The sequence below is a fragment of the Onychomys torridus genome, chromosome X, assembly GCF_903995425.1.
Source record: "Onychomys torridus chromosome X, mOncTor1.1, whole genome shotgun sequence".
Classification (NCBI taxonomy): Eukaryota; Metazoa; Chordata; class Mammalia; order Rodentia; family Cricetidae; genus Onychomys; species Onychomys torridus.
In genome coordinates, this window is record NC_050466.1 from 83,312,278 (window position 1) to 83,456,456 (window position 144,179).

At 41.7% G+C, this 144,179-nt stretch overlaps 1 protein-coding gene across 2 annotated transcripts; it reads right to left on the bottom strand.

Moving 5' to 3' along the window:
• Window positions 1-306: 306 nt before the first annotated feature.
• Window positions 307-62,796, bottom strand: Pdk3 (pyruvate dehydrogenase kinase 3). Of its 2 annotated transcripts, XM_036175513.1 has the most exons (13): window positions 62,459-62,796; window positions 43,229-43,370; window positions 39,025-39,096; window positions 32,317-32,501; window positions 30,797-30,886; window positions 20,343-20,420; window positions 15,126-15,202; window positions 13,653-13,754; window positions 13,005-13,115; window positions 8,883-8,996; window positions 6,614-6,753; window positions 4,671-4,704; window positions 307-978 (listed from the first exon to the last, which is right to left on the bottom strand). In XM_036175513.1, exons 1-13 carry the CDS (start codon window positions 62,562-62,564, stop codon window positions 961-963), a joined length of 1,269 nt encoding a protein of 422 aa, XP_036031406.1. In that variant the 5' UTR covers window positions 62,565-62,796; the 3' UTR covers window positions 307-960. The 2 variants fall into 2 exon arrangements, with proteins under 2 accessions (XP_036031406.1, XP_036031407.1); XM_036175514.1 differs by lacking the exon at window positions 4,671-4,704.
• Window positions 62,797-144,179: the final 81,383 nt, after the last annotated feature.

Consider the following 144,179-nt stretch of genomic DNA (forward strand, 5'->3'; position numbering starts at 1 on the left):
TTCTAAAACTGGCAGAAGGTAATGACAATGAAAATTGTCAGTATCTCTAATAGTTTTCAAAGTCAACTAAAATATTTGCCTCTGACAATCTGTGTTGCAGTGAGTCAAGGGCATCCCACAGGAACTTCCAGTTCCTAAGAAGACTACAAGAGGAATTTCATATGGCAAACAAACAGTACTGGTTAGAGAAGCTTTCACAGAGACATACAACTGCACTTCCCACTCTTTACAAGTCTGATGCTGACCACAAGGTAGTTTTCCACTTAAAATCTTTCAAATCAAGGTATTAAGTGAGAAATCCCAAGACAACTTTTAGAGTGCTTTAATGAACGAACAGAAGTATGCCAATGAACTTTAAAGTAAAAATAATACAGATGAATAGGTTCTAACACGAAAGTACCACACCTCACAGTGAGCATACAGTCAGATGGAAGTCGGCAAAGTCTAAATCAGAGAGTGAAGGGGGAATGTATATACAGGACAGGAAGAACCCTGGGACTGAATTTTCAAGATGTACTCCACTGATGCCTTCCATTCCCAGAGTCCCCAGGCCCTAGCTGGAGGTTACAAACTGCAACAGTAGGATTGCTGTATCTGGAATGAAGAAGGAGCTCAAAATCATGGGAAGACTTCAGACACTAAACTCCATGACAAGATGCAGAGTCTAGGGTACAAGAGCGCTAAGGAGGCTCTGTGCTCTTTTGTGATGGGGGTAAATGATGCCACAGAAAGTCACCATGAAAAATTGCTCAGGTTACAACTTTAGCAGAAGATACAGTAGATTACAGGAAGGACCCCATGGAAACACTGAGCCAACACAAAGGAAACAACAAATTCAAACATTGGGAAGAACAACAGTGCCACGGTTAAGAGTTGGTAGAATAAGGGTCTCTGGTTAACTTGCAGAAGATAATCTTTCTTCAGAGACGACCACAGCACTCGGCTTTCTAGAAAGTTCTATTAGTCTTCATCTTGTCCCTATGAAGAAAAGAATCCATAGAGAGGTCATGAGTATAACCTCCTATATTTTAACCAAAAATTACTCAGAATATTTACAGTGATAGTTCCAAAACCTCTGCCTTAACTCAGAATTACTTTCTGTAGTTACTACAGAGAAAATGGGATTTCATTACTTATATTGAAAGGACCAAGCAGACACCATAACAGGCTGCTCAGTCTTCTCTCAGAGATCAGGCCTCAATTTCAGTTTTCTGAGACTTGAGCAGCAGTTTCTGGGAGGGCCATGAACAAAAGACATAGTCCTTGCAGTAGCTCCCTCCCTTTCTGTATGTACTCTGACTTCTCAAGGTTCAGCCAGGTGTTTACTGTCTGGGACCCCTCACCAACTTAGAGCTACGTGCATGGGTCAGTGTGAGAGCCTGGGCCACTGAGTCAGCCCCATAGTCAGTATATGTGTTAGGCCAGCCAGCCTCCTTGGCAGCTCAAAAACAAAGCCTGGGACTTGTCCAGGCCTGCCCCCCCAAAATGGGTAATTGTAACCCCCAACTAACCCTAGTCAATTAAAAATTACTGACATGATTGTCACTCACATAAACCAATCCTGAGTCTGTTCCTATGTAGTCTGTAGACCTCAAGGTTCCCTTGCTTTAAAAACCCTGCTCCCTTGCTACTCAGTGTCTTTCCTGCTCTGCTGCTGCATTGGACGGACAGAGAGTCCCGAGTTAACTCGTAACAATATAAAGACTCTTTGCTTTTGCAGTGGATTTGGTCTCTTGGTGGTCTCTGGGGGTCTCTGGGTACAACAATATAAATTTTACAGGAGTTCTTTACTAACAATTAAAAGTTTGATTAGAAGCTGGGCATGGTGGCACATGCCTTTAATCCCAGCATTCAGGAGGCAGAGGCAGGTGGATCTCTGTGAATTAGAGGGCAGCCTGGTCTATAATGAGTTCCAGAACAGCCACAGTTATGTAGAGAGAGCCTGTCTCAAAAAAAAAAAACAAACTAACAAACAAAATAAAACAACAACAAAATTTGATCAAAACTATAAAATGAGTGCTAATGCACATGGCCTGAGGAAGTCTGAATTTAGAGCAGTAGTGGAGGTTATAAATTTTGAATACACTCCAAACAACTCAACTGTATACTTCAAAAGAGCAAACTGTATGGCATGTGAATTATACCTCAGTAAGACTGCTAGGGTTAGTGTTGGCGTTAACTCAGGGTTAGGGTTAGCATTAACTCAGGGTTAGGGTTAGCATTAACTCAGGGTTAGGGTTAGTGTTAACTCAGGGTTAGGGTTAGCATTAACTCAGGGTTAGGGGTAGCATTAACTCAGGGTTAGAGGTTAGAGCCAGAGTTATTCAGGTTCAGAATACATTTTTTAGACTTCTTTCCATATAAGCACTGACTTTTTAATTCCCCTGCTCTCCTGAGATCTTTTCCTACATGTTTAAACATTATTCTATTTGTAGAGCTTAACAATTTAAAATTGCCAAGTTAACAACTTTAGTATTTCACTTTTGTTAAATTTGTTTGAAAACAACATGCTGGAATTTAGGACTGATCCTTAATTTGCATACAATATGTTAATTTATTTACTGTCATCTCACTATGTTAACTCTATCTGGCCTGGAATTTGCTCTGCAGACCTGGCTGGCCTCAAAGTGACAGAGACCATCTCTGCCTCTGCCTCTCATGTGCTGGGATTTAAGGCATGAGCCACCATGCCCCGCTAAAGCATGGCCTTAAAATCACCTTTCAGGTAATACCATCATTCCACACCCCAAATGACTCTTATGAAAGATGGCTTCTGGACTACCTAAATTACTCCATGTTTCGAAGTAATAATTTGAATTAATGGCCACATTGATGCCCAACAAGATATTTGGCTTACATACAGACTGCAAATGAGATTGTAGTAATCCGATCTGACAGAGAAAGAGATACAATCAAGCCTCCTGTTGCTGGTCAGAGCACAACTCTTCCCTCGGAAAAATCGCCCACTGTGGGGGCAAGCAGGGATAAATTCCTTGCTGCTCTCATATGAGGAATGGAGGATGACTTAATCCTTTTTAAATTTCATGTTTTGAGATGAGTTGGATGGAGACCCACTATGTATTTCTGCAGGAAGACTGAAGAGCATACAGACATGCTTTCCCTTTATACCACTCACTAGGAAACACCAGCATAGCCCTTCGCAGTTGATGGCTTCTGGTGGGGTGGGGGAATGAAAGGACTCAGTTTTCTTTAATGGGCTGGCCACTGGGAGTTTGACCATGTTCCAATGAGGAAATGGACAACCCAAATTGGACTTGGTATATTTTTTCTTTTTTCGGGGGAGGGCTCAAAGTTAGGAAGGTATGGGAGGAATGGGAATTGAGTGTGATCAAGGTGCATAGTATGAAATGTCCAAATAATCAATAGGGATATTATGTTGGGAAAAAATAAAGAAAAAGAAAATACCAGCATTTACTGCATGGTATAATATTGCAAAGCTATGAAAATTATATTTGTCCACAAATGTTTCTGTTCTGTTCTGTTAAAGATGTTAAGAATCAAGGTTTGCATGGTAAGAAGTGTATACACGAAAAACACATTAGGGAGAAAGAATCAATGTTACAAGAGAATGAAACTGTCACTAAGAACTGAGGTACATGGGTATAGAGATACATCCATGTATGGGGTGTTGAGAACCTCTGTCCAGAAAAAGGGCTTAGACGAGGTGTAATGAGCACCCCTGCCCTCCATGATTGGGTTCCAACAGCTGTTAAAAAGAACTGAGCTGAGCTTAGGATACCATGTTAGACAAGAAAGTAGGACAACTTTCAAAACTTAATGCACTTTGGCAACCGAAGTCAGAAAATCAAGCTCAAAATAACTCCCATTATCCAAAAGTGTGCCACCTTAGGCAGCACAAACAACAATGACTGTGACAAGCAGTATTATGAATGGATCCCCAGGGAGCAAAAGTAGTAAGGGTGCCTGTGGACACGTGCCTTTTGTTCTGTATTTTAAAAAACCGCCTCCAGTGGTGCTCCGAAAACAGCTATTGCAGAGAGAGGAAGAGAACAATCTGGCTAGAAAGGAGTCTTCCAGGGTATTGGAAAGAGATGTAAATGTGTGTCAAACCATAGACTTCAGATTTGTAGACTTTCCTACTATATGTTATACTTCAATAAAAAGAAGTGCTAAGTATAATGTATATAACAGTAAAACGCTATTAAACCTACAATGCTCAAAAAGACAAGGCAAAAGCTGGGCAGTACTGGTAGCTATCTTTAATCCCAGCACTAGGTTGGCAGAGGCAGGTGGATCTCTGAATTCAAGGCCAGTCTGGTCTATAGAGTGAGTTCCAGGAGAGCCAGGGCTACACAGAGAAACCCTGTCTCAGAAAACAACAACAACAACAACAACAAAACCCTTAAGGCAGAAAACTCATGTCCCATCCTTCAAGGCAGTGGTTCTCAACCTGTGGGTTATGGTCCCTGGGTGGCAAGCCAGCCTTTCACAGGGGTCACACATTAGATATCCTGCATATCAGATATTTGCATCACAATTCACAACAGTAGCAAAATTAGTTATAAAGGAGCAATGAAAATAATTGTATGGTTGGGGTCACTACAACATGAGGAACTGTTTTAAAGGGCTGCAGCATTAGGAAGGCTGAGAACTACTGCTTTAAGGTGACTTTTAATTCAAATGCTTACCTTAAAAAATGGGTAAAAGAGAATTGAATTTTCCCTTTAAGTTTAAAGGAAGAAATTAAACACATATTAGAAGAACTGTATTTTATAGTATGGCCTTTGTTAATGAGAATGAGCTGTATTATAGAGGAACATCAGTCAATAGTTATCAAAGAATGATTTTTTTAAAGACTATATCATTTTACAAAGACTAATAAAATACTGAGGTAGGAACAATTTAACTTCCTCTTTTCCTTTCTAATTTGGGGGTCTTTTATTTCTTTCTCTTGCCTAAATGATTTCCTATACTACACTGGACAAAACTGGTAAAAGTGGGTGTCCTTATCAGGCCAAAATGGTCAATTAGGATAAAAACCAATAGGTAAATGGTTGATGGGTAATTATACTTTTGTAAAGCACCTCCTTCCAAAAACAACCACCAACAACAACAAAAAAAGGCCCACATGGATTACTTCCTAGTGAAAAAAGGCTGAATTATACTGCAGAGCAGTGGTTCTCAACCTATGGATTGTGACCCCTTCGTAAAACTTCTATCTCCAAAAAATAGATATTACAGCTCATAACAGAAGCAAAATTACAGTTATGAAGTAGCAACAAAAATAATTTTATGGTTGGGGGTCACCACACCATGAGGAGCTGTATGATAGGATTGCAGCATTAGGAAGGCTGAGAATCACTGCCATGGAGGAATCAGATAGCCATCACCTAAATTATGGTCTACCCATCACAGATAATGGATCAACCAGAGGTATTACGTCTAAACATATATTCTGCAACAGTACTGATGGAGTATTCCAGTGGGGGGAAAATAAAAAAGCTCCACTAAGAGCCTTTATAACAACTTTGATTTCCATCAAATATGGGAAATAAGGAACAAACTAAATGATACTTCAGAGAAGAACTACACACATCAAGGTAGGGAAGTTTTGTTGACACAGTCTTTCAACAACAGCACTTTCTATATTAAAAACAACTTGAGACTATCCAGATATGTCATGTGGTCCTGGGATGGATCCCAGTTTGGAAAATTCAGGAAATTTTTAATGAGATGAAAGCTATTGACATGGAAAAGCAGAGATGGTTAAATGAAACAAATGCATTTTGTTCAACAGTATGAAAAGTGATCTCACTTGGAGAAAATACATACACATGTAAATAGCAAATTATCTAAGATTACTTTAAATTGAAAAATTGGGAACCAAAGACTTGTTTATAAACATAAAATAGTGACACTTTACTAACATAAAATAATGACAGCTGTTCTATGTGTAACAACTTTTCATTTTTGATAATTTATTGTGATGAACTATACATATCAGCTACTTTTAAGTGAATGGCTTAGTTGCTTGGGCATATCACACTGCTGTACAGCCATCACCACACCAAGTACTTTGTCATCCTCACAAAGAGAAAATTTGTACTCACTAACGATTCCTCATTCTCCTTCCCCAAGAGCCTTGGCATCCACCCATCCCATCTACCTTCTCACTCTGAAATGACTGCTCCAGGCAGCTCGTAAAAGTAGAATAGCACTCCTTATGCTTTTGAGTATGGCCTGTTCCACATCAAATAATGACTTCAAGATTCATCTCCACTGAAGCACGTATCAGAATTCCCTTCTTTTTAATGTTTCACTGTGTGGGTACAATCCATTTTGATTGATTAATTTCACAGAAGAATAAACCTCTACTCACTGTCAATACCTCTAAAGTGCAAGGATTCCTAAGACAGTGGGAATTCCATTTAAATGATGATTCTAGCTACCCAATTCTCCTTCTCAGCTTAAAAGACTTTCTCCAATCTTCCTTTCTTTAAGGATCACTTTGGTTGTGCAGTGATTAAATCCACAGAGAATATGTGGCACAAAAATGTTGTTCATTTGTCTGCCTGGTACTGTCCGGAGACAGACCAGATATTTTATAATGATAATCAAAGTGGTCTCTTACTGTTTAGCCTTGTATTTTGATGCATCCCTTGGTTCGCTACTGGGATTGCTCCAGTCATCAGCTTCAGGAGTGGTCTTGTAATGGCGCCATGCAGACTTATTGAAAACCGGCAGCCTCTCAAATGATTCACTAGAAAGAGCCTATTAGAAAAAAGCAATACACCAAAGATCTATGATTCTATTTTTCTCACATGAAGTTCACACATTTTACTTTTTTAAATACCAGTAACCGTTTTTGTTTTTGAAATTAAAATTTTACAGATTTACTTAGGCTGGCCAGGAGAAAGATCCTGAACCCTTTCTAAACGAGGGAAATCATTTGCTCACTCCCTCGCCCAAAATCAGTACTGAAACACATATGACAGGAACAAAACACGTTGTCCTTCAGTCAGTACTGCTTTGCAATACTTAATAATTTTGACAGTATGTGCTTAGATCAAGTATTTTTTTTTATTCAACAGGTAACTGCTGCCCTAAAGAAGCCCCAGAAGAAATAAAGCTTCATAAACATTTGCCAACAAATGATATTAAACATAACATCATCTAGGGACTAGGAATTTAGCTCAGTAGTAGAGAGCATGTATAGTTTCATGCAGGAGGTTCTGGGCTCCATCTCCAGCCCCAGAGCAAGCAAACTAACCCCATGTTGAAATATAGACATCCAAATAATGAATGAGTGCAATTGTGATATCATTTCCAGTAATCTACTAGGCCATGGTTAAAAAGAATGAGCCATTTCTACATGAATTGGTGTGGAAAGTTCTGTAAGATACATTCCAAAGTTAAGAAACAAAACCAAGCTACTGAAATGTCTTTTGGATTAGTTTTTTTTAGATCTATTTATAAATGCAGAACAAACTCTATTATAGCTTTTTGATGGTGTTATTTTTTGAGACAGGGTCTCACTATGTACCCCTGGCTGACTTTCTACATAGACCAGGCTAGCCTACCTATGCTTTCCAAGTGCTGGGCTTAAAGTTGTGTGCTACCACCCCCGGCTCCTCTATTAGATTTTTGTTTGTTTTACTTTTGTGATAAAGGAATAGAACCCAGAGCCTTGTACATGCTAGGAAAGATCTACACCACTGAGCTACACCCCCAGCACCTATAAATACAGAATCAACTCTAGGAGGATCCATAAGAAACAATAACCCAGTACCTCTTGAAGACAAGTGTGGCCTAGTGCCAGCAGTGAGACACTTCATTTCCCCCTTTGAAGCTTTTAAATGTTACCATATGCTTCTATTATCTATTGAAATAATATACTAAAATTCTAGAATTCAGAAATAGAAGTCTAATGCCACCAGTAAATGAGAAAAACTGTGTTAGAGAACTTCGTTATCAGATAAATATTTTAAATGGCCATTATTACGATTTTTTGACTTAAAAAATATTGTACAATATAAAAGGTCCACTGAGGCATTTTTGTACATAATTTGTTTTTGCTGAGTCTCCTCCCATCTACCTTTTCTCTTCCATCCCTAAGTCTATCCCCTGCGAACCCTTTCAACTCCAGTAGTTTTCTGCTTTTATGTGCTGTTCTACTATCCTCCCACCCATCCTCAAAATCTCTTTTCTCTCATGGACTTCCTTATAGTTTTGTGACCTAGACTGACGCTCATTTCCACATACGCACATATAAATACACACAAATTAAAAGCTGTGGTCTGCATGAGAGCAAGCATTCAGTATTTGTCTTCCTGAGTCTAGGTTATCTCACTTGATATAAAGATCTACACATTTTTTTTTTAATATAAAGATACTATCATTACTGAATTCTTTTAGATTTTTTTTTTTTGAGACAGGGCTCCACTGTGCATCCTGGGCCATCCTGGAACTTGTTCTGCAGACCAGGCTGGCTTTGAACTCACAGATCGTCTGCCTTTGCCTCTGCCTCCTAAGTGCTAGGATTAAAAGTGTGCACCACTACCGCCTGGCTTCATTACTGAATTCTTACAACTTGAGAAATAAGCAAAACACTAGAAGACTTCAGATTACTGTTAATCAGTCTCCTTTTAAACTAGGTTTTTCAATGAACATATAGTTTTGAAAAACTCCAATTTAGATCTAAGGTTATAAAATAAAAAATTTAAGTTTCATACCTTTATGCTTCTTGTTTTGTTATGTTTCAGCATAAAATCAAGCATAGTTTCATAAATCTGATCTCAAGGTAAGAGATGAGACAGTGCTCTTCCTGACTAGTTATGGTGGGTACTTCCAGCTTTTAAGAGTCAAGAAGCCTTTATACCAACAGAAACAAAACACATTACCTTCAGATAAATGACGGCATCAGTACCCACTCCTTCCATGGAATACAGTTTTAGATCTCCCTGAAAATATCTGGCATACAGTCGAGAAATTGGCAAGCCATAACCAAATCCAGCCTATGAAGCAAAGGAAGTTAATAGAATAAGACTGGTGCAAATGCTTCACAGAGGACCACCTACCGAAAATTAAACAAATCCCTGAGCTGAATTTCAATCAAATGAATCAGTAACCCAATCTTTTTAACACTATGTCTATCATCTATGACCCAAAATCCCAATTTTTATTAAAAAAAATAACCACCTGTCAAGTTTGGGTAACAGAGAAAAATTCACTTTTGAGTAATGCTTTTAAAAACCCATTTTAAAGGAATTTTTACCTATGTATGAGCATACAATGAGGGTAACTTTTTTTGAAATGGGGTTTCATATATCATCATATATCTGAGGTTGACCTTGAGCTCCTGATCCTCTTGACTCTACCTCCTAAGTACTGGAATCATAGGCACTGAACCACCACGCCTGGTTTCTACAGTGCTGGGGATAGAACCCAGAGCTTCATGTATGAAGGAAGAACTCCAGCAACTGAACAACCCTGCTCCCAGGGTTACTTTTTAAAAATGTAAACATATTATCCCCACAGCTCAGTGTAGCTCTGCTTCTCAACAAAGAAGCTTCTTCCTTTTGCAGGAGACAGACACCATCATGGAAAGTTACAAGTGGTTAAACTGCAGACAACAGCTGACCATAGGGTGCCTCTCCAAGACTGATAAATAAGCTTGTAACACAATTCCTACACTTAAGACTCAGGGGCATCTTGGAAAGGTGGACAGAGGACTGTTAAGATGATCAGGGTATCTGCTGCAAGGTAGGGCCTTCTTCAAAACAACATATAAGTTGGAAGTAGAGAGAGTAGGGAATAGGAGGTGGACATGGGAAGAGGAGTGGAGAGTAAATATGATGGAAATGTAAAATAGGTTGTATGAAATTCTCAAAGGATAAAAATATTAGATGAATACTCAGTCAGGGGGAGTTTGTTCTGATGACAACACAAAAGCACATTCACTTCCAAGTTTCATTATCAGACTTCTCTGTGGCCCGAAGTGAATTAATAGCACAAGAGTTGAATTTTTTCCTTTCTTTTTTTGTGGGTTTTCAAGACAGGGTCTCTCTCTATAGCCCTGGCTGTCCTGGAACTCGTTCTGTAGACCAGGCTGGTCTCAAACTCAGAAATCCTCCTGCTTCTGCCACCCAAAGTGCTGGGATTAAAGGCATGTGCCACCACTGCCTGGCAAGAGTTGAAATTTACTAATAACAAGACTAAACCACAGAAAAAAACTCCTAAGAGGTTCCTTCCTAAGGGTCTAGAAAAGCTATAGTATGTTGATACAGTGAATGGGTAGTTTCAGAAATAAAAAAAATTAGTACCTTTCTATATTTCAATGTCATCAAACTGCAGCCAATATATAATTTTTAAACTAAAGGTCACAGATATTGGCCAGAATAAGAACAATGACACTGAAGTGACTGTGGCTGGCCACAGGTGGGTATGGGGAGATGCAAGCAGGTAAGCTTTAACACTTCAGATTAAAAACGGATTGGGAATAGGGCCTTAAGGAAACAGGGCTATGGTCACACAGGCTTCTGACTCTGAAAGATCTAAGTTGAAATCTACATTTCTGTGTGACTAAGCAGTCTGTTCAATTTTAAGACTTTTCTCACCATGAAACAAAAAGCTTACCCTCAAGATGATAAGGATTACATAGCATAATAAATGCTGCCTCTGTGCAGTCTATCACACACTGAAACTCAATAAGATAGCTCAGTTTTGCTGACGAATCTGAGGACCTGAGTTCAATACCCAGGATCCATTTAAGATAAAAGCAGTGAACTGACTCCACAGAGTTGTCCTCTGACCTCCCAAAGTGTCAAAGAGTTAACAGGACATGTGGAGATCACGCTGTGCCATGCTCTAACTTAATTTCATACTGTGACAAACAGTGGCTTTCCGGCTGTGCCTTGTCATGGACAAATCTGCTTTACAAAGTATCATTTGGCGCCATTGCATAAATGCAGAGGCAGGATGGTTTCACACCTCACAGCACATTTAGACACCAACTGTCCAGCACCATCAATAGGACACAGACTAGTAATATTTCTAGTGTAAAAAGGTACCACCTATAAATTTATCTAAGTAAACAGGAAACGTATGAATACATGGTGTATTAAAAATCATTTCAGGTGCTGGGGCTATAGCTCAGTGGGTAGAGTACCAGTCTAGCACACCAAAAGCCTTGGGTTTGATTCCCCAAACACCTCTTAAACTGAGGTGGCACACAAGTCTGTCCTCAAAGCAGGAAGATCTAGAGTTCAGGGTCATCCTAGCCTCAGCCAGCTCCCAGCCCACCTAGATGACATCAGCCTCTGCCTCAAAACCACCATCGCAAAAAAGACAGCTCATGTGCTGACAAGATGATCAAAGCACTTGCTGTGCAACCCTAACAAGCCAAGTTCGATCCCTGGCATCAACAAATACCTAAAACTGTCCTCTGACTTCCACACACACATCCAATAAATACAATTTTAACCGTCTGTCTTTTGGGCTACAGACATGGCTCAGCAGTTATGTGCACTTGCTGTTCTTGCAGAGGGCCCTGGTCTACTTCCCACCAGCCATGTGGCTGCTCACAATCATCTGTAACTCCAGTTCCAGAGGATCCCATGTCCTCTTCTGATCTCTGCTGGTACTAGGCATGCACGTGGTTTACATATAAACAAATATGCAGGAAAACACCTATACACATAAAACAGTTTAAAATTTGTTCAATTAAAAAACAATGTATGAAGGAAGGCGGAGATATATAAAACTAAGCCATTTGGAAAGGAAATTCTTTGCCAGCACTACATAGCCATGGCCCCATTTGAAAGTTGAGGGCAGATTACTAACTGGGAGAGAGATGTCGATGGAAGTATTTCTTCAAGGGCAGCCATAATAGTATACTAGAAGGTCACAGACAGCCAGTACCAGTTACCATTAATTTCCTTTGCCCCTCTTTCCCGCATCTATATAATGGGAAGGTGAATAATGGTCTCTTGGAGTCCTCTGTTTCCCAAAACAAACATGACATAAAGAGCTACCCCCAGGATGCTATTTTAAGACCTAGAATAGAAAATCCAGATCCTTGTTAAACAACTGGTAAAGATGCAAAATTTGTACCAGACCTTGGTCAAGGTAATACTATTCCAAATTCATCTTTCACGAATTTTCTTGAATCCTGTATAAATGACTTCCTCAGTTTTCCACATGCTGAGTTAACAAAGTCTGCCTCAAATAACAATGCAAAGTGTTTGATTTTATTCATACAAATAAAATATAATCTTATGTGCTTATCAGTCAGGTAGGACTTTAAAATGAAACTTAATTTATACCCTGAGCCATTTTGCAGACTGATAGATACATTGCTGTGTTTAATGACAAAGGGTTCAATTGTTGTTTGTCAATTAGAAACACTCAGCAGGGGAAGAAAGTGTGGCCCTACCAGGAATAAATGCTACCATGGTAACCAGAGGCTTTTCTCACTGACTGAATAAGGCTGAAGGTTATTTCCAGAGTGCTACACACAGACCTCTGAAAATACATATAGCACCTATATGTTTTGTGCTTAGATTACGGAAATTTCAATGTTTTCATAATTTCATAAATATTTTAATTATATAAACAACTTGGACAGTGGTGACCCAAAGGCTCTGGGTGACTTGGGCCTATAAGGTGTGCAGCACCAAAGCTGTAGCCAAACACTGTACAGTTCCTTTGCTCATCCGTGGGTAATGTCCATCTCTCTGAGGGGGCATGATGATAAGTGGCCCTCCGGCAGCAGTCCTATCACAGAGAAAAGCTTTTTCACACCGTATTTGCCAGTGTTGGAGTGTTTCTTGAACAAATTAGAAAAGCACTCTCAGTCCAAAGAACTCACGAACTAAATAGCTAAGGCAAAAAGGTGCCTCTGTTCCCACCTGTACCAGAAACGTCCTCACTCAGGTAAGGCTAGTATAACCACCTGAGGAGATGGGCAACTCTCTACCCCTGTGCTAAAGACCTTTCCTTCTGTAGCAATTTGCCATGCTTACCAAGGGAGCAGCTCTTGTAGGCTCCAGGCTGGGTCGAGGGGCAGTTGAATACATGTAGTTAAAAAGTCGGTCTATTTTTCGAAGTGGGACTCCACCACCTAGGTCACTTATCTGTAGTGAACAAAATGTTAAAAATAAAAGGGAGTCAATCTGTGCTTAAGGAGGTGATGAGAGTTCATTAGATAAAGCATATGCTAGAAGGCTCTAAAGTGAGTAAGGGCTTTGAGTTGCCAATGAAGAATGGTTCCTTTGGGGACAATGTAAACAAAGGACACAGAGTAGTGTAGCAAAATCTGACATGCTTGGTATTGAAGTCTTGCTCATGAACACTCAAGGAGGTAACTTAAGCCAAGAATCCAGCACAATATAGTCATGTTTCCATAAAGGACAGGGACGCATTGAGAAATGTGCCATTAGTCAATGTCATCAGGCAAATATCTTAGAAGGTGCTTATACAGAATTACTACAACGTCACTACACAAGAGCAACTTACTGGACTACCACTGTGTGTTCAGTCCATTGCAGGGAAAGCGCTGATACATAACTTTACTTACAAACACCACACTCAAAAATGCCCATTTCCCTTCCTTCCCTCTCATACCACTAGATAAGCTGATGATTAAAGTGGAAAGGCAAACAAAATCTTACCTTAATGGACAAGTCTTCTTTGCCGAGGGTAACGAGAGTTTTGACAGCTGGGTAGCCCTCTTTCCTATGTTCGTGTAGTTCAACTGTTGCTCTCATTGAGTTCTAGAACAATAAGCTCTTTTTGAAAAGCCATGCTTCTGAATCAAAAGGACAACTAAATTATATTAAATGTATTGATTATTTTTGGTGGTGAGTAGAACCCAGAGCCATGTACAGGCTAAGCATGTACTCTACCACTGAGCTAGCCCTAACCACGAAAAACCACAATTTCAAAAAAGAAATAAGCACAAGATTGCTTATAAGTATAGTTATTCTGTGGAGCTACTATTAAGATTTATGGGATTTTTTTTTTCAGTCAAAGAAAATGTTCCTGATGTTCTATTTTTCATTTAATTGTTAAATGTGTTTCTTTCCTTTTTTTGGCTCTAGGGCTTTTTTAGGGGGAGGGAAGTGGTTGAGACAGTGTTTCACTATATAGACTAGGCTGGCCTTGAATTCATAGAGATACACCTCTACTTATTTGTCCAGTAATGAGATTAAAGGTATGTGCCACCATGCCTGGTAGCTGTAGGGTTTTTAAATTATTCAGCTCAACCCAAAAGATTGTTTGTATCATGTGTAATGAGGCTACAGAAGCTGCATTTATAAAGTAACTTTCCTCGAAAGGGGTTCATATTTCCCACTGGATTGAGAAAGGATAAAAGCCCTCTTAAGCGATGAAGAGAAAGCTCACAGTTGGCTGCCCACCTTACTGTTCCACCAGTAACATTCTTGCTCTTGGGAACAGAACAGCACAACTGATTCTTTAGGGGCTCAATTAGTGTTTTATACACTGAAGCTGATCAAATGTTAGCTTAAATACCCTGTATGCATAACACTGCTATCGTACATATCGCTGGACACTTGGTAACAAAAGCAACAGCTTAGGCCATGGAGAATCTTAAAAGGGTTTTGTTTTCTTTCCTTTTTAGCCCAGGCTCCATGCTCTTCCTCTCCTGCCTCTATCAGGTCTTCTGAACTTATTCAAATTATAAAAATTATTTTGTATCTTGTAGGATATCTCAGGTCTGGAATGACTATACATTAGCACAGTTAACGCTCCAAAATTGTAAATAGACAGAAACATGTTTTTATTTGGGTCTAGTAATCACCAATAAAACCTTTGCCAGGTTTGAAATCCTAAAAAGCATCTCTAATCTCCTAACTGAAAGAAAAACAATACAGATTTGATGTGAAGTTACCAAAGTACAATTAAGTTTCAAAATCAGTATGTACTAATATTCACAAAACTACTGTACACAGCAATTTTTCATCTCACAGTGTACAGATTATAAAGCCCACAGGATATCAGACAGACTTTTAAAATGGTTATGCAAAATCTTTTTTCTTATGCTAATCTAATGAATCCATTATGCCCAGAATCAAAGCCACTTAAAACGCAGACTTCTTCCTATGCTTTAAAACTCCCCTTACCTTGAACAGCTCAAACAGCATGTGAAACAGATGTGACGGCACATAAACTACCTGAATAGGTTTGTTTGGTGCTTTGGCTGAAAACAGAGACAAACCATCAATGAATGAATAAGGACCAAAGTAGGAGAACGTAAAAAATGATGCTTGTGTTCTATTTTCCAAGTATATAAAACAAACCTCCAAAAAGGGCTAATAATACAGATTCCCACATTTAATGGCATAACTGAGCAAAAAACACAGGCTTCAGAATCAAGCAAACACACAGTGAACTACACTTCATTCACTGTAGCTTCGAGACCTTGAGCAAATCAATTAAGTTCTTTCAAAGTTTGTTAAACAAAACTGAAATAGTTTCATTTGTGTCATGGTATTCTGAGAAACACACAAGAACATACAAACATCTTGGGATTTTTCAAGTCAGGAGGACAAACCTGCCCTCGACCCCAGGAGTGGTAACATGAACCAACTGAGAAGGGGCGGTAAACTAGAGCACTGCCATGCTTAGAATCCTAACTACTCACTGAACAGCTCACAGAGAAGCTTGCCCAGCTGCCAGATAGATGACAGGCTTTAGGGAAATGGATGAATGTATCAAGAGGCCTCTGACACAACTGCCAGGAGCCATGTGACTTCTTTGGGGGACAACAAGTTCTCCTTGTGGCAAGGTCCTGGAGAATGTGACCCACTGTGGCAAGGCCGATGGATAGTTCGCTGCACAGTTCTGGGCACGACCCCAGGAGCATATGTGCTACCCGCTCTCCTTATGCAAACCACATCGCTGGCTGCCTCTAGCTTCACTTTTAGAGTTACAGAGGAAAGGGCTGTTGCATTAGGAAAGTTTCCCCCATGACGCTCCTCCGGGTGAGCCAGAGGGATGTTGTTAAAAATGTACAGTGGACCTGATCCTAAAGCCTTGATGTTTCAAGTGTGCCCACGAGTTCAGGATTCTCCAAGAACAGGATGTTGCCTTTCCAACTCACCTTGTCCAAAAGAGTCACAGTAGCTCATGACATTACAGATCTGTGTAACTGTTCTAGAGAGAATGATTTGAACCACAAGAAATGAGAATGGAGGAGAAATACTAATAAACAGGCTGTCAAGGGTTAACGGGATCAGTCCAGGACAGGGAAGGAAGCAGAATTGCAGAAGTCCACAATGCCTTCGTCTCTAATAGCTGTGCCAATACTGCAGGAAGCTGAGAGGGCGGAGACGTAGAACAGGAGATAGGCAGTGCCAGCTCTGGACACTAAGCTTTTAGGTTATGTAGTGCACAGGCTGATAGGGGAAAGCCTGGTGTACCCCCAGAGCAGGTAGAGGAGTACAGAATGGAGAAAGAATTGACTCAGCCTTGGCTGGTGAGTCAACTGTGAGAACTTAGCTTTGACTAGAGGTAAACATTAACCACTACAAGCAAACTCTCTCTCACTTTGCAGGATGCTGTAACCACAATGCTGCCAACGGGGCACACTGTTCTACCTGTAGGTGTGCCTAGTCAGAAAACTTCCTCTGTCACTTCCAACACTGCTGATGCTGCTGACAGCAGAGCAGTGAATCAAGTAGGTAATGGTTACCCGTGGGAAAGTGGGGGACAGAAGGGGAATGAGGGAAAGGAACACACTGGCAATTATCGTAACCATTGTTAGAAACTTAAGGAAACAGATCTGATTGCTCATGCAAACTACTGAAAATGTATAAATAAAAATGGCCCGGGGTAGCCTGTTTGAAACAGGTGGTCAGTCATGCCAACTTCACACATCCGTCCCAGGTCATGGACTGGTTGGAGTCAGAGTCGCAGCAGGTGGTTCCCCAATAGGCCTGATAGGCCAATCACTGCAGAAGAGCCACGAAAGTGCTCTTTCCTTCCCTGGAGTCCAGTGACATGACTCATGTGTTACCTGGAGAAAATACTTCCAGTCTTCCAGTGAAATGGCTTCTGTCTACATTCTTCCAATTGCTCATCATCACATTACCCTTTTCAGAACATATCACATTCAGTCTGTGGTAGTGTGAATGAGAAATGTCCCCCAAAAGCTCATGTATTTGGATACTTGGTCCCCCATTAGAAATGCTGTTTAGGGAGATTATGGGACCTTGAAGAGGTGAAATTTAGCTGGAGGAAGCCTTTTATTTCCTGCTGGCTTTTTTCCGTCTCACTCCTTTCTCCTCCCCTTCCTATGTGCTAATGAAATGTGATCAGCTAGCTTCCTCCTCTTGCTTCCGTGACATGCCTTCCCCACCATGAAGGATACTACCGTTCTAAAACCATAAGCCAAAATGAACTCTTTCTTTCTTCCCTGAGTTGCTTTTAGTCACGGTACTTGATGACAACATAGCATGACGTAACACTACACGGCCCATGCCTCCCTTCTACGCTATGCATTTTCCTATTGTGCCAACCACTCTTCTCTGGGGATCCTCACTGTATTGCCAAGAATCAGCCTATTCTTTAGAAATTCTCAAATCAGATTCAGCTGCTTTTAAAACATGCTACTGTGGTGGTATTGTGTTCCCCAAAATATTGTGTGTTCACTGAAATAATAATATCAGGGGTCAGAGAACAGACAGCCACTAGAACAAAGCCAAAAATGGTGGCTAGAAAATGGGTCAGAGCAAGCCATAGCAGAAGTTGGGCGGTGGTGGCACACGCCTTTAATCCCAGCACTTGGGAGGCAGAGCCAGGTGGATCTCTGTGAGTTCAAGGCCACTTTAGAAACAGCTAGGCATGGTGACCCAGCCTTTAATCCCAGGGAGTGGGGGCAGAAAGTAGAAAGGTATATAAGGCCTGAGGACCAGGAACTAAGGAGCACTTAGTTAAGCATTTTAGTTAGTTAAGCATTCAGGCTTTGGAGCAGCACAGTTCAGCTGAGACCCATTCTGGATAAGGACTCAGAAGCTTCCAGCCTGAGGAAACAAGACCAGTTGAGGAATTGGTAAGGTGAGGAAGCTGTGGCTTGTTCTGCTTCTCTGATCTTCCAGCAGTCACCCCAATAACTGGCCTCAGGTTTGATTTCATTAATAAGACCTGTTAAGATTCCTACTACATGCTACATAGCCATCTCTGAGGTTCTAAAATATCTTGTGTATTTTTACACCTATAGTATGCAGCCCACTGACCCAGTTATATAACCTACCTTACTGAAGTGTGCACAGGAGACACATCTCTCAATCCTGATAACCCTGTCTCAGTTGAGGGTTTAGAGGAATAAAGAATTTGGGGTTTAAAAAAATCATTTTTTCTCAGAATTTGGTAAAGAGAGGCAGATTCTGGCAAGAACAGTATAGCAGAGAAATTCAACGCCAGTTGGGTGTTGCCAAAGTCTGACATACCATGATTGTGATTTTGTTTAGGCATTCATTTTAGAACTGAATTCATCCCTTGAATTCAGTTCTCCCTTTGGAGATTGCCCATACTGAGAAGGCTGACTTGGACTTTTTAAAACCTGATCAAGATTCCACTGGCTTTAGAATAATCCCTTAGCTTAGTAAAGTAGACTACAACCAGAGAGGCCTTCAAATGCTACAATGAAGAAGGCTTTACTCTGGAATATTATTATTCCCAGAACCCGCCCAGTAAGCTGTTCTTGAACAACATCTACTTAGTTGCTGTGCTGGCAGAGCCTAGACAGAGGAAAGCTGTTACTCCCTGCCCTCATCTCTCCAGGCTTCTCTTAGGGCAGCTTTCAGCTCATCTCTGTCCTTTGGCTTCCCTTCTGTTCTAGCTGTTCACACCACTCACCTCTGCTCCCACAGCCCCTCTCCGGGATAACTGGAAAAAATGGTTGCCATCTCTGCAGCAGTCTACTCCTTTTAGGTTGGTCCTGTCCTGTCCTATCAGTCAGCAGGCTTCTATCCGCTGTACTCTTCCAGGAGCTGTCACTAGTGGGTTTCCAGGACTCAGCGTCTGTGTCTCTCTCAATTAACACCTCAAAACTTAATTCCCAAAGTGATGGTACTTAGAGGTGGGCCCTTGGGGAGTTGATTATTCACCAGAATGGAGCCTCATGAATGGGATTAGAGTTCTTCTAAAAAAGACCCCAGAGAGCTCTTTAGCCCCTTCCTACATGTAAAGGCACAGCAAGAAGTCATCTGTAAGTCAGAAAACAGGCTCTCACCAGACACCAAATCTATTCATACCACGATCTTCAACTTCCCGGGTTCTAGACCCATGAGAAACAAATGTCTGTTATTTAATCCACCCAGTCTCTGATGGTTTTGTTTAGTAGCCTGAAGAGACTACTATACTAGCCCACTTATAAGCCTCCTTGGCTTCCTTTGCTGTTTTTATGGGATTCTTTTATTGTGGTTATAATGGGGCCTGAGAAGCAAGCTGAGTGCCTAGTCTATCTTGTGGCAAACTGCATCATTATTATATAAACAGCCTCAGAATTCAATTCAACCTTTTCAGTCAAAGTCTCAAGGAAATGAAAAACATTTTACAGTTTGTTTTCTTCTTTTAAGTTTAAACAACATTCTCTAGGAGTCATCTAAAGGTTTGCTCAATTATGTGTACTTTTCTTTGGGAATATTACAGTTGACATTTCTTTTCTTCCTTTTAAAACCATGTAAAATGTTTTTGGCTATGATTCTTCCCTTATCCTGGGCCTAGTGGCTGTAGTGGATGATTAATAAAGGTTTGTTGGCTTTCTAAAATAAGATGAACGAAATATGAATATTCCCTTTAATAGTATATTTTTAAAAGTCAGTGAAAAAAAGTGGTCTGAGTTTTTATGCTTGAGACTCAAGAAATAATAAAGTCTGTTTTGCACAGTCATTGCCCAAAACACCATTAGTGCCAGCAGCACTTAATAAATGTCAACAGAACTCTATACAGATATAAGGAATTTGACTTGGAGATGACTTTCCTATAGGTATGAAAAAGTGGGAACTGGAGGCTAAGCAGAAAAAAAAACAAACCACGAATACGAAAGAAGAGGTAGCAGCACAAGTAAGGCCCAACGTGAATGGAAAGGCTTCTCAACACAGCACATCCTATCCCAAAGTGACTTCTAAGGATACTCCCAGTTGCCTGAAGGTACAGGAACCATTCGGAAAGGACACAAAGATGAAGTGCAGCACCATTTTAAGATCTCTTGGAAAGACAGCTTGGATACAATCAGCATTTAAGTCACCTTCTATGGACTTAACATGAAAATATTTTTTTCTTAGCCATACCACCCTGACCCTGTCCGAGCTCATCTAAAATGCTTTGTCTTTTACCATTGAATTCTTCCACTTCCAGCTCTGGAGCTACCAGGTAATACTGTTCACAAAGCAGCTTGGCTGTTTCATATGCATCTGCAAGAAAGAGAAGTTTAATTGTCGCATTAATGACACAGATACAAGCACATGGGTGTATATACAGAAATAAAGTTCATCTGTCTAACTGACTTTAAAAGAATCAAATATTTTAAAGCAGCCATTTGGCTTCAACACATTACTATGACCACAGCCATATCAAAATCATAGACTAGTAACAATAAAGCTAGATTCATGCCAAGCACACAACCGTTTAACTTTTAAATACTGCTAAAAGATATTTTTCATGAAAATTTATAAACCTAGGACTATACTTCTGAACATCACAGAATCTGATTAAATTGTAGCAAAACAATACTTTCTATAATTTAAAAAACTGACAACAGTCAGACTTGGAGACCTGTGACCTGCTGCTGACCTGGCTCAGCAGCTTAGAGCACCTTTTGCTCTTATGGAGGGCTCTGGTTCAAATCCCAGCACCCATATTGTGGCTCATAGCCATCCACAACTCAAGTTTTAGGGGATTTGATGCCCTCTATGGCCTCTGTAGGCACCAGGCATGTACATGTTACACTTAAATACATACATACATACATGCATACATACATTCATGGAGGCAAAACACTCATATACATAAATCTTAAAAAACTGTCAACAGCCATAATTTTCCAGTTACTGGCAAGTGAAACATCAATAAGAACTTACTGAAAGCACAGGTTTTCATGAAACATATCATTTAAATTATGAGAACCACCCACTGTCTTTAAAATGTCCTTTAAATTGGTTAAGGATAACAGCTTGGAGCTAATATAAAGTCTAAGGTGTAAGAGTTTGCTTTTCAACATGGGCAAATAGACATAAGGGAAGAAAATCAATGTCATTACAAAAATAGCTAGAAGACAGATTGTAGAAAGTTTAAAAGATAAGGAGTAAATTAAGAAAGTAAAAGAGCCTTATGGCATATTAATTAACTTATCTTGAACTGTAAACCATTTAAAAACACAACAAAAAAAGCAATCTGAGGAGAGGATTTGGGTCTTCATTTGCTTTATAATGTTACACAGAACTTAGGCTAGAGCCTGTTTAGATGATCAATTGCTATTTCTTAGCTCGGTATCATAACCCTTTTGATAACTCTCTTTAAAAACTTTACTAACACCATACATTTTGCCATTTATAGCGAACATGTAACTCAGTGGTATTTAGTATTCTCTGCCAAGTTTTGCACCCCTTATCACAATTAACATTTTTATCACTGTAAAAGAAGTCCCATGCTATGAGCAGTCATTTGTCTCAGCCCAGTCCTTGGCAGCCACCTTTCTACTTCGTCTGATTTACCATTCTGGACATATGAAAATCAACTGAATCCTGTAATATGTGGTCTTTTGTGGCTGATTTCTTTACCTCATCCTAGTGTTCATGATGGTTACTTCTGTCAACTTGACATAATCTAGGATCACCTGGAAAAGGAGTCTATAGGCATGTCTTAGGGAGACTATTTGGATTACATTAACTGAGGTGGGAAGACCTGCCTACTATGGGTAGCACCATTCTGTACGGCCATCTATGTTGTAACATGAACCAGTAGTCCATTCCATATATTTAAGCTTCATGGTATGAAAATAATTTAAGTAATAGCCATTGAACAAATATACCACATTTTCTTCATCCATTTACCAGCTGACAGACACTTGAGTTGTTTACACTTTTGTTATTATGAATGCTGCTACGAATATGTCTATGCTTTTGTGTGAACAGCTTTTTGTTTCTCATGAACCTAGGAACAGGAAAGTGATGAACTATATGGTAACTCTAATAAACACTTGAGAACTGCCAGACTATCAGAAGAAGAGTTTTGAGTTTTTCCTTTACAATTCCAAAAATCAGATGGGTGTGCTCACACTGTCCTCAGCAACACAGCAGCTTCTAGAAGACAATCAACACTGCACAGAGAGCATACCTTCTTAAGATTCAAGAGGTGAGAGAAGGCAGAAGACAAGGAAGGGAGAGCCAGGCACTCCAGAGAACTTCAATGTTCAAATCTGACGTCACCATCTCCAAACAATACAGGTGAGGACAGGGCATGTTCAGACTGTATGTACCTTGTGTTGCCACCAAATTAGAATCATATATTCTAATTATCTAATATTACTTGTCCCCACATTAAAAATTCTCATCATATTAAACTTCTAAAGAGACATCAGACAAATCACAACAAGATACAATGAAAACATAAAACAAAAAGGCTATTAGCAGTAAAATCAGAAAATAATTTTTAAAGAATTAGAAGTTTGAAAACAAAGTAGGGTTCAATTTTCACCCTGAAAAAAGTTAGAATTTTAAACTACACCAAATTTGCAAATTTTCCTAGAACATACCAAACCTCATCAATTATATATATATATATATAAAATATATTTCTGGAGGGAGAGAGAAAGAGAGAGAGAGAGACAGAGAAAGAGAGACAGAAGGAGGGGGAGGAGGGGGAGGAGGAGGGGGAGGAGGGGGAGGGTGGAGGAGGACAGGAGGGAGAAATCAGGAACCAGCTCTTTTGCTTTGGCTGTCTACTAAACAATACTACATCTCCACCTAGTGACGCGACAGCACAAAAGCTGACCATGAACTTTTAAGCCCCCAAATGCTGAAATTTACAATGTTTCACTATCTATAAACAAAGTCAATATACCTCAACTCCTCTGAGTATATAATAATTTTTAATATTGAACTTCTTTTCACTAGAAAACCGTGACAGAATCCAAACATACTAAATGTTCTAATTATCCATGGCTTTGGCCTTACTATGAGTACGATAACACTGAAAACATGCTAGGCCTATAGAATGTGTGGAGGACAGTGGAGTCCAAATAAAAACAGCCAACTTCAAACTTACTATGGCTCCTAAAATCACATGTGACTAAGAATATTTTTAGTTTCATTATACATTGTAGTGGATCAGTGTCACAATTAAGGATTACTCCATTATTCTTGAAAATCCTAAAACATTGCAATGTAGATCTCCACATACCATCCAGAGAATGCTGAGAGTATTACTAATAAAAATTATTCCTAATATGCATAAATTCTCATAGGATACTGAAGTGCTTTGGACAAAATACATACATAACAAACATCTGATTAAGGGCTGAGGGTGTAGCTCTGTAGGAGTGTACTTGCCTAGTTTATGAAAGGCCTTGGGTTCAACCCCAAACACTACAAAAGCAAAAACAAAGTATTTGCTAAATAACAATCATTTGGCGAATGATAAAGTTTTCACTATTCAAGCAATTACACTAACAAGTGTTCCTTTTAGTTAGATTGGACGTTAAGAGTCCCAGAGTGGTAACCAAGGATTAGCAAATTTTAAAAGAGTGTAGATTATTATTAATTCACCTTTTGGGTAAGGTCGAGTGTAAAGAGTTGAGATTATGAAAGAAACCCCTGGAAATTCTGAGGCAGTACCTCTGTTTTGAGGCCTAAGGACAGCAGCATAAGTAGGCTAGGTGTGGTAGCACATGCCTTTAATCCCAGCACTCAGGGTTAAAAAGCAGAAGCAGGTGGATCTCTGAGTTTGAGGCCAGCCTGGTCTACGTAGAGAGTTCCAGGCTAGCCAAGTAATTCTGAAGAGAATCTAGATTAAGTGACCACTTGCTTGAAAAGTCAAGGCTATATCACCTATTTGTGCACACTCGTGACATAAGTGATCATGTGGCTACTGGATGTTTGGGAGCACTAAAACGGCATTCTTTGCTTAAGTAAAGTTAATTTAACATAAAAATTAAAACCGTTCTAAAAATCCCAACAACCAAAATTCAGCTACTAGTAAGGAAATTTCCTTTATACCTAGAGATTTGTAAGCTCTCCTTACATTAAGTTCTCTAAATAAAAATTTACTATTCGTGAGTTCAAGGCCAGCCTGGGCTACAAAGCGAGTTCCAGGAAAAGCACAAAGCTACACAGAGAAACCCTGTCTCAAAACAACAACAACAAAAATACTATAAATAAAATTAAAAATCAAATTGTTTTAAGAAGATATTGCCAAACAGTTTTTACCTGTACTATATTTCAGCCAGAATATACTACTAATCTTGAAAAGGGAACATGGGAAATTATTCTTATTGCCAGTAAATGTAAGTGATAGTCACTGCACTAAGAATATCTGCAATGGTAATAGATTATTCCAGCAGATCCATCTTTAGCCATGAATCAGTTTTCAGAAATAACACATAGGAAATTTTAACAGATCAAGGAGCTTATTTGATTATAAGTCTCTACTCCAGATCTTCCATATAACTCTTCCATCAACTATCAGATTTTATACTAATCCACTGTATCACTCATTTACAACATAAGGAGCTAGAATTTGAGTACTGAAAACTTTTAAATGAACACGAATAACTTTAAGTCTAACAGAAAAAAAGAAAAATCTTATAAACTCAAGTTTAAAATTCTGGTCAGAACAAAGTACACAAGACCATTTTATTTATCTTCTCTGTGTGTCTGTCTATGTGTGTATGTGCATGCCCCTGTGTGAGAAAATAAGCACACACGTGACTCGGCACACAGGAAAGTGTGAAGACAATCTCAAGGTCAGCCCCTGCCTTCTAGCTTGTTTAAGATAGATGTTTTATGTAGGTCCTGGGAACCTGAACTTAGGCCTTCATACTTGTGTGGAAAGCACTTTTATCCACTGAGCAATCTCATTAGCTCTGCTTATTTGTTTGTTTGTTTATTTATCTATTATTTTATTTTACTTGATGTGACTAGGTGTTTTGTATGGATGTTTTCTGTACTGTGTGTATACAGTGGCCAGAGAGGCCAGAAGAGGGCATCAGATTCCCCTGAAACTGGAGCTACAGACAATTGTTAGCTGCCATTTGGGTGCGGGGAATTGAACCCAGGTCCTTTGGAAGAGTAAGTAGTCAGTGCTTTAAACTGCTGAGCCGAGCCATCTCCCCCAGTCAAGATTCTTTTATTTTTAATAAAAACAACACCATACCATTATTTTCATGTGGTAATGACATAAGGTTAACCAAAGCAACACAAGCAGGTGTGTTCAAACTATTTTGCCAAACCAAAGACACCTAAAACCCCCAATTATTGCCTTCTTAACAATGTACCATTTTATCAAGTGTTTCCAGTTGGAGATATGTGGCAACAGAGCAATATTCTCTCCTGTTAGCATAATCTAAGTAGCTGTTTTCTTAACTGTTTTAAAATTAATCTTGGACTGGAGAGATGGCTCAGAAGTAAAGAGTTCTGGTGCTCTTCCAGAGGACCCAGGTTCAGTTCCCAACACCCATGTAGCAGCTCATCACTATCTGTTCTTCCAGGAGTTCCAATACCTTCTTCTGCCTCTGGGGGCACCAGGCACTCATGTGGCATATATGCAGACAAAACACCCATACACATAAAATGAAATAATAATAATAATAATAATAATAATAACAATTTTACAAATTCAAATGAATTTGCTCTGCATTATCCCATATGAGCCAAACAGTCAGAGCTGGCAGTAGTAGAATATACATGGAGTCCCAGTACTTAGAAAGTGAAGGCGGTCAGTAGCTCAAGATTCTTCTCAGCAATACCAAGTCTGAGGCCAGCCTGGGCTACATGAGGTCCTGTCTTGACAAACTTAAAGAACAAACAAAAACTCCTTAGCCCTCTTGCTGCATATGCCCTTGCTCACTGAGCCACACCTGGGTTTGGGACCTACTTAGCAAGTGTCTGAGATGAGACTGATGGGTTATCCACATCTTCACCTTCTGCACATTTTTGACCCCGGCCACCTATGGAAATGTTTACAAAGACCACACTGACCTATGTGTTCCCTTAGAAAGAAATCTCCAGAACCAATATGCCACTTTTTAGAAACCCCTTTAAGTTTCAAATAAATATAATGCAATATATATCACTAGCTTCCCTACCCCAAATCCATCCTAAGTGGAATCCATTAGTTTTCCAGAACAGTAGATCCTCCAACCTCCTAACATAGCCAACTAGGGAAATGTGGACAAAACATCTAACATAAAGACAATGAATCTCCAGGCTAACCATGGCCATAATATTAAAACTTGTAGTCACAGGTAAAAACAAGATGAACTGAAGCAATAAAATCTACCTTTTAGAAACTCAAGATGGAAATTCAGGGCGACCATAAGTTAAAGAGTACTGAGGAGTATCGTGATGTAGGAAGACCTAGAGTGCTTGGCATTGTCTTAAGTGGGCATCAGTCAAGTTAACCAGGGCATACCAAAAAGGGGAAAAAGGCAAGTAGAGAGGCCCTAACTCCAGTTGCAAGATACCCAGAACACAACCTGATATTTTTGTTTCCCAATTCCAGTATCTATAGCTCTGACTGTAAAGTTTTTCATGTCCTGACCATAGGACCTACTCCATTATTTTAATAAATCTATTTCTGGAGCTAGAATGAATCTGTTATTGCAACCTGAGGAGACCAAATTGAGAACATAAGATATTATTTCTGAGCTGAACAAATATCATGCACTCAGGAGGCCATTTGTATGCTATCATGCTAAGCAATAATAGCACATAAAAAACGACATGGAAAAGGTAGCATGGCTGAGGAAGTCAACTTCTGTACCGAAACAAAGATTTAAGTCTGCATCTTTAAAACACTCTCATCACAGGATTTTCCATTTGATTTTCCGGTTTCTTACAAAGAAAGGAGGAAAAGGGTCACCACCGAAGGCTCCTTCCAAAGGATATTAGGACTTGCTTTACAACACTTAATTCTGGCATTCACTCCGGAGTCTATAATCTACAGATGTACAAAGGTAGAAATTCATGTGCTGAATGAATAAGCCACAAGGGGAGGCTTGCTTAAGAGAGTTCTGTTCAGTTACTCTATGCTGGGTGCACCCCTACTTGTCCACCTTCATACAACTGTCTAGCCAAAAATAAAAATAGCACTCTACCTAAGTTTTCTGTAATCTATCTCAAAAGGCCTAAGTATGCGATCAGTTTTAGTTCATTAGAACATGTGATGGCTATACAAACACATGTGTACACACACTAGCACATGAATGCGCGCACGCACATACACACAGTCATTTGGAATGGACATTTAGCTGAGCTTGAACCATGCAAGCTCTTCACAGCTGAGGGAAAAAAAAGTTCTGGTGGTATAGGACTGTAACACCAGTATTTTGGAGGCTCGTGCAGAAGGACAAGTTCAAGGCCTGTTTGGGCTACACAGTTAAGTTCAGAGAATGCCTGGAAACTTAACAAGATCCTATCTCAAAATAAAAAATGAAGAGGAGATCAGAATATAGTTCAGTTGTGTAGTGTTTCCTCAGCATGTGAGAGACCCTAGGTTCAATCAGCAGTATTATAAAAAATAAAGGTTTATAAACGTAGATGCGTGTAAAGCACCTTGATGGGAAGGAAGGTTGTCGGAAAGTTGATTATGTGGATGTGGCTTTGCAGTAGTGTATATTTTCAGATCTGAAACCACCCTCCAATGCTTTTGAACTTTAGGAAAGATGCTACTGAGAGGTGAAAGCTATTCCAAGATTCACAGAGGAACAGTGTCTCAGGCCTCCCTCCTCCCCTCAGAAGTGTGGTGGCAGGATGTGTATGTATGCACCTGTGTGTGTACATGGGTGTGCTGTATGTGTTGGGGGAGTGGAATGACAGGGAGTATGGCGAGTGACAGCCACTGCACAGAGCTCTGCCAGGAATCTAGGCTTTAGTTGTGTTCCCCCAAAATCACACAACAGAATATAGTGAACTGTATTTGCAATGCACTAGGCAGAAGATTTAAAAAAATGGCAAAAGAGTAAAGGTAAATCTGTGAGTGGGCTATGCCTGGCAATGTAGGCCTAAAATCCTAGCTACTGAGAAGCCCATGACAGAAGGATAATAAGTTCAAACCCTACACGGGCTACAGAGTGAGTTCAAAGCCAGCCTGGTAGACAGGGTGAAAGTGTGTCTTAAAATAAAAAGTAAAGAGGACAGGAATAAAGCTCAATGGTAAAAAGTGCTTGCCCACCATGTCTAAAGCCCAAGGTTCAACCCCCAGCACAGCAAAAAATAAGCTGTGAGTACTGGAACAATGAAGAGAAAAAAAGAGACTGGGGTTGTGAGTAATAAACAAAGAAAACTGATGCTTTATGCTTCATGCCTCAATGTCCCCTAAAGGCCATGTGTTAAATGGCTTCTAGCTTGTGGTGCTATTAGAAGATGGGGGATGGGGACGTGGTGCTTGAGGACAGGGGATAAGGGTAAGGAAGTTAGGTCACTGATCTTGAAGGGGATATTGGGACTCTGGCTCCTTTCTCTTTTTGTTTCCCAGCTACCATAAAATGAGTAGCTTTGCTCTGGCACACATTCGCTGTCCCAATATTCTACATTGTCACAGGCCCACAATGATGGGGCTGGGCAACAGTGCACTGCAACTTTTAAACTGAACCCACATAACCACTTTCTCCTGTAAGAGAGCTGACTGCCACAGGGACACGAAGAGACTCAGGCATAAACTTTCAGGATTACTTTCTTTCAATATCTGTCCAACTACTCTGAATAATCTGCAGCTCATTTGTGCATAAAATTTGTACACTGAGAACAATGACAATGTACAAGTTTCTGGCACATCCTGAAATTTGTATGCACAGGTTAGAGGTCAACATAACAAGGATATCAGTAGTTACTACCTGCTAACTAACAGAATAATGCTGACAGCAACAGTCGGGAAACAAGTTCTTTCAGTCAAGTCACGGGGTGCCTCCTTGAACTGTCTAAGGCTTTGATGCGCTGCAGCAGCCTTAATCTCTTTGTACTATAGAAGCTGTTAAGTTTCCTAAGACTCCCAATCTTATCAAATCCACAGGTTCTCAGTTATAACCTCCCCCAAATTAGTCAGACTTGATTTTGTAAAGAGACAAAATGAGTGTTTTCCAAACTTTACCATCAAGAATTCCAAACATGTACCAAAGTATAAACCACAGTATAATGAACCCCCATGTACTCACCAAAGCCTCAACTAGGTCCAGTCTTTTTCATTCCCCATCCTCTGTCTAAATTTGAAGCAAATCCCTTATTTCATACCATGTACAGACATTTAATATCTCTTGAAGCTATATCTCTAAAGCTATGACTAAAAACATTACCACCATATCAATATCAGACCTGAAAATTATAAACTTTGGGACTAGTTAATTCCAGTGTATGGTATTTTTTATTTGCAATTTCTTAAAAAGATTTTTTCACCTTATTTCAAGTGTCTGTGTATCTGGTACCCCCAAAGGTCAGAAGAGGACGTTGAAACTGGAGTTATGAACAATTGTGAGCTGCTATGTGAGTGCTTGGAGGAGAGTCTGGGTCTTTTGCAAAACCAGCCAGTGCTCCTAACAGCTGAGCCATCTCTCCAGCCCACATTTTTGAATAATAAAATCATTAAACAACTTTAAGTGTCTAAAAGCTATCAAGCCACAGAATATTTATAGAGCATCTATCTCTATAGGCACTCCAAGGTTTTATATACATTATCAAACAAGTAAAGAAGCATTCTCTGGCCTTACATCAATTACAGTTCAAGAGAAAAGGCACAAGTGTGCTGAGTCAGCTAGACCTAGTCACCTTAGAACTGAAATGATGTGAGTAAATGTCTTCTGAGAAAACAGTGATCTAGGCAGCTCAAGGAAAACAGAGTGCACAGGTTGTCCTTAGCAATGGTTGCTCAAGTGCAACCAAGGTCCTTGATGAAAACCAGGAAGAGGTATAGTCATGTCAACTCATCACCTGAGTGTTTCCAGTGGGATGAGAAGCAGAGTAGGAAATGCAATCTGAATCTGGGGAAGGAGACAGGTTGGGAACACGAATCTGCCCAAAGGAAAAACTTAAGAAGTACTGGAATCTGCTGGGTTACAGCCAGTTGAGCTTTCTTGATATAGCATTTATTTTAAATGAATAATGGGGACACCTGTTGTTCAATCTCAAAGTCCTCAGTTAACCAGGGATTTATGAGTACCAGGCCTGCTCTACCCTGGCATAGCATCCATCCAGCTAAGCCCACTTGCTGTATAGCTTCTAACACCAGGAGTATGCAACAGAAATACATGTAGATTTGGCAAATGTGAACTCAGCCCCATTTTATAACAAGGAAATAGTTTAAAATGATGGCAAGTCAAAGTTTAGAACTTCCTGAAATGTTAACTGTTTAAGAAAGAACTAACTAAACCCTGACCAATGAAGTAGAGATTGATATTTGAGCATTAGAAATTATTCATCCTTTCCCAATCTAGAAATATTTCATATTTGTACTAAGTGGTTCAGACCTAACATGGCCTGATGAATCACAGACTACACAGCAACATAACCCTACAGCTGAGCTGCCTCAAACAAACCACAATGCTATTTTTGCCATGGTCAGTGACACTGGGTGGTATCCTTACCTTTCACCACATCAGCTACATTACAGGTAGGATCGATACTCCCTATGTGTTTAGGGTGCGCAGGATTAGTGTCACCACCAAAGAGAAGTGCTAAAGGAACACAAAAGAGAAGGAAAGGGATTGAAACATAGCAAGCCGAGATAGTCAAGCCTAGGAATAAGTTTCTAATTGTCCAAAGGGACTTTTTCTTTGAAGAATCATTTCAGCATCCACAGTGACTTAGAGTAATGCAATAGAGCTGATGGCTGAGCAAATACATCGGCCAAAAAGGAGGAAGGGTGTACTTCAGGTCTCTTCAGTTGCAGGCAGTAGATCCTAAAGCAGCGGCACACGGCAGGTGCCCAACCCTTTCTCCTTCAGCTGATGGAAACCAGATCAAGACACTTCCATGCTTGGCAGTTATCTCCCAATCCCTAAATATTCACAACGTGAAGGCCAGGCCATTGTGAGGAACCTTCACTGGCAACACTGCCAATGTGTGCATCATGGAGGTTCTTTTTCAATTCTTTGTACACAAACAATATTTGTTCAAATAATTTAGAAAAATATTCCATTTACTCTCTACAATAGTTGCAAACTTTTGTTCCTAAATAAAAACCTAAAGAACCTGAAAAGAAAAAAGCAACTCAAGAAAAATTTTCATAGGTATACTTTATATTAAATCAATCAACACTTGGAAATTGCTGCTCTCTCAGTAGACTAGCTGGCTAGTATTTAGTTCCCTTTTCTCTATAAATTGTCATACATTTGTTTCCAAAAATATATAAATACATACTTAAGAGTTCCATAACATTTGTTTATCTAAATGAGTTTTTAAAAAACAAAATGAGTAAAAACATGCTTATCCATTCTCTGATTCAGCAAGAATGACTCAAATATGTGGATGATTTTGCCTTAAAATTAACAACAAATCAACCAACGTGACAACTCTAGAAATCAGTCAAGAAGTTCTTTGTGCTAAAGAGAATTTTAGATGGTCCCCTGTCTGTCACCATGGGGAACAGACTAAAACTCTCAAAGTGGCATCATGGACTGATAATCTTGCTTCCTCAGATTTTTCCTATCACTGTGGAATAAAGGGAATTGCTTATATATCCAACATGCTAATTCAATATTCCCAGCTTTGATGTTTTTAAAACTAAAAAAAGAAAATTCGTGTATGGATTAAGAAAAATACCCCCGGGTGGGTACATTAAATTATTGAGAAGTCAATGGGGCTGCCATTAAAACCAGTCCCTTGTCTCCACAGAAAGGTAGCTGCAGAGCCCTTGAAAAACAGGCAGTGGTCCTGCTTCTAATGTAAGCACCACAAATGTCTTCCGGGGACAGCTTTCAATCAAGAATACTGATTAACCAATTTGTATAATAGGAAGGATTCCCTTAAGAAAAACTGAACTGGAAATGAAATTTCTCCAGCTAAAAGTCTAAGTCAGTAAATTAGAAGTGAAGCACAAGGAAAACTTTTCAGAAAAATCAATATGGTTACCTTTTAACAACTGGACCCAACATAACCCACTTACTGTGTTGGTTAATAAGCATGCGGAAAGAAATGCGGTTGGTATAGAAACGATCCAGGAAATATTGGATGTTACTGCTAATAAATGGATCAAACCCGAACTTTTCCTTGTATTCTATCACACCTTGAGCCATTGTAGGAACAACATCGTTGTGTCTGTTTCTGATATTAATCAGAACATGGAGAAAGCTGTATGGGAAGGAAACAAAGTGTTAAGTCTGTATTTCATAGACTGGAACACACTTTCACCTCTGTCTAGTTACCTGTTAGTACTCTTTATAAGAATAAACATTACTTTTACCAGATAGTAAAAGGAAGTAGTCATAAACATTAATATTTAATTCAAGCTTTGGTATGAAACTTACTACCAAAATTCTCTCAGAGCTATACAAAGTCAGTAGAAAAAGTTCTAGTAAACGTTAAAAATAAGTTCAAATAATTTGTTAGGAGTGCACTTACATTTGAGTTCTATAAATGTTTTTTTTTTTAAACTAAGAATTACAGAAAATATCAGTGCTTCTCCTGACAACATGACGACAATCCTGCCAAAGTCTCTAAGGACTTAGAGATGAAATCTTAAAGCAAGAGCTTCTTCTCTGAATAAAGAATGCCAAGCTTTTCATGAGCAAAAATTTGAAATCATCTCCTTCCTGCAGTGTAACATGAGGAAATGTAGATATAAAAACTCAACAAAAATAAGCCTCATTTGTTGGGAACAGTGGCACATACCCATAGTTCCAGATGCTCAGGAGGCAGAAGCGGGGGTTACTGGAGCTAAGGAGTTTAAGAGTAGCCTGCACAATATAGTAAGACACCCACCTCCAAATCAAACACACAGATCATTTTCAAGTACTCTGGCACATTATTGTAAAGATGTATCGATAAGGGACTGAGGAGAGATGGCTCAGTGGTCAAGAGCATGGGCTGCTCTTCCAAAGGAACCAGTTTGCATACTATGGTATCTTGAATAAAAATGGCCCCCAGTGTAGGCCTTTAATCCTAGCACTTGGGAGGCAGAGGCAGGCAGATCTCTGTGAGTTCAAGGACAGCCTGGGCTACAAAGAGAGTTCCGGGACAGCCAGGACTATTACACAGAAAAATCCTGTCTCAAAAAAATTTTTAAAAATTTAAAAATTAAAAAAATGGCCCCCCAAAAATACTTAGGGAGTGGCCTTGTTGGAGTGGGTGTGGCCTTTTTGGAGGAAGTGTATTGCTAGGAGCTTTAGGGTTTCAGAGGCTCAAGTCAGGCCCAGTGTCTCTCTCTTCCTGCTGCCTGTGGACCCAGATGCAGAACTTTCAGTTTTCCTCCTTCAGCTGCCTACACTGCCATGCTCCCTCCCAGGATAACAACGGACTCGACCTCTGCAACTCTAAGCAAATCCCAATTAAATGCTTTCCTTTACAAGAGCTGCAGTGCTCCTGGTGTCTCTTCATAACAATAGGACATTAACTCAGACATACACGGTGGCTTACAACCAATATTTTTTTTTTGAGCTGAGGCTCAAACCCAGGACCTTGTGGCTCTACCACTGAGCTAAATCCTCAACCCTACAACCAATTTTAAGTCTAGTCACAGGGGAGCTGACACCCTCTTCTGGACTCCATGGGCACAAAATACTCATGTGATACACATGTTTTGTAGACAAAATACCCATACACATAAAATTAAAATAATAAATTTTAAAACATGTATAGAAAAATATATGAAATACAGTGACTTTAAGAACAGAAAAATGTTCTTGCAATAAAACCAAAAAAAAAAAAATTATGGAGCCAGGCTCAAATGTTGAGTAAGTAGCTGCGCACCAAAATTTAGCATATTAAGAGTATAACAATGTGGGGGCTAGAGAGATATCTCAGCAGTTAAGAGTACTGATGGATCTTCCAGAGGACACATGTTCGATACCCAGCACCCACATGGCAGTTCACAACTGTCTGTGGCTTCAGTTCCAGGATCTCACACCCTCATACTGACATACAAGCAGAAAAAAAACACCAAAGCACATGGAATAAGAGTATTTTTTTTTCTTTTCTGGAGCTGAGGACTGAACCCAGGGCCTTACAGGCAAGCACTCTACCACTGAGCTAATCCCCAACCCTGAGAATAAATTTCAAAAGAATGTAACAATGTAAGTCAGTAAGGGAATGAGTAAAGCTCTTAGGCCAGAGGTCTAATCACACAGCAATTTCGAGCCTTGAAGCCCCAATTAGATGACAAATGAAAGAGTGAGACTGTGCAGATGGCTTAGGGTAAAGTGATGAGGCTCTGTACCCACAGGAAAGCCAGGTGTGGCAGCACATCTCAAGAACCCCAGAGCTAGGGGAGTGGAGACAGGTGGATCCCAGGGGATCGCTGGCCAGCCACTCTGATCAGAACATCAAGTTCCCTGTTCAGTGAGAGAGCCTATGTGGAAAAATGAGGCGAGAGTGATCAAGGAAGCCACTTGATGCCAACCTCTGACCTCCACATGAAAATGCACACATATACATACATCCACATGTATACACATAAACCACACATAAAAGTTAATTTCTTTTGAAAAAGATAAAAATGTTGAATGAAATCACAAACAATAAAAGAAAACCAGCTGAATAAGTATGTAACTTTGAAATAAAGAAGGCTATTCTAAGCTTATTAGCAAGGGCAGAAGCACAGAACATAAAGAAACAAAGATAACTGTAGCATTTCAGAAGCACACATGGATAAAAGAAGGCACAAGAGTCCTTATACTTAGTGAAGATGAGCATCCTATTGAGAAACCAGGAAAAGGGTCTAATATTAGCGGGGAAATCTATGAAAAAACAAGCACAAATGCCAACCAATTAACCAGCACAAAAGCAAAGTAAACTATGTGAAACTGTTCTTTCTTCCTGATGGCAAATAATAGCCAGTGTAGGTTGCGTGTGGGCACTAAACAGAACATTTGCTAAGGGCAACTTAACCAAATATATCTGAAGTCCAAAGAGGATAATTCCACTTCCAGGATCAATGCTGGCCAAACAACTGAACAAGGTGTTTTTAAAAGCTGCTTTCACACACATACATGCATACATCATACACAGAGAACATGTGGGTGGAGGAAAAGGGGGTGGACATGAGAGAAAGAAAATTAAAGCTGTTTTGGGAACACTGTTTGAGCTAGCAAGATGGCTCAGTGGATAAATGCACTTGCTGTGTAAGCCTGGTGACCTGAGTTTGGATCTCTGGAAGCCATGGAAAGGGAAGGCAAAGACCAACAGCCAAGACTATCCTCTGACCTCTACACACACAACATGAAAAACACCTATGTACATATACTCATACACACACATACATACATGCATACATACAAACAAATAAGTATTTTTAAAAACTACAAACCAGTTTAAAATTTAACACTAGTGGGGCAAATTGCATGACCTATCTGTAGAAGAATTAATAATATGTGCCGGGCAGTGGTGGAATGCATCTTTAATCCCAGCACTATGGAGGCAGAGGCAGGCGGACCTCTGAGGCCAGCCTGTCTACAGAGAGAGTTCCAGGACAGCCAAGGCTACACAGAAAAAAACTGTCTCAAAAAGCCAAGTGTGTGTGTGTCTGTCTGTCTGTCTGTCTGTGTGTCTGTGTGTATAAGTACCAGCTATGTGCTGCACAATAACATTTCAATGACAGACTCTATACACAACAGTGTCCCCAAAAGATTATGTCTGTGAGGCCAGCTTTATTTTAATTTTTTAAAGAAAAAGTCTTAGCCGGGCATTGTTGGTGCACGCCTTTAATCCCAGCACTCGGGAGGCAGCGCCAGGCAGATCTCTGTGAGTTCGAGGCCAGTCTGGTCTACAGAGTGAGTTCCAGGAAAGGCGCAAAACTACACAGAGAAACCCTGTCTCGAAAAACCAAAAAAAAAGAAAAAAAATTATGTTCCCTAGTAAGGCTGTCGTCCTCTCAAGTATGTATGAGGATACTCCAGTGTTCACACAAACACATTTTCCTCATGAAACATTTCTCTTAAGGTATCGGTCATTAAGTGATGCACGATTGTATTGTGAAACTATTAATAACGTCCAAGAACTATTGTAACACCTAGGCAGTGGTAGTATACACTTTAATCCCAGCACTTGGGAGGCAGAGGCAGGTGGATCTCTGTGAGTTCAAGGCCAGCCTGGTCTACAGAGTGAGTTCCAGGACAGCCAGGACTACACAAAGAAATTCCATCTTGAAAAACCAAGACAAACAAAAACCCAAACAAAAACAAAAAACTTCACATTCATGCAATATGAATGCTTAGGGTAAATAAGGGTAGAAGAAAATGTTAGCTGTGGTTGTCCCCTAGTAATGGAAATTTAAGATAAGTTTTATTTAAGTCTTATTTTTCTCAATGAAATGCTTCTATAACATATTTACATATATATATATATACACATACATACATACATACATACATACATACATACATACATACATACATACATACATACGATAGCAAAGATGAGTAAACTCTGAAGCTAGAAGATCATAATTAGCCAGGCTTGGTGGCACACATCTTTAATCCCAGCACTCAGGAGGCATACAAGGCAGATAGATCTCTGAGTGCAAAACCAGCCTGATCCACATTGAGAACCTGTCTCAAAAACAAAACAAAACCCAAAAAAGCTCAAGTTCACAATAATTCACAAGAAATTTTACAATGGGTAATTTTTCCTCATATACCTCTTTCCAACAATGTATTTATAAATTAAATATCAATAAAATGAAACAATTCATTATAGGGCAGAAACATCTTTCCTTGAAGGGAAGAGGCTTACTTTAATGGATGAATTTTCAGAATCCCTCCCTACCCTCCTGGGCTTTTCTATCTCCATCATGATGATCAATTTGATTTATACAGATGACCCCCCAGTTAGTGGTCCCATAGAACCTCTAGCTGAACAGAAAGGGCTGTTCAGGACACTAGCTCACCTTTCACTTCTTCCTTTACTAACAGCATGGGGCTTCTCCAATCTCCTCTTTCCAAACTAGCTGCATAAAGGCAGCAAGTTATCAAAACTCACCAACTGAGAACTACTGCCATGATCTAGCACACACTGGATTCAGTACTCTCTCCATTTATATATTGTCCTTGATGGAAATTTTGTTAGAGAGAGAACTCCAGAAAAACCATAGCAATGAATTAATAGTTGTGTACTTCTCCAAATCTATATCCTCAAATGTAGAACTGGACACAGCTTTGCTTTGAGAATTTCAAAATGTCCCCAACTAATGACTTCAGGAAACAAAGCTCCTGGAATCAATCCATTTAATGTCAACACCTTAAATGATAGCAGTGACTAGTGTCAAGGAAGCAACTGTGGCTCTAACCCAATGCTTGCACTTTTCACACTTCACAGATCCATTAGAGAAAATGTAACTAACCCTGAGCTACCTTCTCCTGAATGGAACCAGCCGTTTTGGCAGTATAGTACAATGAAAAGAACCACTACACTAAGGAAAAGAAACCATGACTCATAGGTGCTCTGCTATGCGGTGTCACAACCTTGAGAACATTCTTCTACACTTCTGACCTCCATTTCCTTGTTTGTGAAGTCATGTCTGGGTGAAAAAACACTCCAAGGTTGTTTGTGTAGTAGAGCGTTTCCCTAGTTCTTTTCATGGAACATCCGAGTCAAATGTCTGTCTCACAATTATATGGATTATGTCTATACTTACAGTTCTCAGTGAGGCAGTCATTGTACACTCCCAAAACAGGAAGAAATTAGGGTGGAGATACCTAATTTCTCTTGGGGAAAAACCCCCATTAACAGCTATGGTTTTCTGGAGTTACGTTTTGTTGGAGAACAAAATGGAAAACAGAAATACTTTCCAGTAACATGAGAATTCAGTAGTCTTTATGTATAGTGTCAGCAACAGAATTCAGGTTGTTGTATAAACACACACACACACTTACTTATGCTTCTCCAAAACAAAATCACTACGGTTTTCTGAGATCAACTATAATATCTCATTGGAAAATGTTTTAAGTCAATAGATTAGGTAGATAATTCATGTATATTTCCTGTGTATATGGAGGCTACTGCATTCTTAAAACTACCACTAGATGGAACATTCACTACAATGCTTATATTACACTGGTGTCCAGTTCACCCTGACTAAATATCTTAAGAATTATGTCATGAAGTATTAACTGAGGTTTCACTATTCTTTGTGTACTGTGCTAAATTCTTAAATTTAAAAAAAATCAATAATGTCATTACCCACAAGAAAATTAAAATTTCTGTCTGAATTCTAGTTTCTTGGGTTCTCAGATGTGTGTAGTATAGATAGGTACATGCATGTTGGAATGAGAGTACACAAAGTCACACACACACATGGAGGCCAGATTAGTTCAGTTGTCTTATTATTCACCCTCACCTTATTTGTCAAAACAGGCTCTTTCACTTGAACCTAGAGCTCGTTTATTTGGATAGTGTAGCTAGGCAGCTAAACTGAAGAGCTCACAGTTTGGGGTAGTTTAGCCCCCAGTTTCCCTGGAGACTCCTTAGTACTAGGATAATAGGCCAGTTGTTCATTTGACGACTGCAGATCCGAATTCAGGCCCTTACTTGTGCAGGTATGTTAAGCACTTTAACAAGCGAGCCATCTCTACAGCCCTGAATTGCAATTCTTGAATCCCATTTGTCGAAATATTCTTTCACCTACATATTTTTACTTTCAGGAAAATTGCACCATACTTACTTATCTAAAACCCGTGGGTCTTCTGGGCTCTTGTTTTCATACTCTAAAAGTTCAAGGAAGCTTTGCATGTACCTAAAAAAGAAAGGACACCATATTAGCTGCCTATCTCACATCCTTTCCCTTTTCATAAGAGTACCCCAAGTTTTCACTCGGGTTTTACCCCTGAAGTGCTTCAGGCAAATTTGCTTCCTCTGAAGCATGTAGGTAGCTCAATCTTTCTCGAGGAGATCCGTTTTTTCTTGTCAGTTATTACTCATCAGTCCCATGGTCCTATGAATCATGTGCATCCCTGAACACAGGATTTAGGAATAGGCCTAATGCTTCAAGTCAGGCTGAAAGAAGTACACAGAAGACTTGCTGGAGGTCTCTGAGAGAGAAACTGACTTCTCTGCTCTTCTACAGTGTGCTGTAAAAACTGGAAATCTGCTACTACTAAAGGCAGTGTGCCAGCTGGAAGGAAGCTCCCCTGAAAACAAAGCCAACACTATAAAAACATAGCTTTGATGGCTTCACGGGTCTCTGATTCAAACTAACAGGAAAAGCTCATCCTATGACTGGCCCTTTTAGTTCTACAAGCCAGGTTCAGCTGTATGATCTGCTATTATAAATGCATCTCAGATCTTGGAGTTATAGACAGTTGTGAGCTGCCATGTGAGTGCTGGGAATTGACCCCAGGTCCTTGGAAGAGCAGCCAGTGCTCTTATCCACTGAGCCACCTCTCCAGGCCCTTATAATTTTTTTTAAAACAGGGTCTCACTATGTAGCCTTGGCTAGCCTAGAACTCAATATGTAGACCAGGATGAACTTGAACTCATAGAAATCGACCTGCTACCGCCTCCTGGATTCAGGGATTAAAGGCATGCACCACCACACCTGGCAAAAAGAACATACATTTTTAAGAAGTGCCCTGGGTTGGTCCTGAAGTGTATGTACATCAAGAATACAAGAAGGCTCCTTCTCAGAGTAAAATTAACTTCATCAATATATATTAGAAAAATACATGTTAGGCCTTCAGAAAAAGATTCTATATTGATCATATTTCTCAATAAGGGTCAAGGTAGGAAAGAGAACATAAACATGAGTTATGAAAGAGCAAATATAACCAAATGTTACCAGTGAAGCTGGATGGCAATTCTTTCTACTACTCTTGAAATAATCTTAAGGAAATTATTTTTCAAAACAGAACATGTAAGGATGAGAAGAAATGGTATACATATAGTCTGAAGTAGACATGGACAATGGGGAAGAAAACAAAGGTTTAACACAATAATCTAAGTCTATACCTCACTTTGCCTCTGTGTGTGTGCGTGTGTGTGTGTGTGTGTGTGTGTGTGTGTGTAATAAAAAAGTAAATTTGTTATTTACTCCTGGTTCCTGGTACAGTTCCTAAACCTTCAAACTTACAGAATGACAGGAGTATATTTTGCTATGCATAAGAAGCATCTATTGCTCACATCTGAGTTATTCTAATGATGTCAGTTAGGGTGGGACCTTTAGAGAGTGTCAACATGATTCTGATCAAAACAATGAGCAAGTGACTGGGGAGCTGTAACTTTTGATCCAATCCTCAACCTCTGTGGAGGCATGAAGCCTGGAAATGAAACTCTCTAAAAACTCTGTAATTAGAAGATTCTGAAATCCTTGTGTTGAACACCTGGAGGCGCCAACAGAGCACACTCCAAGGGGGCATGGATGCTTCAGAGCTGAACCAACATCTTGTCTGATATAGCTCTACCATTTTTGCTGTTTCAGAATGATCTCTTTTACAATCTATAAATCTGTAAATATAAAACAAGTGACTTCCTGAGTTCTGTAATCCACTTGAGCAAATTATAAGCCTCACAAGGGGATCATGGAAACTCAATGTCCAGTCAGTCAGTCCAAAGCACACACATGGCATCTGAGGTGTGGTGTCAGTCTTGATGAACTGAGCCCTTAAACTATGGGCTCTGTGCCGACTTCACATACTCAGCATCAGGATTGAACAGAGTTACTCAACACTCAGCTGGTGTCTGGAAAATTGGTTAACGATGGAAAACATTTCAGAGACAGTAATTCACTTTGAAGTTCCTGAAGTAACTGCTACATAAGCAATGAATTGCTACCACTTACTAGATCAAAGGACTTGACCTTGCCTACCTAGGATCTTCAACATAGTGGTCCCTGACAGTGACTTATACTTTCTACAGCAAAATTTCCAATGATGGTCTTGAAGCAATAAAGAAGTCTCATACAAACAAGCATTTATTGTTCCTTCCCTCTAAAACAAGCTGAGTCCAGAGCAGAACGCAACTATGGTATCAAATCCAAAGTCATTGTTTCTCTGATCTTTCCTGCAACCTAAGGACTATAAACCTCATAGGCAAAGAGCTTCTTGCTGCTTTTCTGGAAAGGGGGTTAGACAGTGAACCTATAAGACCATCTAAAATTGTGAGTAATGGAGGAAGTCCCCAGTGAATATGTAAGTATCAGATGAGGTCCTGAGTGAATGCATGTTGTTGACATGAGCCTGGCAATGTCAAGGATGCCAATGCCTCAGATTCTTGGGAATCTCCACAGTCATCCCCTGGTCAACATGTAGATGTTGACAGTGTGTACAGAAAATGTCCACTGAAGTTTCTTCCTCCCAGATATTTACACCCTGAGACTGTTCCCCTACAGAGATCCCCTACCTAGAACAGCTCAACTTGAGCTAAACTCCTTATTCAGCTATATACGACAAATGCACCTCTTCAGTGACATTGATGCAACTCCATCAGAATATACAGCTTACTTGACTCTGGGTTTTCTGAATGTGTACAGGCTATCATTTTCTTCACTCCTCATCACCTGAGTTAGGTCAATCCCTAAGCCATGCAAGTTCATAGCATAAAACAGTGCTTCTCAGGAGAACTTCATATTCTAGAGGAATGCTGCTGAATGGCCATTTTCTATCAGAAGCAAGGCCCCCCACACTCTAGTTTTCCAGCTCCTGACGTTTTCTTATGATGCTCTCCTGCTCCTCTGCACCAGTCAGTTCCACCCACCCATAAAGAAACAGTACAGGACCAGAGCCAGCATTTTCTGCCCCTTTTTGTTCTCACAACACTGCTCCTGATTAGCAATGTGTACGCCACCTGCTCCCTACAGTCCTCCAGCTTTCTCCAGACACTACCACAATGCTTTTATAGCAGAGCAGACCAAACATGCAAACCCCTGTCTAAAAACACAACATCTTTTCTTATAGCCTCCTACCCACTCAGTGATCTCACCTAGGGAGGAAAGTCATCACAAATTCTACTCCTTCTGTTAGAGAATATGTGCCTTATAACCAGAGCTAGAACTGATTTAACTTTGTTTTAACTTTAAGATCTTTCTCATACAGCAGATGCAGCAAAGAATGGAACTGATACTATTTCCACGTGAGGTTCCCCTGTAAATGATTTGATTGTTCTTTAAAACAAAAACAAAAGAGGCAAGGCTGAGACTTACTAAAAGTAGAAAACATCTCCCTATCCAAAGGAAAGCCAATGGGTTAGTTATGGAGCTGATCTGATGGAGTGCTTGCCTAGTGCTCTGTTGCCAAAGCTGTGCTTCAATCCCCAGTAACTGGACACGGTGACACACGTGTGTGATCCCAACACTCGGGAGGCAAGAGGATCAGAAATGCAAGGTCACCTGGCTACAAATTGAATTCAAGGCCAGTCTGGGATACATGAGGCACTGATTCACTTTTTTTTTTTTTTTAACGAAAGTGGGTCCACTGATACCTGGCCACTGCATTGCCATTCTTGTATATTATTCCCTAATTTCTTTCAATGAAGCAACCGTGTCTATAACAAGAGAAAAAGTGAAAAGTTAAGGAAGCATCTTAAGGTTTAAGATAATTTCATTAAATAGTTTTAAAATGAAACTTTTTTTGTTTTTTGAAACAGGGTTTCTTTGTATAACAGCTCCAGCTATCCTGGAACTTGCTTTGTAGACCAGGCTGGCCTCATAGGCTGGCCACCTGTGTCTGCCTCTCAAGTGCTGGGATTACAGGTGTGTGCCACCACCACCAGGCCAGTTTTTAAATGAATAGTTAAAGAAAAGTGTTTAAATGCAAGGAAAACTTAGGTATCCTGAATGACTCATTCCCAGAAAGACAGTATGTACATGTCTGTGGAAAATGGTTCCAATGCCAAAATGTTTCAAGCATTGTAGGGTGATCACAACATTCACTTACCAACTCTGAACTAATCCCACCGAAGGGCGGTTCAACAAATTATCCGGCAAAAGATTAACTTCTCTCATTGTGTTAGCCAGTCGAACAGGAAGCTCCTTACGCAGAAACATGTATGAAGTTTTTTCACATGCATTATCTCTACCTATTAAGAGGTGAAAAAATTACACAAAATTAACATCCAGAGACATAAGATGCTCTCATGTTAACAGAATTACTATTGGTCAGGAAAAGAAAATTAAGTAATACAACAGTATCTAGCTAACTTTTTATTCTCTGAAATAGCAAGTTTAAGAAAACCACTTAATTAGACAAGAAAAAGAACATTTATTCCAAGAGGCAACTTTAAAAGAAATTTTTTCTTAACACAAATATGTACCTAGTGTTACCGGCTACAATATAAAAGTGACCTGGGATATAATGAGTGTTTTCAAATAAACACTGTGAGGAAATTGCCAAGTACAGAAACAGTACAACATGTAAATCCACTCCTGCTCATAGTAGTTTTCAGGGAGGCAACATGATCCATTCATTCTGTAAATATTCCCATTGTGTGCCAACCATTTGCTAAGAGTTTTCTTCCGATGTTTCTTTAGGAAACACACAGCTCTGCCACCCTGGAAGCAGAAGCTCTGTGATTCCAAATAAGGGACTCTAAGCCTTATCTGAGTATTATGTCTCAAAAAATAAAGCTTACAATGTCCTCCCAGGTGAATGAACCACTATGACACGTCCAAGATGGAGAAGTCCTATCATCCAGGTCAGTGAGTAAGGCAGACACAGCAATCGAGTAGCATGTGAACTCACTCCTGTGTGGATAGCAGACACTGAGACTAGAATGATAGTTCCTAGGAGTTGGGGGTAGTAGGGATGGAGTGGGATTTTATCAGTGGCTACTAAGTTGAAGTGTAATGTGACACAGTATGTCTCACAATTATGCACCATACATTTCAAAACATGAGAAGGCTTTTGAAAGTTTGTCAGGAGAAGGGAGCAAATGTTTAAGGAGACAAATATGTTTAACCTGATGTTAACATTATGCATAGTGAACATTATATGCTACTCCATTAATATAATTAATATAAACAGATTACTACATATCAGATAAAAATAGTAGCAGAAAAGACATGGTCAGGGAATCTTCTGGAGCTGGTTGTACATTCATATAAACAGGGTAGGGTGAGAGAAAAGGCACCTGGCCACCTAAAAGAGGAAACCTGGGCCCTTTTCCCAACTGTCTTATAGCCCCCGCAGTTCCCTAAACCTGTTACAAACTTATGGCTGGAGGAATAGATGTGAAATAAAGGATATAAGTTTTGGGAACACAAATACCCTCTTGGCCCCAGTTGTGAAACATTGGCTAAGCTTTGCCATGTTTCTGAACTTAGATGCCCTAATCTGTAAGGCAGATTTGAACATGACTTTGAACATGTAACAACACGTGACCCTGGTCCTCCACTCTGTGATACTGAAGGGTCTATCCCACTTCCCTGCTTGCGCTGGGCCTCCTTGATGCTCCACACTCCCTGGAAGCTGTTCTGGAAAGAGCCAAGACCAGCCCCTCCAAACTCTAACTTTTTCCCCCATATAAAAAAGGCAGCATATCTGAGGGATTCACACACAATATTTTCTTTTCTTTCCTGTTTGTTTTTTCAAGACAAGGTTTCTCTGTGTAGCTCTGGCTGTCCTGGAACTCGCTCTGTAGACCAGGCTGGCCTTGAACTCATAGAGATCTGCTTGTCTCTGCCTCCTCAGTGCTGGAACTAAAGGTATGCACCACCACTGCCTGGCCACACAATATTTTCTAATGCTTCCACTAGCTTTCTGGCTTTTCCCTTTCCTTTCTAGAAAAGAAAGCTTGAAACAAAAGTACCCACTACTGAAAATCATCTGTGATGGATCTTTTCTTTCTCATCAACCTAGATCCCATTTCCATATTTAAACAAGTGAGAAGCAAGATTGGTCTTAAATCATTTCCTTCATTCTAAGAGAGTATCGTGAAGGTAAGTCTTTAATGGATGATTCTTGCACTCAGAATGAGAGGCACTGGGAGCAGCGTGGGCCTTTGGAACTTCAAAGCCTGCCCCATGACACACCTCCTCCAACAGGGCCATTCTCATTCAAACAAAGAGGGAAAAGAAAGTTCTGGATTGGGACAAGACCCCTGATGAGCCCGAACTGGGAGTATCAGTATGAACTAAAAACTTCAAAAGTCTGAGGCTTTGTGGGGAGGGGGTAACCAGTAAAAGTTTACATGCTTAAACTTCCCAGTCTATGGCTGGTTAGAAGCAAGAGATTAGAAGCACAGGGGCAGGATAAAAAAAAGGCTGTCATAAGCAAGGGCTAGCCAGTACGTCCATATCTCTCCTCTGAAACCCATGGGACTAGATGGTTTCCAGAAATACAAGTTTTCTCAATTTTTAAAAAATGCGGTGGTGGTGCACACCTTTAATCCCAGCACTCAGGAGGCAGAGAGGCGGATCTCTGTGAGTTCGAGGCCAGCCTGAGCTACAGAGCGAGTTCCAGGACAGGCATAAAGCTACACAGAGAAACCCTGTCTCGAAAAGCCAAAAAAAAAGTAATGAGCATATGCTATGCTTATGCAATATGAAATACTATACAGATACAATATAGCTACAGTGAAATATATGAACATTTACATTAATAAAATAATTATTTCAAGTCAGCTCAAATCATATTCTGCCAAATAATTTGGGTGCCAAAACTGAAATTCTTCTTTCATAAGTTTTGAACCTCATGATTCAGATAAAAGTGTATGGCTCTACAGAACAGCAGCAATAAGATCTGGTACTGGAGCTAGATTTGGGTCTGAATCTTAAGCACTCAGAGACTTTTTTACCCCTCTATATCTCATTTTAACCACCCATAAATAACAGCACTTTCTTCACAGAGGTTTAGTGTTCACCACTGAACACTGACATATTCCTTCCTCTTAGAAGTGGAGTTCATTAAGTAGCAACCAGTGATGCTTGGTGATGATAAAGCAGAATATTTTAAAGCCATGGCCAGCAACATCAAATTGTCTGCTATATGCACCATCAGTTCTCAGAGCAGGACTGTTTTCTAGACTGGTGAGATCCTCAACCTATCTGACAACTCTCTATCACTTTAAAAACCATTCAGTGTTCCTACCATTTACTATTTCAAAATCCAAGTCCTACATGGAATACCAGTTAAATCAGTACTATCTAGAAAACTCAACCTTTAGGCACGACCTAAGAGAATCTGTTTCAGAAAGTATTTGACTGGTGAACTGGACTGTCAGACTGTTACAAATTCGTGGGGATAACTCTTGTCTTGATATCCCCCATGTCAACTATCACAGCACCTTGCCCATTGACGATTTGGAAGATGTGATCATGCTTTGAAAGGTTTGTATTTTTAAATGCAGAATAGCTTAAAATCCCAAGTTTTTCCTCCTACGTTCTAATTTAGCTTCAAGAACAAATTCTTTGTACTTAGCTACCTTAATTATACATCAGCTTAAACAGAAGCATAAGTCTTTTTAGTTAGTTCACTAATTAGTGAGCCTAAAAATAAATGTCTGATTTTTACAACTTTTCTGTGGCTTTCCTCATATACATTAAAGGTATCTTATCCTAGATGTTGAATACTTAGCTTAAATCAAGGAGTTCTAGCAACCATTTTTATAATAAATATACCCCAAACCCTTGGTTTTTAATAAATGTCCTCTCAAAAGGGTTGTTTTTACATGTCATTTCCAGCTCTTTGTTCCAATTATCTGACTGCATTCCTCCCTCTCCAACTTTCTTGACTTCTCTACAGTCCTTGATTTTTATTTTCTATTTTTATTCTACATTTCTCTATATTGCTTCCTCTCATTTGCTATTACCAGTTAAAATTTTTCTTAGTATCTATTTAGAAGATGGCAAAGAGGAAACAGTGAGGAGCTTGGAAAATTCTGACTCAGCAAATTTAAGTAAGTCACTAGCTGTAATACATTCCCAGGGGTGGTTTCCCCCTTGGTTTCAGGATCCTTTGCATCTCTTGTTTCTGTCTGGTTTCAGCACTGGGGATTAAAAGCTAGGGTTCTGCATGCACTCTCACACTCAGCTCTACCCTATCTCTTTGGTTTTTACATTCTGTCCTTTCACTGCAAAGTTGGAGAGAACTATTCATGTGCAGAGCTCTACGGTTTGCGTGCTTCCATACAGCTCTATAGTCAGGAAGACATGAGAAGAATAGGCCCAGAAATTACGATGACTTTCAGTTGAATTTGGGGAGTCCTCCTTGTGGAGGACTCAAGAGGTAACCAGAAGTATTTGTCTAGCTACCAGAGAACAAGAGTTCACAGACAAGATTTCTCCATAGTAGCTGATGTCTTTAACCCTCTTTTCAATTAATTTACAGGAGACAGAAAATGATTATTGTTTCTGTCAATGAAGTGGCCTAATAATGTTTTATAATAAAAGAAGGTTGAGGACATCTTCTATGACCTGTCTTACCGCGAACAGAAATCAGTGCCCTCTAAAATATAGTTTCCTGTGTGGATTACTTGAAGGCTATCTTCAGCCAACTTTCAGCAATAACACTTGATGTGGTTGATTACAAAATAGCAGGAGGGAGAAAAGTGAGTGGAAAAGGAGAACAATAAAAGGAAAAAGTAGAAGCGAGGCCTGGAAATCCAATGAAATGATCCTGCTCATCTAGATAGGTTGCTTTTTTTAAATAACACTGTCAAGTAAATGCTGGAGTTTGGAATGTGTTTTTCCCATTAATCATGTTAAATTGAATACATTTTAGCAGAACATAATTTAGGGTAGCTCTCTGACTTCTTTTCTCTAGCTGCATTTGTAAGACTTTAATCTAAATCGGAACATAGTAACATACACTTGCAATCCAAGCAATTGGGGAGGCACCCAAAGTTGGCTTCTGGCCTTCTGGCCTCCACACCCATGGGCACACATGCACACAAAAATAACAGATGACTTAGTAACCACACTTCTGAATAATACAGTGACAATAAGGCAACATGGTGCATCAGATCAGAGAGCAAGAAGTACAGATGTATACAAAACTTAACAGAGCTGTGATCTGCTACACTCTAGTGGTTCTCAACCTTCTTAACACTGTGACCCTTTAATACAGTTCCTCATGTTGTGATGACCCCCAACCATAAAATTATTTCACTGCTACTTACTAACTATAATTCTGCTACTGTAATAAATCATAATGTAAATATCTATGTTTTCTGATAGACTTAGGTGACCCCTGTAAAAGGGTTGTTCGACCCCCTCAAAGGGATACTGACCCACTGGTTAAGAACCATTGAGCTAGAGTCATGTAACAATCATGCCACCACACACCCACATCAATATAATTCTGGAAGACTACAGATCTACAGTCCTAACAATAAATTGGTGAGTACAAGATGCCTTGTTGTCATGGAAGAAGGAATAGTTACGTAAAGGCCACATGATACCCGTTTCTGAGGTTCACTGAGGCAAAATGTTTAGTGAATGACCACTGTGAATAAAGGGAGTTCAAAGCCAGTCATAATTGATAACACAAATAACCTGAACGTGCTACCTCTGTTCCTTGGGAAATGATCAGTTGGTACAGCAGAGACCTTTAGCTCACAAACTTGAAATAAAAAACATTCAATGTTAAGAATTTCCTATATTCCTTTTATTCTTAGCTAGAAACTAGTTTCATGCAGAAAATGTGCCACCAATTTATGATAAACCCATAAGCAATGTCTACTGAGTACCTACTATATGCAATGCCTTGTGTGGCACACATCAATAAAGCTATCTAATGATTAAATGCTATCATTTCTATTTTGTAGAAAAGGGCATTAAGTGTGGTAGAATTAAGCAGTTCTCCCAAGTCCACACTGCTGGCAGATACCCAAAATTAAGACCTCAGTATGTATCTACATACTGTTTCTCCTATTTCCATAGACAATTCAATAAACTATTTCAATGTAAGAAAATGGAGTAAGCACTAACTACTAACTAACTAGTAGTTCTGAAATGATAAAATAAAGAAACTTTTAGAATTAGTCCATTTTCTCATTGTTTATCAGAACAAATTTAAAGAAAACTACATTGTCTATAGAGACAATGTTTGCTATAAAGAATTACACTGGGAGAAACGGTATGTTATGTTCAACTGAGAAAAGCAGAAGATTGGGGGGTTTCTGTTGTTGTTGTTGTTGCTGTTGTTGTTTTCGAGACAAGGTTTATCTGTGTAGCCTTGGCTGTCCTGGAACTCACTCTGTAGACCAGGCTGGCCTCAGAGATCCACCTGCCTCTGGGATTAAAGGGGTGTGCCACCACTGCCCAGCATTTAAAAAAAAAAAAAAAAAAAAGCAAAGTTTTAAAAGTTCAATTTGCCTTCATTTTATCCATGAGTTTTGCCCCTAAGTTTGCTTAGGTAAGAAATATAAACCATCTAGGCTTCATATAAGAAATGGAGCTATCTACTTGATATGATGTTGAAACTCATAGCTAAACCTGTCCACTGTTGTGTCTGATGGAGTGTACAGAAATGTAAGCTCACTTGCCCTCCTAGGGAAAAAAGCATTTCTGGTTTCCTTTGAAAGAGGTGGCCAGGATGTTATGTCAATGACCGACTGAAGAGGAAGACAATCCCTTCATTACTCAGGGCTTCTACCATCTCATACATAGCACAGAGGAGGCTACAGATCAGTGGTTCTCAACCTGTGGGTCACAACTCCTTTGGGGTCAAGCAACCCTTTCACTGGGGTCACCTAAAACCATAAGGAAACACAGATATTTACATTACGATTCATTAACAGTAGCAAAATGACAGTTTTGAAGTAGCAACGAAAAGAATTTCATGGTTGGGGGTCACCACAACATGAGAACTGCATTAAAGGGTTACAGAGTTAGGAAGGTTGAAAACCACTGCTATAAATGGTCTTTAAGCTCAAGTTTCCACTGAATCTAAAAGAGGAAGATTTAAGCTTGTTTCCTTACAGTGTCCAATTATAGCACACACTTAGCTTGCCGACTAATGGAAATTCTGAGATAAACCAGGGAAGAAAGGAAACAGTCAAAGAAAGAAGGTCTAAGTGACCTAAGTGCATACGTCCATATGTGTTCTTCTGTGTGTCTTCACCATCCAGAACATCTCTGATGACACTTTAAATAATGGGCAATGGGATGAATACCTCACAGATTCCTAGAAAAGAACCTTTATTTTAAAACCTTTAAAAAAGAGGCAGGAGCATCAGAAAAATATTATAAAGTCATACATTTTATAGATTCACAAATTTTATATAAGAATGTATTTGTTCTAACTTCTCATTTATATATGAGCACCTCAAAGCAAGTGACTATCCTTAGCAATTCTCTAATGCTTTTCAATTCCTGTTTCATTCCAAACCCCAAATAATCAACTATGCTGATAAGACTTTGCAGAGGCTTAAGTAACCTTCAGCCTCTCATGGGTTCTATCCCCTAAAGTTATTTTTTAAACTCCTGGGCTTGAGCAAGAACATAACTAGATCTGACACTGTGGTTTTTAACCTCCTGAAGCCCACTGCAATCACTCACTTAACACAAAAGTACCAGCACCTCGACACTACTCTCAGAGACGGAGTTATCAGTTTAAAGGTGCCCCAAGTTGGCTCTCCTGAGCAGCTGTGACTGGGAACTATGAAGCTTGGAACAGTATCGAATCATGTGCAACTAAATAAGGAAGAGCAAATCAGAACTCCGCAGGCTCAAACAGGAGCCATTAAGCATGCAAAAGCATTCTAGCTACATGTACATTGCAGTCTTTATCTTCATGTTGGAGCTTTTTTCTCCAGCCTCATAGAAAACTGAGTCCAGAAACCTCCAGTCTGCATGCCTCTTTTCTCCCTTTCTCTTTTTAGATGATTGTAAGTGGAGAGTATAAAAGCCGAACAAATTCATTAAGAAAATGAGCCAAAATTTACAATGAGCACAGCTGAGTTTCTTTTTCTTTTTTTCATAAAGAAAACATTTAATTGAAGGGGCTTGCTTACAGTGCAGAGGTTCATTCAGTCCATCATGGCGGGGAGCATGGCAATGTGCAGGCAGGCATGCGGCTGACCACCCACTTTCACTCATGCCCAATCCAGCACCACCATCCTAAGCTATAAAGAAGTGGTAGGACGACTAGGTGAACAGAAACCCAGCTCCACCCCTATCGCGATGATATTCTTAGATATCTGCTTGGAACTTCAGTTTCCTGATTTGTAGAGTGGGTACAGCCAATGTGAGAATCAAATCAAACGGCGCCACATTTTACACCAAAGTTGGGTCAGTAGTCTCTATAAGTGCTAGTGGCCTCTACTCAATCTTCCCGTTGCCATATGAAGTCTAACTTCCTACTGAAGTAGTCTCAGCAAAGCCAAGCTCAGAGGTAAAACAGGAAGAAGACTGAGCTACACTGTGTAAACGCACTAGTCAAAGATGAGGAGCATCCAGGCAGGACCATTTCTAGGGAATAGGGGATTCAGTGTGAGGCAGCTTACTCCAAAAAGTTATCTCCTTCAGCACATTATGTGACCAGTACAGGAACAGGAACAGAACAATGGCCACTTCACTTTCTATTTAACTGGCAGAATCAGGAAAAAAATGAACTCAACCAGTATAAAACCAGTCAGGTATCAAGAAATACCTGCTACCGACTTGAGGAACCATTCTCTGTCACTAGAGCATATCCAAGAAAAATTCAGACAGAAGCCTGAGGGTATGGTAGCACACCCCTGTAATCCCTACACTCATACAGGAACTTGTGTATGTTCATACGTATCAAAACATAACAGTTGTTGGCGAAAGATAGGTATGCCACAAATTCAAAGGGCCCTATTGTTTTCTGACTAGCACCACATGAGACAGTATTAAACTTCATGGTGTGGGAAAATGTAGAAGACTTGGTCATTTATTCCCAACAGTGAGACTATTGTATACTGACCTCCAAGCAGGAATAATAAACAAGACATCACAGGTGTAAAGCAAATGCTAAGGTAGAATCCCAGATCAAGTCTAAAAATGATAATAAAATCATTGCTCCCAGGAAGAACGCACCATTGGTTAGAATCCAAAGTGTTCAATTAGAAATAATATATCAATATTCACCTGTGTGACATAATTGTTTACTACAATTTTATGTCATTCATTATGGCACAAGGCACAACCTTAGAGAAGATGAACCAATGATCAAGACCAGGGTTCTCATTAAGAGATACGAAGGAGCTTGGCATAGTGGCACACCCACATTTAATCCTAGAACTCAGAAAGCAAGGGCAGGAAGATCTCTGTGAGTTTGGGGCCAGCATGGTCTACAGAGTGAGTTCCAGGACAGCCAGGGCTACACAGAGAAACTCTGCCTTGTAAAACAAGAGATACAAAGGATACCTAACATGGGCCATGACCAAACTCAGTTCTGCCAGGAAAAGAAATATAAAAGAAAATTAGCCCTACAAGCATATAAAAAGATACTTCAATGCTAGTTTCAATGCCAATTTACATGACAAACATGGAAAGCTTGAGAATACCAGGCGGCCCACCCATAGTCTCAGTGGTATATTTTTGATACTGTGCTAGTCAACATGTTCTTCACTGACTACCAACACAAAAACATATGAGGAATTCATGCAAATGACTGAAAACCCAGATTCCAGTTACTAAATGTTGAAAGACACTTTATGCAGAACAAAAATGCAGGCAATATACCCAATCAGGTAAAAAACCTTGTAGTTCCTATGTTAAGCATTACAATTAAAATCACAAAACCTCATTTTGGCAACCCTGTAGAGAAACAAGTACACTTAAATTTTACTGACAGTTTTGTAAATTAAACCCATAAAAATCGTTCAAAGCCATTCAGATGGAAATCCTATTCAGAAACAAGACACTCCATAAGTAAACTACCAGATATCTGGAAAAGTATGGTCCACTCAACAAGTCACATTCCAGATAAGGAAGGCTGAGTGTTAGCAGTAGACAGAACAAACAGCGTTATCACTTAAATGCAGCTTAAGAGCAACAGTGCTCACTCTTTAAAGAGGAAACTGAATTGCCTTAGACCAGGGACTGTCAAACGTGTTTTAAAGGCCTTTACATACAGTCTCTGGCAACAACTCAACTCTGCTAAAGTGGAGGAAAGCAAAGGTACAGACTGTATGTAACAAATGAGCATATCTATGCTCTAGTAAGCTTTATTTAGAAAACCAGGGGCTGTCAAAACTCAGAGCAAACACAAAGAACGATTTTTAGTGTAAACAATGGGCTTTGGGTGATGATGATGGTCTATTAGTTGCAACAATGGATACTGGCAGATCCTCAAGGTCTCACACTGGTATAGGATTTTGAAGGCAGCAGAGGCTGTGTGTTTGGGAGGTACAAGGGGACTCCCTATACTTGCTGTATGTGCAGAATTTTGCTGTGAATCTAAAGATACTCTTAAACATCTACTAATTAAACAATGAGAAAAAACAGGTTCTGATCAGAGACATTTTTAGACAAATGTATTTCATAAGTTTTACCCAATTGTGAAACAGAATTATCACTAAAGCAAAATAATTTAATGCACATACAATATAAAGAAAAAGGAAAGTAGTTATATTTTGTAATTTCATCCAGCAATGAAGACAAGGTTTCCCAAATCTTGCCAACAGTCTGATCAATTTCCCAAAAGCTTAATAGGAGGAGACCACCCAGACATCAACAAGGTCAGCAAGTGAAACTCTGTTGTCTTCTTCAAAGAACCCTACTCACTGCTAGTAGGAGTTCAAAGAAGCGCAACCACTGTGATAATCAGTATGGACGTGCCTCAAAAAGTGAATAAACAGATAACCTAGCTAGTCCACTCCTGGGTATAGTCAAAGAACCCCAAGTCCACAGAGATCCCTGAACATACACATTTACTGTTGCATTGCTAACAATGGCAAAAAGAATGGAAACAGCTATAAATAAAAGGAATGGATAAATTACACAGAGACAAATGAATTTTCATCAGCCATAAGGAAAAATGAGACCATAGTTTTTGTAGGAAATGGATAGAACTAGAAGTTACATTAAGCAAAAAAGTAATGTTCTTTCTGTATGCAGATACCAGGGATGTGTGTAAGTCATGAAACTAGAAAGGTGCCCGTGAGGAGGAAAGACATCTTAATGGATGGAGGGGAGAGAAAAAAGATGGCTGATAGAAGACATGTGACATGAAAGCAGATGGGGAGAGGAGGTGGGCTAGCAGGAGGAGGGCAGTGGGAAGAGGAAGATCAACACAACAGGATATATATGAAAATGCTACAATGAAATCTGCTACCTTTTATGATAACAAAACTAATAAAGCACATGAAAGATACTCAAGTGCTGTAAAGAGACCAAAGTCAGAATCCAATTTTAGATGCTTTAAGATATCCTAGAGCCGGGTGGTGGTGGTGGTGGTGGTGGTGGTGGTGGTGGTGGTGGTGGTGGCGGCGGCACACGCCTTTAATCCCAGCACTTGGGAGGCAGAGGCAGGTGGATCTCTGTGAGTTCGAAGCCAGCCTGGTCTACACAGCTAGTCCAGGACAGACACCAAAGCTACAGAGAAACCCTGTCTCGAAAAGAAAAACCAAAAAAAAAAAAAAAGAAAAGAAAAAAGAAAAAAAGATATCCTAGAGCCTAATAAATGAGGTCTCATGAAAACCCAGCCCTATCAGATCCTAAAGGCCTAAAGGCTAGTTCCTTAAACAATGACCAAGGTGCAACAAGCTAAGTATGACATCTAGACCTTGAACTAAACTGTTCCCTTCTCTTTTAATTCTAAATAGTTGGCTTCTGAATCTAAACAGGTTGGTCTAATTCTTGGCAATCCTTCACAGCACTGGACCTTTTCTACTTACAGAAAAGATCTGTTGAGCACACATAAAGGAGCAGAATAAACACACTCAGAAAGAAGGATGAGATTGTTTCCCCCTTTCTTAACACAATCTTTGAATAAACACATTCAACTTTTCCAGGAATGAAATCACTGTTCTGTCCACTAGTAATCAAGCTGCCAAGAGCAAGATGACTTAAAAACCTGAGTTTGCAGAGCACAGGCATTTGGCACCAAAGTCAACATCTCAGTGGCTAACAGAGTCTTAAAATACTTTCAAAAGCAAAACCCAAGCCAGCCAGGCCCTTAAACCTCAAGAACAGGAAGAACAAGGGAACTGGCTGCCGCTGCCAATCCACAGAGCCAGTGGGTTTAGGGTAGATATCAAAGCATGCAGTTCTGTGAAAAGCCAGAGGAGGTCTAGACAACAGTAAGCTATCTGATGGTTTTATTTGAGAGGTGCTGTATTTTTATGTGAAGAAGTTATATGCAAGTGACGTAATATGTAATGACCTCCATGACGTTTATGGAGCTCCCACACTCACTGTGCAGAGAAAACTGAGCTGAGGAAGCTGGGAAGCTACACTTTGGAAAGAGAGGAGTTAAAATGAAATAAGGAGAAAAGGAACAAAAATACCTTTATCATAAGTAAGGCTGTGTAAACGTAACTGAGAAATAAAGAAATAGGAAGTAAGTGTGCAGGAAGGGGACAAAGGTGGCTAATGAGAGGACCAGAAATAGAGTGAGGCTAAAGATGAAAAACAAGTCCTAATGAAAATATCAACTGTTTCTTACCAACTCACTCACCATTCAGAATGTATCGTAAATTACTGCATAATAGTCCAAGTTGGCCTTTTCTTAATCAGAAGACAAAAAAAATCATTAGGCAAAATCACTAAGAGAATTATTGACTCAAAGAAACAATATTTAAGGGACAAAACTGAAGGGTTGTACAAATGGTATAAGAACCACCATAATATTAACAGCCATTCAGATAATACAGTAATCCAAAATTACTTTACAGAAAAAGAATAGAACAAAACATTTAAGAGCTATATTGAGCCAGGTGTGCTGGCGCACGCCTTTAATCCCAGCACTCGGGAGGCAGAGGCAGCCTGATCTACAAAGTGAGTTCCAGGACAGCCAGAGCTGTTACACAGAGAAACTCTGTCTCAAAAACCAACCCCGAAAAAAACTGTATTAAGGAGTTAAACCAGTAAATATTTCTTTTGTATATAAAATGTAGTATTAAGTGTTCCCACTGAGAAATTAACATACTATTTGAAGCTACAATGTCCAACAGAATGTGAACTACACATATAATGTGAAATATCTTAGCAGATACAGTAGCATAAAATAGATGAGATTTTTAGTATTTTGTTTATCCTGACATATGTTAAAACTATTTTAATGCACCATCAATATGAAAGATGTAGAGTATAAACTTAGTGGTAGAGCACTGGCCTACAACATACAAAGCTCTAGATTCAATCCTCAGCACCTCAAAAGTTAAGAGATATTTTACTGGGTTTATATTAATTACTCATTATCTGTTATGTATCATATATGTACAATTTAGAAGCTATATTTCTATCACAAAGAACTGGCCTATAATTAAATTCCATAAAGTTTATACTTGTTAAGGTAAATTTTTATTTCCAAATTATTCTAAACATACTTGAAATAACTGAGGGCTGCAGAGATAAGTCGGTCAGTAAAAAACTTGCCTCACAATATGAGAACCTGTGTTCCATCCCCAGGAACACACATAAAAATGTCAGGCAGCTGAGCGGCTATAGTGCACACCTTTAATGCCAGCACTTGAGAGGCAGAGGCAGGCCCTATGAATTCAAGGCCAGCCTGGTCTACAGAGTAAGGTCCAGGACAGCCAGGGCTACACAGAGAAATCCTGTCTTGAAAAACAACAACAACAAAAAGTCTCAAAGCCGGACAGTGGTGGTGTACACCTTCAGTCCCAGCACTCAGGAGGCAGAGGCAGATGGATCTCTGTGAGTTCAAGGCCAGCGTGGTCTACGGAGCAAGATCCAGGACAGGCACAAAGCTACACAGAGAAACCCTGTCTTGAAAAACAACAACAAAAAAGTCTCAAAGAACAAAGCAGACAATTCATAAGGAAGGAGAGCTAAGGCTGTTCTTTGGCCTCCACACCATATATACACATGCATCTGAATGCCCACACACAACACAATTTAAAAAAAAACTGAATCAAGTCTGCTTTAAATTTCAATTAAATCAATTAAGTTTCTTAGCCACTCCAGCCACATTTCACCTGCTCAAGATGTCCATGTGGCTAGCAGGCAGTGACCATAATTGGACAAAAGAAGATTTAGTCTAAAGAAATGAAATGGGCACTAGATGCTCTTGCAAAGAATTCAGTTCCATTTCCAGCACCCACACAGTGGCTCACAACCATCCTAACTCCAGTTTCAGAGGATCTGACACCTGAGGGTCTGATGTCTGAGGGTACCAAGCACATTGCATATAAGCAAAGTACATAAAATAGTCTTTAAAAATTACAGAAATTAAATAATAATTATAAAAAATGAAATCAAAATTCAAACTTAAGTATTAATTAAAATAATATGGTAAAATAAAGTAATAAATTATGTGACAGAGAGAAAAATTAAGGCATTAAAAACAAAAGGGAAAAAAATCACACATGCTGACCATTTTCTATGACAGATCTATTGCTTTATACTAATCAGTATATTCAGGCTAAAACCACCATATAAAATAAAAACAACTGTTACACAGCAAAAGCAACTTTATATTTAGAGAAACTGGAAATAAGAGTGCAAACAAGAAAGGGAACTGGATCTCAGCGTCAAATAAGGCCGAATCCAGACCAAAAAGCAGTAACTAGCATTGCTAAAAGCTCAGCTCCCCATGAGGACATGACGGTTAGTAAGGATCAAGGATCACATTAACAGTCATACGACCAAAACTAAGATATATGGAAAAACAGAACGACGTTAGAAGACTTTAACTTCCCTCATTTGATCAACAACACATCAAGTGAATTTGAACAAGGTATAAAAAGCCTAAATAACAATATGGTATATATAACTCTGTAATCAGAGAGGAGAGAATAGCTTGCTTTCTTCTACTCAAGGAACACTCACTAGAAATGACCACACACAAAACAAACATCAGAGTCCTTGCCCTGGAGGAGATGGCAATGGGGGGGGGGGGTGCCTTGAGGGGGGGGGACAGGGGAATCCGTGGCTGATATGTAAAATTAGATTATAAAATAAAAAAAAGCATCAGTAAGTCAAAGAACCTAGAGAACATTCTGCAATCAGTCATTCAACAAAACTGAAGAAATTAATATACATAATAAACCTACAATGGAAGTTTCAACATTCTCAAGCTAACCTCAATTCATAAAAGAATAAACATCTTCCAGGATACAGAAAAGATGGGGATAAAGGTCAAATACATGTATCAGCAGCTAAAGCACTAATCAGCCAGCCTTAAGCCTTAAGAACAGAAATAGAGCAGCTGGAGAGATGGCTGAGCAGTTAAGAGCACTGGCTGTAGCCGGGAGGTGGTGGCAGTGGTGGCGCACACCTTTAATCCCAGCACTTGGGAGGCAGAGGCAGGTGGATCTCTGTGAGTTCAAGGCCAGCCTGGGCTACAGAGTGAGTTCCAGGAAAGGTGCAAAGCTACACAGAGAAACTTTGTCTGGGGGGGGGGGGTTGCATACAGTGGTGCACACCTGTAATCCTAGCACTCAGAAGACCATGGAGGACTGTGAGTTCAAGACTAGCCTGGGCTACAAAGTAAGATTGTTTATAAATAGATAGATAGATAGATAGATAGATAGATAGATAGATAGATAGATAAAGCTGGGCATGGTGGCACATATTGTTAATCCCAGCACTCAGGAGGCAAAGGCAGGCAAATATGAGTTTGAGGCCAGCCTAATCTACATGGGGGATTCCAGCCCCTGTCTCAATACTATAATAAGACTCTACCAAGCTCCAATCCAATGGTCACCCAGGCAGCTCTGGTTCAATTAAATGGATTATAAAACCAAACCAAAATTCATGAATCTAGGAAAGGGACTGTGGGGTAGGGGTTAATAGTGATAGGAGAAACTAATAAGAATGTATTTATTATATACATTTATAAGTTTGTCAAAAGACAAAAATTTTAAAAGCACAGAAAAGTGAGCTCCTAAATGGAAAGATAAAAAAGGCAGGTTGTGTTTATATCATCTATCCAAACTGGCCAAAAAATATTGATGAAAATTATTTTCTAGCAAAATCTATCCAAAGAGATTCCAGATGACAGAGAAAACCTACACAGACCAATACCATAGATTCCCTTGGAAGGTTTCATAGGAATATACCAAATCTTTAAAGAACAGTTAACTCAAAAGAATAAATTAGTGTTTCTGAAAAATAAAAAAGTAAAAATTGCAGAGGCAGGCAGATCTCTGTGAGTTCGAGGCCAGCCTGGTCTCCAGAGTAAGTTCCAGGACAGGCTCCAAAGCTACACAAAGAAACCCTATCTCAAAAAAACAAAAATAAATTAAAAAGTAACAACTGTCTTTCTGAAACACAGCTAAGTTTGATAAGAAAACCTGACAGCCTGTATATGCAGACATATACAAGTAGCACACGGCTTTCAGTGACAACCCACAAGTCCATCAGACTATCCCTTCCAATGCTGTGTGTTTACAAGCCTCCATAATGAAAAGCCAGGAGAAAGCTTATTCGGAGAAAAACCATTTCTATGCAAACATGACTTTTCACCTATCAAAAGAATGACAACCATGTAGTAAAAGTACAGTTAAAGTCTGTCTCAGAAACTTCCAGTAGGTAGATAAATAGAAAGGAATTTGCTCACAATTATCAAAATTACAAATGTGCATCCTTCCTGATGTAGCAAGGTCACCTTTAGGAATTTGTCTTCTATCTAGCACCCAGACATGCGTGAAATTACAATGTACACACTAATTCACTGTAGTACTTGTTGTCATAGCAAAGACTAGAAACATCTCAACAGCCATCAATTGTGAGCTGTCTCATTACACTATACCTGCATGAATTCTCAAAAGTCATAAAAAGGAAAAAGGAGTTTACAGGTACATATAAAGCAAGTTCTTTTCTATTAAGTTTAAAAAGCAAGATACAAATAAAAGTATAAGGTGAAACTTATGCAAAAATTGCAAGACTAGTCAACAGAAGCAGAAAAAAGGCCTTTTCTGCCTAGGTCCTTGTATCTTTTGAATTTGAAATCATGTAACTGTCACCTTGAGCAGAAAAAGAACATATGATATTTGACATTTTTTTCTTTAAATCTTGCTCTTACAAATGATACTCCATTTAGAATATTTGTTATTCTTGCAGACTGAATTTCCAGTAAAGATATAATTCAAGAAACTATTATTTTAAAGGCTTAAACAAATACTCCACACAGAAGAAAGGATGACGGCAGATTAAGTCAGAAATGTGCCTATCCCTTAATGGTTTTTAACTGTGATGATACTTTAGAATGACCCTGGGTCTTCTAAAAATACCAGTGCCCTACATCCCACCACTACACTAACACCAGAAAATCAGAGCATGAGGCCCTGGCCCCAAACCACTGATCTCAATGCTTTTAAAATAGTGAACATTTATTTCTAGATACTCGCCCCATAGATTATCCACCACAACACTATCCCCTACTATAACTTTCCTATTCAAATAACATCCTTGCCAAGATGCCTATTAACACGGGAGATATTAACTGCCACAGAAATAAATTAACTGCAATTTCAGGCACACTATTCGAACTATCACAAACTTTGAATGTGGGAGTGACCAAGATTCCTTTTGTACTTTTTACTGAGAATTAATTTGTCTCAGTTTACCCTAACAAAAGGTTCCCATGTGCAAATAACCTCTATACCCTAAGTTAGAAAAACATGCCTATTTATAAAAATAGCAACATATTCATTCTAAACTGTGAAGTCAGGACCTGCCTCAAACCTCTAAAACTCTACACGAAGGGTGGGAGAAGAAAGTGCAGTGAGCACCAGAGTTTGATCTCTGGGACCCACATGGGGAAGGAGAGAACTAACTCCCACAAGTGTCCTCTGACCTCCACATGCACACCATGACAGTGACTCACCCAAGTACACACGTAAATAAAATGTTTAAGAATCAATCTTACAAGCAGCGAGAGAGAGAGAGAGAGAGAGAGAGAGAGAGAGAGAGAGACCAACTATTGAAAAGTCTTTGAAAATGAAACTTAAGATAGATATAAAGGCCAACTCTCACTCATCTTAGATTTTTATCATCTATCTTTGGCAGCTTGATTTCTAAAACTTAATTTGGCAGCAGCTTAAATCTGTAATCTATATACCTCTCTTTCCATCCTGTAAGCTTGCCCCCAAGTATAGACAACATGACATTTTGCATATCTGGTCTTCCCAGAAGGTTCTACCAAATTTGCACTTTGATACCCCACCCATCATCCCATGACACTTTTAAATCAAATGAATTATACAGATCTAGGCTTTGAGAACCTAAGTCATCTTGATTTTCCTTCAGCAATGCTGAGTTCCATTTTCTGTTTTATTTTCAGGTGTTTCACAACTGCATTTGGCCTGCTGGAGTTTGAATGACATCCTCTGGGGAAACATGATTGATCAGTTAATACAAGGTGATAGAATCTATTCCCACCTAAGTTAGGCCTCGGGCTTTACTGGGGTCCTCTCCTTCCCCATCCCAATCCATGTACACAAAGTACTAGCTCAGCTGCCAACGGGGTGCAAGGGACACCAAGTAAAGGTGGTCACACTTAGGCTGGAGCTGTCCTAGAACCCCTGCTCTGTAGCCAGGAGCCCACAGGACAGCTCTTGCCCAACATGGAAGGTATTTGCAGCCCACAACTGTGACTGTTTTAAAGTATCACAATGGAGACGTTTGGGTCCTGCCACTCCAGGCTACCCAACACCTTACAGCAGAAAAAGAACAAAAACGCCACTTCAGGATTTACTCAGCCTCAAGGTGTTTCTAAACGTCTTACCTAACCATTAAAAACTCTAAAAATAAAAACGTTAAAAGCTCTTTCCCAAGTTTTAAGGACAGTGCGGTTTGAGTCAAGTAGATCTGAAGCAAGGGTTGGATGGCTGAGGAGTTCCGACTGGCATGAAGGTCCTTGGACCTGGCTGGGCGTGGGGGTGTCAGGCACTGCCCCTCCACCTCCTGAAACCCGAAACCTCAGCCCCAGGAGAGCCCCAGGCTTGTGTCCCCATCACCCCGCCCGGCGGTTCCCACGGACTTTGCCTTGAGGCAGCAAGGCGGGCCGAGGATGGCGGCTTCCTCACTTCCTCGGGCCTTGGGGGTGGCCCCACGTCGTCGCACTCACCGAAGTCCAGGAACTGTTTGATAGAGAGCGGTGACGGAGAGAAGCGGGAGTAGCGCTCGATCTGCTTGGGCACTGGCTGCTTGAGCAGCTGGTAGAAGAGCCGCATCCTTACCCCGGCAATGCGCACATCCACCGAGACGTCTCAGACCGCTGCAGGGGCGGCCGACACCGAGCCTCAACACGAAGGCGGTGCCGGCGGGGCTTTCCCTCCACCTGGGGCTCGGCCTTGGTGCCACCAGAGGAGTCGCCGCCGCAGCACCTAAACAAGCACGGGCGGCAGTTAGGCGGCCGTGGCCCGTGGCCCGCTGCCCGCGGGTTCCTAAGCCCCGCCTAGAAGAGGCGGGGTCTGCCGCCGCACGTACGCGGCGCGCGTGGGATGTGAGGGGCGCCGGGGGCACGCGGCAGCACGCGCGCGTCGCTGATTGGCTGCCGCCGCCGCCAAAGCATTCTTAAAGCCCCGGTAGTCCGGGTAACACGCACAAACCTCCCGCCCTCGTTTGTGAGTCTTATCCTTGGTCCTCGCGAGCCTGCCTGCGGCTGGTCGCTTCCCGGATCAGGTCATCCAAAGACCTAAAGGTGCTTGGAGGCCTGGAGGACGCCAGGAGCCCACACCCTGAAACACGGATCTATAGCGCTGCCCTAGACCCTTTCCAACCCCAGGCCCCTCTTCCGGAAGGCCCTCCTTAGACCAGCTGACTGCTCCGCTTTAAGTTGTTGCTTGCAGTCCTATGCTTTTTCAAATTCTTTACCCCTTATCTACATGGTTTGTTTCATCCCCTCTAACAATACTGGTAAAGCACAAAATTAAATGGAAGCTACTGATTCGCCCCCAACCCTGGCCGCTGGGCAGGATTCATTAGAATATTAGTTAACCTGGCCTTAGGAATCTTCTCCCTTTTGGCCCACCTTCACTCTGGAGAATACATTTGGTCCAATTGTTACAAAAAGGATTGTTACGTCACTGGCTGCGGTTCCTGGCTCTATACCTCCAGTTACCACCAGAGCCAATAGTTGCACAAGATCCTTAGGTCACTAACTCTATTTCATGGCCCTCTCACTACTACCACCACTGGAGGAATGCATTACAAATAAAAGTCATTAACACTTGATTTCCATGCTTCCTAGATTCCCTCTCCCCAAAACAGTTGGATAGAATTCGTCATAGTTATTTCATTGCCCCCACATACACATCCAATGGAAAGGCTCAAATAATAGCCACTGAACATTCTTTCACAACCCCCTAACCACCATAGAACCCTGATTCAGTTTCACCCTATTTGGGTGCAGGTATCTATTTTTACACTGTGCTGGATTTTCTTTGCATGATCGTGAACTTGAATTCATGGTTCAGTATATGAAATTGGTATTTCCTAATGTGGCTATATGAAATACCGCTTGCTTTAACCATTACCACCAGACATTGACTTAATTTTTGATAAAGTATAAACATCAACTACAAAGAAAGGTAAAAAACCTTAATCCAATTATTAGTATAAAGCTTTTATGCCTTATTTGGGTGTTTATGTACCCATTTCTTTGCTTTATAAAATTGTTGCAACTCTATCTGAACTTAAAGAAAAAATAGCACATGGCATTCAGATATATCCTGTGGTCTTGCCATATTTTCAGATGTCCAAGTACAACTATGATTGGTACCTGGACTAGTCTGTCTTTTCCATTCAAAGAAAAGCCTAAAGAGACTTAGTAAATCTTTCTAAAGGGCAGTTTTACCAACAGAGCACAGTACTGACTGCAGTTGGAGTGTATGGGCAGACAAAAAGAAGGTATGCCTGTGGCTGTCTACTCACTTTCTAGGGTGCTGCCTACTGATGGAGTTTTACTGGTAGCAGCTATGGATGAAGATCACCAAGAAGGGAAAAGTTGGGTGTTGGTGGGGAGAGAGGTTTTCCACCTATGTGACGACATCTTTCTGAACTTACTCATCCACTTTTTCATAATTGCCTTTTCTGCTGCACAAACTGCTACTTTAAAGCTATTTATTCGGATGTTTTTAATTACTTAAAATTAGTGTGCCTAATTTTATACTTCTCTAAAAAGTGTCACAGTCAGTCCTAAAAGTTGGGAAAATGTGAAAGAGGCCTGTATAATGGAAACTTGTGTTGGGCCATGGCTCACATGGCTCAGCCCTAAACTTGAGCCTATCATTAGCATGCTGTGTGACCTAAGACTAGTCTCTTAGCCTTTCTGTGTCTCAGTTATTTTAATGTCAGTTGAAGATGTATGACTTCTCCCCTTACATTTGTGACAACTTAATGAAATAAATCATATCTAATACAAATATAAGGTAATTATCTCTTGAGTTTGAATCATGTCAGTTTTTCCAGCTTGTTGTGCACAATAAGGTCTTACATAGAAGGTTCTTAATGAAATCTCTAGCCCATTCACAGCAGCAGCACCTGGAAGTTTGTTAGAAATGCACATCCTTGGACTCCATCACAGTCCTACTGAAACCAACACCTTGGAGGTGAGGCCCAAGGACTTGACCACAAATTCTTCGATACTCCTGCCTTCAAGAGATATAGCTTAATCCTCCTCCCCTGAATGTGGGCTAGGTTTGCAGTAGCTTCTAACAAATAGATGATGGTCCGAAGTGATGAAATTACACTCAGTGGTTAGGTTAGAAAACTACTGGGTCCCACAAAATACCTGACCAGCATGCCTCAAAACTACGAAGGTCATTAAAAGCAAGGAAAATTGGAGAAGGTAGCATGGCAGAAGGAACCCAAGGAAATTATGACAACTAAACATAATGTACTATCCTAGATGGAATTTTGGAGTAGAAAAGGAAATATTAGGTTTAAAACCTAAGGCATCCTGGACTCTAGACTAATGTGTTTAATAATCATGTGTATTGGTTCATGAGTTGTAATAAATGTACCAACATGCCTAGCATCCTTTTCCCTGCCCTCTTTTTCTTCTCCCATCCCCCTCCCTTTTCTCCCTCTCCTTCTCCCTCCCTCATTTTCCTGCCCCCACTGCTCTTCTTTCTCCTCTCCCTCCCAGTTTGGAAGCAGATGCTCCCACTGTATGACCTGTAGGTGGCATAGCTCTGGCCTGAGACCTTGATTCACGCCCCACTGCAATCTCTGAAAGATTCTGTGCTAAAAGCCCTTATCAAAGGGAGATATCCTTGGACTCTTTTTGTTTGTTTGTTTGGTTGGTTGGTTGGTTGGTTGGTTTTTCGAGACAGGGTTTCCTCTGTGTAACTTTGCGCCTGTCCTGGAACTCACTTGGTAGCCCAGGCTGGCCTCGAACTCTCAGAGATCCGCCTGGCTATGCCTCCCAAGTGCTGGGATTAAAGGCATGCACCACCACTGCCCGGCTATCCTTGGACTTTCAACACCCAAATTCTCAGACTTTGTTGCCATAAAAGCTTGTTGTTTCCAGCTGCTAAGCTGGTATGATTTGTGATGTAAAAAGACTTAACTCATATGCAAGCCTCCCAGGATTCTGATATGTGAACCACTCTCTACTAACTTACTTCTCTCCTACCAAATACCTCAGATTGCAGTTACTCATTTAAACATGAAGGGAGGTCTTCCCTGTCTGAGAAGTCCATGGGGGGGGGGTCCTGCTGCCTCCCCCCCCCACATGGTTTCCTAACAAACAATACTTCCCATTCTAACCTTCCCACCATTGTGCTATACCATTATTAATGCTCCCTTCCATACTAGACAGTGTTCTGCATAAGTACCTGTCATTATTTAAGTCACAAGAAATATTCATCAAATAAAAATTAACAAAACTGCCAGGCAGTGGTGGCACACACCTTTAGTCCCAGCACTCGGGAGGCAGAGCCAGGTGGATCTCTGTGAGTTTGAGGCCAGCCTGGTCTACAGAGCAAGTTCCAGGACAGGCTCCAAAGCTTCATAGCAAAACTCTGTCTCAAAAAAACAAACAAACAAAAAAATGAACAAAACTGGAGCTGGAGAGATGGCTCAGTGGTTAAGAGCACTTACTGATCTTTTAGAAGACCCAATTTCTGTTCCCAGTACCCACATCAGATGGCCCACCTGTAACTCCAGCTCCAGAGGATCAGATGCCCTCTTCTGGACTCTGTGGGTACCTGTACACACATTTTAATAATCTCTTTAAAATTCATTGTCTCTTCCATCGGTAACTACTCTCACTCTTGTTCATTTCTCCATGAATTGTATTTATGCTTTGGAGAAAAAAAATAGACCATGTTAGTCTCAATAATGAGAAATATGGGCCAACTTGAAAACTAATGAGCTTAAATTCTGATTGGTTCAAGATAAGACATTGTTATGGGGTGCCCACCAGAGAATACCACACAAACACAATCTTTTGCCAATTGGATTTTTGTTTTGTCTTGTTTTGTTTGTGGGTTTTGTTTTGCTTGTGGGTTTTGTCTTTTTTGTTTACTTTTCAAGACCAAGTTTCTCTGTGTAGCCCTGGCTATCCTGGAACTCACTGTGTAGATCAGGATGGCCTTCAACTCAGAGATCTACCTGCCTTTGCCTCTGCCTCTGCCTCTGCCTCTGCCTCTGCGTCTTGAGTACTGGGACTAAAGGCATGTGTCACCACATCTGGCTAGAGAAAGGGATTTTTAAAGGCAAAAACCACATACTAGTATCTTCCTTGGCAGCTGCAGGGGAGATTTTGTGTAAGCAAGCAGATTAACAGAAGCTAAGATAAGCAGTTAGCTGGAGGGGTGTGATTTCTGCACAAACAAATGGCTTAACAGAAGCTAAAATAAGTTAACTAGGGCATCTTGACCTCAGGTTGGATAATTTTCCTTAGGGCTTCCCAATCTAGGAGATGAAATTCTAGTCAAATCTAAAATGTCCTTAGCAAGAACAGAAGATGTAGGAAACTCTGTACTCTCTTGTCCTGTCACAACACCTGATAGTCTAGGCTATAAAAACTATCTTTAAAAAACAAGAAGAAGGGGGTTGGGGATTTAGCTCAGTGGTAGAGCGCTTGCCTAGCAAGCGCAAAGCCCTGGGTTTGGTCCTCAGCTCTGGAAAAAGAAAACAAGAAGAAGGAAGAGGGGGAGACAAAGATAGTTTCTGGTCTTAATTTTGGTTTGGCTCTAGTTTTGGTTTTTTGAGACAAGGTTTGTCTGTGTATCCCTGGCTGTCCTGGAACTTGCTCTATAGACCAGGCTAGCCTCAAACTCAGAGATCCACCTGCCTCTGACTCTCAAGGGCTGGGATTAAAGGAGTGTGTCACCACTACCTGCTTAAAGATAGTTATTTGTCTTAGTTTTGAGTGAGGCAGGAAGAAATGTTGACTCATTTGCCCTTTAATTTCCCTTTTCCTCAAGGAGTAACTTGATAGGTTTAGTTATACAAGTCAGGGCTGGAATTATGGACAGAATTCAGAGCCTCTCAAAGTGATCATAGAACGGGAAAGGTAAAAGAAATCAGGGCTGGGATGGGGGCTTTGAGGATGGTTCAGTAGAAGACAAAGAGCCAGGCAGTAGAGAGCCTAAGAGCATATCATACCGAGAAATATGATGACCTTTGGGGTTTGAGGAAAGAGTGGAAAAGGCAAAGGTGTGAAATTGGGACAGGATACTTTCTCCTTCGTCCATCAAGGATATTAAGGACTCCTAGCTAGCATTTCAATGATACTGAATTGTTGATTGTGGGAGCCCATTTTCAGGTTTCTTGTGGCTTTACCCAGCAGGTCCACATAGAGGCTGATTGGACCATGGGCCTGAGATGGTGGGCACTTGGCTGTGCTGGGGGGAGGTCTTTTGCTCCACCCCTTGGCGTTCCTTTAAATACCCTGGGGCAGAGACAGTCAGGGCCCTTTGGATTAGGATCCAGGCCCTCTCAAGACTGTCCTGTATTTTCTGTTTATCTCCACAATCTAAATCCTTCTATTTAATATTTCCTGCTACTCTCACTCAAGAAAACGCTAGAGAACTGTGGGGTTGGTGTAGCTGCCCCACAGTTGATGAAAGCTATTAGTTTTCTTTTTTGTGTGTGTACATGTGAGTGCGTCATCAAGAGTCTTCTATGATCAGTGTCTATGTTATATAATAAGGCAGACCCTCTGGCTTGAACCCAGACCTCATCAATTTGATATAACTAGTCTAGCTAGCTAGCCCTGTCTCCATATCCCAAGCTCTAAGTTTACAGGCAGGCTACTATATCCACCCAACATTTATATGGGTGCTAATGATCTGAACTATGGATCTCATGCTTACCTGGCAAACATTATGCCAAGCCCTGAGCTTCTATTTTAAATACTTAATACTAGCTCTTTAGTTTTTCTGGAGTTCCATGTGTCAAGATAGAAAGTGTCATCACTGGGACCTGAGATAGAAGAGTACCTTGGTTTTTTCCTGAAACCGATTGTTATAAGTTTGGCTAAGTGTTTTCCATAAGCCCACATAGTAAAGCCCATCCCCATTCTGTCACATTATTGGGACATGATGAAATCTTTCAGATGTAAGGCCTAGGGGAACATTTTAGGTAACAAATGGGTGGACCCTAAAGGGTGATTAGAGGATCCTAGTCTTTTCCTTTTTTTTAGCTATGGATTAGGTATCCTTCACCACACACTCCCACCACAAGCCCAAAATCAACAGGCCAACTGACCATAGATTAAACACTTCATAATTGTGAGTCTAAATCAACTTTTCCTGAGCTAGGGGTATAGCTCAATGGTGAATGACTGCTTGGCATACACAATGCCCTGGCTTTAAATCTCCTCCCTCACTGCTATAAACCTTCTTTCATTTATTCTTTTACTGTTTTATGGTATACAAATTGAACCCAGAACCTTGTGCTCTACCACCGAGCTACATCCCCAGAAACTTTTTTTTCCTAAGACAGAGTTTCTTTGTAGCTTTAGGAGCCTGTCCTGGAACTCGCTCTGTAGCCCAGGCTGGCCTCAAACTCACAGAGATCCACCTGCCTCTGCCTCCCAAGTGCTGCAATTAAAGGCGTGTGCCAACGCCCGGCTTGAAACTTTTCTCTTTTAAGTTGATTAGTTCGGCTATTTTTCTGTAGTGAGAGAAAGCTGAGTGACATAAGACCCCTGTGTGATTTGCTTAAGAGATGATGCCCAAACACACTACCAGAGGAGTAGGAGAGCAGCCCCATCAGTGATTTATAACCATATGAGTTTCCATAGGTAGCTGTTACTTCATCCTTTTGGGTAACTTGCAATATCATATCCCACCTGAGAGGCCAGGAAGCTAGGATATTCGTAAGCTAATTCCTGTCAGCAGTGACTGAGGGCTATTCCTTGAAAAGGAAGGCAATTCCTTAACATTTCTGGCCTATTGTATCATTGCCCTGATTTTTACCTTTCTTTAGACTTTGTGCAATACAATTTTGTGAAACACATATCCATGATTACATAGTTTTACTTCCATTAATTGGACTTGATAAATGAAGACTGTGGCACAGGCCTGCAACTATTGCTACCCCAGAAGGCTGTGACAGGAAAATTGCAAGGTTGAGGCCTGTTCAACCTACAGAATGAGTTTGATGCCAGCCTGGGAAACTTAGTGAAACCTTGTCACAAAGTACATTTTAAAAGAGCTGTGTGTTGTGGGGGTGGGTGGGGTGGTAGTGCTTACCTTTAATCCCAGCACTAGAAAGGCAGAGGCAGGCCAATTTTTGTGAATTCAAGGTCAACTTGGTGGACCAAGCAAGTCCAAGGCCAGCCAGGGCTATATAGCGAGACCCTGTCTCAAAGAACAAAACCAAAGAAACAAAGGGGGCAGGACCATGGCTCTGTAGTAGAGTGCTTGCCTACTACACACACAACAGTACTGTCAGGAGACTTCTGGAACTAGTTTTTGCTCTCAGTAGTACATTAAATGTGTAGATATAGGGCCATTTAGTTTAGTTTGTCCATCCTTTCTTTTTCTTTCTTTTTTTTTTTTTTGGCTTTTTCAAGACAAGGTTTCTCTGTGTAGCTTTGCGCCTTTCCTGGAACTCAATCTGTAGACCAGGCTGGCCTCGAACTCACAGAGATCCGCCTGGCTCTGCCTCCCAAGTGCTGGGATTAAAGGCGTTCACCACCACTACCTGCCTTTCTTTCTTTCCTTCCTTTCTTCTTCCTTCCTTTCTTTCTTTCTTTCTTTCTTTCTTTCTTTCTTTCTTTCTTTCTTTCTTTCTTCTCTCATCCTTTTTCTATCTACATCTATCTACCTTCTATTCTTTTACTACTACAATCAGTAGACAGTGGAGCCAGGAACATTGTTTTGGGACAGGTCAGAAATGGAATGGTTGGATCAAAATATATGAGAATGTTTACATCTACAAATTAATCAAACTACATTCTTTTCAGATAGATCAATACGAGATTTCATTAATCTGCTTATATTCTGTTTGTCAAAACTTGATGTCAGGCCGCTTCCTCAAATGCTTTTATTTCTTAGTTTAGATGTTGGTTTCATGGGTGTTCATATTTATTCATGTTTTATGTAATTTTGAGATGGGGGGTCTCACTTTGTAGCCCTGGCTGTCCTAGAACTCACTATATAGACCAGTCTGGATCTCATAGGAATTTGTCTGCCTCTGCCTCCACAGTGCTAAGATTAAAGAAATGTGCCACCACACTTGGCTGCATTCATGTATTTTAAAAGCAGGCCAGGCACTGGAGAGATGGCTCAGCAGTTAAGAGCACTTGCTGCTCTTACAGAGGACCAGAGCTTGGTTCCTAGAACCACATTAGGTATCTCGCAACCTCCTGTAACTCCAGTTCCTGGGACCCAACACCTTTCTTCTGTCCTCTTACTGTACACACACACTCACACACACACACACACACACACACACACACACACACATACACCATACCACACATTTTTTTTTTAAAGTAGGCCAGGCATGGACCTGTGTATCCCAAGGCCAAGATGATTACTGAGTCAATTCTATGCAGCTATGGCCTCATTTCCCAATTAATACAGTCATGGCAAACTGATCCAGGTCTATAAATGCATGCTGATCAAGTTTCATAAACATCATAGGAAAGATACAGACCCACCCATTCTACAATTTGTGTGTGTGTGTGTGTGTGTGTGTGTGTGTGTGTGTGTGTGTGTGTGTGCGTGTGCAGAGGTAAATTTCAGGTGTTGTTCCTCAAAGGTCATACATTTTTTTTATATATAGACACAGAATCTCTCACATGCCTAAAGCTCACCAAATAGGCCTAGCTTACTGGTCAGCAATCTCTAGAGACACACCTGTTTCCATCTCCCCAGTGCTGGGATTCCAAGTGTGCATCACCATACCAGGCTCTTTCCTGTGGGTTCTGGGGGATCAAGCTCAGACCCTCATGCCTGCAAGGCAAGCTCTTTACTGACCGAGCTGTCTTCCCAGCCTTCATTCTGCAGACAATTGTGAGCTGACCAGTACATGTTTTCATTGTAGCCTTTCTTTCTCCAGAGATCCCATCCCACTTTCTCCGCCTGGGTAGTATCATTTATTGAGGCGTCCTATTGCTTCTGGTAATTTCCCTTCCCACTTTTCAAAGAGACAACTTTTCAGTGCCCCACTGCCACAAGACTTTGTTCTTTTCTAGCAGTGATTCGGGCTGCAACTGTTAGTCACTGCAACAATGCAGTCAGGTTGAGAATTTTGGTTGGATGGACCTTTGGCCGTGCCATAGGCCACCAGTAAGCCATCACCTATCCAAACTGGGGAGTAGGATCAGCCCTAGATGCACACAATCCCTTCATGGTCATCCTACAAGTTTAGGCAGTTCTATCATTTACTTCTCTGAGCCTCGACTTTCTCATCTGGAAATGGGATATTGGAGTAATGAAGCCATTATTATGAGTATAGTGTAAGGACTGAAGAGAGTCCTCTCCAGCTGTCAGTCACAGTTCAGTTGCAGGGGTGAGGGTGGGGCACTGCTGCTGTTTCACATCCAAACATCTGACCTTGACGGATCCCTTTCCAGTCTGCCCCACTGGCTCTGAGTTTGGGACAGTTCCTCCACCTTCCCTCAGCTGTAAAGTAAGAAGGGTGGCCTGGAGCTGACCTCTGCTAAGGAGACTGTGGGTCTATTAGAGAAACATTGACTGCAATAATAAATTATTGACTGATGCCTCGATCGCTGCCCGAGGCTCTTGTTCCCTAGGCACTCACTAACGAACTCAACAGATCCCAAAGGAAGAGTCAGGACAAGGAATGTCCCAAGGATTAAGAAGTCACTTTATTTTCTTTGAAGAACTAATTTCCAAACACAAAGGAGGAACACATAGTAAGAAGAGGGTGAAATACTTACTGCAGAGTGTTCAAATGAACGCTACGTTTGTAGTGAAGACATAATTTGAAGCCGAGCTTGGAACTTTGATATTACTCTGCAATTACTCCAGTTCTTTTCCAGCAACACAAAGCAGTCCTGGAATACAAGTCAGGCTTGTATTCTGTCTCTCCTTGCAGAGCTTGTACAGACCCGTTCTTCCTTTCCTTCCAAATGGCTTCATTCTTTCCCTGTGGGTTTTTAGGGGTTTGGTTGTGGTTTGGGTTTGTTTGCTTGTTTTCCCTCTATAAGCTCTTCTGTTGTCACTGGTCCCAGGGAGAAAGTCACTTCAGTCCCAGGTAAGGTTTGTTTGGCAGCATAAGCCAAGCTGGACCTGCTCCCATGGGCGTGCTCAAGAAACTCCATTTGGACCAGGCACAAGCTGAATTTCAGTAGAAAAAAAAAAAAGCAACACTGTCTATTTCCCTTAACCTCTAACCCAGGGCTTTTCTGGCAGCCTTCCCGGCTTCTCACAGGTAGGAGACTTACCTGTTACCTTTATTACACTTCTCTGTGAAAGTGCCTGACTACCGTCCCATTGTCCTTTGTCTGCACAAGTGTGTGCTGGGAGCCATGTGACTTCTTTGGGGGGACAACAAGTTCTCCTTGTGGCAAGGTCCTGGAGAATGTGACCCACTGTGGCAAGGCCGATGGATAGTTCGCTGCACAGTTCTGGGCACGACCCCAGGAGCATATGTGCTACCCGCTCTCCTTATGCAAACCACATCGCTGGCTGCCTCTAGCTTCACTTTTAGAGTTACAGAGGAAAGGGCTGTTGCATTAGGAAAGTTTCCCCCATGACGCTCCTCCGGGTGAGCCAGAGGGATGTTGTTAAAAATGTACAGTGGACCTGATCCTAAAGCCTTGATGTTTCAAGTGTGCCCACGAGTTCAGGATTCTCCAAGAACAGGATGTTGCCTTTCCAACTCACCTTGTCCAAAAGAGTCACAGTAGCTCATGACATTACAGATCTGTGTAACTGTTCTAGAGAGAATGATTTGAACCACAAGAAATGAGAATGGAGGAGAAATACTAATAAACAGGCTGTCAAGGGTTAACGGGATCAGTCCAGGACAGGGAAGGAAGCAGAATTGCAGAAGTCCACAATGCAGTGAATCAAGTAGGTAATGGTTACCCGTGGGAAAGTGGGGGACAGAAGGGGAATGAGGGAAAGGAACACACTGGCAATTATCGTAACCATTGTTAGAAACTTAAGGAAACAGATCTGATTGCTCATGCAAACTACTGAAAATGTATAAATAAAAATGGCCCAGGCTACCCCGGGCCACTTGTTTGAAACAGGTGGTCAGTTTCTTCATCATGCCAACTTCACACATCTGTCCCAGGTCATTGGACCCACTGGGAATTAAGAGTTTGTCTCCCAGCAGGTATGGCCATGAACCCAGTGAATAGCTGCTGTGTTTTCATTGTGCAAGAAACAATTGCAGTGAATTTTTTATTAACTTAGACTCCCTGGAGATACAAATTGTCTCCACCAAACTCATGAACTGTGGACCAACAGCTGTGGAGCCTCCATGGGACTGGACTAGGCCCTCTGGATAGGCGAGACAGTTGTTTAACTTGACCTACTTAAGGGGCCTCTGGCAGTGGGATCAGGATCCATCCCTGGTACATGAGTGGGATTTTTGGAGCCCAGTGCCTATGGTGGGATGCCTTGCACAGCCTTGGTTCAAGGGGAGGGGCTTAGACCTGCCTCTACTGAGTGTACCAGGCTCTGCTGACTCCCCATGGGAGGCCTTACCTTGGAGGAGGTGGGAATGAGGGGTAGGTTGTGAGGGGAAGGCTGGGGGGCGGGAGGAGGGAGGAGGGGGCACCTGTGGTTGGTATGTAAAATGAACAGAAGATTTCTTAGTAAGAAAAAATGTCTCTCCACCAATAGAAAGAAAACGAGAAGAGGACAGCAAAAGAACAAGTGAACTCACAATTCAAGGTGGACATGGGAGAAGCAAGGAGGAGAGAGCTCAGAAAAATCAGTGACGGGTGGTCTGCAAAAGACAAGTATACACGGACACATGCTGCCATGGTCTGAATGTTGGTGCCCTGCCCCAACACATATGCTGCAATCTCCACCTGCCCTGTGATGCAGAGTCTGGATTCTCATGATTGGGGTTAGTGCTCATGTAAAAGAGACTCCAGACAGCTACTTTTACCATGAGTGGACCCTGGAAGAAGGTTCTGTCTGTGAAAAAGTAAGGCCTCCCCAAACAGTGGACCTGCTGGCCCCTTGATCTTGGCCTCCTGAACTATGAGAAGTGAATTTCTGTTGTTGATAAGCCATGCAGTCAATGGTATTCTGTCATACTAGCCCAAATGGAGTGTGTGTGTGTGTGTGTGTGTGTGTGTGTGTGTGTGTGTGTGTGTGTGTATGTGCTCGTGCATGCGCATACATGTTCTTGATGGGGTTAGTGCACATGTGCATACTTTCCCAGCTATGCTGCTTTTCCTGAAGACGCCATTCTCACTAATGTCTGCCAGATGTGCTGAAGATGGTAATTTTGCTCCTATTGTACTTACCTTTCCCTCTGCTGTGACACTACCTGACAAAGTCAACCTAAAGGAAAAAGGTTTATTTTGACTCACAGTATGAGGCAGTGGTTCTCAACCTGGGGGTTGAACAACCCTTTCACAGGGATCACCTAAGAGCACTGGAAAACATATGTACATTATAATTCATAACAGGAGCAAAATTACCGTTAAGAAGTAGCAACAAAAGTAATTTCACGGTTGGGGGTCAAAGCATTAGGAAGGTTGAGAAGTGCCACAGTCCAGCTGCAGCCTGGGTTCCGGCCCCGAGGTGGGGAAGGGGCGTCTGTGTAAAGAAATGAAGTGTCTGACCACCAGATGAGTTTCACACAAGTGGCGTGCCTGCAATAGCTCCAGCCGTCTTTATTTATACATCAAAAACAAGCATGTTTTTCCATGATAGCAAACATGTTTTTTCAATCCTCCAACGTTAACCCCCAGCAAAAACAAATGTCAAATGTGTTTTTCCCAACTTTAACATCAAAACATCTTTAAACCCAAAATAACAGTTATCATTTTGCTAGCTTGGCCAAATACCGAGTTGGGTACATCCTGTCTTTACAAAACTAAAAGGTAATTGACATAGGCACACATTTTCAAGAACAACAATATCATTCAAAACACATTTACAGAAATAGGGGTGATCTGCTTCTGATCCTGTCAGCACTGAATCAGAACAGCTCCCAGGCTCTGAAATGACAGCTGGCTTCCCCAGACAAGAAACCTGAGAAACATCAGCTCCCAAAGAATTTTAGGGGAAAATATTGGGTTTCCAGGAATGATCACATCTGTTCCATGCATGATTGACAAAATGACACTAAATCCACCAAGAGAATCATCAATATCACGAGAGAAGAGAGCATGCAAGCCGCATGGTCCCAGCAGTATCCTGCAGTGTCCTGAAGTCCACTGGTCCTTGCTGAGTAGGACTGTTCCTGTGGGCTTTTACCTCATCTGGACCCATTGGACAAGCACTCATATACTGGTCTGAAACTAAGCTGTAGGGCTCCCAACAGAGAATCATTGGTTTGAGGGCATATAATCAACCCAACACAGTTGGTCATATTGCTCCCACAGTCAAGAAGCAAGGGTAGATGAATGCTAGCACCTAGCTGCTTTCTCCTTTTTCCCTTTTTTATTTAGCCTTGGACCCTAGGCTGTAGGATGGTGCCACCCAATTTCAGAGCTGGTCTCAGTTCAACTTCTCTGGAAATGTCCTTACAGATATGCCCCAAATTGTATCTCCTAGGTGATTCCAAACTTGGTTAACTTGACAATGAAAATGAACCCTCATAGCCCCTATTATCCAACATGGCAGGTTTTATGCTAAACTGCCCCTCAATTGTATGTTCAAGAGATACTTTTGAGTTATATTACATTTGCCCTCATTGTTACTCCTTCCATATTAAAAGTCTTTCTCTCTTCTGAGTTCAGTTCCACCCTTTTTTTCTCCTGCTATCTTCTGGCCACAGCTGGGTCTCTTTGGGTGACTGCTGCTCTTCTGCTGCTTCTAGAAGTGCCTTGGAGCTCAATCCTTGGCCCCCTTCTTTCTTGTTTCTCTCTACTAAAAAATCCCCACTAGCCCCTCTGACTTCATTTGGCCATTTCAGTGCCGATTCCTATACTTCCAAGCACTTCTGTCCACTTCCATGCCAATGTCTCACTGATTCCCTCAAGCTGTACATGCCAATTCTATATCCTCTCCATATCTTGAATCCTTTCCTTCTCTTTATCACTAATGTCTTTATCCTGCTCATGGCCACAATTACTTCTCATCTGGCTACTTCAATTATACTTGGCTCCCCCTACATCCCCTCTTGCTTCCAACCTATTCTTTCATCCATTGTGGCCTGAGTGATTTTTATAAATATTTCTGCATCTCATCATGTCACTCTCCTTTGGTAAACCATAATAAGACTTTGTTTGGTCTTGGCACTGCGTTCCACTCCCTATTTGTACAACTGTAGCTCTTTTTTTTTTTTTTTTGTCTGCTCTAACAATACTGGATTAATATATTAAGTGTGAATGAAATGCAATGTTTTTCCCACCTGCAGCCTTTGGCCACGATCTTCATTCTGTCAGAAATACTCTTTCCCCCTTCAATCACCAAATAGCTAAACCCTACTCATCCTTAGAATTCACCATCACATCCTCAGGGACATCTCCCGACCATCTACTTGAGTTGAGTCTCCTAATCCCTTCCATCTCACTGTACATTCCTCCTCGCTGGCACATTGAGCCCTTCAAGGGAAGATATTTTTGGCTTAATGCCAGCCTTCCTCTCCTGCCTATAAGTTCCATATTGGAAGAGCCCGTGACCATTTGCTCACCACTGAGTCCCCATTCCTAGGATCGCTTCCGGCAACAGCAGGAAAGTCTTTAAGGCAGCTGACACTTTGAACACTTCTACCAATCATTATCCACAATGGGGCACCAAGTCATGCCTATTGAGTTGAAATCACTGTTTATTCCTCCTGTGTTGGCTTCTGACAGCTGCTATAACACATTACTACAAACTTTGTGTCTTAAAGCAAGACATTTATTATCTCGCAGTTTCAAAGTCAGAATACCTAAATTCAAAGTCCGTGAGCAGGCAAAGGGAAAATGGTCAGTTGGTACAAAGTGTCAATTACCATAATGGAGCTATCTTCTAATGTTCTACTGCATACCACAGTGGGTATAGCTAATAAGAATGCATTTTACATTACAAAGGCGCTAATGGGGCCAGGCATGGTGGCACATGCTTGGAATCCCAGTTACTTGGGAGGCAAGAAGATCACTTGGGTCAAGAAGTTCTAGGCTGCAGTACATTATGCTGATCGAGTGTTTAGCATCCCTATAGTGACCTCCTGGGAGTGGGGAACTACCAGGTTTCCTAAAGAGGTTGTGAACTAGCCCAGGTAATGGAGAAGAAATGGAGAAGGTCAAAATAGATAAAAGAGAAGATTTTGAATGTTTTAACTAGAAAAAAAAATGTTAAATTTCTGATTTGAACATTTCATGATGCATACATATATCAAAACATCACACTGTACCTATAATGCACATAATTACTGTTAAGTAAAACTAAAATAAACCGTAAAAATAGATCAAGGAATAGGAAGTATGGTATTCATTCTAGAAGCTCTAGAGGAATGTCTTAGTTAGGGTTTCTGTTGCTGTGATAAAACATCATGATCAAAAGCAAATTGGGAAGAGAAGGGTTTATTTCAGCTTATAACTCTCACGTCACACTACATCACTGTGGGAAGTCAGGGCAGGAACTCAAGGCAGGAACCTGGAGGTACAAGCTGATGCAGAGGACATGGAGAAGTGCTGCTTACTGACCTGCTCCCCATGGCTTGCCCAGCCTGCTTTCTTAATACACCCCAGGACCACCTGCCCAAGGATGGTACCACCCACAATGGGTTGGGCCCTTCTATCTCAATATTCAATCAAGAAAATGCCTCACAGGCTTACCTATAGGCCAATCTGACAGAGGCATTTTCTCAGCTGAGATTGTCTCCTCTCAGATGGTTCTAGCTTGTGTCAAGTTGACAAAAAACTAACCAACACAGGGAGAGTTCACCTTTATGACTTCAGGCTTTTTTTTCTTCTCTTTGTTTATTTGTTTTTGTTTCTACTTTTAAACTTTATTTCTATATAACTATGCATAAGAAAATACAATCATATTAGTTAATAGAATGAAATTATATTTAACTTATTCTACACAATTTCAGCCAGAAACTTGGTACGTGATTTACAATATAAAAAAAGTAAAAATAAAAAGCAAGCTGAGCCAGGTGGTGGTGGCACATGTCTTTAATCTCAGCACTTGGGAGACAGAGGCGGGCAGGTTGTGAGTTCAAGGTTAGCCTGGTCTACAGACAAGTTCTAGGACAACTAGAACTGATTCACAGAGAAACCCTGCCTCAAAAAAAAAAAGCAATCTGGTTTTACCTAGTTTACTTTGATCTATTACAAATGTCTAAAAGCTCCTCCATCAAATGCTGCTGAAGAAGGCATCAGAACCTTAAGGCTGCAGACTTCTCACCTTTCAGCCCTGCATCACTCCAACAGTTACCCCCATTGTCACATGTCCTCTCATCCTTACTATCCTGTCTCCCTCTTTGTAAGGAATTTGAGTCCATCCACACAATCCAGGAAAATCTTCCCATCAACTTACTAATATCTGCAAGACCTTTTGGGGGTAGGGGGTTCAAAACAGGGTTTTTCTGTGTAGCCCTGGCTGTCCTGGAACTCACTATGTGTACCAGGCTAGCCTTAAACTCACAGAGATCCACCTGCTTCTGCCTCCCAGAGTACTGGGATTAAAGGTGTGCACCACCATGCCCGGTTTCTATCATTTTAAGAGAATACATTTACAGGTTTGTGACATTAGAAAATGGATGTCTGGGAGAGTTGCTATGGTCTGAATGTCCCCCCACACCCCACACACCAGTTCATGGGTTAGAAATTTAATCTTCAGTACATTGACACTGCAAAGTGTGGACTCCTGGGGGGTTCGTACCTCCAGTCTTGTGAATGGACTAATACTATCATCATGAAAGGGGAAGTGTGTGTAATTTCTTCTGCTCTTCTTCCACATCAGTACAGTTTCTCTTCAAGCCCTTCCACCTTCTATCATGTGAGGATGCAGCAAGATATAGTTTACTTAAGAACTGTCTCCCCAAAGGCTCAAATGTTGCCGATTTGGTCCCTACTTTGGTAAGTCCAATCATTGACACAGCTATAAACTCTGCCTTCATCAGTGGATCAATTGATAGATGTATTAATAACTTGATGGCATTATTGGGAAAGCATGGTAACCAGGAGGTGAGCCCTAGATGGAAGATACAGATCATTAGAGGTGTGTCTTAGGTGCTATATCTCATCTTGGGTACCTCATTCAGACTCTCTGCTTCCAAGATGCCGTGATGTGAGCTGTTATTCTCTGTCATGACATTTCAGCCTTGTCTCAGGTCCACAGTAATGGAGGATCGATGTAAAGGCTTTCACCAGTAACCAGATGCCAGGGCTTTAATCTTGGACTTTTCAGTCTCCAGGAACTATAAGGAATAAATTTCCACTCTTTATACATTATCCACCTGTAATGATTTGAATAGGAATGCCCCCCCCAATAGACTCATGTGTTTCAATACTTGGTTCATAGGGCGAGGCACTATTAGGAGGTGTGGCCTTGTTGGAGGAAGTGTGTCACTATAGGGGTGGGCAGAATTTGAGGTCTCATATAAACTCAAGCCAGTTCTCTTCCTGCTGCCTGCCTATCCAGATATAGAACTCTCAGCTTCTTCTCCAGCACCATGTCTGGTGTAGTTGGTATTTATTTTACTCTTTTGGGTCTTTGGGGGGCCCGCCACCCAGCTACCAAATAAATACACAGAGTCTTATTCTTACTTATGAATGGCCACCTTAGCTTGGCTTATTTCTAGCCAGCTTTTCTTAATGGAAATTATCCTGTCTACCTTTTGCCTCTAGGCTTTTATCTTTATCTATTCTATATAACTTCCTTTCACTCTTAATCCATGGCTGGCTGCGTGGCTGTGTGGCTGGGTAGCTGGCCCCCTCCTTGTTCTCTTGCTCTTTCTTCCTTTCCTCCAAGATTTCTCCTTCTGTTTATTCTCTCTGTCTGGCAGCCCTGCCCTTCCTTTCCCTGCCTTGCTATTGACTGTTCAGCTCTTTATTAGACCAGTAGGCAAAGCAACACAGCTTTACAGAGTTAAACAAATGCAACATAAAAGAATGCAACACATCTTTGCATCATTAAACAAATGTTCCAGAGCATAAACAAATGTAACACATCTTCAACCAATATTCCACTACAGTCTGCCTGCATGCTGCCTTGTTTCCCATCATGATGATAATGGACTAAACCTCTGCACTGTAAGTCAGCCCCAATTAAATGTTTTCCTTTATAAGAGTTGCTGTGTTCATGGTGTCTTTTCACAGCAATAGAAACCCTAAGACACCAGCCTCATGTATTTTATTACAATAACACAAAATAGATTAAGATGGAGGAGGGACATTATTTAGCCTATGACATCCCCCATATTCCAGAGGATAAATTCTTTCAGTTTTCTGGAATAAATTCTGAACTTAGCTACCATGCACACTTCATATGCATGATGGTACTAATTTATAACTGTATATTAGGCTCTCTTGTATGTTATTTTCATTAGTCCTTCCTTGAAAATACACATATATTCCACAGTGACTACATAAATACAGCCTTTAGATATAGTTAGAATATCCTTCCAGATTCCTGCCCTCTTGCCAAGGGAGTGCTATAGATTTGCTGGAGCCTGTTCCCTTCAAAATTCATGCTGAAATGCAGTCCCCAGTGTAACAAGTGCTGAGAGGTGATAGGTTGGTTCTTTTGTTTTATGGATTCTTCGGGAATTTTACATCATTCATCCCAATCCCATCCACCTCTCAGTTCCTCCAAATCCACCCCTCACCCTTGTAGTGTTCCCCCCAAAGAAAACTAACAAATAAATAATAAGATAAAGATAAAAAAAGAAGAAAATAATAGCATAAAAATAAAATACAAGTAATATCAATTTCAATCAAAAAACGAGCAAGCAAACCAAAGCAAAGAGAAAAACAAAGAAACCAACACTTTGCTCCTCCATCTTTGTCTCCATCTTCATTTGTCTTAGCAGCATTGGGAACTGCTGTGTATCATGCAGTACACCCTTTTGTCCACACTGCTCTCCTTGCTAGTGTTCATTGTATAATGTGTTGTTGGTCAGGTTCAAAGCCTCTGACCTCCAGTACACCATCAACACTGGACCCCCACAGAAACTCCCTGGACATTCCACTGTTGCCCTGAGTTGTGTAGACCATGTGGCCATGGCTCTTCAGGACCAGCCCCTTCACATACTCCAGCAGGTCATAGATGGGGTAGGTGTTGGGGTGTGCCAGCTCAAAGCCCTGGGTATGTACCTGAGTGGCTGCTGAGTTGGTCAGTTGGAGTCACTGGGACCATCCCCCTCAGATGAAGGGCAGGGCTAGCTCTCTCACAGCCATGGTGAGGGATGGTGCCATCTTTTCCAAGTATGGGGGGTCAACTCTCCTATTAGGGGGAAGGCCAGCTTTCTCATACTTGGGTCATAGGGGTCCATTATCCCAGGGCTGGCCAGGGATGGAGTCAGTTCTCTGGAGAAGGGGTTGGGGCACGGCTCTCCACAGGCTAGGCCTCTATACTTAAACTCATGGTTCAACACACGGATCACAGGGCCCCTGTGGTAACATAGGCAACAGACAGCAGCAGCAGCAGCTTGGGCCACGGATGTCACCATGGACCCTAGTAGCAGTATATGCCTCTCAGATTGGCATGGGCCCAGCAGCAGCAGTGTGTCCCCAGACTCCATCCAACAAGGTCCCAGGTGGCAGTAGAGACTCCAAGAAAGTACAGGGCCCCTGATGGCAACAGGAGCCACAGACCCTGTTTGTGGTAGGACCACAAACCCAGACATGGCCCCCAGCCACAGTTTGGGCCTGGACATCAACATGGCCCCAGATGGCAGCACAGGCCACCTGATCTGCATGGCCCTGATGGCAGCATGATCTTTGGGCACCAACCCAGGCTCAGCATGGCCCCAGCACCTGCATGTCCCTTTGACCCCAACATGGTCACAGGTGGTGACTGGAAGTCATGCATCTTTGTGGCCTTTTGTGGGAACACAGGCCATGGACATCAACATATCAGCTCTGGTAGGATCATGGACCCAGATATGGTTCTTGGCAGAAGCCTGGGCCTGATGTCACCATGGCCCTAGTAACTGTGCAGGCCTCTCAGATTTGCATCGCCCTGGCTGCAAGATGGCCCTAGAACAACAACAATAGGTAGCATCCCAGACCTCATGCATCTGCTTGGCCTCCAATGGTACCAGAAGCCATGGCTATTAGCACAGATGCTGGCTACAGTAGGACCCAAGGACCCAGACATGGCCCCTGGCTATAGCCTGGGCTCAGACACCATGGTCCTAGGTGGCAATGCTGTCCACCCCAATCTGTATGACCTTGGTGGCAGGATGACCCACCCTCGGGAATCAATATAGCCTCCAGTGTTGGCCCATATCCCAGGCATCTACACAACCTTCAGTGGTAACAAGAATCATTGACATTGACACAGACCCTGGCTGCAGCAGTACCATAGACCCAGACATGGCCCCCAGCAGCAGCTTAGGTCTGGTTGACACCCTGGCCACAGGTGGCAGTGCAGTCCATGCAGATTGGCATGGCCCTGGGGTTATGGCATATGCTTTGGTCACCAACATGGCCACAGGTGGTAGCCCATAGCAGGGACATCTGTGCAGCCTTTGGTGATGACACAGGCCATGGACATCAACACAGACCCCAGCTGCAGTAGGACCACAGAACCAGGCATGGTCCTCAGCAGCAGCCTGGGTCCAGACACCACCATGGCCCTAGTTGGCAGCACAGACCACTCAGATCGGCATCACCCTGGCTGCAGGATGGCCCCTAGACACCTAAATGGCCCCAAGTGGGGACTCAGAACCTCAGCATCCAGCTAATCCCCAATGGCAACAGGCATCTTGGATATCAACACAAATCCTGGCTCCGGTAGAGCTCAAACCTGAACATCTCCATGGCCCCGAGTGGCAGCCTGGGGCACTCAGATCAGGATGACCCCTGCTGTGGCATAGCCCTTGGGCACCATTGTGCCCACATGTGGAGGCCCAAGCAACAGGCATCTTCACAGCCTTCAGTGGTAACAGGAGCCATGGACATCAACACAGACCACAGCTGGGACAGGGCCACGAACCCAGACATGGGCCCCAGATAGCAATTGGGCCTCCCACATCAGCCTGTTCCTCAGACTCACCTCTCTCCACGGGTCATGAACCTCTCTGCCTCTCTCTCTCTCCCTCCCCTTCATATGCTCACCACAATGGCGCCTAAATGCCAGGTGCCACAAAGTGCCGGTGCTGGCCCTTAGCTTCTTCCCACCCACCCAGGGCAAACTACCTAGCCAGGTGGTATGTGTGAGTCCATATCTGCTGGTCAGTCCTCTGGGTTGATTCTGACGGGAGTGAGATCTCATGTTTGAAGAACTGCATTAGTTACCTGGCGAGAGAGCTGTTATGCTCCATGTTTTGCCTCTTCCTCAGGTACACATCTCTACTCTCCTTTCACCTGTCTTCTGACAGCACACCAGATGCTGAATTGATGCCAGCACCATGTTCTTGGACTTTCCAGCCTCCAGAACTATAGGCAGATTAAACTTCCATTCTTTCTAATTTACCTAGATTTGGGTATTTTGTCATAGCAACAGAAACTGCACTAGACAGGAAAGCAGAGTCACAGAAAGGGAATGAGATCATCAAGCAGCTGAAGTGACCTCCCTGTGTACCTTTATAGTCCAAGTCCCCTGTCAGAGCTGTCACTCTCTTGAGAAACTGCCAGGGGAATGGTCACTCAGTGTCTTAGACTAGAGAGTTTTTATCAAGAAAGTGTAGTTGAACCATTTTTAATGATACATTTATAATCTGTTGGGCAATGTTCAGAAAGTGCACTACCTCTTTAGCCAAAAGGGAGTTCATTGTGCAAATAATCTGCATTTTAAAAACCTCATTTCATCAGCACGACTATTAAAGTACTCTGATCCTCAAAGTGCTACCTATGGACCCCAATGTGCATCCACCTCAAATCAGCATGAATGGGAACGGTCAGCCCTAGGAACACTCTCCGTTCATGTCACCAATTGCCTAAGAGTTATCACTTCTGATAGCACTGAATATAGTAACTGGAAATGACTCTTGTTCCCAACAGACACATTCTAGATATCTGGGGAGGCAGAGACAAATGTGGCTTCCACTGAATATTCTCTCCTTTCAGGAACCAACTCTCAGTTCCTTAACCCTTGTATTCCCCCAAGAGGTTGTCAATTTATGGGTATTATGGGCTTTATCTACCTGGTGAATATTTACCCACAAAATGTTTCCTAAGGGGAAAGGAAAAAAAAGCGGAAACATTTTCTACACTATTCCTATCTATAATTATTAAAGTAAAAACATTACTCTCAAGGAAAACTCTAGGTAGGTTATTTTGAGTCTTCTAATACAGAGAAGGGTGTGCCTGTAATACAATAGCCTTTTGGCATTTTAGAGCTGGGAAGGAAGTTGGAGATCAGCTGGTCTGCCTTTGTACTTTGTAGATGATGAAGTAGAAGCCTATGCTGCTACTAACCTGTGCAGAGCCTAGGACGATCACAAAGAGTATTAATCAAATCTGCTTCTCTAGCCAGTAACAACATGTTTACACAGAATAACCCTTATTCTTCTCTGGTTTAAGTTTTTCTGACTATTTGGCCTGAGCTAACTAAAGTTTATTTGAAACTCTCCATGAAAGAAAAGTTTGTCAAATACTGTTGTAAAAAGAAAGTTTATGCTCAAGGACCACACAATTGAATTACAAAAAGTAAAATAGGGGACTAGAAAGATGGTTTGGTGGTTAAAAGCTCTTCCATGGGACCCAGTTTTGATTCCCAGCACCCATATGGAAGCACTGTAACTCCACTGCCAGGGATTCTGCCGCCCCCTTTCAGCCTCTGTGGGCACTGCACATACATTGTACACATATTTGCATGCAGGCAAAACCCCCATACACAAAAATAAAATAAATAAAATGTTAAAAAATAAAATCAGAGGACAGGTGTGGTGATGCCTGTCTTTAATCCTAGAACTCTAGAAGCAAAGGAAGGGAATCTCTATGAGTTCAAAGCCAGCCTGGTCCAAAGGGTGAGTTCAAGGTCAGCCAGGGCTACATAGAGAGACTCTGTCTCCTCTGCCCCAATAAAAATAAAGATAAAAAAATAAGCTGGGCATGGTGGCACATGCCTTTAATCCCAGCACTCAAAAGGCAGAAGCAGGAGGATCTCTGTGAGTTCGAGGCCAGCCTGGTCTACAAAGTGAGTTCCAGGACAGCCAGGACTACACAGAGAAACCTGGTCTCGAAACAAAACAGCAAAAGACACACATCAAGCATCTTTATAAAAACAAACAAACAAACAAACAAAATTTCTGTGATAGTTCATCTTGGCTGCCAAGTTGACGCAATCCAGAATCATGTAGGAGACAAATCTTTGGGCGGGCTTATGGAGGATTCTCTAGTTTATGTCAGTTGGGGTAGGAAGTCCCACCTTAACTGTAGGTGGCAGGATTCCATGGGCTGGGGTTCTGAACTGCATAAAAAAGAAAGCTAGATGAGCATTAGCATCCACTGCTCTCTGCTTCCTGACTGTAGATGCAGTTGTGAGCAGGCATCGCCTGCCCCTGCCACAATAGACCGGATCCCTGGTACTGAGAATCAAAACGAACCTTTCTTTCCTTCATTTGTGTTTCTCAGGTAATTCGCCACAGCGCAGAGACAAATCACCAATACAGTCTCTTGATGGTTTAAGTCTGTTCCAAAAGCAATGTTTACAGGTCATTTGCCCTTAAATGCAACCATTCTGATTCTTTTTGAGGTAGTATCTTGCTATGTAGCCCATACTCACCCACCACAAACACTCAGCAATCTTCCATCCTCACCCTTGTGATGACTGAGGTTACAGGCGTGCACTACCACATCTGGCATCCTTCTTCTGTTTTAAAATAAACTCCCAAATCATAGTATAAAGCTTACTCTAGAATCGTCTTGTTAATTACTTAATTTTCATTATATACTTTCAGATAAATTTGTTATTTAAAAAATAACCTCAGACTTCTCATTGTTCTGGCCTGATCATGCCTTTTCGTAACTCGGAATTAACTGGAGGGCTCCCAAAAATAGTCAGAAATTGTGTGATGAGGCTGACTGCCAGAGCAACTGCCCTCAATTGCCTCTAATGAATCTTCAGTATTTTTGCTTTGATTAATGAGAAAGGCAAGTGGTTTAGAAATTTGTCTCCCCAAACAAGAATTCATGTTGGAGTTTTTGTTTGTTTTAGTGTGTGTGTGTGTGTGTGTGTGTGTGTGTGTGTGTGTGTGTCTGTCTGTCTGTCTGTCTGTCTGTCTATGATGTGACCACTATTCGGGAGTCAGTTATTTCCTGTCTTGTTTTGGAGGGAGGCCTCTCTTATTTCTGAAACTGTGTATTATAGGCTCGCTGTCTTGCAAGTTTCTAGGCCATTCTCCTATCTCTGCCTCTCCTCTCGAAACCGCTTGCTAATTCCATGTTGACTGAGGGCCCCTGGCTTGCAGTTGCGAGGGTGGACAAGGCCACCAGAGGAAGAAGGAAGTGCTGGAAACAAACCCCAGCTGCTTTGCAATCTTGCCAAAGGTCAGCCTTGCTGCACGTTTATTACAGGTTTTCTTACTGATGATACTTTTTTTTTCCTTTTTGACTGTGTTGACAACATTATCTGTAGGTTCAGATTTAAATCCAGCCCAAACTATATATTTATTTTTTGTTACTGTATGCTTCACACTAACTGCTTATTTTCCTACTGAGGTGTTTATTGCCAGTGTCTTGTACATAGCATAACACTAAATAGGTGTGCTTGTTAATGCTTCCAAGTTCCTCCAGGGAAAATTCTAAACTCCAGGCAACTTGGCTTGACTTCACTGTGAAACTCCCTTCAAGATTGGATCCACTGGCCTTTTTGATTATGTTCTTTTCTAAGAGGGCATCAAATATTCCAGAGAACAAATGGCCAAGCTGCCAGCATTGTTATCAAGAAAATGGATGAAATTGTTATTGTAGACCACAGATGGTTGAGACTAAGGCAGGGTTGAACAATCTTTTTAGTCTTGAAGCCGAGTGAATATGATAATCACTCTCATGTCACATAGTAGGCAGACAGACTAAGTGCTTTGGGACAGGAAAAGGTATTATCATATGCTGAAGATTAGTTATTTAGAACAGCAGTCTCAGATCTGACAATCTCTTCACAACGCATTTAGGAGCCTCCTCTGCTAGCTTAAAATGAAATGCACAGGTGATACTGTATACCTCTGCACACAGTTGTAATAAATGGTATAATGCTTAGTAGAAAGGAGAAATAAATGTCTAATAAAATACCATGCATTTTCACAGTGCAAACCTTCAGGCACAGCAACACCAGGAAACATAATAAAGTATTCCGATGCTTTATCATAGCATCACTGTGAGTGACAGATAAAGGTGCAGGCTGACATGGGTGGGCTCCAGTGGCAGTTCTCACCACAAAAGCACTACTGCCCATGCTATAGAGATTTCTTGACATGCTGAACAACTCTTGAAAAATTCTAACCAAAAGGAAATACAAGCATCCTCCAATTTATATGGTACTTGTGTTGGTGGTATACTATGTGCTTATCATTGTCTGCGTGAGAGTTTAGCAGGCTGTTCAGAGATCATTCAAAACACAGGATGATGTCCAATTCTAGACCTCACACTTTACATGCCCAAATCTTTCAATTACTTCTAAAGCCTTCATAGATTTCCAAAATCCTCTCAACCTCGAAGGGCATCAGCTCTCATTTCACATCTATGATTTAAAGTTTAAAAAGATTGCAGCCAGACCGGGTGACCTAGGCCTGTAAGTCCAGCATTTGGGAGATAGAAGCCAGCCTGGGCTACATAGTCAGTCCTTGTCTCCCATTTGCGGGTTTAAGATTTTATATGGATCCATAAAATCATGTACAGACCACATGAATATACAAGTGCAAGTGTGGGGGAGGGGCAACAAAAGGAATAATAGCAGGGCGTGGGTGGGGGGATTCAAAATATATTACTTGCATGAAAATGGCCCTATGTAACCCAGTAACAAAAGTAAACCTTGAAAGCTTTTTTCTTTCATGTTTTTGTTTTTGTTTTTGTTTTTTTGAGACAGGGTTTCTCTGTGTAGCCCTGGCTGTTCTGGAACTCACACTGTAGATCAGGCTGGCCTCGAACTCAGAAATTTGCCTGCTTCCACCTGCCTCTGCTGGGATTAAAGGTGTGTGCCACCATCACCCGGCAGCAGCAAAATTTTTCAAGATTTTATTTTTAACTATGTGTATGTGGGGAGGGCATATCCACCGGAATGAATGGTGGCAGAGGTCAGAGAGGTCAGATCTCCTTGGAGCAGGACTTATAGGAAGTTGTTAAGCCTTCCTGTGGGCGTGCTGGGAAAAGGATTTCAGTCCTCTAGAAGTACTGTGAGTTATCGTTCCAACACATCCATATTACAGATAATTTTTATAAAATCTTAAAACATATCATTGATAAAAGAATCCCTATTTGTGATTCACATTCCTTTGCATTTTAAACTTTTTGTTTTATATCTATGGGCATTTTGCCTGCCTGTATACCTGTGCACCATGTGACTGCCTGATGCCTGCAGAGGCCAAAAGAGGGCATCGGATCCCCTGAAACTGGAGTCACAAATGGTTGTGAGTCACCATGTGGCTGCTGGGCATTGAACCTGGGTCCTCTGTAAGAGCGACAAGAGTCCAAATTAGGATCTCTCCTAGTAAATTTAAAGTGTTTCCCTACTGATATTTAACTTATCAGAAAATCCATTTACGAAGCAAAAGCCTGCTGAGGTGATTTTGATGAGAAACGTGTCCGTAGTCTTGGGCATTTGAACACTTGATCCTCTCTTGGTAGCGCTGTCTTGAGGGGAGGGGCAAGATACAGCCCTGCTAGAGGAAGGGGCAAGCTCTGACGTCAAAAGCCTCATGCCAAGTACATCTCTTTCTCTCTGCTTTGTGTTTGTAGTTGAGTGTGTGAGCTCTCAGTTTCCTGCTCACTCTGACTGTCACCTGCAACCACACTTCCACACCATGGTAGACTTTATCCCTCTGGAACCTCAAGCCCAAATAAACCCTTCCTTCTATAAATTTCCTTGGTCATGGTGCTTTATCATAACAACAGAAAAGTCACTAATACACTTGCCATGACTCAGGTATGAATGATTCCAGTACCGGAGCAAATATCTAGTGTAATAAATTCTAAGATCTGAGAAGGGTCCTTAAGGTCCAAAAGGATTTTAAAAACTTAAATACACTTTGTACCAAATGCCTTGGTTCTATGGAAGGGCCTAGCAGGCATGTCCAATATTTTGTTAATGTGATGCAATGCTGACATCTACAAAGTTTATGCTGACGAACCATACAATCGAATTGCCCCCCCCAAAAAATCTTACAATGTTTAAATACATTTATGCAACTTTTGTGCTGGGCTATCCTTGGTAGCGTGTTCCCCGAGAGCAGTAGGCTAGACACACGTGGCTAGAAAGTTAGATCCATCCAGCAAGGGAAGAGAACGAGGTTTAATAAAATAGATACAATATTGGAGGATGTCTTAGCTTGAGTTCTCCTAGAAGCAGGAGTTGATACAAACATCCAAGGTTGAGTGGTTTATTTGGGAGATTTTTGGAAATATTGACAGGGCAGTGGAAAGTGAGACAAGGAAGGAGAAGAGAAAGAAGGCACTTAGGGTGTGCTGTCTTGCAAGTTATCACTCTGGTCAAGTGCAGCTCACTCCTGCTGGGAAGCTCCAGGTGACAAGTTGGAACTCTCCACAAGAAGAAAGGTACTGTCTGGGGCCTGTTGGCTAGAGTCTACAGTCCCTCAGGCCGAGAAAGGTGGTTCCTTCACTGTTGGAGTATGAGCTAGGCTGCACCAGCATGGTCCTAAAGGTTTTGGTTTGAGGGTACAGGCTTGAGTTTCTTTTGGTGCCTTGCTTTCCTCTTTTTTCCTTCCTTCCCTTCATCCTTCCCTCCCTTTCTCCCCATCTCTCTCTCTGTCTCTCTCTCTGTCTCTCTCTCTCTGTCTCTCTCTCTCTCTCTCTGTCTCTCTGTCTCTCTCTCTCTCTGTCTCTCTCTCTCTCTCTCTCTCTCTCTGTCTCTCTCTCTGTCTCTCTCTCTCTCTCTGTCTCTCTGTCTCTCTGTCTCTCTCTCTCTCTCAGTATGTGTGCATACTTGCCTATGGACAACTTTGGATGTCACTCCTCAGGAACCATCCGTCCTGTTCTTTGAGATAGGGCCTCTCATTAGGACCTGGGGCTCACTAGTTAGCCTAGGCAGCTGGCCAGTGAGCCACAGAGATCCTCTTGTCTCTGCTTGCCCTGTACTGAGATCACATGTGCCACCACACCTACCTTTTTCACGGAGGTTCTGGGGTTTGACCTCCAGTCCTTGCATTTGCATAGCAAGCGCTTTACAAACCGAGCCCTGGTGCTTTTTTAAAACATGGTTTTCTTGACTCATATTTGAGACTGAACTTCCCTCAAGGGGACTATGAGTGACCCATGCCTGTAATCCTAGCACTCAGGAGACCGGGGCTGGAAGATTGGGAATACAGGATCAGCCTGGACTTCATTGTGAGACCCTGACTCAAAAAAGCAAACTAAAGCAAAAGCTGCCTTTTCACCTACCGTCTCTTCTTATGTGCATATTCACCGTTCTTGCCTCAGTACGCACAGAGAGGCCCGTGCTATCGGCAGCGCGGGCTTCTCTTCATTTCTGCCCTGGAGGTTATGCACAGTGAGTATCGGGGTGAGGCCCTTGGTGCCCATGAAGCTTCTTCGGACTTGTTAGCTGTTGTTTGCCGTTCTGTTTGTGCGTTTATCAAGGTGCGGTCTCGTGTGGCTTAAACTGTCTTTGAACCGGAACTCCCTACGTAACAGAAGATGATCTTACAGTTTTGGTCCTGCTTCCACCTCCTGAATGCTGGGATGCTGGCCTGTATCCCTACCTCTTGTTTCCATGATAGCTGTTTTTTTGTGGATGGGGATCAGGAAAAAGAAAATACGGCCTGGGCTGCTAATGCAGCAGGAGGGCCTGGTGCCTTTAAGACATTTCTATAAACAACCTGGTCCAGTTTCATACTTGTTCAACGTGTTCCTCGGGCAAGGGACGCACGATTAAGTGCTGTTAGTCACTCTGGAAGGGAAATTCACTCATGATGTGTGTTCCCAGAGGACTTGGTCTCCTCTTGTTGTCCCCCTCCTCTTCTCACCCCACATCCTCTTTGGAGATGAGGTATTCTCTCCTAAGCAGTTTTCAAAGGCCAACAGAGAACTGCTGGGCTCGTCTCGCAGTTGACAGCATGCAAATGCTTGGCAGAGGGAGCACTAGCAGAGCTGAAGCCATTTTAGCCTTTCTGTGCGGTTTGGTAATAAGAAGTCAACCCGCTGCTGTCTCCTGCAGCGCTGGGAGGGCTTGGGCCAACAGCTCGACACACATCTGTGCCCTCTGTGGCTTGGAGGGAGTTGGAAGGCACACCCTTCTGGGTGCCAGGAGATTTTGACATTGGCTGCCTTCCAGCCTCTCCTCTCTGTCCCATCACCTAGAACTAGGGCTTTCCGCTGACTCCTTAGTGAGGACTCTTCCTTTTTTGTAAAAAAAAAAAAAAAAAAAAAAAAAAAAAAAAAAATTAAAATTAAATAAAACAGCGATTTTGTAAAAACTCACTGGGTAGTCCAGGTTGGCCTCAACTCTGTGATCATCCTGTTTCAACTTCTCCGGTGCTGACATTACAGGCATACACCACTGCACTTGGCTTCCAGAGGATTTTCAAAGGCTATATGTTCCTCCAGGAACTTACACATATAGCCCAGTGCCAGGGCGCCCAGATTGGCAAGTAGACAGGAGATGGATTTCAAGTGTTTCTGTGCAGGTCACAGCTACATACTGCACACAGAGGCATCTGGGGAGGTAAATTCTCCAGCTAAACAAAAAGGCTCAGCACTAAGCACATATACTGCTCTTCCAGAGGACCTGAGTTCAATGCCCAAGACCCACATCAGGTGGCTCACAACCACCTGTAACCCCAGCTCTTGGGGGATCCCACACTTCTGCCTTCTGCAGACAAAATGGACTCACATGCACATACCAGTCCCCACCCTGCTACATACATGCACATAACTAAAAGTAAAGCTTAAGGGCAGAAGGCTGCTCAGATTTGCACAAGTAGAGGGGCTACAGGGACTGCCTGGAAAGCCCAGGTGCTTTCTGGGAAGAAGGGAAGACAGAATTCTATTCTGCAATTCAGCCCAAGGATTCAGCTGACTAATAGAGGGCTATAAACATGGAGAAAAGCCTCAAGGAAAGTGAGGATGACCCCTGTACTGGGTAGGGCTGTTGAGAAAAAGCCAGCTCACCTGGGCCTAGATAGATGCCACGCATATGCTAACTCAGTTCTCCTAATAGCAAGTCTCCTCCCTCAGGTAGAAGTTGTGTAAGCAAATCAGGAAGGTGCCCTGTCATCATCTGGAGCCTGCATTACTGCCTGCAGATGTAATCTGGGGACAGGGAAGATTGGAATTACTCAGGACCTGTTGCAACCTGTACCTACACATGGAAGCTTCTCACCATGACCCTTTGCCCACTTCAATAAACAGGTTCTGGATTTGCCTCACATGATCACATCTAATTGGTGGGACTCAAATTACACAGCTGCAAGGGTGTCTGGGAAACGTAGTTTTTCTGTTTCTGGACTCTGTTAAATACAGCAAAGCACACTGTAAAGGGGTGGGAATAGGTGCTGAACAGTCATTTCTATCAGGGTGCCAGTTAGAAATCTGAAGGTGGCTGTCCATCTGGATAGCACTGCTGAAGGAAAAAGTCGGAAACTAAGATACAGGAAATAGCAGCAACGATTTTGCTATGATTTAAATGTGGCTTGTGCCCAGTTTCCCCAATTTCAGCACATCTCCTAAATAATTTTAGGGTTCCCACTCTTAAGTGGGGAATGTTATAGGAGCCTTAAAGACTGTGTATGATAACTCACTCCCTAATGGAATCTACCTCTGACTGGGTATAGAGATACGTGAAGTTTAGATTGGCTCCAAAGATTAAAATATTATATACTGTTACCTTTTCCCTTAGTGTTAATCCCTCTGAGGCTGTCAATCATCTGGCCACTAGAGCACCTCAGGAAGGCTACCATGCTAAGGAGATGGGAGGATTAATTATCTCTTTAAGGAAAGCCCACCTTCGGTACAGTCGGTTACGAGTTTCCATCACATGGCATTGAGGAGCCTGTCTGCTTTACTCAGAAGACTAGAGGGTTTCCTTTGCTTTGCTTTCTGTTCAGTTCTTGTCTTATTTTATTCGTTGTTTTTACATCCTGACCAAAGTTTCCTCTCCTCCCAGTCCCTCCCCCAATCTCCCCTTTTCCTCCCCTCATCCACTTCTCCTGTTTCTCTTCAGAAAAGAGCAGGCCTCCCATTGTTATCGACAAAGCATGCTATATCAAATTGCAGTTAAGACTAGGCATCTTCTCTCATATGAAGGCTGGATGAGGCAACCGAGTAGGAGGAACAGGGTCGCAAACGCAGGTAACAGGGCCAGAGACAGCCCTGCTCCCACTGTTAGGAGTCCCACAAGAGGACCAAGCTACACAACTATAACATATGCAGAGGGCCTAGGTCAGTCCCATGCAGGCTCCCTGGCTGTCAGCTGAGCCCAGATTAGTTGAATCTGTGGGTTTTCTTGTGATGTCCTTGACCCCTCTGGCTCCTACAATCTTTTTCCCCCTCTTCCACAGGATTCCCCAAGCTCCACCTAATTAGGACACCAACCCAGCCACAAACCCTTTGACCTACCTACAAGATGTGCTGGGGTAAAGATGGCATAGAAATTATGGGAATGACTAACCAATGACTGGCCCAGTTTGAGACCCAAACCATGAGAGGGAGCCCACCCCTGAGGGCCAGGACCCAGAGACCTAGGATAGACCCAAATATGACTAGCAAAATGTCAATGAAATGATTCCTAATGATATTCTTCTATACTCATAGAACATTGCCTAGCCCAACTGTCATCAGAGAGGCTTCACCCAGCAACTGATGAAAACAGATGCAGAAATCTAGTTATTTCTTAATCATATGTTTAACTAACTCTCAGTTTCCTCAATTTTCCTCTGAAGCTGCCCCTCCGTCTGACCATGTGGCTGCTTGTCTACCATGTGTCTGCTTACAAAGGGACCTAGTTCCTCTCTTCCAAGATATACAGCTTGCCTATCCTGTTGTTTTTCTGTTAAACTAACAAAAATGTCCTCGGCCTCCTTCTGAGTTTGCTTTTACATTCTTTTATTCATGAGCCTGAGATTCGAAAGAAAGAACTCCAACGTTCCTGTTAATATATTGCAACCAATGTGGGGCTCCACCAGTTTCCTGGAAACACCCAAACATCCATGTTCTGGAAGCTTGCTCCTTAAAGTGGTAGTGTTGAAGATAAGGGCTGCTGAAAGTGGTGAGGTCATTGGGGGCACTGCTCCTAGAAGGAACTAATGCTGGTGTTACGGAGTAAGTTAGTTTGGGGAAAGTTAGTTTTACTTTAAATATAAAGAAGGGAAACCTGGACCCTGACTCACTCTCTGGCTTCCTGTGATCCCTCCCTTCATATGTGTTCCCACCATGGTGCCATCCACTATGCTATGATACAGCTGGGGGTGGGGCAGTCCTAGAGCCAACCAGATTTCTTAGACCTCTAAAAGTGTGACCTATAGCAACTTCTTTTCTTTATAAATTATCCAGTATCCGATATTTTGTTATACCAACAAAAAACAGACCAACATGCTTTCCAAACTATGGTCTCTCACTTCTCACCTTGTCACCACACTGCTCACCATTCTATCCATCCAGCCGTCTATCCACCTGTTAATTCTGCATCTGTTTTTTCCCATTAATAACCAATATCTTTGTATGATGCTAAAATGAAAAAAAGTCAAAAGGTTTTTTTTTTTTTCCTACCCAGCACATCGAGAATTCTGGGACCAGGGCCCATCCTCTACTGTCTGTTAACACGGGAATGATTTTTTTCTCCTTCAGCAGAGAATACCAGACTAAATTACAGAGCAGGCTAAGAAATTGCTACCCTCGGCTCCCTTCTTTGCCTGTTTTCTCTAAAATAGGTTCTTTCTGTTGGTTACATAAATATAAGCCAGAACCCACCACTGCTTTGCTATCACATGGGAAAATGTATCATCAGCTTTGAGCTCTGCTGGAGCAGACTGATGGCCAGAATCCACTGGCATGCCTTGGGAGAAAATGGGGTTTCTGGAAACCCAGCCCATTCTTCAGAATTCCCATGAGAACGTATAGGAGAACAACATTTGGGGGGTACTTGATAATTTCCTGATATTCAGGATGTAATGCCCCATGTTGTAACATGAATCTTAAAAGGTCTTATTAATTTAAAAAAAACAGAGCCAGATATTGGAGTGAATGCTGGAAGATCAGAGAAGCAGAACAAGCCACAGCCAACCTCACCTCGTCAACTCCTCATTTGATCCTGTTTCCACGTATCCTCAGACTGAAAGCCTCTGAGTCCTCACCCCTGAGGGTCTCAGTTGAACTACTTAAAAGCCTCTAGTTCCTGGTTCTCACGCCTTATAGATCTTTCTGCTTCCTGCCATCACCTCCTGGGATTAAAGGTATGTGTCCTTCTCAAGCAAAGACATGAGATCTCAAGTGTTGGGATTAAAGGTACGTATCACCACGCCTGGCTCTGTTACCAATGTGATCTTGAACTCCCAGAGATCCACAGGGATCTCTGCCTCCCAAGTGATAGGATTAAAGGCATGTGTGCCATCATTTTCTGGCATCTATGTCTAATCTAGTGACTGTTCTGTTCTCTGACCCCCAGATATGATAGGGTACACAATATATCCACCACACCATGTATCTGTATTCATTGTTTATTATTTTATCTAACACATATTTGCCCATATTTCCTGTGTCTTAGGGCCCAAAGAGGCTCTACTTATATGTGCTAACTGCCCCACAGGTATAGTAGCTGACTACTCCCTCTATAAGGTGTTAGCCTCTCATCCTTGACACCTTCCAAAAGCTTGTGATCTCTGGAGGAAATTCAGGGACCAATTCAGACAGGTGAGGCATGGTGGCTCTGCAAATCTCTCATGTAATTTATAAATTTCAAATCATCCTTATGCACAACATTTGGCCAAGGCACATTACCTGCAGGAGAGATAGGAAAGTACCTCAAATATGCTTAACAAGTTGTTGTAGAATATTATTTTAAGGGGTGTTATTTTTGTTTATGCTGCACTTGAAGCATAAACTCTGTGAAGCTGTGTTATTTTTCTCTCTAAAACACTTGATGGTTTAATAAAGAACTGAATGATTGGCCAATAGCAAGGCAAGAAAAAGGATAGGTGGGGCTGGCAGGCAGAGAGAATAAATAGGAGAAATCTGGGAGGAAAAAGGAAAAAGAAGTAGCCAGAGAAGGAGGAGGACTCCAGGGGCTAACTACTCAGCTACACAGCCAGCCACGGAATAGGAGTAAGAGTTACAGAAGAGAACGGGAAAATCCTAGAGGCAAAAGGCAACCGTGTAGACTCTCAATATACCATTTACCCATGTTCTGGACAACTCTAGATGTTAGTATCTCTTGTTTGATGTTGTTCTTGTTGGTTGTAGTTCCATCTTTTTTGTTTGTTTGTTTGTTGTTTAGTTTTGGTTTTGGTTTTTCAAGACAGGGTTTCTCTGTGTAGTTTTGTTGCCTGTCCTGGATCTCGCTCTGTAGATCAGGCTGGCCTTGAACTCACAGAGATCCTCCTGGCTCTGCCTCCCAAGTGCTGGGATTAAAGGCGTGCACCACCACCGCCCAGCATAGTTCCATTTGTTTGTCATCACCCTTTATTTCTCCTTGATGATCATTCCTATTTTATGTAGTTTTGTGTTAGGTTAGAACTTTCTTATTTAGACAAAAGAGGGAGATGTAGTGGACAGCTGTTTGAGCCATGCCCTGAAGCACCGCCCCTAGTGAGGCAGCTGCAGCTGTTACACCTGCCTATGACCTTGAGGTACATGTCCCTGGGGCGTGGCCGCTGGGGACCCTTAACACCTGGGATGCACGTATACGATATCTTCTCTACTTCGCATTTTTGAATCCTGGAACAAAGCAGGGCAGAGTTCGCCAGAGAACAATACTGGACCGTGCCTCACCCTTCCAAGATCCTGTGACAAATTCCTTTATTCTGTCTTGTGAATTAACCCCCAAATAAATTCCTTTGCTCATTAAATAGGCTCCATGGACTACTAATGATAAAACACCAATATCAATGGGCTAATTTAAAGTTAAGGAAAGCTGGCAAGAATCAAGCCAATCTAAGGCCAGGTGTTTATAATTAAGAATAAGCCTTCTTGTGTGAATGTATTTGAGAGCTGGGTGGCAGGCCCCCCAAAAGAGCCAAAAACAAACAACATTTGATGTACCAACATGGGGCTAAAGAAAAGAGAAAAAACCAACCCACAACAAGTGACTTTCATGACTCACGATTATTTTAAAATATCTTAATTCTTATTAAGCAAAATGACGCACTATGTCCACAATCATAGATTGTCATCTCAGTCTATGGAAGGACTGGGATGTGGTCACAACAGTGCTGTGCAAGCCTTCTAAGGAAAACAAAATTATGCATGAGTCATACAGACATGTTGGAGTCACTGAGACATAGCATTTAACACTCAGCTAATGTTGACATTAAGCAACATCCTCACAAAAACCGAAGAAGAGTTTAATTTGGAATCACTTAGATATTTAAAAAAATCTCCATGCCCATTGTCATATCAAAGATCAAGTAAATTAAAATTTCTAGAGGTAGATCCCAGGCATCACTACATTTTCAGGTCCCTCTGGATTTCAACATGCCACTAAGCTTGGGAACACTTGGCCCTCGTCCATAACTGCATAGGTAGGCCCTCCATCCCAACCTCTGTCAGATGTCTGGGAACAGGGAAAACCACCACATGCCCCAATCTACCCCTCAACCAGCCCAACCCAATCCCACCTTTCCACTGCCTCTCAGATATTGAAACTACTTCTGAGATAGGCTTGACACTTGGGTGAAGGTTAAAATTACCACACACCAGAGCACTGAAAATGGGAGAGTCAAGGCACACAGAACAGAGAGACCCCAATTCGCATTAAATGGTAAGCTGTGTCATCTCTTCTAGCCATGCTCTAAAGATATTAGATGGTAAATTCACCAGTCAGATACACTGTCAACTGATAATCAAAAGAAAAAGAAAAAATTCTGGTAAGCAGAGGGTGTGAACAGGGTATCTGAACTGCCAGGCATGTTGTTCCAGGATCTGGGTGCTGCTTATATAGTATGTCCACTTTATGAGGTGTGTCCATCTACACATTTAGGAAGATGCACTTTCCCACATGTTTTAGTAAAATGTTTTTTCCCTTTTATTTTATGTATGAGTGTTTTGTCTGCATGTATGTCTGTGTTTCATATGCATATAGTGCTCATGGAGGCCAGAAGAGGGCATTGGATCTCCAGGAACTGAAGTCACAGATGGATGCTGGGGATAGAATGTCTAAAAGAGGGTAAGTGTAGTCAGGATGTAATGTATATAAAGAATAATTTCTTTAAGTTAAAAAAAATCTCTGAAAGAGCAGCCAATACTATTAACCAGTGAACCATCTCTAGTCCCATTAGTAAAGTTTTAAAGAGACTTCACATTGACTGTTGTGGAATATTATTTTATGATGTGTTACATTTGTTTATACTATGGAACATTTGTTTAAAGATGCAAAGATGTATTGCATTCTTTTATGTTGCATTTGTTTAACTCTATGAAGCTGTGTTATTTTGCCTGCCTAGAACACCTGATTGGTCTAATAAAGAGCTGAATGGCCAACAGCTAGGCAGGAGAAAGGAGAGGCAGGATGGCAGGGAGAGAAAATATATAGAAGAATGAGGAGAGGAAGGAGTGAGAAAAGGAGAAGTAGAAGAGGATGCCAGGGGCCAGCCACTCAGCCACACAACCAGCCACAGGATAAGAAGAAAAGACAGGTATATAGAATAGAGAAAGGTAAAAAGCCCAGAGGCAAAAGGTCGTGTAGGTTGAGTTTTCTTGCCTGGCCCACAGTCAGGACAAATCTCTCTCACCCGCCAGTCCCACAGTTGCTCAGATCCAACCAAATAAGCACACAGAGACTTATATTACTTATAAACTGTATGGCCGTGGCAGGCTTCTTGTTATCTACTTCTTTTATCTTAAATTAACCCATTTCTATTAATCTATACTTTGCCACGTGACTCGTGGTTTACCAGTACCTTATCTCTTTCTTGTCATGGCGGTGGCTGGCAGCTTCTCTCCTCCCCCAGCCTTCCACCTTCCAGAATTCTCTTCTCTCTTGTCCCGCCTATACTTCCTGCCTGGCCACTGGCCAAACAGCATTTTATTTATACAGAGCGATATCCACAGCACTTCCCCTTTTCTTTTTTTTTTAAAGGAAGGTTTTAACATTGCAGAAGAGGAGACAAAAAGGATTCTAAGAGGCAGAAGTCTGCTATGAGACCCCCTAATTGGTTATCCAGTCCCAAGATGTCAGCCATGAAAGCAAGCAATGTTAAATGGACATGTATGCATATATATAAAATCAATAAGTTTTTAAAAAGAGGTATTGAAACTGAAATGGAGGGAAGGACAGGGGAGGGATGGGAGGTAGGAGAGGGAAAGGGAAATGGTGTAATTACCTATTTGTGTATTAAAGTAAGTTGTGGTGATGCAGAGATGGCTCAGTGGTTAAGAGCACTGAATATTCTTCTAAAGGACCCACATTCAAAACACCAGCATCCACATGATAGCTCATAACTATCTATAACTCCAGTTCCAGGGAATCTGACCCCCTCTCTGACCTCTAAGAGGACTGCATATACATGATATATGGACATCCATGCAAACAAGACACCCATACACATAGAAACAAATCTAAAATAAAAGATGAGCTCATGAATCGATTTTTTTTTAAAGGAAAAGAAAATAACACACTCTCCCCTACCAACCATTAACAGACAGTTGTTCCACAGGGAGGGGTGTGGTCCCAAGAGCCCCTCCCCCTTCTCCTTCCAGGACAGAAAGTTGATAGGCCCAATGCTGTCCAGGTCTTAAGCAGGTAACCACAGTGGAAATGAGTTCATGAGAACAATGGCAATGTCATCTTACAAATATAATTTCTTACAAATATAATATTGTTTCATGTATCTGGAGTCTGTTCCTTAGCATGAAGTTTTCAAAGTCATTCATACTATAGCACATCTATCTGTAATCAAATAACATCTGCTTGTGTCCATGCAGAACACTTTGCTTATCCCTGTATCAGTTAATGGACATTTGGGTTGCTTCCACTTTGGGGCTATTATGGATAATGCTAGTATCAACATTCATGTGTGAATTTTTGTACAGATGCCTGTTTTGTGTGTCTTTGGAATATACCTAAGAGTGGAACTTCTGGATCATGTAATAAGTATGTTTAACCTTTGAGGAATGGTCAGACTGTTTTCCAAAGCACCCACACTATTTTTACAGCCCTTCTCCTTGAGTATATGAGAGTCCCACTTTCTCCCCATCCTCACCAGTACATGCTACTCTTTATATTTTTATTATAGTTATTCTAATTGATGTGAAATGCCTCGCTGTAGGTGTTATTTTGAAATTTATTTCTCTTTTCTATACATGATTTTATTTATTGTCTATATTTAAGGTATACAACAATATGTTGATTTTTAAGTGATTATGACACAATTTAATTTGAACTGTTTTTTGGCCCATATGGTATTTCTTTTCAAATTTCTTTTTATTGTTTTTAATTGGAGTGGGGCATGTGCACAGAAGTGGCCAGAGGTGTAAGATCCCCTGGAACTGGAATTACAAGTGGTTATGAACCATATGATGTGAAAGCTGGGAATTGAACTTGAGTCTTTCGGAGGAGCACTGGTCTGGCTAGTTTTGTGTCAACTTGACACAAGCTAGAGTCATCAGAGAGGAGGGAGTCTCAGTTGAGGAAATGCCTCCATAAGATCAGGCTGTAAGGCATTTCTTAGTTAGTGATAATGAAGGAGAGTCCAGCCCATTATGTATGGGGCCACCCATGGGCTAGTGATCCTGGGTTCTTATAAAAGCAGGCTGAGCAAGCTATGTAGAGCAAGTCAGTAAGCAGCACTCCTTCATGGCCTCTGCATCAGCTCCTGCCTCCAGGTTCCTGCCCTGTTTGAGTTTCTGTCCTGACTTCTTTCAATGAGGAACTGTGATATGGAAGTCTAAGCCAAATAAACCCTTTCCTCCCCAGCTTGCTTTTGGTTATGATGTTTCATCATTGTGGGAACCCACTTTCAGGTTTCTTGTGGCTTTACCCAACAGGTCTTCATAGAGAGGATGATTGGACCACAGGCCTGAGTGCAGGTGTCTGAGAAGGTCTGCATTGGCTATGCTGGGGGGAGGTCTTTTGCTCCACCCCTTGGCATTTCTATAAATACCCTAGGGCAGAGACAGTCCAGGCCCATTGGAATAGGTTCCAGACCCTCTTGAGGCTATTCTGTATTTTCTATCTTTATCTCCCCTCTATCCTTCTAACTAATATTTCCTACTCAAGAGCATACTGGGGAAATGTGGGGCTGGTGGGTAGCCCCTCCACACATCATAGCAATAAAAATCCAACCTTATACAAGCAGTAAGTGCTCTTAATTACTGAGTCATCTCTCTGCTTGCCCCTTTTTTGAGACAGGGTCTCACTATGTAGCATAGGCTGGTCTGGAACGCGCTATGTAGACTAGGCCTGCCTCTGCTTTGTGAGAACTAGGATTAAAGGTGTGTGTCACTAGGTCAGACCTACAATAATGTTTTAACAGGGGTATACATAGTGAAATTAGTATAGTCAATGAAATCAATATATCCATCACACCATCATATTTTCTGTATGTGTGATAAGAATACTTAAAATCTTGGCAAATTCAACACACAATACAATCTTATTGTCTTTAAGTCCTCATGTTTCGATTTGCATTTGCCTGGCGACAAATGATGTTAGTATATTTTCATGGTCTTATTGGCTATTTCTGTATTTTGTTTTTAGAAATAACATATGTAGATCCATTATCCATTTTAGTTGGGTTATTCATCTTCTTGTTATTGTTATAAAATTCTTTATATATGCTAGATATAAATCTCTTACATGACTTGTAATTATGTCCTCTTAACTCTGGGTGTCATCCTTCGTATTCTTGATAAGGTTTTTTAAAGGAGGACTTAAAAAAAAAACTTTTTATGTGTAGTACTATAAAATGAACTCAGAGTATTGTGCATGCTGGGCAAGCGCTCTTCAACTGAGCTATGCCCCAGCCCTAAGTTTTCAAGTTCAATAAAATTCAATTTATCTAGTTGATTGTACAAAGGCTAGACATGCTCTAGGGACCTGGTGAAGGGTAAGCTCATTTAGGAATAGAATGGCCTAGACGTGGCCCCTGAGAAAGGAAGTCTAAACAAAATATGGGTGAGAATGACATGGGGACATATGTCAGGAATGGGAACAAAGGGCAGGACTGCCTTCAGCAGGGTGGCCTAGCAAGCTTGGTTAGGTGGAGTTGAGTACAAGTAGTCTGAGAGTTTGGCAAGGATGTCCTAGAAGGTAAGGGGAGTCGTGACAGGAAACAGGAAAGAAAAGCAGTATCAGGCATGTTATTCAGCAGGTTGCCACTGTGGGCTACTGGGATAACTAAAAAATGGTGTGGACTACTCTAGGAGGGTGCCACAAGGCAGCGCCGTTTCCTGATTTGCTTAAGTTCTACCATTGTTTGAATGGCTTGTGGGTTATTTCTCAGAGGACCTACATCATAACTCTGCTGGCGTCAAACTTGGGGCTTAAAGAGAGCAGATATAGAATATTTCAGAAGAAACAGTATCAGTGAGAAGGGGCAAGAGCAGACAATGTGGAGGCAAAAAGCTGCAAATTGATGGCAGCTTATGCGTGACATGGGCCAGACATTTTTTTCTGAAGTCATTTACATTGATTTCCACTGAAATCAAGACAGATTATCATAGCCCCATTTTGCAGATGAGGATCCTGGATCACACAGAAGTTAATGCTAATTCATCAGGCCCTCCATGAAGCAAAGACTGGATGGATATAAGGGGGTCCTTAAAGGGCTCAGAGTCTCTAGAGAGGGCAGGGGAATGCAGGGCAAGCCCACAGATAGTTATGCCATCTGATGTTGAATGCCAATCACCCCTGTGAAGAAGACAAGGAAGGAAAAGGGGCTAGGAAGGGAGCACCTCAGGGTGTGACTAGCAACATCTGAACTATCCTCAACCAAAATGAGCTCTCAGGAGTATTCCTAAGTAAGAGGTCAGAGTGACATGCTATCAAGACTGTCACAAGCAACTGAAATCACAAGGCTGGTAAATAAAGTTGGAGTCACATTTGAACTGGGTTCTTCCTGACTAAATCCCAGGTTGTTCCTGAGCTATGGATCTATGGTTTGGAGAACACAAGATTTCTCAGTCACACCAAAGGCCTCTTGCCAAGGAGTGCAGTGTGGAGAAAAGTTTTGAGCGTTCTCTATAGACTATGCAGACTCACACAGCATGGATTTCTAAAGTCAAAAGTCAAAATTAGCCTGGCAAGATGGCTCCACAGGTAAGAGCACCTGATGCCAAGCCTGAAGACCTGTGTTTAAGTCCTGTGGCCCACATGGGAAAAAAAGAGAACAAATTCCTGCAAGTTGTCCTTTAAGCTCTACATGTCACCATAGTATGCAAATGTGCACAGACAGACGCACTCTAGATGATAGATAGATGGATGGATGGATGGATGGATAGATAGATAGATAGATAGATAGATAGATAGATAGATAGATAGATATGGGCAATTTTATGAAGAGGCCTGAAAGGTTAAAGAATAATTTAAACCCCATTCATTTTTTTCCCTATCCTCACCCAGTTCATACAAACCATTATAAATCCACAAGTATTATTTAGGACTTCGACTCTGCATTAGGTACTAGATCTACCACATGGAGTTAATAGCTTGCTAGAAGCCCAAGTTAAGAACAATCATGAAAAATTATGGAGAAGTGTGTAAGGAAAAGTATCAGAATCTCCAAAGCAACGAATATCCCACGGAGGGGCAACTTGGTGTTAGTACACCAAAAGCATGGCACTGTTGAGAACCAGGGCCCCTCTTTGGACTTCTAAGGGCCATGTTGTGTACTCCAGTGGGCTTAGTATATCATTTTAAGCAGAAGGTATATTGACTGCCATATTTATAGTGTTTGCATTCTTAATCCTGTGCAGTAGGTTTGAAAACATACAAATAAAGTAACCACACTGCATGGTTCTAAGGTTACTTTCTCCCCCAGGAGTAAACTATGTTTAAGCTTCCTATCAGCAGGCTGTTGAAACTATTGCAGTACAATGATTAAAACCCATGTGTTTATACTGCCAGTGGGGGAGGATGCAGGGGGTGTGGTAAGATTATACTGTTTAAAGGCTATAAAGCTCCCCTATCTCCTGGTTATAAAATGTTTGCCTTTTGGTTGACTAACTGATTTTGAGGCTCACTTGTTAAACTGCTTATTCAGGTTGGAAATCATTAAACAAAATGATAGCTCTTAGTTGAAGAGATCACCGCCTAAAAACAAAATGCTTCTTGCTCCCGAGTGCTCATAAGTCTCTCACTATTCAAAGTCGTTCTTCCCGGGGGGGGAAGCTTATGAGACAAAGCTTCTATTAGCCAGACTCAAACCACTTACCAACCATCACCTCATTCATCCTCACACTCTGTTAAACAGGGCCGAGAGTCATTCCACCACACTGGGCCAAGACCAGAAAGAATGCAGTTCAGGGGGCAATTAGAGGTCTCGCTGGAGGACACGGGGCACTCAGTTCCCTCTCAAGTATCAAGGCTGGATCACGGACTAATATCGTATTCACACTAGAATGTTCTGTCAAGGCAGGCTTTCAGAGCAGGTGCTGCAGAGATGGCCAGGGCTCGGCTAGACAGGAGGCGTGGTTTGTATCCCCTTGGCCTAGTTTCCTCAGCTATAAAACAGAGAGAATGAAGGTATCTGCTTGAGCTAGTTCACAAGACGCACAAGTACCTGCAGGAGACTGAATCCAGTGCCCCCTGGGATACCAACATCTGAGGTTTCTCAAGTACCTCATAGAAAATGGTGAGAAGGCTCAGCAGGTAAGGGGACCTGCTTCAATCCCAAAACCCACTTAGTGAAAGGAGAGAACTGACCTCCACAAGCTGTTCCTTGACCTGTGAGTACATACACACACCTAAATAAGCGTAATTAAGATAATTAGACTAAATGAGGTGGTATAAAATTTCTATTGAACCTATATACATCCTCTTGTATATTTTCAATCTTTAGATGACTTAGAACACCTAAGACAATTATAACTGTTATATGAATAATGCGCTGTATTATAGAGCATGTGGACAAGAAATGGGGGACTGTATGTGTTCACTGAAGGGCATATTTTTAAAAACATATTTCAACCCACTTGGTTGAATCCACATATGCAGACACACAAGACACTCTGTGCATTTGCTGTTAGACTCATACCCATTTCCCTGGGGATTTTAGAAACAAGGCCTAGTGATGTCATGGAGGCCATGCTGTTTTCCCAGGGTTCCCATGTTAGTGAGGTAGGGGAGACAATGTAAACCTCATCCTCCCAGCGACAAATTAGCAAAGAGAGCTCAGCAGTGCCCTACATGTCATCCAACAATCCCTTTCTCCTTCTACTCACCTTGGTCCACTGGAGCATCCCTTCTCTCCCACACTCCTCCACACTGAGCTGCAAGTTGAAAGCCATCGACTCAGTCATCCATTCTATGAGGCCTTGACTCTTCCTCTTGGCAACAACAACTTGGCTTGGCTAGAATGTAGCCTCTCAAGTGTGGAGTCTGGCTTTCACTATGTGCTCTAAAACCTAAAGGAAGTCAAAATTACTAAAAATAATAAAACCTCTCAGGTCTCAGTGGTTGTGAAATTCTGTGACTGTAAAATCCAAGGAAAAAAAAGGAGAAGAAGCTGAACCGTGAGGAGAGAACTTTCAGACCACCATGCAGCTGTGACATCTGTCAAAGGAAACGTAGGCATGGGTGTGAAAAGCTAGACAAGGCAAGCTTCCAACTGTGATGCTTCTCCATCAAAGTTACAGGCAGATCCCTAGGAGCACCGGAGCAAGGATTGCCCAAGACAGGAACTCTGTGTTAGCTATGGATGTCTCTACCACCACAGACTAACTTCCTTCAATAAGGCTCCACATCCTAAAGGTCCCATATTATTCCCAAACAGCTGTCAGCTGGGGACCACCTTTTCAAACACAGGGGCCTACAGGGACACATTGTGCATTCAAACCACAACAAGAACTTAAGCAACTATAATGGATTCAGAAGAGGATACATTTTAAAGTAATCCAATAATGTTGCCACAATTCCCAAAAGACTGAGCGAGAATCAATCTCAGCATATTTTTTTAAAGTTTAACTCAATTTGTAGAAAAATAAGAGTGCCACTGGTTTTTCCACACGTACACTTACCTCCAAAAATGCCAGCAGTCTCTAAGCTGGAGAATATACAGAGGCGGAAATAGAGTCCTAGTATGCAGTGCTATTTTGCAAAGCCATTTCCAGCCATTTCTTCTACCGTGTGTTTCTGAAGTTCATTAGATGTCTGGCATGAGGCTATGAGAGGAACCTTAAGGCTGGCCCCTTTCTGTCTTGTGTCATTGTCTCTTGACACCATGCTCAGTCTGCTCACTACAATCAGAAATCCTGACGTGATATATCACATCCTCTACCAGCATGGTTATCAGAAATCCTCCTAGAAGGTGAAAGGCATAATTGAAAACAATAATGTCTCATGATGAGTATTACAACAAAATTGACTGACAAGGTCTGCCCACTTCCATTATATAATAAACAATGAAAGGTTTTTTTTTTTTTCCAAAACAGGGTTTCTTGGTAAAAACAGTCCTGGCTATTCTGGTACTCACTCTGTAGACCGGGCTGGCCTCGAACTCACAAAAATCCACCTGCCTTTGCCTTCCGAGTGCTGGGATTAAAGGCATGTGCCACCACCACCCAGCTTAATGAAAGCTTTTATACATTATCCCCCTCCTTTTTTAATTTAAAGGGGAAAAGAGATAATGCCACGAATTTCGGGGTTCCTGGAATTTATACAAATCCCCTCCTAATCAAGTTTCAGCTTGCTTTTACAAACATTCCTAAGAGACTTCTAATTCCAGTCAACATCGCCTTGCTCTTCTATTGAAGCTGTCTTTTAATAAATCTGTGCCTCCCAACTCTAAGTGTAACACACAAAAAACCCTTATGAAATATTAATTCAGCAAGTTTGTAGTATAAAAAGTAAACATACAAATTTTGTTGAGTTTATACACACTAACATTAAAATATCTGAAAAGAAAATTAAGAGAACATTTCTATTTATAATGGAAGTATGAAAAAAATACTTGGGCATCAACCCAATCAAAGAGATGAAAGGCTTTTACACAGAAAATACAAGTCACTGAAGAAAGAAATTCAAGAAGACATACATAAATGGAAAGACATCTTATTCTGTTCGTGAATTAAAACATTAAATGCTGGTACAGTGTCAGTGTTGCTCAAGTCAATGCAATCCTTAACAAAACCCCAATGGCATCTTTTTCTGGAATAGAAACACATCCTAAAATTTGTATGAAATCTCAGAGAACCTCAGGTAGCCAAAACAAATTTGAAATAACAAATTTGCATGGTTCCCACTTTGTGATTCAATGAGCACAATATTTTGGACTAGCCAAGAGGCTGCTCCTTCTTAGCAGCTTGGAGCCATTGGCATCTTGTAGGAAACAAGAGCCATCAGGCACTGAGGACTTCCAATACACTAGCCCTGTGCTCAGCATCTTCTCCATCGTCCTTCATTGCACCCTCACAACTACCTACCTATGGGAAGGTCTCTTAAAGCTTCCATGAGGCCTGAGAGTACTTCAGCTGAAAAGCCCCTCCTCCTTGCATGTGGCTCATCCAGTGCCCCCCCATCTCTAGCTGCTGCAATAGAAGCACTGATGGTGAAATGGGAACTAAAATAACACCCCAAACTCCTCAGATACCATTAAGAATAAAATATATGAAACTAAAGCAAAAAGAACTCAAAAAGGCCCCAGCCTGTAGAACTAGAAAAGAGTGGACAGGCTTCATTCTATGATACCAAGAATACAGGCAATAACACCAAAATAAATGAAGGGGCATCTTCTTTTGTTGTTTTTTGAGACAGGGTTTCTCTGTGTATCCCTTTCTGTCCTGGAACTCATTGTAGACCAGGCATGAGCCACCACTACCTGACTGGGGCATCATATTTTTAAATTGTAAAGGAAAGATAAACGTAATGAAAAGGCAATGTAAAGAATGGGAGTATCTGCAAATCATACATCTGAGAAGGGGTTAATATAGTAAACATGATTAAGAGCTCTCACAACTCAACAACAAAATAGCAGATAACCCAACTAACATGTGGGAAAAGGACTTAAGCATTTTTCTACAGATGGTAAGTAAAGGTCCAGCAGGTATGTGACAAGATGTTCATGATCAGAGAAATGAAAACCAAAAGCACAGCAACATACTCCCTTTCCTACTGGGATGGCCTTTATCAACAAACAACAATGCAAAACCCAGAAAAGAATGTTGATTATGTGGAAAAATTGGGTCCCTTGTGCACTATTGACTGTCGACATCATGGAAAATAGCATGTAGGTTTCTCTAAAAATCAAAATACAACTCCCATATTATCTAACAATCTCATTCCTGGATATATGCATAAGAAGTGAAAGTAGGGTCTCAAAGAAATGTTTATACATCCATGTTCAAGGCAGTATTATTTACAATAGTTAAAAAATTAAAGCAACACAAATATCCATCCACCAATGAGCCAGTAGATAAATGATATATGATATAAACATACAATGGAATATTATTCAGCCTTAAAAAGGAGAGAAATCCCATCACATAGCATAATGTGGATTAACCTTAAGGACATTGTGCTGAGTAAAATAAGCCAGCCAGAAAAAGGCAAATACCATATGGTTCCTCTTACATGGAATATCTAAAGCAGTCAAATTCATAGAGATAAAGAGTAAAATGGTCATTTCAGAGGCTGGGGATGAGGTTGTTTAATTGATATAGAATTTCAATTTTGCAAGCTGAAGAAGCTCTAAAGCTCTGTTTCACAATAATGTAAATATTTTAGTAGTCTGGAACACTTACAAATCATTAAGATGGCACTTTTTAAAGAATTATTCATTTATTAATATATATGTTTGTGTGCCTACATGAATTTATGTATACCACATGTATGCAGATATCCATGGGGACCAAAAGAGGAAATCAGATCCCCTGAAACTAGAGCTATAAGTGTAGTGAGCACCCAATGTGGGTACTTGGAACAGGACCCAAGTTATCTGCAAGAGCACTAAGTGCTCTTAACTGCTGAGCCATCTTTCCAGACCCTTAAGATGGTAAAATCTATCAGTGTTTCCTACCACAATAAAAGGAGCAAAAAATCCTATACTTCAAATGATAATAATAAACCAGACCTGGTGGCTCATACCTGTAAACCCAAAACGTGGGAAGCAGAGATCGAACAACTGCCACGGGCGCAAAGCCAGCCTCGGTTACAGAGTGAGTCCCAGACTAGCTTAGAGTATAGTGGGAAAGACAGACAAGGGGTTGGGGACTTAGCTCAGTGGTAGAGCGCTTGCCTAGCCAAAAAAAAAAAAAAAAGACAGACATACAGACGAGAGCAGGGAAGGAAAACCTGAAGGTACATACCAAACCCAGAGACAAAAGCATTTGAGAATATAACGAATATAACAAATACATTCTATATTGATTTTTCCTTGCCTCATATTACCGCACAACTGGGGTGTTGGACTTTGGTATCCAGTTCTCCAAGTCCATCTGTTCCATCTCAGTATTGTTTTATATGCTAAGAATCCCTTGGAAGTTTTACCATTCCAAGACCAAATATTCTTGCGTCTCTCTGAGGGAATCGCAACTCTTCTTGGAGGAGTTTTGGAACATCCTATGATCTGGTTGTGTACCAAATCACTAGGTTAGAGGAACAGTGGGACAGCTGATAAGCCACCCAGCCCCATTAAGAGTACCAAAGTGCACATAAATATTAAGAAGCCATGTGATATAAGAACAAATCCAGTGGCTAAGGTTGTTTGGGTCTAGCCACATGACTACGTCACCAGGCTGAGCTCGTCCTCAGGCGAGCTGTACTGGGACAAGCTAATTGGTGCCCCACACTTCAGACAAGGAGCACTGCTCCTGATTCAAAGCTACAGTTGCAGCCCATCATCGACATAGGGATGACACTGGAGGACCCTTAGAGCTATTCCCTACCCCTGGCATTGTGCTCTGTCACCCAAGAGTACGGTAACAGACTAACTTTCTGAATCTCAGGGAGAAGGTTTGATACTGGCAGTGTGTTTCCTTCCAGAAGGCCCTTGGCATGTTTTCCCACCCCGCCCCACCAGCAATATTTAAATCCTGCATGTCACAAATTTTCTAGAAAAAAAAAGAAGAAGGAAAAATTCCCGGTTTCAACCTTTCTCTCTTTACTTAGTGCATGAGTGGGATAGAGGAAGAAGAATCACGGTTGGAAGACTCAAAGAACATTCTGCACCACAATTTTTCAACTGAGAGCCATGGGTTACTGCCTCTGCAAAACCCAGCGACCTTGCTTCAGCGTTCTGATCTTTCTCATCCCTGCTGCTTCTCCTTGGATCCCCAACTTTGTCTATGAAGACTTCCTGTTAAGTGTTCATTGACTTGTACTGCAGGAAAGTAGAGAGGCAAGGGTTATTTCAAACACGCCCGCTCTCTGGGCTTCAGACCAACTAGCAACACAATTTAATAAGACACAATTAACTCTTAAGACAGTGGAAGGTGGGTTTACTACAGATTCACTAGTAAGTAGTCATTCTAAGCCTTGAAAGTCTCTAAACACACAACACACACACACACACACACACACACACACACACACACACACACACAAACAATTAACTCCTTGACTGGGCTTTGGTAGAGGATGTGCTCTATTTTGCAGATGTGGCCATCTAAATGTGTGTGTGTGTGTGTGTGTGTGTGTGTGTGTGTGTGTGTGTGTGTGTACATAATGACATAATAATAGGCAGGAAGAAAGACTCAGAAGCTTGAGCTGGGGGTACACAAAGCCCTGGGTTTGCTCCCCAGCATCACATAAACAAAGTGTGGTGCCATGTGTCTATATAATCTCGGAATTCAAGAGGTAGGCAAAGAAGAATCAGGAGTTCAAGGTCATCCTCATCAACATATCAAGTTTGAAACCAGCCTGGGCTGCATGAGGCCATGTCTTAAAAACAATTTTTAATAAAAGATCTAGTAGAAGCTGAGACCCAGGTTAGCTGTGCGGTGATACAGGTGGTTCCAGATGCAGAGGACCTAGTTTGGATATTTCTACAGGGTGATTTCAACTGATATTGACTAGTGCCTTGTACCTTCCTGAAAAACAATAAGAATTACCACCAACAAGCTTAAAATTGAACACATCTTTTCTGATTTCAAAGTAATGGTCTAAATCCCATGCAAGATAGGATATTATGTCATTACACTACCTTCCAATTAAAAATATCTATTGAATATATTCTATGTGTTCAGCGTGACATCAAGCTTTAACAACCTGGTCTTAGCTAGGGTTTCTACTGCTGTGATGAAACTTGACCATAGCATGACCAAAGCAACTTGGAGTGGAAAGGGTTTATTTGAGTTACTGCTCCACAGCACTGTTCATCTTTGAAGGAAGTCAGGACAGGAACTCAAACATGGCCAAAACCTGGAGGCAGGAGCTGATGCAGAGGCCATGCTGCTCACTGACTTGCACTTCATGGCATGCTCAGCCTGCTTCCTTTTTTAATTAATTAAATTTATTCATTTATTTTACATCCTGACTGGTTTCCCCTCCCTCTTTTCTTCCTCCCATGGGTGTCCACAAAGCATGGCACATCAAGTTGCTGTAGTACTAAGCCCCTCCCCTTGTATTAAGGCTGGGCAAGGTGACCCAGTATGAGGAATAGGTTCCCAAAAGTCAGCCAAAGCATTAGGGACATCCCTTGCTCCCTCTGCTAGGACTCATGTAAATAGACCAGGCTACACAACTGTCACATATATGTAGAGGGCCTAGGTTGGTTCCATTCAGGCTCCCTAGCTATTGGTCCAGAGTCTGTGAGCTCCTATGAGCCCAGGTTAGTTGTTTCTGTGGATTCTCTTGTGATGACCTTGAACCCCTGGCTGGTACAATCCTTCCTCTCACTCTTCAGGATTTCTCAGGCCCAATAATTGTCAGCCTGCTTTCTTATAGAATCCAGGACCACAAGTCAGGGATGGTACCACCCACAATAGGCTGGGCCCTCCCATATCAATCACTACTTAAGAAAAATGCCCTACAGCTTTTCCCACAGGCCATTTTTATGGTGAGAGTTTTTTCAACTAAGGGCACTTCCTCTGAATGACTTCCAGGTTTGTGTCAAGTTGATAAAAAAAAAAAAACCTAGCTATCACAAACCTTGGTCAATTAAACTACACGGTACTGTTTGAAATATGGTGAGTGATCGACACACTGTGAATGAGGGAATATCATTAGAGGATTTTCTGCAAACACACATGGTTCATAAGAAGTTGGGATTTTCAGTCCAGATCAGATTAGCTACTAAATTTGTCTGTGCTCACTGGACCCTGATCATCCAATGCCTAGAACTTTCTGCTTTCTCATTTGTCCCTCAGAGTGGATGTGGTGGCATCCATAGCAGAAGGCAAAAAATGGATGCCAGGTGTGTGTGGCAGAAAAAATGGCCAAAGCATAAACTAGCTGAGCAACAATGAAACAAACTGCTGTGACACATCACCAGGCATAGCATAGCCTTCTGGGAAAGCTCTGCTCTGAGAGATGAGGCACAAGGATCTGTCTTCAGTGCAGTTATATATTACAATAGCAACGGCCATGCTGGACATGGTGGCGCACGCCTTTAATCCCAGCACTCAGGAGGCAGAGGCAGGCGGATCTCTGTGACTTCGAGGCCAGCCTGGTCTACCCTGTCTTTAAAAGTACCCTTAGAGCAGTACCTGGCACCATAGTAACCACTACAGAAATGTTTGCTTTTGTTAACATTATTATGACTGTTGCCAAAAAAAGTATACGTTTTCCTCTTCAGACTACCACTTGCTTTTATAATGAGGCCAAAAAACTAAACATGCTTATTCTAGAAATTTTACAAAATTTTTACAAAAGAAAGTCTATTTAAAAAAAAAGCTGACATCCAGCCAGTTATTTCATTTCCAGTACAAAAGATAATTTGACTTTGCTCAAAGCAGCATTTGAACACATTTTGGATTATTGCGGCCCTGAGCAGCCAAAAGCAGAGTTAGACTTGGATTTTCATTGTGTGCTTAGTACTCAACTGTAATTCCAGACATGGCACTAGGTCTCCAGTCTCTGCGGGTATGTCTTTCCCACTACGTTGGAAGTTCGCAGAGGAGAGAAACCATCATTCCTATTTGGACATCGTCAGGAAGCAACAGCACTAAGCCAGACCACACGGGATGCTCAGAGGACTATGGCCTCACTTGCCGCAGTTGTAAACAGTTTGTGACTCTTCTTCAATGCTGTCTGCTCACAAATGCCAGTTTCTAGCAGAACCACCCTGGAAATAAATACAAGGAGACAAGAACTGCTCAGTGGAGTTTGGTGAGACTCTTCTCAGTTTTTTGGGCTTTTTTGTTTTGTTTTTGTTTTTGTTTTTTGTTTTATTTGGGTTTTTTTTTTATGGCTGCTTTCATCCATTCAGCGACTTCAAACATTTTTTTTTTTTTTTTTTACCATGGGGTACATGGCTCATTAAAGCAGTGATTTTCCACTCACAGGTACAAAAATGAAGAGGGCTGGCCAGAGTTGCGCCCCATGGAAATGTGGCATCTGTTCGCAGCTTATTATTTTTGCTAGGTGCCTGCCAAAAACCACAAGCCAATGGAGGATTCTTTCTCAACACACATAACAGTACTCTAATTGACACAAGGAAGCATACCAAGTGATAGCCACGTGAAGGACAATGAGAAATGGAAACGTGGGGCTTATTGTCACATGGAATGCCCATTTCTAAACTGTGGTTTTAAGCAAATGAAAAGTGGAGGGAGCAAGAGAGAAGATGACCAGACATGTCCATTTGGGTGGCTAACCTGGCTGAAAGCCAGGCTACTCTACTGCTCCCTGCCCGCTTTGATCTTCTTTCCACTTGGCCTGAGGTTCACAGCAAAGAGCACCGGCCAGTCAAACTTTTCCCTTTCTAGAAAGGCATTTTGCGATGTGTGTCCGGTCGTGTGTGTGTGTGTGTGTGTGTGTGTGTGTGTGTGTGTGTGTGTGTCCCCACAAACACAGTATGCTTACTGGAAGTGAAGTAGGGGACCGATGCAATGCAAGAATGAGTGTGCACGCTCACAGCCCAAAAGAACAGGCTCCTCCTCCAAATCAGGAGCAGCTTTGAAATCACACGGAGCATCAGCAAAGGCAGAAAATGGATATGCGTATATGAAAAATGTGCTGACGTATTATGCAAAGCTATGCGTCTGCCTCCAAAAGCCGATAATTAAGAAGTGGAAGAAAGCAATCAAGGCCTCACTCTGTGTACCAAAGCACAGGAAAGAGCCAGGGTTGTATTGTTACTGCTGTTTCTCCTCCCCCATAATAGATCCTCTTCTCTCTTCCACAAGCAGTTTACAAGGCTATGTTTAGAATAGACGTCAGAGCTTGGAAACGGACTCTCAGAAGCAAGACTTTCCCAAGGGTGCCACCTTGTGGTACTTTTGTGTATTACATCATAGCTTGAACCTGCTGCAGATTGAAAAAACAAAACACCAAAAGCAAGACTGGGGTCAAGTGTCTTCGTGAACTTTTGGAACTTGGCGTTGGAATGGTGTACGGTGAGTGTCAAACACCTAGGTGTCAAGAGATGGTTAAAATGTTAAGATGAGTCTGCAAGGCAGAAAGCACACATCAGGAAACCAGTCTTAGGTCGACTTGAACACTTGGATGGTTTTATGAAGTAACAAATCCAGGTCTTTTTCTTTTTGTTCATTTTTTTTTTTTGTATCAAGTCATGAGAAGATTCACAAAGGACTGCCAAGAAAAGAATCCCGAAAGTACAGCTTCTAGGGAAAGGACTTAGAATCTGCATGTGAACGAGCGCGCGCACGTGCACACACACACACACACACACACACACACACACAGAGAGAGAGAGAGAGAGAGAGAGAGAGAGAGAGAGAGAGAGAGAGAGAGACAGAGAGAACTACTTTAAAATAGTGTGCCAATACTATTTTACATACCAATACAGGTATTTCCTCTGCAGAAAACCCTAGCCTAACTTCATATCCTGTAGAAAAATTCTGTCTCCAATAGCCTTGGCAGATTCAGTGACTCTGAGTTTGCCTTTTCTTTAGTGAGGGCGCCCAGTACGCCAAAGCAGTTTTTCAGTAGAATTGTTTCTAAGCATGCAGAAGTTCAGGCTGAGTTGGACTGCACTTTTCCAGAATGTCTACCCTTCCCCCAGCACACCATGACTTGTCTTCTTCCACGGGTCTTCCTTGTATGTCTTCCACACTAGCCCGAGGCCCTCCTTCCGCACCTCCCCTTTGCTAGCACATGCTTGCCATAGTGTTTAGAGCCTTTATTCCCCGGCCCACCTTGGAGACAATGCTTCTTTGAAAAGCTGACATACAAAACCAAATGCACTTTCCCCAGTGACAGCCCCTTCCACCTACAGATTGCCTCACTTGAACTTGTTCAAAACACACAGACACATGCCTGCCTCTACCTCTAGTTTAACTCAGACTCTTTCAACTTTTCCAGTTTGAAGAGCAACAACCAACAATAAGATTAGGGGGCAAGCAAAATCGGAGTTGTATGGGTTTTGTTCCCCTCTGTCTTTCATATCACTTCACTCATCTCCAGCACGCCTATCCCTCCTTCATTTCAGGTTCAAATGGAACATGAATGCCTTCTTGTTGCTAAATTGGGTTTGCCTCAAGCCCAAGCCTTTTCTAGACTTTTGCCTTCCATTCTGATAAGTGTGGGGCAGGCTTTGTGTCTAGCCTCTACTGACAACGCCGGGTTTCTGGTTTTTGCATGCAGTCCTTCAAAAGCCGAGCTAGTGAAGAGCTTGGCGGGGCCTTAGTCCCACTTGTCTCCTCTCTTCTCCAGCTTCCTCTCAAAGCCGCCACTTTCTTTTGCTCATAACTACCTTTTGGATTCCATGGATCTTGTCTGTATCTTTTTGTGCATGTTTTGAAATCGTCTCTCCTAAACCCGACACGCATTCCTGGGGATCCTTTTCTCAGCCATGTCCAATCATGCTTGTCATTTTTCTCCTGTTTCTCAATCACCCCTGCCTGTCACCTCGTGGATGATAATTAGGCTTGGTCTATCAGCTGTCCTCTGGGTTTTAACAACATCGTGAGGTAATGAGAGATAAACAAAAGACACAGCGACAAGTGTAAAGCCAGAGATGAAAGCTAGGAAGAAAGCAGATGCAGAAAGAACCCCAGGAGGTCTTACTGCGGTTCACAATTTTTCTCTTGGGCTCAGGCCAAGTCCAATAGAGTGAATAGAAACCTATGAGGTAACAATGGGCAGAAAGTCTTGCCTGGTTCTTACCTTGTGTATACTCATTCCTGGGCCAGCACATGTCTTCTAGGACTTCTTAGACTGGACCTTGTACAATTCCTTGGCCATGACTGTTTAGGAAATGGAGCAGGCTGAACATATAAACTGAAGGCATCAGCTGGAGGCCTGAGCAGAGCCGCAGCCAAGTAGCCTCACCTAACATAAGCCCTGTCTGTAGTCAGCAGCCACTGTCCTTGTTTGCCAAATGAACAATTTCCACTCACCTGGCAAGCATGGCTGGTGTCCTGGCCTCCTGTGCTCAGCACTTTACCAGCCCCACAGTGCTGACAATTGTTGATTGCAAACAACTGCAACTCTGCCTAAGACTTACTGTGTGCCCAGGCTAGAAAAGTAGCCTTAGGCCGTAAGTGAAAGTGAGCCGATGTCAAAATAGCCCCAAGTGGAACAACTTGGAGGCATGTGCTCTGTATCCTCCCAAAGGAGCTCATCAGAACTGAGCCCCTGTTGCCTCATGTGCTAAGCCACTCACAGACACCAACAGCACTGTTCACAGATGCCAGAAGCTCTGTGTGTTGGTTGACAGCCTGGCCCGATCCCACCTCCCCGCATCAGTGCTTGCTGTGTGCATGACCACTGATAATCTGCTTGCACTCCAGTCTACTCTCAGGGCTGTGGGTAGATGCGGAAGGTGGCTCAGTGAAAAATATTCCTGTGACTCTAACTCTTTAGGTTGCATTCCTTAATAGTTCTTCCCTGGAAGATGGGTACAGTGACCACTCCAGGGAAGCTGTCATTCTGTACTCTACCACAAACTGACTAGCTAGCTCATTTTGTGCCTCCCCGGGAAGGCAAGCATGAAGACTTTCCATTTTTCTCCATTGGCTCATGAATAAACTCCTGACTGCACATTTGTAGGACGCTACCTACAAGTCACCCTGACTTCTCATTTCTATCACCTCCCTGCCAGCTTCCACAAGCTCCCCAAGCATTGGTTCTCAGGATATGGTCTAAGGGTCATGACATTCCAAGTTACCTGTGATGTGTGTTGAAAATAAGATCACTTCAGTCTTGCCAACTGGACCTGAAGTTCCAGAAAAGAAGCCATTGAATGCAAATTTTTATTTTATTTTACTGTCAATGCTGGGAGTCAAACCCTGGGCATGCTGGACATGACGAATAGATATTTTAAACAATTTCTCAGGGGACTTACTCAGCCTGACATTTGCAATGCACTGATCAGAAATTTGGACAGTCGGCATCATTTCAGCCCATTCATTAGATATCTGCCCAGATATATTCAGTCAAATTGACAAAACTCAGTGTTGGGTGTTTTATCCAATGGCTCCCTTTTCTTGTTTCTATGTTGCCCTACTTTAGTTTGGGGGATTCTTCTGTCCTCTCCATCTTCTGACACTGGTTTCTTTAACTGTACAGAGGGCTCAAATGGATTAGGAATGGAATTTAGCCCATGAGAGACAGGTATGAGCATCTAAAGGTACAGCTTCCTTGCCTGGAATGGGACTGACCCTCAAGAGGAGCTCCCAGCACTTGGGAGATGTAAGCAGTAAGATCAGGCCAGCCTGGACTCCACAGTGACTTCTAGGTCACCTTGGGTTACATGAGATCCAGTCTCACAAACAAACAAAGCCCCCTGCAGGATCAACCTGAGGAAGGGAGGTTTGCCTGGCTTACTGGCTTCCTCCCCTTCTCTGTCCTGGATCTCCATTCCCTGCCTTGCCTCTTATGAGAACACATCCTTACTAAACCATTTGCAGGGTCTGCTTCTGGGAACCTTCACCTAACCATCTATTTTGTTTCATTTCTCTTGACTTTTGCTAACTTGAAAGTAGTTCGTTACACCGAAATAACAATTCAGTATCAAATTGTCCACAAAGAGCTAGAGCTGGTGATGTAGCTCAGTGCTTGCCTACCAGTTACAGAGGCTCTGATTCAGTCCCCAGTACAGAGGAGGAGGAGCATTAGTCATGTTGAAGGAATGTATAGGTCATCAGAGCTCATATTCTTTTCCATACTCAATCATTTCCTCCTTTCTTTCCATAATAGCTAACGTTCAGTAAGCACTCATATTTAGCATTTAGTATCATAGGTCCTGTGTGTGTCTTTTAATCTTTACAACTCTATGGCGTTGACACTTTTCTTTTTTTCTTTTCCTTTTGAGACAGGATTCCTCCGTGTAGCTCTGGCTCTCCTGGAACTCTCTCTGTAGACCAGGCTGGTCTCGAACTCACAGAGATCTGCCTTCTCTGCCTCCCAAGTGCTGGGATTAAAGGCATGTGGCACCACTGCCTGGCTTAGCAATGGCACTTTTATTGTGTCCTTTTGTGACAAGAAAGCTGAATACACAAAAATAGACTTGTTCAAGTTCATATAACTAGTGTTTAGCAGAATCGGCAATTAAGACAGATGATTTGGTTCTTATAGTTGAGGCTGACATGAATCACTCCCTTCTGGGAGCCACCATGCATTTACTTACTTGGCATAACTTTGACATTGTGCCCTGTCTTGTATACCATGCATTTTATATGGTTATTTTGTCTCACCCCAAAGACAGTAAGGCCTTTGATGGCAGATCCAACTCTATCTATAGCTTTTCTGGGGGTGAGATGTGTCCTTTATGTACTGGAATGCCTATTTATCAATTTCCCTTCAATTTCCTCCTACTGGCCTTTGTTGCTCTTTCTTCACTAGCCTCCTCTAGTTACAGGTCCAGACATCCTCCTATTCCTTCTTGTTCATCACTATCCCATGCCATGACCATAGATTGGGTAAAATTTTAGATACTATACAGCCAAGTTGTACATGGTACATTTGAAAGAAAATATGGGCCCACATAGGCCCATAGGGAGTGGCACTATTACGAGATTTGACTTTGTTGGAGTAGGTGTAGCTTTGTTGGGGAAGTGTGTCACTGGGGGGCAGCTTTGAGTTCTCAGATGTTCAAGCCAGGCCCAGTATGACATTCTCTCTTACTGCCTGCTGATCTGGATGTAGAACTCTTAGCTCCTTCTCCAGCACCATGTCTGCCTGCATGCCATCATGCCCCACCATGATAACGGACTAAACCTCTGAACTGTAAGCAAGCCCCAATTAAATGTTTTCCTTTATACAAGTTGCCATGGTCATTGTATCTCTTCACAGTAATAAAACCCAAACTAAGACACATGAGTAGCAAAATTCAAGAATAGTAGTAAAAATTAAGCCTATATAAATTCTCTAATCTTCAGACCCAAGTCAATACATGTTTTGCAAACTTTATGGTGTTTTCCAGTTTGGTAGCTACCAACAACATGTGGCTATTTAATATTTCTGTTAACTGAAAATTCAGTCCTTCGGTCACACTGACCGTATTTCAAGTACACAGTAGCTACACATGGCTAATAGATACCTTAGAAAACAGAATAGAACACTTCCATCATGCAGAATCCTCTTAGTGCTATTTTAGAGGCCAGCCACAGCCTATTTTTCTCTTGAAGACTGAATGAAATTATTTCTTTCCAGTTTTCATGGACTTCTACTCATTACTACTAAAATCACATCCATGTCCTCCCTCCTATATAAGGGTCTCATTCCTGCCCTCCTTCTTATACAAGGATGCTAATATGAGACTTGGGATGTAGATGGGGGATGATCTTGAAGGTAATACCTTTCCCTACCCCAGTGGTCCCAGAGGATGTTGAAGTTCTGTTGGCTGCAGCCCTGTTTCTTCATTTCTGTAAACTTTCTAGATCATTGGTTCTCAACCTTCCTAATGCTATGACCCTTTAATACAGTTGTTCATGTTGTGGTGATCCACAACCATAAAAAATTTTCATTGCTACTTCATAACTCAAATTTTGCTATTGTTATGAATCATAATATAAATATTTGTGTTTCTGATGGTCTTAGGTGGGCTCCAAAGGGGTCTTTTTTGTTTTTGTTTTTGGTTTTTTTTTTTTTTTTTTGAGATAGGGTTTCTCTGTGTAGTTTTGCACCTTTCCTGGAACTCATTTTGTAGACCAGGCTGGCCTCAAACTCACAGAGATCCGCCTGCCTCTGCTTCCCAAGTGCTGGGATCAAAGGCATGCACCACCATCGCCTGAGATGGCTCAGCTGCTAAAGGCTAGGCTCACAACCAAAGGGGTCTTAACACACAAGTTGAGGGTCACTGTTCTAGAAAATTAAACATGCTCCCTCATTTGCTAGCACACGTGCTCTCTCAGAGTCCCTAGTCCTTAAAGGACATGGGAATTATACTAGATTTTGCTACAAAACTAAATGATGTAGGTTTTCTCTCTTGGTGTTGCTCTCACTAGTTAAAATTAAAATAGAGCAGCTCAACCATTAAAAAAAAATCAAACAAGCTAATCAAAAAATATCCAAAGGACTTAAAAGACATTTCCCAAATCATGAATTATCAGAAAAAAAATGAAAACCAAAACCATAACAAGGATGATCACAATGGACTTGCCCTTAGTCCCAGCACTTGGGAAACAGAGGCAGGCAGATTCCTCAGATCCTGGCCTGGGGTACATAGTAAGACTATAACACCTACCTACCTACCTACATACATACATATATGCATGAATGCATACATACATACAGTCTTAGAGTTTTTATTGCTGTGATGAAACACTATGACTAAAAAGCAAGTTGTGGAAGAAAGGGTTCATTGAAGGAAGTCAGGACAGGAATTCAAACAGGACAGGAACTTGGAGGCAGGAGCTGTTGCAGAGACCATGGAGGAGTGCTGCTTACTGGCTTGCTCTCCATGGCTTGCTCAGCCTGCTTTCTCATAGCACCCAGGACCACCAGTCCAAGGAAGGCACCATCCACAATGGGCTGGGCCCTCCCACATCAGTCACTAAAAGAAAATGCCTTATGGGCTTGACTACAGCCCAGTATTATGGAGGCATTTTCTTAAATGAGGTTCCCTCCTCTCAGATGACTTAATGTTGTGTCAAGTTGATGTAAAACTTTCCAACACACACACACACACACACACACACACACACACACACACACACCAAAACAAAACAAAACAAGAAAAAAAAAACAAAAAACCACCCTCACATCTAGTAAGGTAGCCAATATAAAAGAAAGAACAAAATATAAAACAACCACATTGGCAAAAATGTGAAGAAATTGAAACCCTTATATAGTGTTGGTTGAAAAGAAAATGGGGCCAGCCAGATATGGTGGCACACACCTATAATCGTGCATTCAGAAGACTGAGACAGGAGGATTGCAAGTTAGAAGTCAGCCTAGGCTACATAGTAAGAACCTGTCTCAAAAAATAAATGCAAAATAGAACCCCATTACAAAAAGTAGTATGAGTTTTCTTTGGAAATTAAAATGAAGCTATTAGCAATCTCACTTTGGAGAGGAGGGAGGGAGAAGGAGATAGGAAGAGGGAGAAAGGGAGAGAGAGAGAGAGAGAGAGAGAGAGAGAGAGAGAGAATATATCACAAAGAACTGGAAGCAGATTTTGTTTTTATACTAGTATTGTTCACAATAGCCAAGAGCAGCGTAAGTACCCTCCAATACATGACTGTGAATAAACAGTGTGCAGTGTGTGTCATGAGCACACCATTCCTGAAACACAGACAAACATACTATGTCTTTCCACAATGTCAAAATGTATTGAATGAGAATAGTCAGAAGGTTTAATGGCTTTAATGACAACAATTTGTCAGAAATCCTGCCTACTTTGGTAGTTTGGCCCAGGTGAATGCAAGTACTTTATTCCAATCTTCATTACTAATGTTCTTTCTTTTTTTGTTTTTTGCTTTTTGGAGACAGGGTTTCTTTTGTGTAGCTCTCACCGCTGTCCTGTAACTTGTTCCATAGACCAGGCCTGCCGTCAAGCTCACAGATCCACCTGCTTCTGCCTCCCAAGTGCTGGGATTAAAGGTGTGCGCCATCATCACCCAGCATTAATGTTATTTCTTATATCACACAGCACACCACACATAATAAATCTGTGTGTGCATTTGAGCACATGCATGCATCAGTGTGAGTGTGTGTGTGTGTGTGTGTGTGTGTGTGTGTGTGTGTGTTACAGAATGAATACAAGGTAAAGAGGCTGCAATGGAGTTGAAGAGGCTTCAGAAGCCTGCTGAGAAAGAATCAATGCTGGGAGAGAGCTGCTGTAGTCAGGTTTGAACATGAAGCTACACAATTACTCTTCAAGGAAAGAAAAAAAGACCAAACTGGGTCAGAAGCAGGAATCAATAGGTCAGGTCCAGGTCCAGACTGGAAACAGATGGACAGGCAGGCAGTCTAGTAGGCTCCATCAAGGTAGGTGTGTGTGTGGAGGCAAGCCAGGGAGTCCTCGCTTCTTGATGCACACAACATGTATCAGATAATAGAATGGCTTGGGGCCGTGGCATGACAGTGCTTTGTGTCCATCACTCCAGGGTCCAGGTAAGAGAGTCATCCCTTTTTTCCCTTCATGTGACATGTCTGACAAGTTCTTGAGCCTAGATTTTCTGATATGATTTTAATATGCCCACATGTTCCCCCAGTTTCAGTTCTCCCTAATAAAGGTATAGGGTGGCTCCCTTTGTATTCCCAGGAATAGGTCATTTGTCAATCTGTGCTGGATAGGTACAGCTTGACAGATGGTGCCTTTTATGGGTCCTCCTAAGGGTCACAGTCATCCTTCTTTCTCAAAATAAAGTCAAAAGCTTCTTGTAAAATAGGGCAATTCACAGCCTGAAACTGTTCTATAAAACATGGAGCAGCTTGGAGTAGGGCCTGGCCTGATCTTGACAGTGTGTGTCTACAAAGGAATAGTAAGCATCCTTTACAAAGAACAGGAGGCTGGCATATGTTACAGCATTGATGAACTATGCTAAGTGAAATAAGCCAGCTACAAAAAGACAAATGCTACACAACTCCACTTACACTGTCATGAGAAATCCACCAGAGAAAAATGCTCTTGGACATGGGTTTAAATCAATGGGAAGTCTTTATCAGCTGGCTGGTAACTACATTGGGAGTTCACGATCTCAGTGTAGCAAAGAGCCTTTCTCAGGGTGAGCTTTTTAAGCACAATAAATGTGTCCTGGGTTGACATACTTCAGCTAACAAGAACAATTAGCCAGAAGTGGAACTAAGTGGAACTACAGAAGCCAAAAAAAAAACAAGGTTGGTACGTTTAGAGACTTTCCCAGAACTATGGACTTTGGCGGATTAGGTCTTTGTTTTAGTTTGGGCAAGTGTAGTGGGTAGCCTTTCCAGCCTTGGCCTGGAAGTTCCAACCCCCCATTGAGGCTTCGGTAATGGTCACGCCCACAAGGTTGGGCTGAGGGAAGACGCTGAAGACCCAGGATGAAGAGGAGAGGCTTCTCTTGGTTCCAGGACCCTGGACGCTGGAGGTAGACTGAGCAGAGTTCTCCAGAGAACACCACCGGACTGCGCCATACCTTTCCCAGACCCTGCAACCTATCCCTTCATTTGTAAGTCACCCCACAAAATAAACCTCCCTTTTAACTACGTGGAGTGGCCTGAATAATTTCACCAATAGGCTAGTGGTGCTGTCTACGTGCTGAGTTTTACAGACTGAATGGTACTTCCATCATGGAGTCAGTTGTCTCGGGGTGTAAGGTCTGGGGCCCTGTTACAACACTGGGTAGCTAAAGTGTTCAGATTCCCAGCGACAGAAAGTAGAATAGTGGCTGCCAGAGGTAAGAGAGAAATGGGAAGTTCTAAGTTGGGTTAATAGTTTGAGTTTTGCATGACGAAAATGTTCTGAAGAACTCTGGAAACACATCCTGAAGGTGTCTCATAACCATAGACTGTACTTTATAGTCTAGACCGTACACTTAAAAACAGTTAGGATGGTAGGATATGAGAGGGGAAATCCAAGAGGACCATAACAGCAGTGGTGCACAGAATGAGGCAGTGTATCAGGGAAGGCCTTGCAGGAACCAGATGGCACACTAAAAGAGGAACTTGGAAGCGTTCAGTAAAGAGACCATATACAAATCTGAGTATGATCAAAAGTGCATGCCTGTAATCCTGGCACTTGGAGGTGGATGCAGGAGGATCAAGGGTTTGAGGTTGGTGCTGGGGAGACGGCTGAAGGGGAAGAGCTTGCTGTGCAGATTCCCAGCACCCACAGAAAAGCCAGGAGCAACAGCACATGTCTGTAACCCTAGCATTGGAGACACTGCAGAGACAGATCCTGGGGGCTTGCTGCTCAGCCAGTCTAGCTAAATCATTAAGTTTCAGGTTCAGTGAGAGACCCTGTCTCAAAGAATAAAGTGGAGGACAATAGAGGAAGACACCCAGAATGAACTTCTAGCCTCGCCATATGTCTACATGTCTATACCACAAACACACACAGGGAGACGGAGACAGAGACAGAGAGAGTTCAAGGTCATGCTCAATTACATAGTGAATTTGAGGTAAGCATTCTCTCTCTCTCTCTCTCTCTCAATACATATACCACCACCACAAGAAACCAAGCAAACGAAAAAGAAACCACACACAAATGATAGCAGAACTCACGGAAATCTCTGAGAAGTGATGAAACACTCCAGACGGAGCAACATGGAAGTCATCCACATACTAAGGCCTGAAGGGCAAGCAGAGGATGGAGTGCCCAAACTGGTGGGCACTGTAGCTTGGGGCCAGGGCTGCCTGCTAGCTGCTGTGCTGGTCTAGGAAAACAGTCACTGTCCCACCCAGCTTGGAAGGGAGGGGCTGGCGGGATAAGAACCTCAAGCTCTCTATGTTCCTGACTCAGAGCTCCTGTTAGTGTCCCCCTTTGGCTGGACCCAGACAGAATCACCCACTTCCCAGCCTGGACCCTGAAAGGCAAATAGAAAATAGCCAGCTGAGAGGCTCAAACTATCTTTCGCTGGGCACCGGAGGTTTCTGGATTCCTTGAAGACATGTACACTCAACAGAGCCATTGTGACACCTCAACCTACCTTCTTTTGCTAAAAGGAACTCTTTGCTATGCTTTGCCAGCCTGTTCCACCTATGTGTAGTTCTCTAGACCCCAGTGGCAAGGGTGGCATGACATTAAAGCCTGGCCCACCATAACACGCCATTTCCCCATCACTGGAGTTCTAAAGCCAAGTGGAGACAAATAGGATCCATCCCTGGAATCTTCTTTTTTCTGTCCTTGCTTGCTTTGCTTCCATTTTCTTTTCTCCAAGATCAACTAAGCTAGAATGTCATAGACTTTGCCCTCTGTGCCCACCATGTGGCAGAATAGCCAGGTGACAGAGAGACCAACATGTTAAGAGAAGCAGTGTCAAGAAGACAGATCTATGACAGAGAGCCTTTATGGTGTCATTTGATAGAATCCCCAAAATAAGTTCTGTCTCTGATCTTGCCAATTTCCTGAGTCAATAAATCCCCACTTCCTTAAACCCATTGATGTGGATTTCTGTTCATCGCTCCAGAAACAGTATAGCACAAAAGCTTTGGCTAATACAACCTAGCCTCCCTCCCCACTGCAATCTCACACCCCTCTCTTCCCGCCCCCACTCTTTTCTGCTCTCCACTCTTATGAAGGGCATTCATGGAAATCTGTCATCTCCCCGACTCCCATCGAAATAAGTCAGTGTGCTATTTTAGTGTGGTATATGACACCAAGAAACTTTATGTTTAAAAAAAATGAATTTAGATCAGTATATTATTAAAGATCATGTTATAATTTTCATTTTAATCTATTCTTTAATAATATTCATAATATATAAGGACAAGGTTTGACTTTCTTCCATTTAACAAGTGATGCATGCTGCTTAATTTATTTCAAATTAAGTATGCACGAAAGAGTATGGCTTATCTACAAATTCAAAATGACATTTTAATTTTGTGTTTGGGGACCAAATGTGTATTAATATGTAGATTGAAATTTAACTATGTGTTGGAGCCCTCCAAACGGCTTCCATGACCTGATATTTGGAATTCTTGAATTTCTCTCTTTAAAAAAATCAATTACTTTATTATTATAATTTTCATGTTTTGTTTCTAAAAAAGGAGACGTGAGCACTTTCTGGCTGCTATTTGCAAGTACTCTCCAGAAATAACACACTGTGGGGTCGGATCATTTTATTTCCAATAAAGGAAACGCCAAATTGAATAAAATTTCCCCCTTTTAACATGTGTTTTGAAGAACTCGAGCTCTCATGATGTACTAAGAGGTGCTTATAAGTCTGAGGTCAAAATCCCAAACTCTCAGTTTTGTATCCATCTGAATCAACTTAAGGGAACAATCCAGTAACTCAGTCAGTCTATTTTAAGCCAGTGTCCTTGATACCATCTCCCTTTCCCAAGTTATCCACTTGAGAATACATCAGACAACTGAGTAAAAATAATTGAAAGCTATAAAAGGGTGATGACCCCCACCACAGGCACAACCACCCAGTGAGCTAGCAAGCAATTGGAAGAGGGAATGGCCCCCCAAAACCTCGTCAACATCTGGAGGCGTTCATGGTTGTAGCAGTTACTTTTCTCATTGCTGTGGTGAAATACTTGAGCAAAGTAACTTAAGGAACAGTTCACCTGGGCTCCTCCTTTGAGGGTACTGTCATCATGACGGTGGGGAAGCTGGGGTGGGAGGAGTCTGAAGCAGCTGGCTGCATGCCATCCACACCCAGCAAATGGAAAGACATAAACGTTCCTTCGCCCAACTGGGACCGCAGCTCATGGAGTGGTGGTGCCCACATCTAGGGAGTGTCTTCCTGCCTCAAGTAACCCAGTCTAGGAACTTCCTCAAGGACATGGCTAGAGGGCTATCTCCTAGGAGAGTCTGTCAAGTTGACAGTCCATTTTAACCATCAAAACAGTTGGAATTATATGATGTTCTACAGTTCTTTTGTAAACATCATGAATTTCACACTTTAATGAACCGGATACTCTTAATACTAACACTGAAATTGAACATTTTGAGCTCATATCCTGGATCCTAGCTCCGTGGCCATCAGCAACTTCTTCTTTCCCTTCTCTTTTGCTGACGCTGTTTGTTTAGATATGAATGAGGAATTAATGTGATTTACCCAGTGAACTTGGCCAGGACAAAGTGTGGGCACATCACCATCAGACACAAAGCAGGGCGAGTGTCACCTTGGACTTGGCTTTGCTTATTTTCACTTTGGTGTATTATCAAGCCAGCAGATGGGTGAACGCTGTGCGAAGTATAAAAAGTGATAATGATTCAAACGAGGGAACAGATGCAGCTCATCAAAGCGGCCCGAACAGAAGGAGGGCTCACCTGTCAGAAACAAAAGCCTCATTTTCATAACATCATTAGGCTGAGGCAGGTATAGAAGAGATTTCCAAGTGTGGTTCCCCAGACCCATGTTATGACGTGAATATTGCTAGAAATACAAATTACTGAACCTCAGCTCAGGCCTGAGGAATCAGAAACTTTGGAACTGTGGTGCAGCAATTTGCGTTTTAAGAAACCCTGATGAGGTTCATGAAAATCCATGGCGTTCCCAGAGTATCCAGGATCTAACTGATTCCGATTTTTTTCCATCACCAAGTGCTAACTAAATGATATTGAAACGATATCTTCAAAGATGGTGGAGAAAATTGTTAGAATTTAAAATTCTCTTCTCTTCTCTTCTCTCCTCTCCTGTCTTCTCCTCTCCTCTCTTCTTCTTCTTCTTCTTCTTCTTCTTCTTCTTCTCTCTCTCTCTCTCTCTCTCTCTCTCTCTCTCTCTCTCTCTCTCTCTCTGTGTGTGTGTGTGTGTGTGTGTATTCTTGTTATATAGCTCAGGCCAGACTTGAATTCCTAATCCTTCTTTCTCTGACTACTGAGTGCTGGGATTACAGGCACACCCCCACCACACCCAGCTAGAACCTAAAATTCTAAGCCTAAGACATTCATCAAATATGAAAGCAAAAGAAAAATCTTTTCAGGCATAGAGATATTAATTTAAAAACCCACAGACCCCCAGCAAATTCTGATGCACACTTGAGTGCCAGAACCTGCACCATAGCGTGAAGAATTATTTTTGGAATAAGTTTCACATTCTTGTTCTCCTTTTTTTCATGGGCTTGTGGAGACTCAGGGTTATTGTGAGGGTAAAATCTTGTGTGCACTTAGAAATGGTCTGTTATGGGCAAAGCCACATGCAAACCTGAAGGATTTCTCTCGAGAGAAACGCTGATGAATTTAACAGATGGTTCTGCATGACACTGATCAATCTGCCTTATGAATTGGTACAGGGTTGAACTTTCCTTGTGGTCTTTGGGGATCCCATGAATCAATCCATCCATCTAGCTAGCTAGCAAGCTATCTATCTATCTATCTATCTATCTATCTATTATCTACTTGTAGGCTTTTGGGATCTCATACATTCTTTGTGAAGGATGAAGGAATGGATTCTTAAAAGCCTGATAGCTTTGACTGTGTGCCTGGGGCTCTGGCTCCAGGAACACCTTCCTAGTATGTTCTAAGCAGCACTGTCCAGTGGACATTCTATAATGATGAAAGTATTTTATGACCTGCACATCAATCTGTGCCACTCAATATGTGAGCCAATAGTCACAAGAAGCACTTAATAGTATGACTATCTAAACTGAAGAGATGGGTTTAAAATCTCATAATCTTAACTAATTTAAATTTGATAGCCACACAGGTCAATTATACTGAAAGTTACTGTTTGCATCAAAGAATGCTATATACATGTATGACAATGTCATAATGAAGACCATTACTTTATATACTTACTATACGCTAAGAAAAATTGTCCAAAATTCAAATGTATTGAGCAACTTCTATTGATATTTGCTAAATCTGGCTGCCCTAGTTAGAGAGAATGAGTAACCCTGACCTGTCTCCTGAGAAGTTTGATTGAAAGGTTCTCTGGTTAGATATGGTGGTGCATACCTGTAATCCCAGCACTAAGGAAGCAGAAGCACAAGTATCACTGTGAGTCTGAGGCCAATACAATCTACACAGTGAGACTAGAAGTCAACAAGGAGGAGGAAGAAGAAGAGGAGAGGAGAAAGGAAGAAAAGAGGGCTTGTCATCGGCCACAAGGACAAGAGGCACAGCTCCACACTGTTACTCTCAGAAGCCTGAGGAGTCCCCTTAGTTTTTTAGGGACTTCTACTAAGGTTAGACTGGATCCTTGGCTTTAGGACAGAAAAGAATTTCCAGACAAGTCAGTGTGAAACAGAGCTGGAGTTTATTCAAATAGACATGATTTGGGGGAAAGAATAGGGTGCAACTGAGAGCATGGGTGTGGGCTGCTCAAAGAAGAGTTTGCTTTATTTAAAGATATTATGTGTGCACCTACATGCCTGTGTGCACGTGTATACACAAATATGCATGTTATGCACGTGTGCATGTGCATGTAGAGGCCAGAAGCTGATGTTCAGTGTCTTCTTCAGTCACTTCCCACTTTATTATTTGAGACAGGATCTCTCACTGAGCCTAGAGCTTGCTGATTGAGGTAGACTGGGTGGCTAGCTTCATGCCTGGGTTTGTTTGTTTGTTTTTTTTTTATCAGTTCTAGGGGGCTGAACTCAGCTCTTCATGCATTCATGGGAAGCAGTTTACTGACTGAGCCATCTTCCCAGTCCATTTCAAAAATGAGAGCTGAAGCATGGCAATTAAGAGAGAGATTCTCAGAGAAAGATTATAATGTACCTAACTATGAGTATGTGCTTCTCAATGGCGAATGCAATTAAACGTCTTAGCATGAGTTATATGTATCATTTTGATAGTTCTCGAGTTATATCTCAAAGAGTTGTTAAAGAACTTTCTGCCTTCTCTCTCTGCTCTGGGTATGTGTGATTATAGGACAGGTCCAGAGGTACCTTGGATGAAACTGTAATCTAATAAGGGAAAAACAGGAGCCATTATGGTTGCACAGGGGGTTTAGGACACGTCTCTTAATGTGTGTGGGGCTTCTGGAGAGATAACTAGAAAATTGTAGCTTTATATCTGGGAAGGGAGAGAGGCCTTAAGGAAATGTTAATTGTGTCAAAATTCTTGATTCTCAGGTGATGAGAGGCTTCAACCAGATTTCTGGGCAACAGCTTCCTTCCCCATATTCCCACAGTTTCCCCTTTCACCCCTGTCTCAAAAGACAGAAGGTTCTGTGTGCATAACCAAAGAAAACAGATCTGAGTTCATTTTGGCCAGATAAAGGTACAAGACTGGTTCTCTTTGGAAGACAATTTTAAGAGGAGTAATGGCTGAGAAAATTAATATAATGAGCAAAAAGACAAATTTGATTGGAGATGTGGTCCAAGAATAGAGGGCATATCTAAAAAGGCATTCATGTGGCATTCATGTAGTTATACTTATTTCTCAACCACTGACTCCATCCTCTGAAGACACACTGTGACAGAAAATGGGAGGCAGTGCCTAGAAGCTAATTGCATCCAAGATGATTCTGGGCTTGGAGTATAGTCCTAGGTACTGTGCATAGTATCTGTGGGCCATGCATACTATTGATTGTCAGGCAGACCTTCCCTCCTGCCCCGTTCAATCCCATTGTCACCTTGATGGCTGATTACCAAGAGTAAAATCATTGTGAGAATTTAAAAAAATAAGACCAAGATTCATTTATTATAACTGTACTTATGGCTTTGCTTTGCTTCAAAAACAAAACCAAAAACATATGGCAACTAGAAGAATATTGCTAGTTCTCCAGAAAGCTTAATAATGGTTTTTGACAACCCTATAATTTCCAGCTGTGATCAAATAGAGGTGCCATAACTCTCTCTTCTTTGAGGACAAAAAAGAAACCAGTTCTTGGTGCCTCTGAACTCATCATTGATATAATAAAGAAGGTATTATTTTACAACTGCATATTAAGTGGATATCTAATAACATCGTTTTGTGCATATGTGCATGTGTGGTTTTGCTTTTCTTTCTTTTTATTTTATTTTTAGACAATGTCTCATTATATATCCCAAGCTGGCCTGGAACTCAATATGATGCTCAGATTCAAGATTCTCCTGCCTCAGCCTTCTCAGGCTGGGTTTACAAGTACATGCCACCACCACATTCACCTTTGAAAACACCTTCTTTAAAAAAGACTTTTTTTTTTTAAATTTTATGTGTATAGGTGCTTTGCCTGCATGTATGGTTATATCCCATGTGCATGTATGGTGCCTATAGATGCCAGAAGAAAGTGTCAGATTACCTAGAACTGGAGTTACACATGGTTGTGAAGTGCCATGTGGGTGCTGGGAACTGAACCTGGATCCTCTGGAAGAGCAATAGTGCTCTTAACAGCTGAGCCATCTCTTCAGCCCTAACAACACCATTTTAACTAGAGAAAGGTATTTTGAAATTGGCCCTCCCTTCCCAGGAACAGCAGAAAAAAAAAACAAACATGGTATTTAAAAATAATAATAATAATGTTCTAGGAGGCAGATGGTTCTAGACCCTCTTGTTTCTGAGAATTGTTACATTTTGGAACAATAGTTTGTGATTTTTTTCAAAGAAAAGTTGCAGTATAACAAACAGCCAGCAGATTTTTAAATAAATCTTAATAACATTGTGTCTAGACCATCACCTTTGAAAATTTCCCATTTTCTCAATTTCCTAAAATACTCACAGATATATATTTAGCTTTGGAGAGCTGATGACTTAGCAGCCAATGGGTCTCCAGCAAGAGTTTATTATCACTCCTTCCTGACCCCTTTCTCTTTTCTACCACTTTGCTAAGGAGAAGCAAAATTGGGTCTGGAAGACAACAGAATGCTGCACAAAATAACGCAAGCATGTGAATGAGCTCCTAGAATAACTCTGGTTTAACTTAGAAACACAACACTTCCCCTGGACGGGGCTCCCCTGTGCCTGGCACCCAGCCTGTGTATGGTGATCTCTCATCCAGCAACAGCATCAGAGCAAAATCAACATCTGATAACTTGATAGAGATGCTAATTTTCAAATCTACCTGGATGACTTCTGCTACCTGAATATTCCACCCTTTAAGGAAAAAAATAAAAAAGCTCCCCTTCTGAAGTCCACCTCAAAGACTCCTTTGTTGCCCTACAATGATACTGTCCTTTAAAACACCAAGGACACAGTGTCTTCCAGACACAACAGGACTGATGCACATATGAACTCATGGAAAATGTGGCAGCACACACAAGGCCTATACGGGTTCAAGCCAGATGAGGTCCCAGTGCTGAGAGGCAGAAGGGCCCACAGGTTTCCACTCCTTCCATTTGCAAAGGAAAAATAGTTTTTTTCCAATGGCATCTTATTGACTATATTAACCACACATAAGACCAGATCCCATGCCCAGCAGTAGATGACCAACACAAAATGAACACAATGGTATTTTTGTAGATTTTTGTCTCACTTTGTGTTGTTTGGGCTTTTTCTTTTTTATCTTATTGGTTGTTTACTGCTCTTAAGTGGTGGGATCTGGGAGGCAGACTAAAGTCTCATATAATATCTAACTATTAATCTCACTGGGTGAGAATAAGACCACTACCACAATTTTTGAACCAAATTTGAAGCAAGATTTATTAAATACTGGCCAGGACCATGGATACTGGCTAGGTCCATACCCAAAACCCATGCTCAGAATATGACCCAAAATTACATTAGTCAGGGGCTTATAAAGACAAAACCCATAATGCTACATACTTCTCACCAGCGTCCAATCAGAGGCAAGCATCCATCCTGACATACTTCCTGCCTATGTACCTCCTGCCTAGGTGTGATCAAGCACACATCTTGTGACATTGGGGCAACCAAGCTTGTTTACAGAAGTAAAATCACGTGGCTTGTTATCTTATATGAACAACAGCCCCCGACATTCCAAGAAGTTACTGTCCATGGGAAAGCAGAACTTACAGGTTAGTATTTTTGTTTTATAGATCTCTTAAGCACAGTCATTTAAACTTAAAACAATGTTAGCTGTCACATACCCTCTTTGAGTTGTATCCTGAGTCAAATCCTTGACTCTATGGTGGGTATCTGTTTATACTGGGATCTAATCACCACCAGCCTAATGGCACACAGACAGGTATTTATGTATCTAGTTAAGGTATTGATGATGCAAGGGCCAACAGAAATTAGCATCAGAGTTACTATCTAGGAAGAGACCCAAAATGAATTGGGAACCAGTCATTTATTTCATCTCAGCCCCCTCCCCCCTTTTTTTTTAGTATGGCCAAACTATCTCTAATGGTTCCTGAGCAGTTTGCATAAAAACCATTTTCTCTTAAAGCCACAAAATAACCTCATTGTTTTACATAGAGTAGGTCGAGTGCCCTATCATATTGTAGAACTATTTCAGCTAGTAAATCTACCTGTTGATAGATCTGAGTCTATTTGGTTATAACAGGTACCTTTTCTGGTATGCCAATAGGCACTATAGGTCACCATTTTGTTCCCTTTGTGAGGGAGCTTCCTTCTGATCTAACATTCCAGACTTTTATTGAGAATAAGGAATGATGCATGCTCTTCTGTAACTACTTCCTGTTGAAACTAGGACATTGTTGTCAGGGCCTAGGAAGACTGAAATGTTAGTCAAAGGCCAAGAGGGGATTCAAGCAAGGGGGCATTTATCAGAACCATATGGTCATTGAACCAGATGAAGAGACAGGGAGCAATCACACTGGCTGGACTGGTTCATATCAGCTTTCCAGTGATCTCTAGTTTTGTAGGACTACCTGGGACTGGCATGATGTAGATCACCTTTGGAGTAGTTTGTAGTCCACAACTGATTTCTGGATGCTATCTACCAGCTGAAAGGAAATCTACCAGGACAGATATAGGGTAAGGACAGAAGTTAAAGTTTAGGAACTTAAAGGAAAATCTTACATTTGGAACTTCCAGGCCAATGGTTCTGGCAGTTGAGGGAGGGGATTCCCAAGACCAGGAGAGAGAGAGAGAGAGAGAGAGAGAGAGAGAGAGAGAGAGAGAGAGAGAGAGAGAGATCCCACCCTCAGGAATAGGCAGGTAGGGAAACTTAGGCTATTGATTTACAGGAGTACTTATTGGGAGTCTGTTTGACCTGTGAGAGGTGGAGCCAAATCTTACAACTTCCTTGACTCCCTGAAGCATACATGAATTTTTAAGTTTATAAAACGACAAAATTTTTATATATTTAGCATTACCACTGTAATCTGTAATGAAATCTACATTGTAGAAATAGCATCTAACAAATGTCTGTAAAACAGCTGGAGTACACTCACACTTTTGAGTCATAGCACAAGCTATGGCTTTGGGTTTTAAGGCATGAGCATTCTTTCCTCTGTCCAGAAGGTGGGATATATATATATATATAGGACAAAAATGTTTTTAGCTCAATGAGAAGCACCTTTAAGTCTATACTTAGATGACAACCAAAGGAAATTTAAAATCTTGAGCTTATGAGTGATAATAATAGACAGTGCTTTACAAGCTTATCAGAACTCTATTGATCAATGTTAAAACTGAATATTTGGAATCTTAGTATAACAATAGCATAGAGTGGAAAAGAAATCTGAAACATTTTTCATTCTAGATCATTATTTTATACCTTTATATCTTGTATTTACATGTCTTAAATCATTTTCTTAAGCTTTCACATCCTCAGATGTTTACAATTTGCATTTATATATTTTAACCTTTTTAGATTTTTATAATCTATATAAAATTTAAACATTTAAAATCCAATTATTTACCACTAGACACAAGTAGGTATTACTGAGAGTAGTCATTGCAAAGCAAGTTCTTTTAAATAAAGGAATAGTAAAATGTTACATCTAAAACCTGCCGGAGACCTAGTAGCTCTAGAAAAAGAAAGGCCTGATTTTTACATATGAAATGGACTAATAAGGTAGTGGCAGCCTTGGGGAAGGAGTTAGGTGCCTGCTGCTGCCAACCTGACAAAGCTACAGTTAGCCATCAACATCATCAGAGATCTGAGAAGGATAAATTGTAACAGGAAGTATAAACCAAATGGCCTTTGCACTGATTAAAATAACAGAGACTTGACAGCTACCAGGACAATGAATTACCTTATAAGCTCCTGTGGTCTTGATGGCTTCTTTGAGGGGCAGAGGTCATAGGTCTTTGACTACTGTATAGGACAACATTATATCTTCAGTTGTTACATAAGACAGCATAGGCCTTTGGCTACCAGACCTAGGAGGTCTGAGACATTTTCCTGTGGATGAGAAACATGGGAAAACTGACCTCACTCTGAGGAGGCAGAATTGGGCAGTCAACCCAAGAGTGTCCACAGTTTGTTCAGACCCTGACAGCAGGTGAGGCATGGAACAGCTTTTCCAAGTTGTTAGCACCAACACAATCCAGGTCTGTGCCCTACCTCTTTTCTTTGAAGACCTTAGGGTCACCTTCAGGAGCTGTCATGTCTGTCTACCACAGGAAGCTTCTTCCATTAAACATTTTAAATACTATACTCAGCAGATCTCTGAAAAGTTTTTGAAGACCACCTATTAAGGATACTTGATTTTAAATAAGCATTATTTGCTTTTAGCTATCTGCTTTAGGCTTAACCTTGAAAACATATACAAGAGACTAAATAAAGCTAATTCCTGTAAATAAATTTCATTAGTACTTAGCATGAGAACACATTAAAGAATTTAATTGTTTATAAGGGGACTATTAGCCGGGCAGTGGTGGCACACGCCTTTAATCCCAGCACTCGGGAGGCAGAGCCAGGTGGATCTCTGTGAGTTTGAGGCCAGCCTGGTCTACAGAGTGAGATCCAGGACAGGTACAAAGCTACACAGAGAAACCCTGTCTCAAAAAATCAAAACAATAAAATAAGGGGACTATTAACTTGCATGCCTTAATAACTAACAGTCTATAACAAGATAGTAGCTTTCATAAGATTCAGATTTTTATCCCTGCTAGGTTTAGCCTTAAAAAAGACAATTTTCAAACTGAAGCTCTTTTATCACCAAAATAAAACTTTAAACAATACTATCCATAGAGAGACTAGGAATCTTACTTTCCTGGTACTTACTTAGTGCACCATTAAAGAATACAAGTTTCCTGTATGACTTAGTTTATCAAAATAGCTAGAGCTTAACAAAGTTAGCAAAGACAAGGAGGCTAGATGTATATTCTTAAGTCAGTCCTTTGGTAAGGAGAGATATTCTATAGGCTCTTTGCCAGACTGCTTAGGTTATTGTCTTGCTGCATCATAAGATAGGAACACTCCAGTTTCTAGTGTTTAGTGTTTGGTACTCATTGCTGTGGCCCTAACTCTTTAGGCTTTTATTTATTTACTTTCTAAGATTACATATTAACAAAGACATCATAATATAAGACATTTTATAAACTCAAAATGTCCCATAGCCTTATAAATTAAATATTTTATGTTGTTTCATTTTTCTTTATTAAGAAATTTTCTACTCACTCCAATGCTATCCACAGACCCCCCTCCTCCCTCCTCCCACACCCCAGCCCTCTTTTCCAAGCCCCACATCCCCCAAATCGAGGTCTCCCATGGGGAGTCAGCAGAGTCCAGCGCACTGAGCCTAGGCAGGTCTAAGCCCCTTCCCACTGCACCAAGGCTGGGCAAGGCGTCACACCACAGGCACCGGATTCCAGAAGCCTGCCCACAGACCAGGGACAGATCCCAATCCCCCTGCCTGGGTGTCCCCCAAACGGTTGGAGCCAAACAACCATCTTCTGTATCCAGAGGGAATAGTTCAGTCCCATGGGGGCTCCACAGCTACCAGTCCACAGTTCATGGGTAGACCCATAAGAATAACACCTGACTTCTTAAGTTGTTTCTTAAAAAGTGTGCAGGGACAACTAGCCAAACTAGTGGAAACGCATGAACTGTGAACCAATGGTGGAGGAGCCCCCATGGAACTGGATCAGGCTCTCTGGATAAGTGAGACAGTTGATTAGCTTGAACTGTTTGGGAGGCCCCCAGGTAGTGGAGCCAGGACCTGTCCTTAGTGCATGAGCTGACTGTTTGGAGCCTGGGGCTTACACAGGGACACTTTGCTCAGCCTGGGTGCAGGGAGGAGGGGACTGGACCTGCCTCGGCTGAGTCTCCCAGGCTGAACTGAATCCCCAGGGGAGACCTCGCCTTGGAGGAGGTGGGAATGGGGGGTGCACTGGGGGGGGAGGGCTGGGGGGAGGAGGGAGGACAGGGGAATCGTGGTTGATATGTGAAATTAAGTTAATTATAAAATAAAAAACAATTAAAGTGTGCTGGGCTTTATTTTATGTTAAAAAAAAAAAAACTCCAAAATTTTCCTTTAAAAAAGTTTAAAAATCTCCTAATTGTGGGCTTCTACAATATCAAAAAAGAAATGGAGTACAGTTATTTTTATTTCAAGAGGGAAGAAACAGGGAGGAAAGAAAATCTAGACAAGGCAAAACCAAACTCCAACAGTGCAAACATTTGATGCTCAACATCTGGACTTCATTCACCATCCTCTAGTCTCCCCAAAGGGGCCTGGCTCATCTCTCCAGCTCTAACCTCGAAAGCACATAGAATCTGTTTTCTAGGCACCAGCTGGCTCCATTTCATTGTGGCTTTTATTTCTGGTGGCTATTCATGGCACTGGAATCTTTAAAAAACAAAACAAAACAAACTGCTGAGGTCCCTATCCTGAGCTCTCTTTAGGAATTCCAGCCCTGCCACACAATGCCAAGCTTCAGCTGCTCTCCACGACCCCTTCATGACTCTAGAATCAATACAACCTGGGTGACTCTTACAATACCAAGTTTGGCTGCCAGCATGAGGTACATCCTTGTATATAACTCCATGCAGGTACAGCTTTAATACCTTATTAAACAAGCATTGTTTTCAAATCCTATCTTTCATAAACCTTGTTTATAGGACTTTGTTTTTAGGACGAGAATTATCATATAAAAATCCATCCTAACCCAAAATATCTTGGAGACCTGTTATTGCCTCCTTGTGTTGTGGAATATTAGTTTAATATGTGTTACATTCGTTTATGCTGTGGAATATTTGTTTAATGATGCAAAATGTGTTGCATTCTTTTATGTGGCATTAGTTTAACTCTGTGAAGCTGTGTTACTGTGCCTGTCTAAAACACCTGATTGGTCTAATAAAGAGCTGAAGGGCCAATTCAAGGCAGGAGAGAGAAATAGGCAGGGCTGGCAGGCAGAGGTAATAAATAGAAGAAGAACATTCGAGGCAGGAAGAAGCAAGAGAGATCAAGGAGTGAGAAAAAAGGGGCCAGCCACGCAGCCACGCAGCCACGCAGCCACACAGCCACGGAGTAAGAGTGAGAGTAAGATCACAGAAGTAAGCAAAGGAAAAAGCCCGGAGGTAAAAGGTGGATGGGATAATTTAAGAAAAGCTGCCTGGAAACAAGCCAAGCTAAGGCTGGGCATCCATAAGAAATAATAAGCCTCTATGTTGTGATTTTTGGTGAGCCCCCAAAAGAGTAAAGAGCCCAAAGAGAAAAACAACCAACAACATCCTTGGTTGTTTTATACCTTTAATCAAGATGGTGGTCAAGTCACATGGCATTTATCTTTTCTAACCTTAGTAAAGATGGCTGCCAGCTACGTGTTTGCCTCCATCCCAATGGGGCTCATCAGCTAAGATGGTGGCAAGCCACATGTTGCTTACATCCCAAGATGCCATCACGTAGCATGCTTCCTTTAAGAATACCTATGTATAAATTTTTTTAATTTTTTTATTTACTTATTTATTATGTATACAGAAGAGGGCACCAGATCTCATTGCAGATGGTTGTGAGTCACCATGTGGTTGCTGGGAATTGAACTCAGGACCTCTGGAAGAACAATCAGTGCTCTTAACCTCTCAGCCACCTCTCCAGCCCCTTATGTATAGATTTTTAACTATCAACCCTGTGTTACAAGTTTTAAGTTAACTGTTTTGATACAGGTTTTACAAATTTTTATTTAAACTTACAAATCTTGAGGTGCAGAAAGTTCACATAACAGACTAACAAATTTTGATTTATAAGATTTATAACTTAGCAAGAGTTTTAGGCAGTTAAATGAAACCAATAGTCTAATTTTATTTTTTTGCTGTTTTGCTTTGCTATCTTTTCCCTGTCACAAAATCAGGTGGATCACCTGGCACGGGGCAATGAGGAAACTTTTAAATATGCATGCTTGGCTCTAGAGAATGAAGAGCCATAACCCAATTCCAGAGCCAGCTTTTCAATATAGTAGAACAATATAAAACAATTTTAATATTATCTACGCCCCAAAGACATTTGAATCCCTGCTAAACTGAGTCCAGTGACCAGAAAGCTCAGAGATAAGAAATTCTGAGCCCTGGCCATCAAAGCAGCTATGGCAAAAGTGGCAGGGACAGGAAAAATAAAACCAATAATCACAGAACACAGGAAGTTCAAGAGATGGAGACAGGACAAAATGAAACCAAAGTCAAGACATACAAATATGAAGCAGACAAAACACACAACTAGCCCTGGAGGATCAGGATCGCAACAGAAGCAGATGGCACAGAAAGTTATCATGACCTACCAGGGGAGGCTTCTAGACGCTTGCTGCTTTTCTCAGCGAGGCAGTTCACTCTGATAATCTAGGAAACCAAAAGCATGCCCTGAAGCACGGGGACATCTCAAAGTGTGCACCTCCTGAGGTGGCCCCTCAGTCCCAGAGTCCTGAAGTGAAGGTCTCACTTTGGAATCTGGGCGGGTGGTCTGATTTCCCTGGGTCCTCCAGAAAATTTTAATCCCATGCTCAGAATATGGCACCAAATTTCATTAGTCAGGCGCTTATAAAGACAAAACCCACGAGGCTACATACTTTCTACCTCCATCTGATCAGAGGCAAGCATACTTCCTGCCATACGTTCTGCCTACGTACCTTCTGCCTATGTGTGAGCAAGCATACATCATTGGGGCAGCCAAGCTTGTTTACAGAAACAAAAACACATGGCTTGTTATTTATTCCATAGAGGTATATAAACAAATAACAACAGCCAGTTGTAATGAATAACCCGAAGTCAACTCACTGCTATCCACTGCACCTGGGCAGAGCACAAAAACACATTCCAAGAACAAGTTCATATTTTCGAAGAAATACAGGTCGCAGACTCTTGTCTTGTTTTCTTCGAGTTTTCTCACAAGCACTTGGAATTCTCCTCATACAGCTCCATTCTTGGACCATGTCCCAACAATTTGTTTTTGCTTGTATATTATGGTTTCCAAATTAGTGCTTTTATAGGTTTTGTTTTTGTGTGTCTCTGTATGTATGTTCCTTGTACTTTCTCTTTTTAAAAAAAGTCTGGGTTTTGTTTGCTTGTTTGTTTTCTAAAGAGAGACAAAAAGACAGGGAGTGGAATTGGGTGAGTGGGAAGGTGGGGAGGATCTGGGAGGAGTTGGGGAGGGGAAAACCATGACCAGAATACATGGTATGAAAAAATATATGCATATATATGTATAACAGAGCTTAACAAAACATCCATGGCCAATCTAAAACGACAGTTAGAGGTTTTGTGATAATAGCCCTTATAATAGCCTTATTCTGGGAACCAAAGAACCTAACACTAGGCCAGGGGTGGTGGTGCACGCCTTTAATTTCAGCACTCAAGAGGCAGAGGCAGGCAGATCTCTGTGAGTTCGAGGTCAGCCTGGTCTACAAAGCGAGTTCCAGGACAGCTAGGGCTGTTACACAGAGAAACCTTGTCTCAAAAAACAAAACAAAACAAAAACCAAAAAAACTCTGACAGAGACTAATCCAGGACCTCAGAATTATTAATGAAGCTATAACTCCACTTACCTTGTGGTCTCCAACCCATATACTCTCATGCCCAGATACTAGAAGATTCCAGGTGGTTTACTTATATTTCAAAGATCATCTTTTACATTTATTTTTGTAAATTTCATATATATGTGCTGTAGCTACATCACTAACCCCCTCCCTCTCCTCTCTTCAACCTGCTACCCCTCCTTTCAAATTTATGGTCTCTTGTTCTTCAATCATTGTTACATATACATATAAATGAACAAATATATAACTACAACCTGCTAAGTTCACTTAACGTTGCTCATATGTATGTATTTTTAGGGCTGACCACTTGGGATTAGATAACATCAGGGCTCCATCCCTGAAGAAGGGTGGTTCCCCTCTCTCAGTAGCCATCAATCGCCAGTACCTCTTCATCTAGGGGTTGTGGCCTTCTAAGATCCCCCCATCCACGTTGGTGTTGCCAACCATAATGTTGAGATTTCATGGGTGAGGCTTCCCTGTCACATATAAAGAACACACTCTCCCAGCAAAGACACTGGTCCTCTGGCTCTTAATATCTTTCTGCCCCCTTGTCTGAGATGATCCCTGAAAGTTCATTGTGTGGGATTCTTTTGTACATTAAACTTTTGACCAGTTGTGGCTTTCTGGAATGGTTTCTGCCTGCTGCAAAAAGAAGCTTCTTTGATGAGGGTGAGAGTTCATCTGTGGATAGAAGGATCAGTATTTAGACTGTAGTTAGAAATTGCGGTTTAGGAAAGTGGCAGTAGTATGTTCTCTGGGTTCCATGACCTCACCAGTTACAAGTAGTCGGCTAAGTTTACAGTACTAGGCATGAATAATGTTTGGGTGGGAGCTCCACCTCAAGCCATGGCACCCTGGCATCCATATACCCAAGGAGTCTGGAATGTTCTGGTGAAAGATCCACCTCAACTCCCCTCTCCATCTCTTTCCCCAAACCCACCCCTTCATAGCCCGCCAAACACAGCTCCTGCCCCAGAGAGGCTCAGGATCACTCCCACAGGGTATTTAAGCTGCATCCCAGAAAACAGAATCGTGGTTTTTCCAGTCTCTCCTCCCTGTCTCCTCTCTGAGGGGCCGGAGAATCATCCGGGAACACTCTAGCCGTTAAACTGGGCTTTTTCTGATTTGGTCTGATTTGGATTGCTGTGTCAGTGGAGAGACTTATCAGGGTGCAAAAGCTTATCAACTAACTCTTCCTGGGTAAGCTTAAGTACAAACAGGCAGCTGTTGGTTATTCCCCAGGACGTAAGTGCCACTATTGCACCTAAATGATGTCTTTTTCTGTATCCTTTTATACACCGAGTCCAAATATCTGTTTGCGTTTGAAGGCCTAGCCTCCCAGGTTAGCCAATTCACTTGGATAGTCCTACCCCAGTGATTCAGGGACACTCCTCATCTATTTGGCTAGGCCTTATCTAGGGACCTGCTCCCCTTCTCCAGCCCTCAAGCCAAAGTTCTCCAATATGTAAGTGACCTCATCTTTTGTGCACCCACAGAAAAAGATCCCCAAGTAAAAACACTCCTCAAATTCTTACCTGGTAGAGACCACAAGGTATCCAAAGAGAAAATCCAGTTGTGACAATGCTCAGGAGTGGTCCTATTTAAATGAAATGAAGACCATGCGCACCTATCTCTTCCTTCCCTTTAACAAAACTACTTCAACATCAAGGGTTTTTAGGAACTGCTGCATTCTATAGGAAATAGCTTGACCTCTATATCAGCTAACAACAGAAGCCAAGGCAGGAAAGATATAAACCCTGATCTAAAAGGTCCAG

Bases quoted from the DNA above. Each gene is read 5' to 3' on its own strand.
- Pdk3 (XM_036175513.1), bottom strand. From the start codon at position 62,564: ATGCGGCTCTTCTACCAGCTGCTCAAGCAGCCAGTGCCCAAGCAGATC. The intron at 39,097-43,228 runs GTAAGTGAATGT...TTTCTTTTTTAG, and splicing joins GTGGGATTAGTTCAGAGTTG to GTACATGCAAAGCTTCCTTG. The intron at 15,203-20,342 runs GTAAAAGACAAA...CTCTGTTTTCAG, and splicing joins GGAAGTGGAAGAATTCAATG to CCAAAGCACCAAACAAACCT.